At 41.1% G+C, this 134440-nt stretch overlaps 6 protein-coding genes and 2 pseudogenes across 20 annotated transcripts in view; 2 read left to right on the forward strand and 6 right to left on the reverse strand.

The window, feature by feature from the left end:
- LOC104611157 (Protein kinase superfamily protein) overlaps positions 1–626 on the reverse strand; it is a 3815-nt gene extending 3189 nt beyond the window's left edge. Inside the window, exon 1 of the mRNA XM_010278100.3 lies at positions 221–626. Coding sequence (XP_010276402.1) covers positions 221–284 — 64 coding nt within the window. The 5' untranslated portion in view covers positions 285–626. The remainder of the gene's footprint in view (positions 1–220) is intronic.
- Positions 627–29379: 28753 nt separating this feature from the next.
- Positions 29380–31323, reverse strand: LOC104611158 (GATA transcription factor 4-like). Its single transcript, XM_010278101.3, has 2 exons — positions 31023–31323; positions 29380–30552 (listed from the first exon to the last, which is right to left on the reverse strand). The coding sequence occupies exons 1-2, from the start codon at positions 31158–31160 to the stop codon at positions 29833–29835; spliced, it is 858 nt and encodes a 285-aa protein (XP_010276403.1). The 5' UTR covers positions 31161–31323; the 3' UTR covers positions 29380–29832.
- Positions 31324–48564: 17241 nt separating this feature from the next.
- Positions 48565–50343, forward strand: LOC104611159 (NADPH-dependent aldehyde reductase-like protein, chloroplastic pseudogene; annotated as a pseudogene). The gene has a single exon (XR_016082991.1). The product of XR_016082991.1 is annotated as an NADPH-dependent aldehyde reductase-like protein, chloroplastic pseudogene (transcript).
- An 18995-nt stretch (positions 50344–69338) lies between these two features.
- Positions 69339–82123, reverse strand: LOC104611160 (uncharacterized). Its single transcript, XM_010278103.3, has 7 exons — positions 81572–82123; positions 79757–79811; positions 78970–79044; positions 78701–78792; positions 77330–77411; positions 69826–69909; positions 69339–69722 (listed from the first exon to the last, which is right to left on the reverse strand). Exons 1-7 carry the CDS (start codon positions 81913–81915, stop codon positions 69597–69599), a joined length of 858 nt encoding a protein of 285 aa, XP_010276405.1. The 5' UTR covers positions 81916–82123; the 3' UTR covers positions 69339–69596.
- Positions 82124–82359: 236 nt separating this feature from the next.
- On the reverse strand, positions 82360–84415 carry LOC104611209 (uncharacterized; annotated as a pseudogene). Its single transcript, XR_016082466.1, has 5 exons — positions 84400–84415; positions 84078–84298; positions 83820–83918; positions 83028–83571; positions 82360–82934 (listed from the first exon to the last, which is right to left on the reverse strand). The product of XR_016082466.1 is annotated as an uncharacterized LOC104611209 (transcript).
- Positions 84416–87923: 3508 nt separating this feature from the next.
- TBP2 (TATA binding protein 2) lies at positions 87924–101874 on the reverse strand. 4 transcript variants are annotated; one of them, XR_737571.3, is made up of 10 exons: positions 101052–101874; positions 99109–99196; positions 97307–97378; positions 92120–92170; positions 91084–91128; positions 90881–90973; positions 90657–90758; positions 90486–90559; positions 88409–88560; positions 87924–88134 (listed from the first exon to the last, which is right to left on the reverse strand). XR_737571.3 is itself a non-coding variant. In XM_010278104.3 (9 exons), coding segments are annotated over exons 1-9 (603 nt in total). In that variant the 5' UTR covers positions 101129–101874; the 3' UTR covers positions 87924–88559. The 4 variants fall into 4 exon arrangements, 2 of the variants coding, with proteins under 2 accessions (XP_010276406.1, XP_088753594.1); XM_010278104.3 differs by having other exon boundaries at positions 87924–88560; XM_088897468.1 differs by lacking the exon at positions 97307–97378 and having other exon boundaries at positions 87924–88560; positions 101052–101849.
- A 453-nt stretch (positions 101875–102327) lies between these two features.
- On the reverse strand, positions 102328–119638 carry LOC104611163 (NADPH-dependent aldehyde reductase-like protein, chloroplastic). 9 transcript variants are annotated; one of them, XR_016082313.1, is made up of 9 exons: positions 117744–117778; positions 115918–116020; positions 115076–115228; positions 114798–114937; positions 114495–114714; positions 114323–114409; positions 112292–112599; positions 103463–112185; positions 102328–103373 (listed from the first exon to the last, which is right to left on the reverse strand). XR_016082313.1 is itself a non-coding variant. In XM_088897466.1 (9 exons), the coding sequence occupies exon 9, from the start codon at positions 111452–111454 to the stop codon at positions 110288–110290; it is 1167 nt and encodes a 388-aa protein (XP_088753592.1). In that variant the 5' UTR covers positions 111455–112185; positions 112292–112599; positions 114323–114409; positions 114495–114714; positions 114798–114937; positions 115076–115228; positions 115440–115619; positions 115744–115808; positions 115900–116005; the 3' UTR covers positions 102328–110287. The 9 variants fall into 9 exon arrangements, 8 of the variants coding, with proteins under 8 accessions (XP_088753592.1, XP_088753593.1, XP_088753587.1 ...); XM_088897466.1 differs by lacking the exon at positions 117744–117778 and adding exons at positions 115440–115619; positions 115744–115808 and having other exon boundaries at positions 102328–112185; positions 115900–116005; XM_088897467.1 differs by lacking the exon at positions 115918–116020 and adding an exon at positions 119152–119638 and having other exon boundaries at positions 102328–112185; positions 117744–117838.
- Positions 119639–134261: 14623 nt separating this feature from the next.
- The window catches only part of LOC104611165 (ARM repeat superfamily protein), a 3153-nt gene continuing 2974 nt past the window's right edge, over positions 134262–134440 (forward strand). For both annotated transcript variants that reach the window (XM_010278106.3, XM_010278107.3), the window contains exon 1: positions 134262–134440. This exon is cut by the window's right edge. The gene's annotated coding sequence lies outside the window, so the exon portion shown is untranslated.

Here is a 134440-nt window from a genome sequence, read left to right on the forward strand (position 1 = left end):
GAGTGATGCAAAGGAGAATCCAAGGACAAATAAAAGCAGAGTCGAAAAACAGAGTTCAATCGTTTCAATCCAAGTTCCAATCTGTAGAGGCATAAAAACACAACAACCACCTCCAACTTCTCAGAAAAACAAAGCCCACCTCAGAGTTGCCATGAGAACCCAAAACCAAATTGCAGAGTACGAAGCAAAAGAAGGAAAAGCAAAGGGCCCAAGATCCTACCTGACTTTACATTAGATGATACTCTGTAAATGGATGGTTTCCACCTACACCAGCAATTCCCCATCAAATCAAAGTCGCAAACAGAACCCAATACCCACCCCCTCACACAGAGCCCGTCATCACACAAAGTGCAACCCCTTAACAGTTCTCCAAGAGATTAATTAAGGGCCAAAGATAGAAAAGAAAAAGGGAAAAAAAAAAGAAGAAGAAAGCTCTCTCAATATGAATTGGGTTCTAAGAGAAAGAAGGATTAAAAGATTTCGTGGGATTTGTGTGGAGTGATTGCTGAAAATTTTCTGGTGCAATGATGGGTTTCTTTGTTGAGGTGGTGGCACTGGCCTCTGAGTTTCGCTGGAAATGCCAGGAGGGGCCCGTTAGCCTGCTTTGTTTTGATTCAAATGTATTTGGGGAAGGGGGGCGCTTTTCTCTATTTCCATTTATATTTTATAATTAATAACATCTTTAACAATTGTGCGCACGGCCGGCGCAATTTAATGCCACCAACCATCTTTAACCCAGAGAAAGAAAGGAAGAAGCATTAGAAACTACCCTACAAACTATCCAAGCAAAGGTTACAGAAAGAAAGAAAGAAAGAAAGACAGATAGAAATACTGCTGATAATGAGATGGATTGATTGATCTTTGTTCTGAACATATCTTGCTTTTCTTCATCAGTTACAATATGATTCACAATTGCATACTTGAGACCATGAAGATGTAAAAGAAGTCCATGATCTTAGGGCCTGTGGGGAGTGGGGAGGGATGGAATTGATATTAAGCTTGAGATTTTGAGAGGCTTTGTGGGACTGTGGCTGTTTATTTAATAAATGTTTTGTATGAATTTTATCTTGAAAACAAGAAAAGTGGCTGATAAATGTGTTTTTCTATGTTGTTTGATAGCTAAATGTCATTAGGTGCCAATATAAGCTGAACAGTGAATAAATGCCTTGTGTGGGGAGAAACATTAAGGCAGTGTTTGGAAGTATCTCAGAAAACAGTGCTGTATAAGTATTCTGCTTTTTTTCAGAAAATGTTTTCTTAGGTTTGTTGTTGCTGCCACATAGGTATTTTTCAATGTCATGTCAGCATACTGTTGGTAGCAACAATAGAAAAAATGGATAAACACTCATATCACACCTTTTCTCATTTCCAAAGTGTGGTATGAGAAAAAGCCTTTTGGAAAAAAGGCTAACCAAACAACTGACATTTTTCCAAAAAAAAAAAAGGATTTCTGATTGGTGCCGATGTAACGCCATTTTCTAAGGATACAGCATTGATGCCAAACACCTACTAAATGCATATGTGACAATAAACTGATGCCGTCTTTCAAATAAACAGCAACCAAACACCATCTTTGCCATTGCAAGCATGTTTTTGGATATTTTTAGTTTTTCCTTTTATTAAATGATTCTGTTTATGATTTGAAGTGGGGGTGATTTTTTGTCAGTTTCTCCCTAACAAAGGGAAAAGGATTCTATTAGAACTTTTGTTAAAAGGGATAGGAAGGATCCCATAATAGTACTGCAAGGAGGCAGTCTGGTTTTCACATTGGGAGAAAAATAAATAAGAGATGGGCCTTAGAATTGAGAATCAAACCAAGATTTTCTGTTGAATGCTTTGTTGAGAAGTTGTCTGTTAGGATGGTTGGTTTGAAGGAACGATGGCTTGCCACCAAAGCATGCCAAAGTCTTGTACCAATTGATCACATCTCTGAAATAATTCTACTTTAGGTTTCCAATATTGATTCCTAATCCTTATAAGATTTCTCAGACCCCCCCTTGATTATTGTAAGTGGTCCATGTTGAAAAGGGAAAAAGGCAAACGGAAATTGGAAGCCAGCAATTATATAACTTTGAACTGAAAGCGGGCTCCAAATTGCCAGCATCTTTGCTGATTCTGGATTCAAAATCTTTGGTTTTGTCTCCTCCAAAGCAAAGGGCCACTTGATTTTCAAAGCCTCTCTCTAATAACTTGAAGGGCACCACCACTAAGAGTTCACATCTCCGCCCCACACAACGTGTGACTGACACCAGTCCAGTCGCATGCGGTGGGGCGTTCCCACATGTTGGACTAACGGGACAGACATTAGTCCCACCCGTTAGCCCTAAAATGATCTCAAAAGGGCAAAGTTTGAACTTCTCTCATATTCCCGCTCCCTGAACCTCAAACCAGAGTCTTTGACCCCGTTCTAGCCCAAGCTTGGATCTCCGCTCCCATTTCTGGCACCGGCGATCGCACCGGTCACCAGGTAAGTTCCACCCCTCGGTTTTCGTGTGGGTGTTTGGTTTTTTCATTTCAAACTAGAGAAACCCTATTTAATGTTTTGTTTTTCATTTCAAACTAGATACTTTTTTTTACCCTCTTCCACCTCCCTCTCCGGCACCGACGGATCGCTCTGACATTGGTATTTGGTTGAGCACTAATTTCTTGAAATGAAAAACACCCACACAAAAAACGAGGGTTGGAGCATACCTGGTGACAGTGGCCAAAGCGATCGTCGGTGCCAGAGATGAGGGCGGAGATCCGAATTCGGGCTAGAACAGAGGCCAAAGACTCCGATTTGAGGTTCAGTGGGCGGGAATATGGGAGAAGCTCAAATGAGATCATTTTGGGGCTAACTGGTGGAATGCCCCACCACGTGCAACTGGACAGGTGTTAGTCACACATTGTGTAGGGCAATTGTGGGGCGGAGATGCAAACTCCACTACTAAGGGGCCATTTGATAATGGCTGAAGTGTATGAAATAGGGGCTCAATTTGGAAAAAGTACAATTACAAATATGTGAAACACAAATACATACAAAATAATAGAAAATACAAGATTTTACATGTACATATCTGTATATCTGTATTTGTATTCCTTCCCAACTGAGCGTAGACAACAACCGCCATTAATAACTTAGTCACTAAATAATACAAACATTAAAGCATTTAGTTCAGCCACTTCATATATATATATATATATTATGATCATAAAAAGAGAAGTCAGCCACATCCTCATGTCTTGTAAGAGTCTAGTCTTATCACGTTTGTGGCAAATAGATTGTGCAATAAAAAAAGTCAAAAGAAGTCATGGTTAGATGGTGTATTTTGAGTGGTGGGGACTTTGTGTGATAAAAGAGATACCAAAGAAGCTTGTTACTTTTTTCTAGCCTCAACTAACCTTTTAGGGACGATGATGATATCTTTTGTATAGGATGATGAGGTTTTGAAAGAGAACTAATTTTGTTTTGGGTGCAGAGAAATCCGGGATGGGGCAGAGCAGGGTGCACTCATGGCCCATTGACCACACAGAGAGCCTGTATATTCATGGGTTTGATCCAATGCCTCCTAAACAAACGGGAACCATTCCACCATCTTGACTACTGGGTCCTCAACTCCTCGGTCACTTTGAAGAGTTGTCTATTTGTACATTTTGTTGAACAAGGTGGAGAAGCAAGGAAATTAAACTGAGCTATGTCACTTTATCAATGTTTCAGCTTCAATTTATTTTTTCTCTTTTGGGTATTTTGGATCAATTGATTACAAAAGGCCCATTGGGCATACCACAGACACAAAGAGACTGCCATTCTACTGGGTCAATCTGACATCTCCACCATGGAAGTGATGCTAAAATGACCATCTCAAATATTGGGTCATTGGTGAAAATTGGCTCATTTGGTAAGGTCTTTGGTTAGTTGTAGTGGAGACTTGAGATTGAATCCCTCCTTCATCTGGGTCATTCCTGCATCTAGGGGTGGATTTGAGCTGAGCTGAGCTGAGTACTTGGCTATTCGAGCTCGGCTCGTAGGAATAATATCAAGCTCGAGTTTAAGCTTGATCTCGACTCGGTTCATAGTTCGCAAGCGGCTTGACTCGAGCTCAATTATAAGCCAAGTTTTTTTGAAAAATAAAAATTATATGTATAAAATTATTTTTTATTTTTTAGATAAAAAATTAAGAATTATAAAAGTATTTAATATTAGATATACAAAAAATAATTATAAAAAATTATTTTTATTTTACATACAATAAAATAAGAATTATAAAAACTATTTACTATTATATATAAAAAAAATATTATTATATATAATAAAATTATTTATTATATGTATGCATGTATGTATGTAATAAAAATTATTTATTTAATACTATGCTTGTGAACCTCACAAGCCAAATTTCACTAGGCTTAAACTCAGTTCGATTAGCAAATGAACCTATATATTGAACTTAAATTTAGATCAAAGCGTGATTTAAACTGAACTGAACCGAACTCGAATAACTCATGAAAGGCTCGACTCGTAGCCACCCCTACCTGCATCTCTACTTCTGGATAATGTAAACATAAGTGACAGGGTCGATCCTGCATCTCTAATTCAGAATGATGTATACATAAGTGGCTGGTGGGTCCAATTTGCTTCTGCTCTTTCCTCTTTCATTCCCTTGTATCTTTTCCTAGAAAACCCCAGAGATGACCAGAATCATGCATCCTCAATGAGAGTGACATGGAGGAAAGGTGACCACCATTTGTTTCAGTTTGACCCGCTTTCCTACTAAAAAGGCAAGAAGAATATTGACCCTTTTTTTCAGAATTATCGAAATTCAGTCTCCCTAAATTAACAAAAGAAATCCTGAATTTTGGCACAGTTGGGAATGTATAAAGCCAATCTCCTTGATTATAATCTAAAGCCCCTATTGTCATTAATGTCATTGAAAGACCATGGCTTCTCTTGGACCTACTTGGGCTGTAACCACCAACAAACATCCCTTAAATATAAACAAACCACTGGCCAATCACATGAAGGCCAAATCTCTATTGGTTGATGTTTAGAATATTTCCACTAGTATCATTGTCGTTGCCGTTGCCGTCATCTAAACCTTATTCCAACTATACGGATTGTCTACATTAATCCTATTTCACCATTCCATTCTATTTGATGTCATATCTATTATTAAAATATAAATGTTTAAATCATTTTTTTATTATTCCTATCCATGTCTTTTTTGGTGTACTCTTGGCCTTTTAGAGTTTAACCCCTCCAATAACTTACAAGAGAGGTCTTTCTATATGTTCATGTGACCAAACCAAAGCACCACCCAATCACATGAACACCAAATCTACTCATGCAAACATTTAGAATATTTCCACCATGATATTGGTATCATCTGTATGGGTCATAAGAAGAAAATTTTAGGTGATTTTACATGTAAAATAATAACTAAGAATCAATGGATCTTCTATATAGTAAAATTATTCACAAGGTCCATTGGTTCCAATTATTCTCAATTAATTTGAGCTAAATTTGGAGCTTGGAGGTAGGTAAAAGTAATTTCTAATTCTTAATTATAACCTTCTAACTGCCATTCCTTCCCTTCTAGTCAAAACAGATTTTTTGGGTATGACCCCACTTGGGGCTCCACAAGGTACCTGATCAGGTAGCCAAAGAAGCAGTTCAAACAGGAAAAAGACCTACACCTACTGGTCTTTGAAAGGGACCCTGATGGGTTAAAAAATGACTAATTAATGCTTTGCCTCTCAAATTACAGCATCCATCAGGTGCTAGATGTTCTTGGCTGTTCAAGTTGATGATCAGCCATTAATGTTCTGTTTCAGAAATCAGAAATGGTAACTAATCACATCTGTTGAGAATTAAATAATTAATTTTTTCTCACCAAATAATGAAGTCCTAATGACATGTTGTGACCTGTTTTTGCGTATTTTCATCCTTATGTGGATTCAGAATTTGGAGAGCAAATGGGTTGCAAGATTATTAGCAAGTGGATAGAAGAAAACAGTCAGTTTTTTTCCTTAACTTACATATTTCTAGTCAAGTTCTGGATATAATAATGCCCTATCTTGGCTCCATTACTATGTTGTTTTTCACTTAACAGACACATAACAAATGAGAAAACAAAGTTTAATTTCTTTACGTGTTAGTAATACTTAGCTCTTGACCAAACAAATATATTATATTTGCACCCACCTCTCTAGTTTTGATTTTCGTGTTTCTATTTTTACCTTTAAAAGACTAGCTAGATAACAACAAGTTGGTTGGTAAACCATAAAAATCAGATTAGTTGTGCCTCCAACCCTCCGTTGATCTGTCATCTGGCCATGATTTTGGGTCCGATTTAGCTAAAACCCATTTGACGTGGATGGTTGAACTGCTATCCTATTTGACCTGGTCATCCGGTCATGAGTTGCACAATCAATGTATGTGAAAAGTTTTAAAGACGCTTTGCCCTGTTATTTTTGCAAAAAAAAAATCTTTTTGGACCTTAAATTGCAATTTTAGCATTTTTTTCATAAATAAAAATTAAAAGCTGAATTAAAAAATATAAATTGTATATAATATAAGGGTCCGTGACCCCGGAGGCAAAAACGGTTCAACCTCTAGGTTGATTTTTAAAACATTGCCTAGTACTTATACGTTAAGGGTCCATTTGATTTATAGTCGGAATTGAAATCAGAATGATCTATTTTCATAATCTGTTCGGTTCAGACAAGAATTAGAATAAGCTGGAATGGGATTTTTTCATTCCCAATGGAGGGGGAGGGATCAGGGAACGATCATTCCTTCAAATAGGTAAATGCCATTCCAACAAAATGAACCTTTGCCCAACCAAACAGTAGTTGAAATTATAATGACCTATTCTAATAATGATTCTAGATCCCTATTGGCCTATTCCCGTGGATCAAACATACAGTAAGACTGTTTGGTTTGATAAAAAATTAGAGAAAAAAAAATTGATATCTTCCCAGCCTCCCGGCAGCTGGGGCCTGAGGTATGACACAAATAACATGTCACATGCGTGTTTAAACTTTAAACTATTACTTTTTTTGGACAATACTTAGTAATGAGTTCGTCTTATTGTTGGCCCTTATTATAACGTTGAGATGCCGTCTGCATTGCCAATTGCCATACATTTCCTAAATGCTTACTTGCAGAACAAAGGGGATATTGAATGAAATGAAAGAGAACCGACAGAAAATGAAAGAAGACAAGTTCTCACCATGATCAATTTTGAGGGGGAATTCCTTATCCAGGATTTAGCTTAATGAAATGTACCTAGAGAGGCAATTCTAAATATAGTTGTTTTACAATCACAGATGAGGTTTTATTTCAATTATGCATAAAACATTAAACCACAACTAATTCTTGATTAAACATATTTTGATGGAGCTATTTAAATTTAGTCATGCCTTGGTAATAGGAATTGTGAGTTTATCTTAAATTAAATGCATCAGTTCTCTTCTCAATAGTCTTGCTTCCTATTTTCCTTTGAAATTTTAGATAATAAAGAGTTTTTTTTTTTTTGTAGAATTTCAGATAATATATTTGTAGGATTAGGGTTCATTACTTGGTGTAATGGTAAAATTTCAGGCTGTGGAGTATGAAAATGTGGGTTCAAGTCTGAGAATTGTCATTTTGTACAACAAATGCCAAAGATTAGAACCATATTTAGTCCACCCTCCCAAGGCTCCAAATAAGCTTTTATTTATTTATTTATTTTTTGTGAGATTGTTGTTTTGGCTCAGTTTGGGCCTAATTGCAAAGAGTATAAAATAATACAAAATACAAGGTTTTACACTTTTTTTATTAGTTTTTTCCTTCTTGCTGGATTGAATTGCTTAAATCATTAAAATTGAGAGGCAAACAGAACCATAATTATGTTGTTACATGTAGCTTCATCCCCTGGTAGTGTAAGAAGATACGAGGCTTATCACCCCTGCATTTTTTTTTTTAATTTTTTTTTATATTTCGTTGATTTTATCTTTTATAATCAAAGTTTTTAAAACCGGACCGATTCCTGGATTGAATGGTCTGACCATCTGGTTTGAACAGATGGATCGTTCTTATTTAAAAAATAAAAATGGTCAAAAACCATTATCTAGGTCAACAGTTCGCTGATCAAATCAACAGTTTATGGCCAAAAAGCGGTTTTGAGTTGAAATGGAACCAGCCAGGGGCTATCTGGCCTGATCTGGTTTTGAAAACCATGTTTATAATTTCCTGTTTTTAACTTTAGATCCGATTATTGTTTTGATGGTAAGATTTCATCCCCCTCTTTTTTGATCATTAATATTTTTTTTTCTTTTTTTTTTCAAAAAAACTCATCAACATATATAACAGATGAAGGAGACAATCCTTGTTGGATGATGAGTTAACTACTGCTCTTTCCAAAACGAGGACGGTGCATAATCATCATGAAAATTATAATTTTTTTTTTCTGAAACTTCTTTTAAAAGTTTATCTTCATCAACTGATGATAACATTTTCTATTTTTAGGAAGAGTGTGGCATTCAGCCTGTGCATCCACAGTTCATTTACATCAACTAAACAATGTGAAAGAAAAAAAAGAGAGAAAAAAGATTAAACAGAAGTGTACCTTAAGAATCCACGACATATCAGTAGTCAACACATGTCCATGGGTGGATGAAAAGCTGTTTGGGACTGGGGTCGTAAAGCCACAAAAGCCTTTAATTAATTTAGCTAATCTAAAAGTTAGGATTGAGGACTGCCACTGACTGAGGTGGTAAGTGGTAACCAAAGTGGGAATGCCACCAATTCTTCAATTTTAGTTTCTAGAACCATAGACGGACACTGGGAATAGTGCAGTCAATATTCAAACCCTAAAAGTGGACATTGCATCACCAAAATTAGAAAGCGGCTAATAGCCTTCCAGCCAACCCTAGTTCAGATGTGGTTAGGGCTTTTTATCAACATTTTCCCTTTGACTAGCTAATTAGGGATTAGGGATTCATCGGGTTTGGGAGTGCCTTTCTAATGGGCTTTTTTCTTTAATTTAAACATGGGGAAGCTTAAAGCCAGTCAAATATTATTTGACAAAAAAAAATCTCAAAATGTTTTTTTTTTCATTAAAAAATCCATTTGAAAAAGCAATAAAAATTTCTATTTAGGCCCGTTCGTTTTTTTGGGAAGTTATTTATTCGGATAAATGCAGTTACTCGGATAAGTTTTTCCTGAGAAATATTTACTCGGGTAAGTGCATTTAACTATGTTCTTTAATTTCTCATGTAAATAAGGCAATGATCATTTTAGCCATAACAATCCATTATTAAAAAGGGCATTTTTGTCCCATTCAAGTGTTGACAACTTTCCCCCTAGGTGGGAAAGTTATTTACCCACCTAGGAGATGGGTATACACAGGAAAAAAAACTTTTCCAGTTCCCCACATAAATCTGAAAAATGAAAATGAGATTTTTGGTCAATGAGAACCAAAATCCCATTGACCAATTTTCCCCCCTCTCAAAATCTGACAAAAGAACGGCCCCCTTAGGTTTTTGCATTAATCAAACACTAAAAAGCGCTTTTCCGAAAAAACCATTTCAGAATATGACTTTTTCATAAGCCCATCTAGGCCAAAAATGAAAAAGCACTCCCATTGTGACCAACTTATATCACATTTTGCCTGCCTTTCCTCTAATTTGGTTCAAGAGGACCCTACATAACGTGGGTCTGGGAAAGGTTATGCATAATTATCATTTGTTAGTGTGGTGAACCCACAATTTGTGGTTTGGGGCATAGGGTCCCAGCTAGTTTTCTCCTGTTGCAATGAAGATACCTCTCACAACACTAGTATGATTTTGGGGAGATATTAGTGTTAGTAGTTCATTGATTGTGTGTTAACTCAACCCAGCTAGGGTTTGTTTGTTGGTGGCTCCATAAATCATTAATTATAGCATTTAGGTAGCTTTTTCCCTTTTTGTCCAATTAATTGCAGCTTTACAATTTTTTTTTCTTTTATTCAAATTCTTTCACCATTTCCATGTTTTCTTAGTTCCATAATATACGAATAAAAAGTAAAAAAACTTATAAGAAAATAAAATGGATAGTGATTTGGACACATCCCACATTATAGGCCACAAATATTAGTTTGTTCTAAAGGACATATTAAAACTTCATACTAACATGGAACCCTAGAATTTTTTTGGATAAATGGTAGCTGTCAAAAGTTTATTTTTTATTTAAAAATAAAAATAATATCTTGTATTGGAATTGTTGAAAGGTTTTTAGCCTGATTTTTACCACGGATGAGAGATAATGAGACAAACAAGAGAACTCCTTTGGGCCCCAAAGCAAATTGCCAAGTGAAAATTCCTAACCCCTTCAAAGAGGCTCACCAAACCATCCAACTAGTTCACCCACTGTGTGGTCATCTTTGTCTTCTGATTAGGTAGGATCAATTGACGCTGTGTAAACTTGTCTTGTGCACCAATAATATTAGGGGTGCAAGTTGGGCGGGGTGGTCCAGGTTTAAGCTCAGACCAGGCGGCAGGCCCAATCCTAAGAATTGGGACTAAGGCTCGAGTCAGGATGGGCTTGGGTTTAAGCTAAATCTGGGTTCAGGTTGGTCAATCGACCTATGCTAAAATTTGATGTAAAGGTATGTATTTATGTACGCATTTATGTAATGTTCTGAAAATTGGATAGGACTGGCCGGGCAAATCAATTGAACTGTGACCCGGACCTCTCACCAAACCGGACATACCCCAAAACTGTTTTATTAAAAAACCATAAAAAACCGCTCACCTGTCCGGTTCAACCTGGAACCGATAAACCAGTCCCGATTTTACATAACTGGCTGGTTTTGTTACACCCCAACTTTTACCACAAAAAGAAAAAGAATGCAAAATTGAACTAAACAAAACTTAAGGTCTTAATTTACAAACCTAAACCAAATCAAAATCCCCAAAACCCTCGTCCCTCTTTCTTTTGTTCGAACTCCAGCCATCACCTTACATCGTCTCCACCACTAGCAACAGTCGCGACTTGTTGCCTTGCCGTCGACCGCCTCAAGCAGTAGCCGACGACAATAGGTACTCTCTCTCTCCACCTCTTTCTCTTCTTCCTCCGCTTCCTCTACCACCTCTTCTTCTTCTTCTTCCCCCTGGTGATCTGTTTACTGTAACCCTTCAACTCCGTTGGTCGTCTGTTCTCCTCTTTCTCCTCCTTCTTCTCCACTGCCACTTGTGTGACAGTGGTTCCTCTCTTCTCCTCTACCACCTCTCCTTTTCCTCTTCCCACCGCTTGACGCCTATTTCTGCAATCTTTGAAAACTTATTTTATTTTTAATTTTAAATATTTGTTTTTAATTTCTGAATTCGAATTTTTGTTAACATTCATTAGTTTTTTCTTACATGTTTGCTCAAATTCGATTGGTCTTTGTGTTAGGCTTTCACTCCACCAAATTCTTACACAATAGACAAGACAACCCACCTGCTTGTTCAGTCCCAGGTTAGCCTAAGCCCTCTTCAAAGCTTGTAACAGAAATACCAAAATAGTGAAATTTAAACTTCAATAAGTTGATACCATATATTGAATTTTGTAGAAATAAATTAAATAATTAAATATTATGATTTAGGAATTAGGATAAATAATTGTCTTTAATTTATAATTTTATACTATTTAATTTGTTAGGATTGAGTCTTAAACTTTGTTTATTGATGTATTTGTTTTCATTGTGGACATATTACTTTGATAGTTTGAATTGTTATTTTATTTTTATATTGGATTTTTTCCTTTATATTTAGTATTTTTTGATATATGTGTATATAATTTATTACATAAGCATGTCGACCTCTGGTTCAACTCCGGTTGAACCTCTAACTCGTGAACCTCTGCCTTTACCGGGTCAATGTTCGATCTGATTCTCAGAACATTGCATTTATGCATGCAAATATATAGTTGGATTGGGTTTGGGCTGGGCTCAGGTTACCTAAAGACTAGGCCTGGACCCAGTCCGGAAATAAAAAAAAAAAACAAAACAAAACAAAAAAGGATAAACTTTGCCCAACCTAAGGAGCTGAAATTGAAGCCCAGCCCATAGATAATTGCAGGCCCGATTGATCCGGATTTGGGTTGGACCCATCCAATTTGCACCCCTATGCACCGTTTGTAGAGGATGAGGTGAAAAAGTGGGCTAAAAAATTTAAGGGAGGTTGGAGATGAAATGTATCATAAGTATCACACTTAAATTTACTATTTTTTTTTCCTTTGACACAATTGAGGTTAGAGATGAAATGTATCATAAGTATCACACTTAAATTTACTATTTCTTTTTTCTTTGAAACAATTGTGAAGCTGAAAATTTTACACCTATCACCAATGTCAAAGGCCTTAAAAGCTATATTTGATTATCTGTTTGATGAAAAAAAGAGAAACAAAAAGTTGAGGGGAAGTACTTTTATGAAATATTATCAAAAAGTTTAAAGAGTCTTCGTAAAAGTGCTTGGTAGAAAGGTTTTAAAATCCGATCTGAAAATGGAACCGCTTTGGCCATTGGTTTCCAAGTAAGCGGTTCAAACATTTTAACAATTAAATACTTAAAGTAATGTATATCTCATCTTAACCATTGGATTGGAATATAAGATAAGATGAATATAAATGTTATGAGAAGAGGGTTGAGAATGAGAGTGAGAATAGGGTTTTGTCAGATGAGAAAGCTTAAAAAAGAAAGAAGGTTGGAAGAGAAAGAGAATGGAAGAAGAAGAAGAAGGTAACCTGTAGCAGTGAGATCTCTATTAGATCTCTCTTTCTCTCTCTCACACACACATGCAGATCTCAAATCTTTGAATGACTAAATTTGAGATCTCTCTCACAGATCTCATAGATCTCAATCTTTCGGATCTCTCTCTCACATATCTCTTGACTTGGATCTCTCTCTCTAGATCTCAAATCTGAGATTGTTCTCTTTTCGTCCTATTTTTTCTCTGTTTTATTTTTTTTTTCAAAAATTTAAATAAGGTATATTAAACCGCGAACCATTGTTTGGGTCGAATAATTCAGTGGTTAGTCCATCTGGGTTAACGGTTTATTGACCAATTCAACGCTTTTTGGTAAAATATACTGGTTCAGCATTAAAATAGAATCGGTACCTTGGCTGGTTTCTGGGCTGAACAGTCCGAACATCTGGGTCAACAACGGTTTTAAAACCATGATTGGCAGCTTTCTATCAAGAAAAATGCTTAGGCTATGTTTATTTCATTGTAAAATAGGCAAATTTTCTGATGATAAAATTCTTGAGACATAATTTTCTCTCTTCTATGTCTATGATGGAAACTTTTTCTTTTTTGGTCATTTACACCATGGTTTTCAAAACCGGACCGAACTGGAAAAATCGGGACCAGTTCCGTTTTTCCCCAAAATCATTGATTTTGGTCAGTAAATCGCTGAACCGGCCGGTTAACCATTCGAACCGTTCGAACGGTATAGACCGTTTTTCAAATTTTTAAAGTTTTTATTTTTTGTCAAAACGAGCCGACCGTTTGGCAATAAAAACCTCCCATATAGAGTAAAATACAGTGCAAATACATACAAAATAATATAAAATAAGAGGTTTTGCACTCTACATATTTGTATATTTGTATTTGTATTGCTTCCAAAGTCCAAACTGAGCCTTAACAAAAACCTCTCCTGAACATTTAAAAAATTCAACAGAAACCTCCCTTCCTTCAGTGACCCAGACGAAAAAAATTAAACTGATCCATATTTTTTTCAAATACCCATTTTACCCTTTTGTAAAATGGGTACTGAAATAACTAATCGGTGAAAAATGGATTAAGCCGGCCAATGACAATTGCCGGTGAAGAACCATTACTATGAAACACCTATATTGCAGCATGGCAATCCTCCAGAACCAAGAATAAGGCCTCACAAAAGCAGAACTGTGCTGTTTGCAAAATGTAAAGAAAACGAATAGAACAAGATAGAAAGGAATGGAACGAAATTGAAGAAGAGACCCTTTTCTTTGGAGGAGTTATTTCTTTATGAGAGAGGGGTTATTTCCACAGCACGCAAAGATGAATTTCTCCTGTTCTTGAAATTCTAACCCCTATGATGGAATAACGAATAGAGGGTATCACCTTCAGCTTAAAAAGAATAGAGGGAGAGATTAATGGCGGTTTCTGAATTGTGAGAGCTTGTAGAAGCAATCGACCACACAATCCAATTTCCAGAACCAAAACGACCAAATTTCAGGCCTTGAATATAAACCCAGTACACACAAAATCTCTATTATCTTTTAAAACATTAATATTTATATGTTCATATGAGCAAAGTCTTTCCATTGTCTCTCAAGGTTGATGGGACTGGAGCACAACTCTTCTATGGATTGTTGTCGTTTCTGTGACCTAGTTCTGGACATAGTGAATTAGTGATAAATACAAACACTCTGTTCCTACTGAGAATCGTGATAAATTTACCCACCGGATCCATTTCCCCTGCTCTCTTTGGTTTTTTTTGTAAAATATTTTCTGTGAATCTGTCATCCAATTCTTGAAAAGGAAGCAATCATTTTTGTTGAATTAGAGCAGAAAGATACATATGGCTTCAAGAACTATTGCCAAGGATATCATCACTATTCGGGTTCGGGGTTCTGCAGTTATCCTCAGTGAATTATCTTCCCTTTTAACTGTTGTTTGGAATCTTCCCACTTCAAAGGTATTTAGCACTGAGTTAAACATTTGACCAGGGAATGCCCAGAAAGTTATTGTTATTGATTGGTTTAATCCATTTTTATCGGTTAGTTATTTCAGTACCCATTTTACAAGGGTAAAATGGGTATTTAGAAAAAAATTATGAATCAGTTAAACCTTTCCCGTCTGGGTTAGTGATGGAAAGGAGGTTTCTATTGAATTTTTTAAAAGTTCAAGAGAAGTTTTTGTTAAAGTAAAACCACAGGAGAGGTTTTTGTATTTTACCCTTGATTTTATGATGACTTAGCAATTATCTTACATGATGATGATGCTTTGATGCTGATGTGTGTCTTGGCAATCAATCAATACATCCATTTGAACGTATCTTTTGGTTTCGATACATCTATTTACCACTGTTTGGGGACCCATTAATTTCAATAAAAAAAGACTTAAAAAACATTTCCAAAAATCAAGTTTTGGAAAAAAAAAAAACAAAAAAGAAAACATTAAGCAGTTGTTTTTTTTGTACCGATACGCCCGTGCCAAAACACAGGGGCGTATCAATACTTTGAACCATGCAACCATCACAAAATTTGAGGGCTCATTTGATAAAAGCATATGTTGCTGAACTGAATATCTTATTGTGCCAATGATCCAGAAGTTTAGATGGTCACCTGGTGCCCCTCTAAAAGAGGAGGTGCAGGATTAAACCCGTTTATCTGTAAGCTCTCCATGGTAAGGTTAATGGATTTCACATGCATCCTATTCCATTCCCACCCTATGAACCCTTATAAGCAGTATTTTAAGATTCGGATCAGAGTACAAATTGGAATGCTCTCTGGGTCCTGATTTTACCGCTTAATCAGACGATTTGCCCGTCCAACCTGTCAAAATCAGCCACCTGTTCTCAATTTTCATGGTCCGACTATCCAGTTTGGGCCGAGTCTTAAAACACTGCTTACAACATGTAAAAAAATTTCCCATTGATATGCCTTTCAATGGATAAAATATTTAAAAATATTGTAATCAACCCAATTTCAGTTCTATCAAACAGCCCCTAGTCTACTTACATTTTACATAAAGCATTCCTCATCTTGATTCCCTCTTGGGGACTCATGTGCTCGTATGCTATTGGAAAACCCCTTGATGAATTGGGATCTGTTCCTCACAGAATGCGACTTATACCAATCTTACATCACATCTCAGCTGTGCATTGAGAACATCTCCTTATGAATAAACATTTACAATTACGGAGATGTTTCAGATGCACGGCTGAAACGTGCTGTAAGGTTAATGTGAGACATACTCTGTGAGGAGCAGATCGGAACTCCACCTTGATTGTCCATGAACCATTAGTTGAGATGGTCACTCAACATCAATCTAAAAGAGGAGACATAGGATCAATCATCATGTGGAACTACAGTCTCTCCGTGGCCTGGTCAGTGGGTCTCGTGTGCACCCTGTTCTGTCCCCACCCTCGAGTCCCTATTAATTATTGGGTACCTGATTGATTAACATCAAAACAAAAAAACCAGAAGCGCTTCATTGAACTGAACTGGCCTTGATTGGATTAGATGCGATTAGTCTTAGTTTTTTCATGGTTTGGACTGGTTTGATTATTGCATCAGTTTGGGTCCACTGTGCTTGGCTCTGGCTGTGTGTTTGTTTTCATTTCTTTTTTTGCTTTTGCCCATGAAAGCAAGCAAAGAGGTTCAAAAGCTGAAAACTGAGAGACCAGAGACGTTCCATTGCCATTCCATCTGAGTCTGACTGTCTGAAAGACTGAAACCCATCTCTGATTTTTCTCCGGCTGATCACTGGAACAATTTTGGCCAGAAAAAAGAGAGCAATCCAACCCGTTTATTCATGATTATCGACAATGGCAGCTAAAGCTGCAGCCTGGGATGAGTTGATGTGGTCTTCCATGTTACCTTTTTCCCAAATCCCAAGTAAAAAGGCAGCTGGTTTCAGATCCAGTGCCCCCACATCCCTTTGTCAAGTAGCAGAATGAGTATATGCTTTTTCAGACCTTTAATCCTTTCACTTTAATTTGGTGAATTTTTTTTTTCCAATCTCTGGTATTTTAGTTATATTAATTTCAAAACTTTTTATTAAAAAAATCTCCAACTAGAAACAATTTAAGACTTATTGTTTGTAGAAAAATTGGATCACAGGGTGGGAATTGGGAAGTGGTGTTGATGTGGATAGGAAACATGGCAAATCTGGAGGACCCATAATCAAATGGACTGCCTTCATGTGAATACAACACATTGTTTTCATCATTATCATCGTCTTCTAAGCCTTGTTCCAACTATATGGGGTCAATTATATGAATTTTGTTTTATCATTATATTTTATTTAAATTATAGAAGCTTAAATCATTTTTTATTATTTTCACCAAAGTTTTTCTTGGTCTGCCCTTAGTTCTTTTGGTCCCTTCAATTTGTAACAGATCAATTTTTCCTAAAACTGTATTTGGTTGCGGTGCAATTTTATTTGTACTGATACAAATGCATGAAAGTGCAAATGAAAAAATGCAAATTCTCATTTAATTTTGTTTTGTGTTTTACTTTATTCTGTTTTATGTCTTAATTTACTTCATTTGTACTGCAATCAAATAAAATAAGTTAAAATTTAAAACAAAAATAAGTCAAAATTTTCACACAAATCATTTGCACTGCCATAATTTTGCTTCAATACAAATTTCTTTGCACTGCAACCAAACACAGCCTAACAGGTATATATAGATAAGGGTCTAAACATCAATATTCCCAATACACAAAATTAAAGTACAGATCCAAAATTAATTTGGCTTGGTAATTTGATAGTGGACATGTCACATCATTTAATACGATTCAAATCACCAAATTCTTATTATTTAGAGTAAGATGATCTATAAATACCATACAATATGCTATAATGGATACATATGTAGATACTTTGTACATTAGTTGTAGATGGTCTTCCATGTAGGCCTCTCAATGATATCCGAAATTTAAGGTCTGATTCGACATTTGATTATATTATAATATTTTATTGATTTTAATATATAAATTCTATATAATTATATTTATATTATACAAAAAGTATTTTATATATAAATTTATATGATTTTTTATTTTTTTTTTATATTTTAAAAAAAATAAGGCAAAGTTGGATTAAATCTGAATTTGATCCGAATTCTCTTGGATTCAAATTCGAATCCGAAGCCTTCAAATCCGATCGATTTTGGGTCATATTCGGATGCAAGTTTTCAGACTTTCAATAACCAGGTCGGATTCGGATTTTGCTGAATCCAATCCAAACCTGATCCGATTACAATCTTAAAACACAACCAAGTGCCTTTGGAAGACAAATTAGCTAAAATGGAAATACAAAACATTGATTGATTTAGTTCTTCACATGTTGAAGCATCATAAAATCTGTTACACATAACCAGCTTTCTGAGTTATCCAAGTTGTCATGTTCTTCCTATCTCTACCATTTGGTTTTCAGTCTCAATCAGAATCGGAATGCTCTATTTCCTCTATCTATTTGGTTAAAATGGGAATCAGAATAGGAATCAGCTAAAATGGATTCTCATTCGGAAGGGAGGGGGAGGGAATAGTTATTTCCTCAAATGGAGGGAATGCCTTTCCACTAAGAATGAGAATGGGATTTGAACTCCCCCCAACCAAACAGTTCCAAACCCCTATTCCTGCAAACAAATGGACCCATTCATCCCCTCAAATCTTTCGTGTTCAATTCTTGAGACAATTGAACTATATAAAGTTGCATTACTTTTATTTGTTAATTTTTGCAAGAATCATGTTATCAACATAGTGAAAAAGATATTGAAATCAAATCCTAAATTCTCAATAAAGGCTGTGTTTGGTTGCAATGCAAATAGATTTATACTGATGCAAAACTATGATAGTACACATGATTTGAGTATAAATTCTGATCTATTTTTGTTTTCAATTTTATCTTATTTTGTTTGATAGTAGTACAAATGAAGTAAATTAAGACCTAAAACAAAATAAAGTAAAACCCAAAACAAAATTAAATGAGAATTTGCATTCTTTTCATTTACACTCCCATGCATTTGTACTAGTGCAAATAAAATTGCACTTCATCCAAACAGTCAAAGGAATCAAATTGCTTATACTAACACCTTGGCGCCAATTTTAAATCATAAAACAACTTGGACATAAATTAGATGCCCCTTATCTTCTTTAATCATCATCATCATCCAAGCCTTATCCCAATTATTTGAGACTGGCTACATCAATTATTTTTTACCATTCCGTTCTGTTTAATGCCATTCCATCATTAAATTATGAGCACCTAAACCATTTCTTACTACTTTAACCCATGAACTTTTGGTTCTATCCCTACCCATTAAACTTGCAATAGGCAACTTCTCTCCCTTTTTGGTCAACCTTGACATATCTATACTATCTATAAAAATACAAATAGATGTGTATACTATCTATAAAAATACAAATAGATGTGGTTGGCTTATAAAATTTTCACTAGACTAAAATACCTCATCTCTAACGTTTGAATAAGAGAAGAAGCAATGGTAAATATATAATTTTGTTTTCTCATTTAAGGCTTATAAAGAAATGATTATTGTTTTTTATTTAATGCTTATTACAAAAAATACACAAAGCTCCATTCTTTTTGTTCATAATTGTAAAACAAGTCAATGCCAAAATTGTTATTTAATATTCCCATTTAATGCTTGTTAGGGAAAATACACAAAAATCTCTCTTTTTATTCAATAATTTAAAAATAAACCATGGTAATTGCTGAAACCTCCCTTGAAGTTTTTGATTGTTTCCCAAACCTCCCATGAAATTTGGTAATTGCAATCACCTGCCCTAAACTTCTTGACACAGTTACAAGTAGACCTCCATTGTAAAATCCTCTAACAAGAGGCATGAAAATGTCCAAAATACCCATTTAATTATTATTGATGATGGTTTATACATAAAAAACAATATAAATGTTATGAATAATAAAAGAAGAGAGTTTAAAGTTGCAATTTTACCTTTGAGCAATTGATATGAAGGGAAAATTTGGAAAATACATTAATTCCGAAAAAAAAGAGATTAGAAGGGATTGGGGTAGTAATTAATATGAAGAAAATTTTGGAAAATCAACATTTTGGTCAAAAGCAACTAAATGGGTATTTTTGGACATTTTTGTGCTTTTTGTTAAAAGATTCTAAGAGAGGGTCTACTTGCAACCATGCCAAAAAGTTCATGGGAGGTGATTGCATTTACCAAAGTACATCTTATGTTCTCAATAGCCAATGCTGGACCACATTAACCCCCATGAAGAGATTTTCAAATTGCAAATGAATGAGCAATTTATTCTTTGAACTATTTTCTTGTTTTTTTTTAATATTTTTAACCTATTTTCATTGGTTCAGTTCTTAATCATTAAGTTAGTAGTTGGTTTCTCTTCTTTATTCCTACCATATGGTGGGTTAATTTTTCATTTCCATTACCTTAAAGCACACATCATTGGATGGCAAGATATCTGCAAGAGTAAGTGATATTTTTTATAGCAGTTCATTGTAAGGTTTTAAGTGGTTGAAGGAGCTGAAATTGGATTTATCATATAAAAGTTAATTCTTACAATGGTAACGAGAGTTCAAATAAAATTCTGACAAAGGTAACTGATAAAATTATTAATTTTATTAACGAACCACAATAAATAAGAATAATAAGAATTTTATTAATTCTTGTTACCTTTGCAAGAATTTTATTTGGACATATCCTTATATTAATGAACCATAATAAATGTGATAAATAAGAATAATTTTTATAAATGTAGAAATATAAAAAATTGTAAAAATTTTGGAAATGTATTATATATTATCATCATCACAAAATTTGTGACGTACAAAGCACATAACAAATAGTGGTGATTACTATACGTCCAAATCAAGCATTATTGCCTTACTTAACAAAACACAAATGATACTCAAAGGAAGAACTCAACAAGAGAAAATATTTTACTTACTGACAAAATTTGAGCACATTCATAACTACTAATTGGGGCTGTGTATCTTTTTTACATCTATATTAACATTTAGCCAATGTTGCCAAATCTATACTACTAATAAAAGAGTGAATAATTCTATTTTCTGGATTTTTCATTAGATATTTTTATCCCTTATCTAAACAACATACAGCAGGTATAAAAAATGGCATATACACCCTTTACTCTGACTCCAAAAACTGCCCACTTACAACTGTTCAAAAACTGTTTACTTATAACAGTTAAGAAACTGCCCATTTATAATTGTTCAAAAACTGTCTATGAATTATAAATAGTTTTGACTTGGAGATACTATCACGTGCAAATGCACGTACATGTTTACCGGTTCATAGAAAAGGCTCAACCCAAGCCCACATAAGTTGTTTTCCTAAAAACAACTGCCACATCAACAAAAATTATGAATAGCTGGGCTTTGTTGAACTGAATTAGAATGTAAAGTCATGCATTACTATAATGGCAAACTTCTAAGTTCAGCAGATGTATTATCCAAGTGGAGTGGCTCTGAATCCTACATGGTATACTGTTTATCACCTCATCAAAATTATGGTATCGGACCAATTAGCACCTGCCACGTCAATCAAGTCCCTCCATAGGATGAAGGATGAATGCAACCGGCAGGTCCGGCACACAACCAAAGGTAAAAAAAAAGTTTTGACATCTCGATACACTGAAAGGTGCGTATCGGATGTTCTGATCACATGTCTCTCATATTTTCCTTAGGCTGTGTTTGATTGTAGTGCAAATGAATTTGCATTGATGCAAAATTATGGTAATGCAAATAATTTGACTGCAAATTTTGATTCATTTGCACTCTCATACATTAGTACTAGTGCAAATAAAATTGCACTGCAACCAAACACAGCATTAGTTTTTTTTTTCCAAAAATAAGTGAGGTTGATCTTAGGCCTGCCTACCCCTTGAAAGTTGAAACTGATGAAAAACCCCAAAGCCCTTTTTTTTCAAGTATCAAGGGCATGCAGATATGGCAAGATACTCATTCGACATGAAGTATATCGTATCGAAATTTTGGGCACAAATGATGTAATTTGTAATTTGTAAATTTTCTGAATTGATTTCAGTTGAACCAAATTAAGTTATGTATTTGTTCTTTTGATGAGGGCATCCTCACTGTAGCACTTATATAGTTTGACAAATACTTGATGGATTAATTCTAAATTCTCAGTATATATAACTCCGGTTTTTCCATTCATCCAAAAATTTGGATCAAGATACAGCCGTCCCGAATAATCATTCGTTTTTTGGATTTTGATAAGGAAGAAAATTGATCAATGGGATTTTGGTTCATATTGACGAAAATACCTATGTTCTTTTTTCAGATTTAAATGGGGTTTATAGAAAATTTATTTTTTCTGAGTAATAAGTGATACCTATCTTCTAGGTGGATAAATAACTTTTTCACAACACGAATGAGACAAAATTACCTCTTTTAACAATGACTTTTATTACTAAAATAATCATTTTCTTTTTAACCTAAAAAATGGAAGAATATAAATAAATGCATTTACCCAAATAAATAAATTCCTGAAAAATGAACGAAGCCTCAATGTATCAAATAATATATTCAGAACAAAAAGATTTAGCAATCCACGCTCCACAGAAATAATTGTCTGGTTGTGAAAGTTGGGGATAAAAAACTGGTTGTGCTGGGTTCGGGTCGAGAAGTTGGAACCCCACAATGCCCCCTTGGTAGGGCCCTCTTTCTCATGAGGCAGACAAAGACAACAGTCATACCCAATCATGCATCCTCAACGCCTCACCATGCCACCGAGCACCAACACAAGAAACTATGGTATGCAAAGCTCCACCTCTCATGGATGTGATGTCTCATAATAATAACCCAAATTCCAAACCATCTCTCTCAGAAGCGCCAAAAGGCCTGCGTTATAATGTCACTGCCTGTGGAGTCATATAAAGGGTGGAAATATATTTGATGGATCTCTTGTTTCAATCAAAGATGACTTCTTTGAATGATCTTCATGTGCAATTAGGGGTGTCAATGGATCGATGCTGACCGGTTTTGGATTGGAACCCGTCTAAATTAAAATCAGTTTGAATGAATTAGACGGACCAATAAGACATATTGAATTGGATCAGTAATCCAGATTTAATGGTCCAAAGTATTTATTGGATTGGAGTGGCTTAGTCCATCTGTAATGGATTTTTATTGGATTGGGTCAGATCCAACCAATATCTTATCCATTGATAGAAGATAAGAATACAGTTGTCAATAGAGTAGGTCTAGGTTAAAAGTTGAAACCAATCTAAATTAAAACCAATTTGAACAGATTAGATGGTCCAGACGCTCATATCAGAGCGGATCGGATTGGACTAAACGCTAATAATTACAACATCTGAGGCTCCCAGTCTGATAGACCCTGTGAGCAACAAAGTAATTGCAGCATCTGATGGGCAGTAACTACCTGAACCCTGAGGTATGGAATTCATGTGGATGGTCAAATTTGATGTGCCCATTTCTATTTCATTTTTGAACTTTGATAAAGACATCCAAACGCATGCAGAGTCACCTACTCAGTGCAAGCATGGAAAGAAACAACTTCTGTCGGCAGCCTTGTGGAGTGTTCTTTAGTGAAAGATAAATATATTCGGATTTAAATTTAAATTTTATTTTATTTTTTCTGGGGTGGGGGTTGTCAACCATCAAAGGTTGTTGTCCTCTTATTGATATTCTTCTTCTTTTTTTTTTTTATTTCAAAAGTTACAATTTCAGACTAACCAGTTGTATTCAGGGAGGGATGGAGGGAGGGAAAGAAGGGAGCTTTGTCTGTCTGTCTCTGTCACTTCAAAGGCTCCCTGAAAAAGATGTGTTTCGTTCTTCCAAGTAATCATATCAATATTTATTTTTAAATAAAAATTAAATAAATTTTATATATTTTCCATTTTTGGATCATCTGTCATAGTTGAGATCTTTCTAAACCAGAATCTAGTTCCAAACCAGCAAATCTACTTAAAAAACACCCAAATCCAATACAAGTTTATGCAGAAAAACCCTCTTCCTAGTAGGGCTGCAAATGGATCTCATCGAATCAGATATACCTACCATGGAACTTGGATATTATACTCCATATATAAAATTAAACTGAAAGTCTGAAACTGATCAAAATATCACATATTATCAATGGACTGAACAGATAACGACTTCGATATCATATATCATGAATAAAATGAATTGAGGATATGTTATAGACACTTGAATTATGGGATTTGATTCAACTATAAACATATTGAGTTTAGATCAAGATTCAAAATTTCGTATCGAACCGTATTGGCTGATATGCTCCTATAGAGGGTGTTTTGGGGTCTGACCAGGTTCAGTCTAATATGCCCTCTGAACCAGTTTGAAAAAAAAAAAAAAGCAAGCAAAGATACAAGCCATTACGCCCCAACCGGCATGTTGGCCTGTATCGATATTTTGAACTTTGGTTCTTGATGAGGGCAGATTTGGCGCTCCAGTGAAATTGCGACACGTGGCACCTCGTGACAACTAGGCAAGCCCCCAGGCAACAACTTACCAAGTTGGTCCCCCCCCCGGGCACCGGTCTGGCTGGCCTGGCGCGACTTGGCGCGGCCTGCGCGCGACCTACGCGACCTAGCCGGATCAGCCTGCCACATGCGCCGACCTGGCAACCTGGCCCGGACACAGGCGCCGACCTGATGACCTAACCCGGACACAGGCGCCGACCTAGCAACCTGGCCGGACACCGACCCGCCGACTGACACAGGCGCCGACATGGCAACCTGGCCCGGACACCAACCCGCCAACTGACACAGGCGCCGACCTGGCAACCTGGCCTGGACACCGACCCGCCGACAGACACAGGCGCCGGCCTGGCAACTTGGCCCGGACACCGACCCGTCGACTGACAGGCGCCGACCTGACAACCTGGCCCAGGCGCCGACCTGGCCGCCTGGCACAAGCGCCAGCCTGACAACCTCGAGGAGTTCATCACCGTACCCCGGTTCTGACGGGATATGACGTCTTACCATTTGAAGGCTTTTCACCCACCTAACCCGCGAGGGCACCACTATATAAGGACTCCGACCCCCAAAGCCAGAGGGGAAGAAAAAGGGTATGGTAACCCCCGCTCTCTAGCTCTCTCATTTCTCTCCAAGCCCTCAGAATGCTAACTTAGGCATCGGAGAGTCCCCGCCGGGAAAATACCCCCGGGTCCTCTGATTCAGTTCCCGCAGGTCCCTCAGCTCCCGCCGTCTACAAAGGAGAGAAAATCACCTCACGCGGGGGGTAGTCGGGTAGCGCTGCACCAGGGAGCTCCACCATCCTCTGAGTTGCAGACCGCCTAGGAGCAAGTCAAGTGACGAGTTCGCCACCTGGGAGCACTACCAGGCAGTTCGCCGTCAGGCAGTTCGCCGTCAGGCAGTTCGCCACCAGGCAGCTCGCCATCAGGCAGTTCGCCACCAGGGAGCACTGCCGGGCAGTTCGCCACCAGGAAGTTCACCCCCAAGCAGTTCGCCATCAGGCAGTTCGCCACCAGGGAGAACTGCCGGGCAGTTCGCCACCAGGCAGTTCGCCATCAGGCAGTTCGTCACCAGGCAGTTCGTCACCAGGCAGTTCGTCACCAGGCAGTTCGCCATCAGGCAGCGCCACCAGGCAGTTCGCCACCAGGCAATTCGCCATCAGGCAGTTCGTCACCAGGCAATTCATCACCAGGCAATTCATCACCAGGCAGTTCGTCACCAGGCAGTTTGCCATCAGGCAGCACCACCAGGCAGTTCGCCATCAGGCAGCGCCACCAGGCAGTTCGCCATCAGGCAGTTCGCCACCAGGCAGTTCGCCATCAGCCATTTCGCCACCAGGGAGCACTACCAGACAGTTTGCCACCGGGCAGTTCGCCACCAGGCAGTTCGCCCCTAGGCAGTTCGCCACCAGGGAGCATCACCAGGCAGTTCGCCACCAGGCAGTTTTCCCCTAGGAAGTTCGCCACCAAGTAGCTCATCACCAAGGCACGTCACCACCAGGTCAAACATGAGGTACTTAGCCAAAAAAATTTTACACATCCCAAAAAATGGTACGTGACCAAAAACGGTTACATCAATTGGCGCCGTCTGTGGGAATACGCTACGAAAAGCTAAGTTCTCATCCTACAAAAGCTAAGTTCTCATCCTACCAAAGCTAAGTCCTCACTTTTTTGAAGATATCACTTTATAGTTTACATTTTTTATGAACTCAAAAACTATGCAGGGGGCTAACAGACTAAGTAGCTCTACCAACCTTACTTTCGATTCAGATGATGCCTCATCAGTCCTCTCTGCAAGGTCCCCCTACAAAGATGAGCTTTTCGTGGCTTCCGCGGGAGTTGACGGCCAACAGACTACATAGGCGCCCTTACCGGTCGAGCCTTCCAAGGCTCCCGTGTGAGCTGGCAACCTAAAGTTAGTAGTGCTGCCCCCGAAAGTCGAGCCCCTAGTAGCTTCTTGTAGGAATGGGTGACCGGCATTACGAAGCTGATGCAGCACAATCATAGCTCGACACCTCACAGGCAAAGCATACGGGCCACATTACTGCTTAAGACCCGGTCGCCTCTCCGGCACGGGCAAAGTCAAAAAAGAGTAGACCACGAGTCACTCCCAAAAGCCTACGGGCCACATTACTGCTTAAGACCCGGTCGCCTCTCCGGCACGGGCAAAGTCAAAAAAGAGTAGACCACGAGTCACTCCCAAAAGCCTACGGGCCACATTACTGCTTAAGGCCCGGTCGCCTCTCCGGCACGGGCAAAGTAAAAAAAGAGTAGACCACGAGTCACTCCCAAAAGCCTACGGGCCACATTACTGCTTAAGACCCGGTCGCCCCTCCGGCACGGGCAAAAGTAAAAAGAGAGTAGACTACGAGTCACTCCCAAAAGCCTATGGGCCACATTATTGCTTAAGACCCGGTCGCCCCTCCAGCATGGGCAAAAGCCAAAAAAGAGTAGACTACGAGTCACTCCCAAAAGCCTACGGGCCACATTACTGCTTAAGACCCGGTCGCCCCTCCGACACGGGCAAAAGTCAAAAAAGAGTAGACTACGAGTTACTCCCAAAAGCCTACGGGCCACATTACTGCTTAAGACCTGGTCGCCCCTCCGGCACGGGCAAAAGTCAAAAAAGAGTAGACTACGAGTCACTCCCAAAAGCCTACGGGCCACATTACTGCTTAAGACCCAGTCGCCTCTCCGGCACGGGCAAAAATCAAAAGGAGTAGACTATGAGTCACTCCCAAAGCCTGCGGGCCACACTATTGCTAAATATCCAATCGCTTTCTCAGCAGGAACAAAATCAGCAAAAGTGAACTATAAGTTGCCCCAGAGCCTAAGGGCTACACTACTGAAACCGGCGGAGACCCCCTCGTCTTACTAGCAGCTCGCCACATACAGGCAGCTCCCAAAGCCTAAGAAATTAGATCAAAACTTACTAGCTCGTCGACTTACAGGCCAAAAGAAATATACTCCCTTCGCTGAGTTACTCTCAGCTCGGGAGTGGGGGGCAATTGATGAGGGCAGATTTGGCCCTCCAGTGAAATTGCGACACGTGGCACCTCGTGACAACTAGGCAAGCCCCCAGGCAACAACTTACCAAGTTGGTCCCCCCCCCCGGGCACCGGTCTGGCTGGCCTGGCGCGGCCTGGCGTGGCCTGCGCGCGACCCGCGCGACCTGGCCGGATCAGCCTGCCACATGGGCCGACCTGGCAACCTGGCCCGGACACCGACCCGCCGACTGACACAGGTGCCGACCTGGCAACCTGGCCCGGACACCGACCCGCCGACAGACACAGGCACCGGCTTGGCAACCTGGCCCGGACACCGACCCGTCGACTGACAGGCGCCGACCTGACAACCTGGCCCAGGCGCCGACCTAGCCGCCTGGCACAAGCGCCAGCCTAACAACCTCGAGGAGTTCATCACCGTACCCCAGTTCTGACGGGATATGACGTCTTACCATTTGAAGGCTTTTCACCCACCTAACCTGCGAGGGCACCACTATATAAGGACTCCGACCCCCAAACCCAGAGGGGAAGAAAAAGGGTATGGTAACCCCCGCTCTCTAGCTCTCTCATTTCTCTCCAAGCCCTCTGTAATCAGAATGCTAACTTAGGCATCGGAGAGTCCCCGCCGGGAAAATACCCCCGGGTCCTCTGATTCAGTTCCCGCAGGTCCCTCAGCTCCCGCCGTCTACAAAGGAGAGAAAATCACCTCACGCGGGGGGTAGTCGGGTAGCGCTGCACCAGGGAGCTCCACCATCCTCTGAGTTGCAGACCGCCTAGGAGCAAGTCAAGTGACGAGTTCGCCACCAGGGAGCACTACCAGGCAGTTCGCCGTCAGGCAGTTCGCCACCAAGTAGTTCGCCACCAGGCAGTTCGCCACCAGGGAGCACTGCCGGGCAATTCGCCACCAGGCAGTTCGCCATCAGGCAGTTCGTCACCAGGCAGTTCGTCACCAGGCAGTTCGCCATCAGGCAGCGCCACCAGGCAGTTCGCCATCAGGCAGTTCGCCACCAGGCAGTTCGCCATCAGGCAGTTCGCCACCAGGGAGCACTGTCGGGTAGTTCGCCACCAGGCAGTTCGCCATCAGGCAATTCGTCACCAGGCAGTTCGTCACCAGGCAGATCGCCATCAGGCAGCGTCACCAGGCAGTTCGCCATCAGGCAGTTCACCACCAGGCAGTTCGCCCCTAGGCAGTTCGCCACCAGGGAGCATCACCAGGCAGTTCGCCACCAGGCAGTTCTCCCCCAGGAAGTTCGCCACCAAGTAGCTCATCACCAAGGCACGTCACCACTAGGTCAAACACGAGGTACTTAGCCAAAAAAATTTTACACATCCCAAAAAATGGTACGTGACCAAAAACGGTTACATCAGTTCTCATCTCCTTAACCGCATAGGAATGGAATGATCAAATTTGGACAAACAGATAATGTTGACCACCCTAGCCCCCCAGGTTAAAATTGCTGTTATTTTATCAGTGACAATCTTTTATTTACTGAGATTAAAATCACCAGTTAATCCGGTAAACTAGCTAGTGATATATATATACACTAAGCTTTCTGATTGTACTGTCTGATCTGACAACACTAGTCTGTACAAATGTTGTCATCTTGTGATATAACAGCCAGTGATGGACAAGCTTTTTGAACTGTGAAGCTCTCTCTTGCACTGGTATTTGGAGTTTTATCTGTGGAAGATGAATGCAGTTATTAATGTCTCAAAGCCAATGGATAGCTAAACAGATGGAGGCTTGAGCAGTAGCAGTATTTTCATGCCGGTGAAAATGAAATGAACTCGTTGTGGGTTTCTTCTTTAGAGCACAAATTCATCAATCCAGAATGGATCCATTCTGCGTTGTTAATAAAATATGATCTTTGACTTCTATTTTTGTACTATTTACAGTACTGTGAGTGAGAAAACAGTAGATGAAGAACAAACTCATCTTTGCAACAATTCTCAAGTCTCAACCATGATTCAGTCTGGATTTTGTGATTCCTTCAATCTATAAGAAGAAAAGAAAGGGATTTCTCTTCTGGTGAAAAAACAAATGAACAAGAGGACAATATTCTGGTGAAAAAACTGTTTTCACTTTTTTTAGAATCGTTGGAAAGAAAATTAAAATAAAAAAATATTCTGGAAAAAGTTTATATTCCATAGATGCAACAGAAACAGAATTTGAAAAAAAAAATCTGAATTTTTTATTAAATAGGGGGCCCTTCACATGAGAGTGCACTTTTTCTGACGTCAGATACACAGCACTGCAACTTCCCGATGGAAAATTTTTCAATAAAAAATTAAAGAAAAAAAAAACCATGTACAAGGGTTTTGACAATTTGAGTTTAGACCCAGTTGGCCATTGCTTTCCTTTGTGGATATTACATAGAAATAGACTCAAGAAATCAAACCAGAGGGCACAAAGAATGGAATATCAACAAACATCCCTGCAAAAAATAGAACATAAACTGAACAAAGGAAAAAAAGAAAAAAAAATCCCCCAAAAGAAGTAAACAGGAAGCTCAGTTCCATTTAAAGACTACATACAAAATTGAAATATTGAAATGAACCCACATGGAAGTATGAATTTTATAGCTAAACCCCGAGGAGACTACAGAATAAGCTCAACATTATTACTCAGTAGAAACAGAAGAGAGCATAGCCATTCTCATCTCCATGATTTTCTTATGAGAATTGGAGTGTTTGTCACTCACAAAAGTGGGGCTCTTGGCTGGCCTGTACTCAGGCAGCAACCTCCCTGACTTGAATCTCACACCACATGCATTGCACAGGGTCTTGGGACCCAAAGGTCCTGCCCTCCACTGTGGTGTCTTCTGTGATAGACAATGGGTGCACCTCCTAGGCTGCTGCCCAACACTAGCCTCCACCAAGTTGCCTGAGCTGCCCCTGCTGTCCTTCCCCACCATCTTCTCCTCTGGCTTTTCTTCTCCTTCTTCCTCTTCTTCTTCTTCTTCTTCTTCTTCTTCTTCTTCTTCATTTCTGCTGCTCTTCTCCTTTTTGGGTAGAATCAGTTCACTGTCAGCTAACCAATAAGCTTGGTGGAGTAATGGAGGGTCTGAGGTGGCAGCATGGAGAAGGTGGTTCTGTGGGTCTTTCTGAAACCAACTAATCAAAGGGGTTGCCCTGCTCCTTTTCCTTTTGCTTCTGGCCTTGCCTGGGATAAAAAACTCTCCTAGACATGGGTTTCCATGGTTCTTTTTTGAGGGTTTTAAGGGTCTTATGGTTTGGCTTTCTTGGCCTTGAGTACTTGTGGGTACTGGTATGCAATTCCCATTGCTGGATAAGCAGTCCTCTACAAAGATTGAGAGCCATTCTAAGCTAACATCATCTTCCTGCATGTACAAAAGAAAACAGCTCTTTTAACAGAAAGAATCATAAAGCCTAGCCCATCAAAGCCAATCACAGTAACTGATAAAAGTATAGGCAAACTAATAGAGTAAACAGTAACATAAAATATAAATTAAGGGAATACATAAAAAACTACACATAAGTGAACAATATCTCCATGAAAAGAAAAACAAGCAGGACACATAGCCCAAATGAGAAGTACAAATACAGACCTCAAACAAAAAAAGGAAAAAAAATTAAGACCCAGAAACTCAAATATGAAGTAAAGTGGAAAAGTTAGTTCGAGAGAGAGAGAGAGAGAGAGAGAGAGAGAGAGATGGAAGTACAAAGAACACACACTTAGAAGTTTAAAAAAAGCCCACAAAGCAACCCGAGGGAGAACTTCAACAGAAGACCAACGACTTCGAGTAGTACCAGTGTACCACAAACAAGTTGGAAAGAGAAAAATACTCACTGTATTCTCGCAGGGAAAGAGGTCGTCTAGAGAAGTAGACAAGGCCCCAAGCGTTGGGTAAGCCGGGGAAATAACCTGCTCCGACGGGAGGTCCGACGGCAAGCCCGCTGAAACAGACACATTCCGGCAGAAATCCATTGTCAATGAAGTGCTAACTAAGAAGTGAAAAAGATAGAAGGGAGAAGAACATAGTCCCCTGCTCTCTCTATATGGTCTCGTTTTCTGTCGGCAGAATGATTTAAAATAAAACAAAATAATCTGAATGATCAGTCTTAGAGAAACCCCACTCCCCACTACTACGCCCATCTCTTTCAATATATCAAAACCAAGTTATATATAATTTATCCCTCTTACTACCATAAAAAAATTATGGGTCAGAGAGCAATAATTCCCAAATTTTATTTCTAATTCAATAACATTGGTATTTTTTATTTTTTTGCTGTGGCCAAAGGCAGGGAAGGGAAATACTCTCTGTTGGGCAGCTCTTGAGTCACCCATGATCTGACGTGGCCACATTCACGGTCTCCCATTAGATCAGATACTGAGTTCATATCAGCCCCTCACAAGGGGAGCGCCCCACAATGTCCCACAGCACATTCCAGCCGTGTATTGAGAACATCTCTTGGTGATAGTATAAGAAATGATAAAACATCATCAGGAGATGTTCCCAATATATGACTGGAATGTGATGTGGGATGTTGTGGGGTGCCCCATTGTAACAAGTGTTCTCTTCGACGCATCATCAAGTGCCATCCACTGTGCCTACAGCCGCAACTCCAACGTCCAAGTGTGTGCCATGGGTGGGCTAAGCATGTACTTTTGTATGGGGGACTGCCAATGGCAATATTGTAATATTGTAGTGTGCTTTTTCATCTTTTTGACGTTTCTTATTGTCATTCCCCCAAAAGCTTAACGTACTCTTTGAAGGGAGGTAGGTAGTCGAGTGAGCTCATAAGCGTGTAAAGGTTAAGCACGAGATCCCCTCGACACTGTACTGTGTGCTTGTGCTTCCACTGATTTATGCAATACAAGTACCCTTTTGCTAATTCGTGTGCCTTCTTGTTGCCTTTGTGTGTGTGTTTGCTTTGTTTCGTAGGCTTACTCGCCCATTTCGAGTGCCGCACGGGGCCCCAACGATTACCCCCGTGACAGTTGGTATCAGAGCAGGTTGCTCCTCAACGCTCGTGACCCTTGCATAGCAACACTAGTGGTGGCGCAATGAAGCACAACAAGGAACTCACCGACGAGATTAGGCATGGCCTTGCCCATGCGAGGGAGACTGATGAGTCTCTAGGCGTTGAAGCCACTACAGAGAAGACCCCAGGGGGTCACACATCCAAGACAAGCAAGCCTGACAAGTCAGTTGACACACTTGCTGCCTTCGACACACGCATCCTTCGCTGTGAAGTGACTGTTGGGGAGATGCGTGACCGAGTAGAAGAAATCCACTTGAATGTGGAAACAATTGAGAGCTCCGTGGTGGAGCTAGAAGCCCGTTTAAATGGCATTATGAACGAGGTCCAAGACGTCCTGAATAGAACCCTCAAGGAAGTCCTTGGAACAAAATCCCGACAAGAAGGGAGCTCATCTCGATCCGACATCCAAGACTAGGTGGATGAGATGAGAGCTGAATGGGTGGCCATGAAAGTGGCCATGGCCTCTCCCTCTGACCTCCAGACTCAATTGGATGATCTAAGAGGAGACATGACGCTCCTCAAGAGACTAGTGGCCAGCACTCCAAGCCCCTCCACAACACTGGCCCTTGCTCGTGTGAAGATTCGGGAGCCCACACCTTATGCAGGCTCCCGAGATGCTAGAGAACTTGACAACTTCTTGTGGCAAATGGAACAATATTTCCATGCCGCTGGCAAATGGAACAATATTTCCATGCCGCTGGCAAATGTAACAAGTGTTCTCTTCGATGCGCCATCAAGTGCCATCCACTGTGCCTACAGCCGCAACTCCAACGTCCAAGTGTGTGCCATGGGTGGGCTAAGCATGTACTTTTGTATGGGGGACTGCCAATGGCAATATTGTAATATTGTAGTATGCTTTTTCATCTTTTTGACGTTTCTTATTGTCACTCCCCCAAAAGCTTAACGTACTCTTTGAGGGGAGGTAGGTAGTCGAGTGAGCTCGTAAGCGTGTAAAGGTTAAGCACGAGATCCCCTCGACACTGTACTGTGTGCTTGTCAAGTAGCCTTTTGCTAATTTGTGTGCCTTCTTGTTGCCTTTGTGTATGTGTTTGCTTTGTTTCGTAGGCTTACTCGCCCATTTCGAGTGCCGCACGGGGCCCCAACGATTACCCCCGTGACACCATTGTGGGGGGCTGATGTGAACTCTCAGATGCCTTGCCAATTGGGAGGGGAAGAATATTGCCCTTCACAAGGGTTAGTTGGGGGAATTCGCATCAACGCCCCACATGTGCCCCACAGAGAATCTCAGACGTGCATTGGGAATATCTCTCTTTAACACGTACGCCCCACACGTACGGGAGATTATTCGTATGAACCCCCCTCCCCTGATTGGTTGAGGGGAGGTGGGTAAGTTGTTTACTTTCCTGCCAAAAACCTTAATCCCCTCCTGCCAGTTTTTTACTAGGGTAATGAAAACACAAAAGAATGCTGGCACCAAAATTATCCGAACCACTTTTGCCCGAATAAACACGTTACCCAAGTACCGGAAAACAAACAAGGCCAAAATAGATTTGTTCATGGGCAGGCCGTTGGGCTTGGCTTTAGACTGCTCCAGGCTTGGGCTTTGGGATGGATCCATTCAAATTTTGGCAAAATATGAACTCGATCATATGGCATGAACAGGTCTATCAATGAGAAGTTGCTTCATCATCCAAAACTTGATCTTTTCCATCTCTTCTAGTGAAAATTTTATAACGAGAATCTGTAATAGATAGCTAGTAATTTGGACTTTCGTCTTTTGCATCCATTTGTTTGCAACATACATTTACCTGATCCAAATTTTGCACCTGGTCAATTTTATATGTTATGATTCACACTCTTACCTAGTGCAAAATTTGTATTTTTTGTCTCATTTGCACTCATTGGCACTCAATTTCATTTATACCCTGTTCCTTGGTTCCTTCCAGACAAATAAGATTTCTCCAACCTCCATTCTCTTTCATATAAAGTGGGGGCATCATTTTACTACTTATTTCTTTGAAACAAACAAAACAAAGTCAAACCCGAAGCAAAAAGTGAACCAGAATTTGTGTCTATTTGCACTCTTTATTTACATTTGTGCAAATGCAAATAAATGCCTGGGCTGTTTTTCAGTTTCTTACACATGACACATTACCCCACTCAGTTTTTTGTTTGTCTTTTCTTTCTTTTTTTAGAGAATTCCTTTGCCCCCTCTCTCTCTTCCTCTCATATAAAACTCTACAATGTTTTGAAGGAATCTTAAAGCATTCAGAAGAATAGGGAATACAACAAAAAGGGACAAACTCCTACTTGCTCTTTTATTTTTCTGAAACTATAATAATATCCTTGGAAAATATAGGTTTTACTTTTATTTTGTTTAATTTGACAAGGTATGTGATGTTTCACCCAATCTTAATATGAGTTCACATCTCGGCTCACAACACCTCACAGCTCATCCCCGCTTTGTATTGAGAACATTTCCCGATGATGACATTATTGATTCAGATACTATCATCGAGAGATATTTTCAATACACAGCGGGGATGTGTTGTGGGGGCGTTGTGGGGCGGCCGGAGATGTGATCTCTCCTAATATAGGCCCATGAAAAGTTAGAATAATGTGGTGAAAATATAAGTCATTAACAATATTTTTTAATTCCAGATAATTAATTACAAGGGGCGGGGGTTTAAGGGATGGAGACAGAGCAGAGCAGAGTGCACGGAAGGTTCACTGACCTGACCACGAGAGAGCCTGCAGTGAGTGCAATTACACAGGTTTGATCCTGCACCTCCATATTTAGGGGGATCAGGGGATGTCTAGTGTCATCTCAGCTACTGGGTTCATAGACAGGTTCTAACAATTCAACCTTAGAAAACAAACTCTACTCAAAAAAACGAAAGGGTAAATTGCTGAAACCTCCTCTAAAATTTGATAACTATAATTATCTCCCCCTGAACCTTCTGATATTGTTTTAAGTAGACCCTTTTTGTTAGAATCTTTTAAAAAGAGGCACAAAAATGTTGAAAATATCCGTGTAATTAGTATTAAGGTTGGTTTCTATAAAAAAAAAAAACGATACAAGTTTTATAAACAAAAAAAAAAAGAAAATCTAAAGTTGTAACCTTGCCTTTGAACGATTGATAGAAATGAAGGGACAATTTGGAAAACAAATCAGTTTTGAAAAAGAGATTGGAAGGGTTTGGGCTAGCAATTCATATGGAGAGAAAATTTGGAAAAAATAAACATTTTGACCAAAAGTAACTGTATGGGTATTTTAGATATTTTCATACATCTTTTTAAAAGATTCTAACAAAGGGGATCTAATTATCTACATGCAACAATGTCAGAAAGTTCACAGGAGAGATGATTGCAATTATCAAACTTCAGGGGATGTTTTCGAAATTTATCCAAAAATAAGTGTTTGAACAGGCCCCATCCATTAAAAAATCTTTCATTTTTGTGTAAATTGGTTTTTCCGGTTTTACTTTTTGAAAGAAAAAAGCCAAACAGATTACAAAACAGTTTTTGATTTTTTTTTTTCTTTCTTATGGAAAAGAATCCCTTAAAAAGTGAGGAGTAGTTTTTTTAGAAGAACCACATAAAAACAAGCTTCAACTGAACACCCCAAAATTTTGTTACTAAGGCTCAGTTTGGAAGGAGTATAGAGTGCAAAACCTTGTATTTTGTATTATTTATGCTCCTTCCAAACTAAGCTTAATGAAAATATTGATAAATAATTGGAAAATCAGATTTAAACTTGGGTTACTTGCCAAGCCAAGTCAGGAAAAAAAAATTGCTGCCAACCTAATCATCAGTCAGAGCAGTCTAAAATCAGCTAATACCCCTGTTCATTCAAACCAGCTTTTGATCGAGTCATGTTATTCTCGATTTGTCATGACATGAGCTCCAAAATGTTGGAAACTTGGAATTTTGGAAACTTGCCAAGCCAAGTTGGGTTCTTTTATTTTTCTCTTTTTTTTTTTTTGAATTTTGATACTTTCCCTACTGATTCCGTTTTTTTGATGTGGCACTGAATCATGTCAGTGGAATCAAAACAGTCGTAAAACGCATCAGTCCCAAACACTAGGGGTGACAATTTTTAACTCAACCCGCTGAATCCACCCAACCCAGCCAGTATCCGCCCATTTATTTGGCGGGTTGTGTGATCAACCTATCACTCAATCCACCCATTTAAATGGGTTGGGTTGTGGATAACCATTGGGTTAACCATTATAGATATAAGTATTAATTCCTTAACCTTTTTTTTTTAATTTTCTTCATTTAAATTAAATAATTTATAATTAATGCATTAATTTTCTATTAATAATTGACTAAATTTAGTTTTGTCTTGAATCAATTCATTTCACCCAACATAAATCCAAATCAATTTGACCCGAGTTCGGACCAGTTCAGCGCAGTCTGACCCAATCCAACATATACTGATCCAGGTCAACCTGAATCCGAAATAGACCTTGGGCGGGATGGTTTGGTGCCGCTTGCTCTGTTCGATTTGGGCTGTCCGGTCCAACCAATGTTCACACACTCCGACCAACCCGGTACAAGTCGATCCGACCCGACCTGAATCTGAAATGGTTTTGGGCAGGATGATTCGGCCTTCACATGCTTTGCCCGATCTGGACAGTCCACCCGGCCGTGACCCGATTTTGCTACATTGGCCCGGTTCGAGTCAATCGGTACGGTCCCAAACCCGAGCACAAACCTGATATGGTCCGGTCCAAGTCAATCCACCATTGACTGAACCGGTCCGGTCCGACCGAATTGATTCAGATCTAAACGGTTCAACCACCCTTGAACCTAAGTGGTTTAAGTTGGTCTAACCGGTTTGAACCTAAGTGGTTTGGTCAAACCCAGAATCCGAACATAGTCCGAACCTAAATGAACTTTCGCCACTTATGTAAATAATAACTACAATAACCAAGTTACAACCAACTTATTTGTTAAGAGAGAGAAAGAGAGTTTGTTTTTTAAGTCCATAAATATAAGATTAATGGTTTTGGATGGGTTGGATTGGGTTAAACCCAACCCATTTAATTTTATATAAATGGGTCATTAATGGGTTGATGGATTAGATGGATTGGATTGAAACTCAACCCAAACCAAACCCAACCTAATCCGCCCAATTGCCACCCCTACCAAACACCCTTTTAAACCAGTGTTTTAAGACTAGACTTAGCCCGAATGGTCAGACCATGAAAATCGAAAACCAGTGGCCTTTTCGGGTCCCACTTAAACCAGTAAAACCAGGACCCATAGAGCATTCTAGGTTTTACTCCGGTCCGAGTGTTAAAACACTGATTTAAACATGACAAATAAGGAGAGTTATGGTGGTAAGGTAACTCTTGGATTTGTTTGTTCTAGAAATAAGGGAGAATCCATGAAAAGACATGGCTACCATTTTGTTTTGTATTATGTCTTTTTCATGCGTCCCACCAGAGGAAATATAACAAAGTTGCATAAACTCTGCTGACAGTGCTGATGGAACAAGTTTTTGGCTGTAAGCCTGTACCCAAGTTGGATGATGATCCATTAGAGACCTTGTCATTTTATAACCATGTGCTAGCCAAGCCTCAAGGCTCAAGCACTTTGGGAGAAATATTTCAAGAAGGAACCATGTAAGTGAGAGGAGGACTGGAGCCAGGAGGGGTGATTGAGACAAAGAAAGGAGGTCTAGTTATGGCCTCTATTTTAAAATAATATAATTGTATTTTTGATGATTTTTTTTTGTTGTAATTTTGTTTGGCTGAGATCTTATTGTTCTAGGTTTGGAATATTCTGAGGTCAGCCAATTGTGGGGTGGCATAATTGGTACATTAGCTGGTATATCTCAACAGAGACGTTGATTTAATTCTTGGTTATTAGCGTGGTCTTACATTAATTAAATGGTCTCTATGGGGATTGGGAAGTATCACCAAAATTTGCTATGAATAGGTTCACATCTCAACCGTGCATTTGAAAACATCTCCCCATGACAACTACTGGCCCATTAATACATGCATGGCTTTTGAAATCGTAATGTAAGCCCCACATAAATGAAAAGTCATGAAGCTATGTTTTATGAAAAACCTAGAAAGCCCAAAAAGAATTGAGATCTGCTTCTCACACCGACCTCACAACTGTATCTTACTGTGTATTGGAAACTTCTTTCCATGAATAATAAATACAAGTATAGGAGATGTTTCTAATGTACGGTTATAACACGCAGGTTGGTGTGAGGAGCATTTTATGAGGATGAGCTGAGAAATTGACTTTTCAGTGAAGCTAATTTTGAGCTTCTTCAAGGTGACTCAGTTAATGTAGCTCAATCAATGCCGAATCCCTCTCAAACAGGCTCTGACTCCACAACTAGCTACCACTCCTGTAAAAAAACATCCAACTTAATATGTTGTTGTCATATACGAGAAGTGATTCCTAGCTATTTCTTGTGCAACTCTTGTGGAGGTGTTTGGTTCTGATGTTGTCTGATCCTAGGTGTCCCAAACCGAGGTCACAGTCAGATAGTCTTGCCAACTATCGAAACCGAGGTGGAAGGACAAAGTCGCACAACAAGATCTGAAACCAGGAAATAGGGATGGATTCGAGCCAAGCCGAGCCGAATAGTACCAAGCTCGAGCTCGGTTCGAGCCAGAACCTTGAGCTCGAGCTCAGCTCGAGTCAAGAGTTCATAAGCTCAATCTCGACTCGTTTTATATTTTATAAAAATAAAAATTATATATAATTTTTTTATTTTATATTAACAAAATTAAGAATTATTTATATATATATATATATATATATATATATATATATATATATATATATATATATATATATATATTCGAGCCAGCTCGCAAGACTCATGAGCCAAGCTCTAGTAGGTTTGAGCTCGGCTCATTTAATAATCGAGCCACTGAATTGGGCTTGAGCTTGGCTGAAACTGAGCCAAGCCAGCTCGAACAGCTTGTGAAAAGCTCGACTCGTTTCCACCCCTACCAGGAAAGAGATCAGAGGCCTGAGGAGTTGTTCCCCAGGTAGGCACTCCGACGCTCAAGTGAGTAATGAGAGAGAGATGGGTGGTCGGGCCGAGCAGTTGAGAACAATGCCAGTCCAAGCAGAAGCAGAGTAATAGTATGAAGGCTGAAGAGTCCAAAGTCCCTTACCTTGAGCGAGGGTTACCTATTTATAGCCGAAAATCTGTATCCTATCTGGATGATGCTTTCGGGGTTGTCGAGATGAAGTTATCCGCCGAGATCTCCGGGATAAGTCCTCTTCCCTGGCAGAGTTGTCTTCCCTATCCGTATGGGGCTCCTTCTTGGTCCTACTTATCCATCCTGCATGGTGCTGACATGGCTGCAGAGGTTACCACGTGGCATCTAGGGCCAGCTGAGCCATAACCCAAACAGGTTCCATTGCCATTTTCTGTGAAAATGGTGCCAGTCGAAGCCATATCAGTGGTTCAACTTCAACAGTCGAATATGCTGTTTGGTTAAAAAAAGAAAACATCACATTAATTCTTGAAAATCGGCCCCACTTCAGGAAAAGTCATTTTGATGACGTTTTCTCAGAAAATGGAAATGGAACCAAACACCTCCAACCATTGTCGTTTTTTGAAAAAAAAAACGATCATTATGGTTAACCAAACACCACTTTGAAGTTTGAAATTAATGATCTTTTATCCAATACAAAAACAAAACAAATCAAATAAAAAAACAACATCGAATTAACATGGCCTTATTGTGTTTCTTCTCTTATAGGTCTACCTCGTTGTTTAATTGAGAACGCATTTAGTGTGATCCATTTCAATTGATTTGCACAACAGACCAGTACATTCAATACCGGATCATACTAATTAGTCGCACGATCACCAAAGTTTTGACATTCAATCTTGATTCCTTATAATCAAGGATTTTAAAACTGGACCGGACAGGGAATCATTTTGGGGATTGGTTCCTCAGTTGAACAGTCCAATCGTTCAGTTTGAATGGATGGTCCATTCTGACTTACAAAAATAAAAATAAATAAAAAACGATCAAAAACCGTTGTTCAAATTGATGATTCGACCACCCAAGTCAATGGGCTGTTGACCAAATCAACTATTTTTTACCCAAAAAGCGGTTTTAGGGTGATAAGGAACCAATTACCTGACCGATTTCCGATTTTCCGATCTGACAATCTGGTCTGGTCCCGTTTTGAAAATCATACTTACAATGAACTATAGTTATCAATGGGCTAGGTCTGATTCGGGATAGGATAAACCAATCATGAAGCAATTATTAATCGGGATAATCGGATCCAACTCAATTGAGCCCAATCATATAGTAATTATATGGTAATAACAACTTGGAACTCCATATTTGATAATATAACCTTAATAAAATGATATTAAATGGTAAACTATTTGTATGTTGATAAAACAAGTGTTTTTGATCCAAAAATATTTTATATTTTCTATAATTTCTCAAAAAATCATATATACTCCCTACAAAAATTATAAGAATTAATACTGAGAGACCTTTATATATTATTAACTATATAAGTGATTCAAAAGAACATTGTGTAGGTGTCCTCTCCGCAATGAACTCAAAGAACATTGACCTCTCCATAATGAACTCAAAGTATAATAACAAATATATAACAAACTGACCAAACCAACTGTCAGTAGGGTTGGAGGGTTATGGGTAAGGTGTCCTCCATATTGTGTAGCATTCATTAAGAAAATGATTATATATGACTGTATTTGATTCTTTATGATTTGAGTTCTCTCAAACCAATTGTTGTTTATAACACAATTATACATAGGGTCTGTTTGGCATCAATGTTGTTGTTTCAGAAAATGGTGATACATCAATGTCATGTCGGAAAAAAACTGTGCTCCAAGAAACGCCAATATGTTTGGAAACATTTTTCCATAAAAAATGGTGCTCCAAGCTACACCTTCGAAATCGATAAGGTGTGGTTTGGAGCAACACCAAATTTGATGTTTTCTTAGATTGCAGCTCGTTGCGGCCAACGAGGACATAATGTGGTAGTGACGTGGACTTCCTATAATAAGTACTAGTGCTGAAAATAGATGTGGAGCACTGGTACAAATGGTGCGCGATCTGATTGCTCCTAGCTGGATGGCAACTCAAACGTCAATTGCTTAGAGAACCCGAGGTGGCTAAACCGGCGTGGTCACTCCGATGCTTAAGTTAGTGTCTGGTTGTGCGAGCTAGTAGTCTCGAGTGCAAGAGTGCTAGTAAGCAGTAAATCGCGCGTACCTTGTGTCAATCGGGTCGATATTTTTATATAGGTGAGTTGTCTTAGGTCTCACGAAACACCTTTGAGATTCCCGATGTGTGTTGTTAGGAGTCCGTTCCGCACTAGGAGGTGGACTTCATGATAGCCGATAAGGCTTATCGAGTCCATCCGATCCGAGCAGGATGAGGATAAGGCCTAAAGACGTGCAATGTGATCCCGTGAAGCTCGGAGACAGCTGGGTAGCTTCTAGAAATTGGCAACATGTCACTTCGATAGGTCGGGCTACCATGAGCTGCTCGATCCTCGGTCCTGGCCGAGCTACCCGAGGTGACCCAATATGTTGAGGTGGCACAAAGTGCCAAGTAGATGTCCAATCAGCATATCACCTCCACATGTCCACTAATGAATAGGTTGGGCTAAATCACCCTTCATCAAGAACCAAATAGAAAGTGTTGTTGTTGCTCCAAGAAACATTCTACCTGGCGGCAATGTTTTCAAACGAAAAAAAGAAACATCGCTTTCTCAGCAGCACTATTTTCTCCCAACCCACACATCAGCAGCACCGTTTGTATCTAGAACATCAATGCCAAACATATACATACACATCACAATCACCATATTGATACTCAAACTAGAAATGCTCCCATAATAAGAATATCCAAATAGTGTTTTTTTTTTCAAAAATTAATTTGACATAAACTAAAAAATAGAAAAATAATTCAAAATGATCACACTTGAGAAGTCCAATCAAAATCCACATGCCTATTTAAACAAGTTCACAACACAACACCACGCCACCCTAGCATGCAAAGGAGCATGTGCTATTTGCAGGAAAAAACATTTTAGCTGAGCTAAATAGCTATATTACCCAATATTTAAAAATGGGCCCAGCTCTAATCTGGCCAACTTGATCGAATGGATCAACCCGTGACTTTTATAAATAAAATAATAAAAATATACCGTTTTGAAATATAATGGAAAAAGTTAATGCATGGAAATCATTGTAGACCTTACACGATATGAACTTTTTTTAAACATACTAGCGGAGTGCCCCTAGTTCTAATGTCCAAGTTGTAAGCAAAGCGGCTGCTCTTCCACTAATGGTTGTTATTCCCTTCAGCAAGGTTTGGCTGAACGCGATGATTGTTCAACAGGTTCTGGAACCAATGTTATGGTTTCTTGCTAGTATTTAAATACATGGGCCCATATCTTTCACAGTGGGGCCCATGAATTTATTATTGGCATAGAACTTTTTCATTGATTCCACTAGGGATTTTTATGGGTCGGATTGGGTTGGTTTCAGTCATTTTCTTTAACTGATCTGACCTAATCGGTTTACTTATTGACTAAACCAAAACTAGTCGACTTGAAGCAAAATTGACCCAAACATGAAGGGTCGGTTTGGGTCGGTTTAGTCGGTTTTTATATATATTTTAAACTAAAATATCTATTTATATTTAAGTTTATTTATTTTTAATTTTTTTGCAAAATCAAAATATATATTTAAATCAATTAGTTTTTTACACAAAACTGATTTTTTTGTCAAATATATTAAATTTATACAAAATTGAATTAAATATTGTACCATTGTATTATATTTGTATTGGTTTTACGTTTTTAGTTTTTATCATAAATAACCAAATTTTTTCAAAGTTCAAACAAAACACAAATAAAATACATCAACATTTAACATATAGGGTAGGGACTAATTAATAATTGCTTAAACATATAGGATTGGTTCAGTTCGGTTTGGTTTTGGTTTTCATGTATGAAAACAGAAACCAAACTGAGTTGTCGGTTTATATTCTCATACAAACCAAAACCGACTGGTGATTTTGCAAAACTAACCAACTCGGGTTAGGTCGGGCCGGTTTGTCTGGTCTGGATGGTTTGACATTAAATGTGAACACCCCTATGTTCCAAAGCCTGTTGAACAGCCATCACATTCAGCTAATCAAGGTTTTTAAAACCGACCAAGACAACGAATTGGTCAGGGGTCCAGTTCTTGGGTTGAACGGACGGCCCGTTCTAACAAAAAAAATAAAAAATTAAAAAAAATGATCAAAACCGTTGAACGGTTCAACTGCCTGGGTAAGTGGTTTGCTGACCAAATCAACGTTTTTTTGGCAAAAATCCAATTTTGGGGAAAATCGGAACCGGTCAGCTAATTGGTTCCCAGTTTTTTCGGTCTGGTCCGGTTTTGAAAACCAAGCAGCTAATCCGAATTCGTTACTCCTGGCCTCCCCAATCCTCAAAGTTGATGTTGATGGTGCCTTGGATTCGTTTAGGGCAAGGAGTTGGGCTTATCAGTAGAGATCACAAATGGAGAACTAATGGTGACCCGTGCCAGTGTTTGTAATTTGAACGTTTCTAAAGTTATAGAAGCCCTTATGTGTTCTGAAGGGCTACACAACGGGGGGTGCATGCAAGATTTAATTCAAAGCCTCCACTACAACCAACAGGAGACCTTACCAACCAGTTGGTTAGCACCTTGCAAGCCCTTGTTAGGGGTGTCAATGGACCAGTTTTGGATTGGATCTCGTCCAAACCAAAATCAATTTGGATGGATTGGATGGATCAACAAGATTGGGCTAGTCCAGACTTGATAATCCAAAGTATTTATTGGATTGGATTGAATTGGACCTGGTTCGTCCGTAATGAATTTATGTTGGATTGGGTTGGATTGAGCCAATATCTGGCCAATTGATAGAAGATAAGAATATAGGTGTCAATGGATTGAGTTTGGGTTAGAATTAATCTAAATTAAAACAAATTTGAACAGACATTGAATTGGACCGGTCCAAAACAGTTTAAAATATTCATTGGATTGGGTTGGGCCTGGTCCATTTTTAATGGACGTACGTTGGATTGGATCGGATTGGACCAAATCCAGTCCAATTGACACCCCTCGCTCTTGTGACATGGGTATGTTATTTGTTTGATTTGAAGGAGATGTACAAAAGATTGTACACCTCATGTTCATGTTTTTTTTTTCTCGATAAAAAAGGAACCACTATAAACATCATGGGTACAATTGGATCCCCCTTTTACAACCACCCAAAAACATGCATGTAAATATGTAGGGGGATTGGTTCTATTAACAAAAGTATTTTTAAGCCTAGCTCTTTTAGCAAGTTCATGAGATGGCTTAACTACCTCCCTGTTTACATAGAGAAACTTTACATTTTCAAAAAGTAACAATAATTCAAATATATGATGTTAGCCCATTTTTGGGTATTGAATATAAAAAGTTTGAAGATATGATGAGTTAAGTTGAAGATTAAAGGGATCAGTCCACCCTTAGGGTGAAGCTAAGATTTCTAGGGCTAGGCTGGGCTATCTGAGCGAATACGACAGTGATCTGGACATAAGGGGCCGGCCAACGTGAAACACATGCACATTGAATTTCAGTCGTGATAGGATCCCGAACAAGTGATGGTCCGGACGCTCTTTTCTCCAGCTCATCCCGACGCTCTTGATGACACTCTTGATAGGTTTATAGGTTGGGTCCAGTCCGATGTGCATGATTTCATCTCCCACCCCATCAATATTTTACATTGTTCCTAGCATCTTTCTTCTTATTATATACTAGCAGAGGGGGCCCTACGTTGCAGGGGCTTGCTCATAAACTATCAGGCTCGAGCTCGATTTGAATTAGAGACTTAAGCTCGAGCTCAAGATTGGCTCGAGTCAAAAGCTCGGAAGTTCAAGCCCGGCTACCTTTGATTGCAGGTCTCCCAAGCAGTCGAGGTGCCGAGCCGAGGTCTCCCTCAATTGTCGAGGTGCCAAACCGAGCTCTCCCTCAGCTACTGAAGTGTCAAGCTGAGGTCTCCCTTAATTGACAAGGTGTCGAGCTGAGGTCTCCCTCAATTGTCGAGGTGATGAGCCGAAATCTCCCTCAGTGACCGAGGTGCCAAGCCAAGGTCTCCCTCAGTGGTCGAGGTGTCGTCTAGCTCGAGCTTGATTCAAATTAGAGACTTGAGCTTGAGCTTAGAAGTTCGAGTTTGGCTAGGCTCGAACTTGACTACCTTTGATTGTAGTTCCCCTAACAGCCGAGATGCCGAGTAGAGGTCTCCCTCAATTGGAGAGAAAGTAACATTCTTGTAATTTATAAGGAGAGAGAGAGAGAGAGAGAGAGAGAGAGAGAGAGAGAGAGAGAGATAGCATTCTTGTAATTTGTAAGAAAAAGAGGAAGGAGAGTTGGTAGGAGAGAGTGGCATTCTTTTAATTTGAAAGAAAAAAAAAAAGCAAGAGAAAGAGAGAGAATTGGTAGGAGAGAGTGGCATTCTTATAATTTGAAAGAAAAAAAAAAAAAAAACAAAAGAGAGAGAATTGGTAGAGAATGGCATTCTTGTAATTTTTATGAAAAAAGGACAAAAAATATTGTTAAATTCTATTTCCTTCATCCTCGGGCCTTCCTAGGTACACATTTCAGCTTAATATATTTACTAGCAAAAAAGGCAAAAAGCAAAGAAATAAGTTTGAATAATTCTTTATTGAACAATTGGGAATTAAAAAAGAAAGAAAAAGTTAATATAATTTTCAATTAAAATTGGAACTTCAGCAATTTATACTAATTCTGTGCTATCTCATTCTTTGGAATAAATAACTCAATTTATTCATATTTAACCCCTTTGAACTTTAAAATACTAATAAAGTTAGAGATAGCCCAATAATTAGATCATGCAACATGTCAAAGCATAGATGGTTATTAAATGTGACCCAACATGTCACATGTCAAATGATTGGGTTTATTAAATAAATAAATGTTTAGATAATATTTTATTAAATTTAATAAAATAAATAATTTATTGTACTGTCAAAAAGGAATATTGTTTTCCTATGAAGGCTGACTTTGTTCTTCAACAGCTGGAAGTTAGCATAGAGACCCAACACCTTGCCCAACAACATCTCATTGCCTCTCTCCAAACCCTTGTTCCCGACCTCGTAAGTTCCCTCGACCTCTCCCTCAAGGTTGTCTCCGCCTTCAATGGCCACCAGTATACTCCATCCCCACCCCCTGATCCTTTCATCCACCCCGCTAAGCCCCTCCAACCTCGTCGTTGATCCATCAAGCCCAAACTCCCCCAATCCGTCGCTTTGGTCGCGGATTGTCTTTTGCAGCGAGTGCCCTTTACGCCGATTGACTCTTCTGCAATGCTTAGAAAGCTCGAAAACAACCAATTGGCAACGACGGCAGAGAAGTCAGCTTTGCTCGAACTAGGAGGGGAATTAAATCGTAGAGGAGGAGTTGGGGTTGGAGGTGGCGACGAAGATGGGAAAATAGTAGTGGTGGTGGAGGATGTAGACGCAGCTCGAATGGCGCTGCAATGGTTTATCCATACTAGTTTATTTAATTATTCACTTACTGTATATATAAACAATTGTATAGATCAAAATTCTTATAAAATAAAAATTTTAAATTTTTTTTTTCAATTTTTATAAATAAGCTTTTAATGACTTTAGCCTCATCCACGGCCTGGCTTGGCCCACAGATCAGCCCAGCCTGTGGCATGTCATGGGCTCGCACGGGCTTGGGCCATTAACTGTGTCGGACCCACCCCAAAATATCTCAAAATATTTACCTTATTTTATCTAGTGTTTTACCCTGTTACAGGACAGTTGCATGCATGTATCATTTTGGTTTTTACATTTTTTGTTTATTACAATAATATTATTTTATTTGAGTTTCACTAATACATTTATATTTGAATTAAGAAATTGAATTATTTAATAATAATATTATTACTAAGCAATAATAATAATAGTAATAATTTGGGGTTAGCTATTGAAGTTTGAGAGTGAAGAATTTATGCCACTACCGACCAAACATATATGCTTTGTAGTGGTGGATCCGGTCTAAACCGGTCAGACCAACCCGATGCTGAAAAATATTTACTGATTGGTTCGTGATACGAATCGTACGCACATCAACGGGTAAAGCTAAGAATCGGTCCATTGGTGTTGGGCTATGCATCGTAATCCGTACACCAAGGAAAAAAAAGACGAGCCGTGGATCAAATGAGATAAGTCTAGAATAGCCCATTCAAAAAGGAGATGGTCGTGTACGGAGAAGCTAGCCCAGTGTCAAAATTAATGGAGTCCAAAGGCACTGGATTATTAGAGTGGGAAGGAAGTTTTTTGGAGCGTACGTGTGGAACGCGGTTGTTGAACAGGGTGCCCCCGTTGGTCGTGACGTGAGGTTCAGCTGGCAGAGAGGGAACGCAACGCAGGGATCCCGGCCGCTGAAGACGTCAAGGTTCCCCCGCCCAAAGTAAGAGTGGCCGTGTTCCATGATCCCCCACTTCACTTCTGGAGATCCGGCGTGAAAAAGGTTCCCGTCTTTACGTACAGCGTGTATACGCACTTACCGCCAAATTAACGCGTAGATGAAAAAACGATCCGGCGGCGAACGACGTCAATGGAAATTAAGGTTAGAAATGAGACTGTAAAAGCACGGCGGTTGTGATCATACCGATTTGAATATCCCTGATTGGTCAATTACACGAGTAATTGTACCTGCACACTTCATTGAAAAATCAGTTTTTCTTTTATAAAACATAGTTTTTAATTTGTCCCACATTGAAAAGTTACAAGTTTTGTTTTTATATTTCAATAGAAGTTGATTTTCACTTCTTAGAATCAGTAAATGAGAATGGGGATTTGATACCGCACAATGCGCATGCATGTGTGTGTACGGTACAATGAGGCGCTTGCACTTTGCGCACACTCGCATGGTTCGCGATGGATGGCTTTGGTTTTGGTGCATTATTGACCGTTGATCACTGTTGATGAGATCAATGGTCACAATTCGATCGGGTGTGATCAAGAGGTACAATTCAAAGTTACCAGTCACTAACTGGTAACTACTTTTTAAACAGTCACAATTTCAAGATGCATTCTCTAAACCAGCACCTACCTTTTCTTCATACCTCTTCACAAATTATTTAAGGAACAAGAATCAGACTCCAAAACACACAATTTCGAAATTCATTTTCTTTCTCTCTCTCAATCCGGTCTGCTAGAGACTCTTCAACTTTGCTGATTACAGATTCTCGCCCAAAGCTTTATTGTATTCTAAGAACGAATTTATGTGTAACCCAACAATAAACTCAGTAAAAGTGAATAAGCGCCTCATAAGATAGTGTCTCGTCAATTCAGTCAGGGTGTTTCTTTCTTCTATCTTCTATGTGAACAACGTACAGAGACCGGATCTGCTCCTCAGCCCTCAGACATACATTTCAAAATATCTTCCGTACTTAGATGTCCATTTGTGAGAAACAGATCCCGTCACGAGCATACAGTGTATTTATAATGGTGGGATCGAGAACCATTTTAAATTACGAAATTATCCATCACGTGTCGAGCACAGGGTGCTCAAAATGACAAACGTATCGCGCATTTGAAGTGACCGTACACCTCCAAATAGCAGAGGGATCCCCTCAATCGATTAACGAGAGAGAGAGAGAGAGAGAGAGAGAGGGGCGGTGTTGATTGTTGAACTCAATCAAGTCGTCACTAATGGGTGCTGGGGAAGGGGAAAGCAGCAGCAGCAGCAGCGTTGCACATGCAGCTCCACTGACACGCCCTCTTGAAGGCCGGGTGGCAATAGTCACTGGTGCGTCCGGCGGAATCGGCCGCGCCATCGCCCTCCACCTTGCCTCTCTCGGCGCCAACCTCGTCCTCAACTACGTCGGCATTTCCACCCAACCCCAAGCCCATCTCCTTGCCCACGACATCAACTCTTCGTCGTCCCCTTCTTCCTCTCACCCTCGACGTGCACGAGCCATTCCAGTCGAAGCCGACATCTCCGATCCTGCCCAAGTAAAATGCCTCTTCGATCAGGCCGAGCAAGCATTCGGCGCACAACCCCATATCCTCGTCAACTCAGCTGGGGTGAGCGACCCCAAATATCCAACCATAGCAAATACCACGGTGGACGACTTCGACAGGATCTTCAGCGTCAACGCTCGAGGAGCGTTCTTGTGCTGTAGAGAGGCGGCAAATCGGTTGAAACGTGGAGGCGGAGGGCGGATCATATTGATTTCGTCGTCGCAGGTGGGTGGGCTCAAGCCGGGGTATGGAGCTTACACGGCATCCAAAGCGGCGGTGGAGACGATGGTAATGATACTGGCGAAGGAGCTCAAGGGGACGGGGATCACTGCCAACTGTGTGGCGCCGGGACCCATAGCGACTGATATGTTCTTTGCTGGCAAGGGAGAGGAGCAAGTGAACAAGGTGATTGAGCTGTGTCCACTGGGTCGACTGGGTGAGACCACAGACGTGGCTCCGCTTGTTGGGTTCTTGGCCACTGATGCCGGCGAGTGGGTTAATGGGCAGGCAATTCGCGTTAATGGTGGCTATGTCTGACCACTACTGTCTCTGAAACCATGCTCCCTTAATTTAACTTAATTCCTTGGGAGCTTGAGTGTTGTTGCTCCATAGCTATTTAATCTGTTTCCTTTTTTCTTCTTGATTCTAGTTGTTTTCACTTTTCAGTCGCTCGACGGGTTTGTTATAAATGTATTTGAATGAGAGAGAGAGAGAGAGATTAAGGGTGTTCGAGAGAGAAAAAGAAAATGGAAGAAGAAGAGGTTGAACTACTACTGGTTTACCCCACACCCATGCATGAGAAGCGTACAAATCATGCTCAGAGAGATATTTGATGACAGAGACATGCACTCAGACGGCAGATCCAGAGTCCCTTTCACACAATTACGCGTCCGTGTTATTAGCAGATCCGGAGTCCTCCCAAACTGCCAAGGCTCTCTGAGTTGTTTTCCTTTCCAGAGCATTCGATATTGATAGGCACCTCTAACAATGGGAATTTGCTTCATCACTCCCCTTTGCAAAGTTAAAATTTTCTTTACCATAGTCTGTGATAGGTGTCCAAAATGAAAATAAAGAGATGCTTGTTTGTTGATTAACCATTATTGTCATTGTACCTTGTGCCATGCTAAAAGGTTTTACGGGCTAAGGTTTAATCTTTACATGGTCTTGCTACCACTCAATTACAAAGACTAAATTAAAGATTTTGTGGAACGGACACAAGCAAATATTAAAATGCTGAAAAATCAATCATATTAGATAATTACAATAATGTTATTAGAAAATACATGCATACCCCACGCATGATACACATCATAACAGTCTGAAGGCATGTTGAAGGTACGGTAGAAGGTGCTTGAAGGTGCGGTAAATGAGTCATTTGTGACATTCTCCTCCCAAAGATCGGCTTCGGCTATGTTGCTGCTCGGATTAGCTGAGGTCAATGAGGTAAATTCATTCACAAGTTCCGAAGGCAGGCCGAAGGCTTTGAAGACTCTGAAGAGAGTAAGCCGAGGTCAAAGACTCTAGGTCGAGACGAGGGGCTTCCTTTTGAGGACTGTAGATAGTCGTCTCGGAAAAGAGGTTCCTGGAGATCTGAGGTACTACAAAACAATAGATGTCAGAGACTCCGAGTAGAGACCCGAGGCGGAAGCTCTAACGCTCAAGTTAGTACAAGGTGTAAGGTAGGAGAAGGTACAGACGAGGTCTCGATGGAGATCCTCAGGTGCACTGGGTCCCTATGAGTAAATGCCAAGAAAGCGAAGTAGGTGCTGGAAGTAAATGAGAGAGTTGTATCAGAATTCTAGGATCTGGATCACTTGTCAAGGGAGAGTTACTTCATATTTATACTTGAGTGAGTTGGAGGTAGGTGGAGACAATGATTAAAGTATCGGTATCGGGCATCGTATCGGACAACTTGGATATAAATACATATACAAATACAATTGGGAAACGCTTGGATACGAACGAAAAATATGAAAATGTTTGGATACGCTAATGAAATGCATATAAATTCAATAATTATATTAATAACTTGTCAAAATAACTATAAATAACGTATAAATACATAGGAATTGTATATTTTAATGGTATATCTGAAGAAAAATATATTATTATTGATATAACGAGAAGCATAGATATTATATAAATTTATTGATAATGCATCAATTTTTTTTTTATTAAAATCCAAGGCACAAAAATTACACAAACATTATATTTGGATTATTATATCAATTATTTATTTTACTATTTCAAATTTTAACATTAACAAAAAAAAGCAACCAAAAATAAATTTGCAAATGTTCAGTAAATAATATTTTTACTTTTATTGACAATAAATATGTTTATATAAAATGTAAATGAAATTTGAAGATTCATATCATATGAAAATTCATAAATTTTAATTACAAAAATAAGTATTCACTATTAATATTTTTATTTTTATGAATTTTTTAAAATAAAAAATTAATTTTTATTTAAATGTATTTTAGTAGATTTGATAGATTCAATTTATATTATATTCTCAAATATTTTGTAAACAACATTTTATTTTTGTAATAATAAGTATATTTTTATTTAATGCAAATTGAAATATTAATTAATAATTTATAAAATAATTATTCTATTAATAATTTTTTAATTTGTATAAATATATTGAAATTAAAAATCATTTATATATATATATATATATATGTGGATTTGATAAATTATTTATTTTATTGATTTATAAAATAATAATTTTGAATATTATTCTTGTTAATTTGACTTGAAGTTATTGAACATTTTTTTTGGTAAATGAGTTATTGAACAATGTGTAGATTAAATGTAATATATTAATTGTAGTAAAACATAATTTATTTCACTTGTTATCACAAAATGGAAGTTGGCTCGATGGTTAACATCCTTGTGCTCTTGGATGTTGTGTGACTTAGGTATGAGGGATCGAATCATGTTAAGGCCATTTTTTCTAGCGAAAGCTATGAAGTTTCTATGCGATACACATGTTCGATACGCCTTTGTATCGTTGTGTATCCGCCGATACAGTGGTGTATCGGACTGATACGCAAGACTGATACGATACAGTGTCAGTTTTTTAATCCTTGGGTGGAGATGAATGCACTAGATGAGGGTCGTACGAAGTCAGCCGACAGGTCCTTGCCCCCCACTCCCGAGCCGAGGCGACGTCTTGGCTTCGGCTAGTAATGAAGATGGTAGGCGGGGTCAGGCCTCGGCTTCGATCATCGAGAGTAGCAGTCCCCATGCCTTCAGATTCATCAACCAAGGGGTATCATGCAGTGGCATCACTTTCACTTCGTGTGCATCTTCCCTCCTCGTCAGTTTGGAGATGCGTGTGGTGTGGATGCCTCAGTCTAGTGGAATTGTTCCATATCACGTACGGTTAGGCCACATCAGGGGCCTACCTGTGCAGGACGATCACCCAAATGGGCACGGGTTCACCGGGTTGAACGGTACACTGGGTGGTTTACGATGGGCAACCCTTGCGGGCTGCGGCGGGCGAGCCTCGCGGTTCACCCAGTGTCATTTCATCTTCCAAGGGCACGGGCTGAAAGGTGCGGTATAACTGGTTCGCAGAAGCGGAGAGTTCCCATGACCGTTGGATCCATGGTGACCTGAGTCGTTGCTTGGGCATCGTTTCGTCTTCCGAGGACGAGCATCGGGTGGCACATTATGGTTGGATGGTAGAAGCGGAGGCACCTCAGCCATCGAATCCAATGAGATCTGGATCGTCCATTTTCCTTTAAATAGGGGCCCTAGTGGTGACTTTCCCCATCATTTGAACTTAGACACGCTTGTTATCGAGTAAACTCAGCTTCCAAGCTCTCGATCCTTCAGGACTTTCCTAAGTTCTCCATTCTTTAGGACACCTCGTCTTCACCTCCTTCTATTTAGGTAATTCACTATGTCGTTCTCGGACTCTAGCCCTGAATGCCATGAACTCCCGAACACCTCGAGAGGGACTTCTCCTGAAACCCCTTCTCCTCTCTCCTCCCTAGGTTCTTTAGCCGTAGCCCCCCTTCGGCAGGAGGTGACCGTACTAAGGGAAAGGGTAGCCTCAAGGGGTGTCGAGGGCTATCGCCGGGGTAACAACTCTTTCCATGAAAGTGCCACATCTGCATCCTTGAGGGAGCCTAAAGGGTCTCCTCTCTCCGAGGAGGAGGATGTCGTGGAGGTTGTCGCCGGACCGGTAGGAGGGAGTGCTGCCCGAAGCGTGGCTGACACTGGGGTCCCACACTTGGAGTTTGACAGCTCCTTGGATGTGGGCCAAGTCAAATCCCTGGCAAGGAGGTTCCATATACCCCCCGTCCTATGATCTTAGAGTCTTAATGTAGGTGATCGACCTTAGACCCCTGGGGAGGGGGAAATCTGTGTCTACCAGCATTTTTTAAAGTCTGGTCTTTGGTTTTCCCTCCCTTCTTTAATCTTTGAATAGTTGAAGTGGTACGGTATCACTATCAGTCAACTCATCCCCAATGCCCTTAGGACCATCATAGCGATGTTAGTATGGGCTCGACTTCGGGGTGTGGAGCTAACATTGAGGATGTTCCCCGACATGTTCGCGCTAAGGAAGCACGCTTCCAAGACCAACATGTATTACTTCCACCCTCGAAGGGGGAAGCCGGTGCACAACCCCTCGTCTATCCATGGGTGGAAGGACAAGTTCTTCTATATCTCCTGCCCCAAAGGCTGGAGGTTCAAGTTAAACTGGGGGGAGGCCTGCATAGTCGTCGAGAGATGTCCACCTCCGCTCCGAGATGAAGAGGCCGCAGTCATAGCTCATCTACTACTAAAGGGGACATTCCAGGTGAAGTCGTTGGTAGAGGAGGAGGTCCCCCTAGTCTTCGCTGAGATTAGCCCTACCCCCCTCAGTAGGAGAGGTTTTGTAGTTACTTAGTATGTCTTCCACGTTTTTTCCTTGGTGTACTGGCCGCTTTCTTTTGCTATTTCGCAGAAGTGCCCATGGATGCCAAGAAACGCTTACTCAAGAAGGCCCAGGCGAAGCAGGCTGGAGAACAGACGCCGAAGCGGCCCGATAAAAAGGTTGCCCCCCTATCCCAGCGAAGGGGGAAATCAGCAAGTCCCTACAAAGGGGAAACAACCAATGGTGGCATCCCAGCAGGTTGCCGGTGGGGTGAAGAGGCCCCCAAAGGGGGTCAAGAAATCAACAAAGGCGCCGAAGAAGCCACCCAACGGGGCCGAGGTGCCAAAGAGGCCCACAGAAGGGGCCGAGGCGGGTCGGAAGAGGTCCGTCGTAGATACGCCAAGGGAGGAGCCGTCGCGAATGGTGGCCAACATGGAGCACCAGGCAGAGGAGGTCCACACCCGGGGAGTGCCCATCCGGGCCTTCTTCAACTCTGCCATCCGTGCAGGGGCCCCCCGAAAGAGCCAAGGGGGTCGAGAAGATCTTCTGTCCATAGTGGCAGCTCCGAGAAGGGGACTCCATCCAGGACGAGGGGGTCAGCAAGGCCCTAGTGAGTGGGGCAATGAGAAGAACTCCGCCAAGGAGAAGCTCCAGAAGGAACGAGAAAAGTTCCAGAAGACAATTGTCGTCGCCGAAGAGAAATACCAAAAGTTTAGGAAGGCGTTCTTGGACAAGCAATTAGTTTGAGAGCGCCTCAAAATTCAGTTAAAGGAGGCGTGGCAAGGTCTTTCTAAGGAACAAGTGGAAAGAGTTAGGATGGAGAGCATTGTCTCTGAGGCGGAGACACGGGCAACCGAGGCTGAAAGAAGAGTTGCCGAGGCCACGACGTCAGTGGAGCAATCTAGGAGAGTAGTGGCCGAAGCGGTGGAGGCATATAAGAAGTCCTTCGATTACCAGGACACGCTCACATAGTATGGGTCGTCCTCCTACCTCGACGGAGTCAAAGATACGAAGAAGGCACTCCTACTGGTGATGCCAGATTTTGACGTCGAGGGGCTGCAAGTGATCCCCAATGCTCCCAACGAAGCCCAGCCTACTGATGACTCTGTTCCTCCTCCTACCGGTGGTGAGGCTTAGTCATGGATCTGCCCCCTTTTACTTTTCCTTTTCCTTTTTGTTCTCTCGTTTTTTTTGTAAATGTACATATACTTGGCCTACGAGGCCTTCAGAAACTTTTTGTAAAGGCAACATAGAAAATTAACGATGAATGAAGCCATTTTTTGCATGCGTTGTGCCTTGTGTATATTGTGTCTTTCTCCTTCTTTCTCTTCTTTCTTTTTCTTTTCTTTTCTCTATTTTTTTGAGAGGTCCTTGCCCCTCCGAACAACGAGACCACAACACACGCAAATGCGCACGATTCACTCATAGTACACGTAGTTTGTTTGCACACTTACTTTAAGTAATTAGGGCATTGGGAGCCGAGGCGGAGCCATGCGTCCGAAGTGAGGCTCGCTCGGCTCCAAAACTCCTTAAGTGTCAACTTATGCGAGGTCGAGGTGACCTGGCACCATAGCCGAGGTATATCACTGAGGCACCTGGGAGGATGAGGAGCCGAGGTGGAGCAGCACCATCGGAGTGTTGTTCACCTAGCTTGTTTCTCACCAAGTGTTTCCTCAAAGGAGGTTGAAGCGTCCCACCAGAAAAGCCGGGGGCTCGAGCCGACACAGACCACTGAAGTAGTCGAGGTTGCTATTTTCATTGCGCTAAGTATAAGTAGCCGAGGGTGTCACCATACTCAAAGGTGACGAGGCATGTAGGTGCTTCTTTCGCCCTGGTGTGCAGAGGGGGCCACCACCCGTCAAGGAGGTGATGAGGCATAAAAGGCCTCTCTTGCCCTAGCATGTATGCTTTCGGTGAGGTGCTCATCCTAGGGTCATCATAGTTTTCCACGGCGGTCCACGCCAAGGGTTCATCCCTCGAATGAGAGTTTTGCGCATCAGCGGGTCGCGAAGCTACGGGCTTTTTAGGACTTAGGACACACATTTGCTCAACATCTGAGGTGAAGAGGAACTTTTTGCTTCATTCATTCATCACTTAGCCATAGGCAACTACATTCATTGAAAGTACATTCAAAGGTTCTCTGAGTTCCGTGTCCAGGGGATGGGTCTTCCATCCAAGTGTTCCAAGTAAAATGTTCTGGGGCCGAGGACTCGCTTGACTCTGTAGGGGCCTTCCCAGTTGGGGCCTAGCTTTCTTACTCTGGGTTCGGGGACCATGACCTTTCTGAGGACGAGGTCCCCTTCTCAGAAGTGTATTTCCTTTACTTTCGAGTTGTTGTAGTGGGCAACGCGTTGCTGGTAGGCAGCTACCCTAATCTGCACCTGCTCTCAGGCTTATTCCAGTAGATCCAGGTTGGCTCTGAGGGCTTTGCTATTCTCTGCTTTGTTGTAGGCTTTGACTCGAAGTGTCAACTGCCAATCTCTGTTAGGATTACCGCTTCTGTACCGTAGGTCAGGCCGAAGGGAGTTTCTCCCGTGGCCGTCTGAGGTATGGTTCGATATGCCCAGAGTACATTGTTCAGTTCGTCAGCCCATAGGCCTTTAGCTCGGTCTAACCTCATCTTTAGTCCATTTAGGATGGTTCTGTTGGTGACCTGGGCTAGGCCATTTGTCTGGGGGTAGCCCACCAAGGTGTACTACTGTTTGATGCCGAGGAAGGCACACCATTCTCGAAATTTGGCATCATCGAACTACTTCCTATTGTCAGTGACTAGAATGTGAGGAAGGCCAAAGCGACAGATGATGTTTTTCTAGAAGAAGTTTTGGATTGCCCGAGCCGTTATAGTGGCTAAAGGCTCGGCTTCGACCCACTTTGTGAAGTAGCCCACAGTGACGACGAGGTACTTCCTGCCCCCCGTCGCTTGTGGGAAAGGGCCGAGGAAGTCCATTCCCCATTTAGCAAAGGGCTAAGGGCTGTTGAGGGCTAAGAAGGTTGTCGCAGGCTGATGGCATATGTTAGCGTGCATCTAGCATTGATCACATCTTCACACAAATTCGGTTGCGTCTTTGTAAAGTGATGGCCTGAAATATCCCTGCCTCAACGTCTTCTGGGCGAGCACCCTGCCGATGAACTGGTTTCCACAGATGGCTTCATGAATTTCCTTGAGCACGTACTCCCCTCCTCGAGGCGGAGGCATCGGAGGTAAGGCATGGTGAAGGATCTTCTATATAGTTTTCCTTCAAGCAAGGTATAGCGGGTTGCCTAACGTCGGAGTCACCTAGCCTTGTTCCTATCATCGGGCAGTTGTTCCATAAGGAAGAAATTGACAATGGGGTCCATCCATGATGGCTCGGCTTCTATTGGTAGTACTTGAGCTTCTTCTAGGGTGAGAAGAATAAGGCCAACACCATTTCCTTTAGCATTGGACGACCTATCTACAAAAAGCTTCCAAGCAGGGGGAGCATCTCCAACTGGGCACCCTTCTCCTGGTTCATCTTCCGGGGCCCGGGGGAGATCTCATTTGAAGGTGCACTCCATCATAAAATCTGCAAGGGCTTACGCTTTGATGGCAGGCCTCGGCCGGTACCGTATATTGAATTCAGAAAGCACAATGGCCCATTTGATCAGACGCCCCGAGATCTCAGGCTTGGTGAGGAAAGCTTTGAGGGGCTGATTGGTCAACACCGCGATGGTGTGAGCTTGGAAGTACGGCCTAAGCTTTCTGGCTGAAACCACGAGAAAGAAGGCCAGCTTCTCCACTTCAAGGTATCTAGTTTCGGCATCGCATAGTACCTTGCTAACATAGTATATCGGTTTCTATGCTCCATCTTCTTTGATCAGGACTGAGCTGAATGCTTCATCCCCGGCTGATAGGTACAGGTATAGGGTCTCTCCTGGAACCGGGCGGGCCAAGTGGGTAGGTGAGGCGAGGTGCTCCTTGAGTTCGTGGAAAGCTAGCTGACATTCCTCCGTCCATTGGAAGTCTTTCAATTTCTTGATGGCTCGGAAGAAGGGAAGACATCGGTCAATTGACTTTGACATGAAGAGGTTGAACGCCACCACACGGCCAATGAGCTTCTAGGTTTCTTTCACTGACCGAGGAGGTGACATGTCTAGTATGGTCTGTATCTTCTCATGGTTGGCCTCGACACCTCGTTAAGTGACGATGAAGCCTAGAAACTTGCCCGAAGTGACGCCAAAGGCACACTTGTTGGGGTTTAATGTCATATTAAACTTCCGCAAGGTGTCGAAGGTCTCGGCCAGGTCTGAGGTGTGGGCCTCAGCTTTCAGGCTCTTCACCACCATATCATCTACATAAACTTCAACGTTCCTCCCATTTGATCCTTAAACACTTTATTAACAAGACGCTGGTAGGTAGCTCCTGCATTTTTAAGCCCAAAGAGCATCACCTTGTAGCAGTATGTACCATGTTCAGTGATGAACAAGGTATTCTCTTCGTCTTTAGGGTGCATCTTTATCTGATTGTATCCGAAGAAAGCATCCATAAAGCTAAGCAGTTCAAATCTTGTAATGGCATCGACAAGGTGGTTTATTCTTGGCAAAGGAAAACTGTCATTAGCGCATACTCGGTTAAGATCTGTAAAGTCAATACAGATTCATCATTTCCCATTAGCTTTCTTAACCAAAACCACATTTGACAGCAAGTTAGGATAGCATACCTCTTGGATAAATCCGGTGTCGAGTAGCTTGTCAACTTCCTCTCCTATGGCCTTCCATCACTCCGGTGCAAAGTTCCTCTTCTTCTGTCGAACTGGCCTAGAGCTCGGGTCCATGCTCAACCTGTGAGTAATGACCGAAGGGTCAATTCCGGGCATGTCAGCGATGAACCAAGTGAAGATGTTGGGGTTAGTTTTGAGGAAACTTACCAGTTCGGATAGGCTCTATGGGGGAAGGTTGGACCCAACATGGACTGTCTTCTCAGGTTCGTCCTCGTCCATGGGAACCGAGACGAGGTCCTCGGCCGGTTGGCCTCGGCTCTCTAGTTCCTCCCTGAGGTCGAGGCCCTCAAGCGCCAATGCTTCTTTGTTCTTGCCCTTCAGCGCTACCACATAGCACTGATAAGCGAGATGTTGATTACCCCGAACAGCATATCGACGGAGGACATGGCGGCTCACAACGCATGAAGGGTCGGCCTCCCCATGATTGTGTTGTAGAGGGAGCCAATCCTCACGACAAGGAACTCTGTCATCCTCGTCACCTGCCAAGGCTCGGTTCCAACCGTGATTGGTAGGGTGATCTTTCCTTCTAGCCTAACGACATTGCCAGAGAAGTCGACCAATGGGACGTCAGTAGGCTGAAGACGCTCTGGCTCTATCTTCATCTTTTCAAAGGCTTCATAAAAGAGGATGTCTACCGAGGAACCACTGTCAACGAGAATCCTCTTGACCAGGAAGTTAGCTACTACGGCCGAAATCACCAGTGCGTCATCCTGGGGGACTGCAATCCCATTAAGGTCCTCGTGCTACTTTGGCCTCTTGGGGGCTGACCCTTGGACATTCAACTACCTGGCGTAGGCCTTGCGGGCCGAAGTCGTGGCTCCACCTGAGGCCAAGCCTCTAATGATGACGTCAATGACTCCAGCGACTTGCTAGTGTTGCTGCTGTTGCTGTGGCTCCTGGGAGGACGAGGTGCCGACTTCGCCTCCGACAAACTGCTTCAAGTGTCCACGACGGATGAGGGACTCTATTTCGATCTTCAACCCATAGCAGTGCTTAGTGTGATGTCTAACACCGCGGTGGAACTTGCAATACTTTTTGGGGTTCCCCCTCTTGGGGTTCCTCTTCATCTTTTCTGGCCACTTCACAAACTTTTCCTCACCCATTTGCATCAGGATCTGGGTCCTAGAGGAGTTGAGTGGCGTATACTGGCTGTAAGCCATGGTCGAGGCCGACGGCTTCCTGTTATCTTTGTCACCATCACCGCAGCGATCTTCATTCTTTCTTTTCTTTCCAGAGGGACCACAGTTGCGTTCGGTCTCCTTCTCCTGGTGGTCCCCGACAAAAGCCTCCTCAGTCACATTGTACTTTTAGGTCTTTTTGAGGAATTCTAGCTTCGCCTTCGGCGGGGTCTTGGTGACCGAGCAGTTTAGGGTGGAGCCAGTTCAGAGTCCGTTGATGGCGGCGTGCATTAAGACCATGGGGTTGAGGTCCCCGACCTCGAGCTCTTCTTTTTTAAAGCAGTCGATGTAAGACCGCAATCTATCGCCCGGCTTTTGTTTAATGGACATGAGCGAGACGACGCTCTTCTGGCACCGCCTACTGTTGATGAAGCGGGCGAGGAACATATTGGAGAACTGCTCCCACGAACTGATTGACCTCGGGGGGAGGTTGGAGAACCAGCGGCGCGCTGCCCCCTTGAAAGTGGCCCAAAAAGTTCGGCATGTCAAGGCGTCGGAATACCCGTAGAGTATCATGAGTGCTCGCAAGCTTCCCGGGTGGTCGTCAAGGTCCGAGGAGCCATCTATACATCTCCAAAGTAGGGGCCTTGAAGTGTGGGGGGAGAGGCTCCAAAATGATTTCTGGGTTGAATGCGTCCATGCGACCAACGGAGTTACCGTAACTAGTTGAGGCATCGACCCGACTCTCCTTAACTTAACGGAGCTCATCTTTGACAACCCCAAGCTCGGCTCACAACTTGGAAAGCCCCGGATCGGCAGGGCGTGGGCCCTGCTTCTATCTTCACGGGCTCAGTGGATATCAGCTCGGATTCTGGAGTACTCTGAGGCTGGGTCGTGCACTCCTCTGCAGGCGCGACGATCGTTTCGAACGTCCCAGTGATCCGAGACAGGAGGTGGAGTGGCACAACGTCGGCTCTTGCCCAAGGAGCGAACTTCGGGGCGACCAAGGTGTCCACCATCGTCCCTAGGAACCTCCCATCAGCGGCGGTGGTGCTGTTCTGAAGGCTGGTGGTTGTCCTCGGATTGAGCGGGCACTTCCCTTCGGTTGGGAGGTCGAACATTCCTCCAAGGTGAACTAGGGGGTCGGTTGTTGCCCAACTTCGATTGCTCGACAGCAAGTTGTTGCCCTAGCCGAGGGCTAGGGGCTCGACGTTCTCGCATCGGCCCTGATCCTCTAACACCCCAGTGGGGCGATCACCTCGAGAGGGACCTCCTACTCGGGGGCAGGCTTCTTCCATGCACTGAGTGAGGCGGTTCAAACGATCAAGGACAGCCTGAAATTGCTCATCGGTGACCAGGTTCTGGTTATTCCTGTTTCTTCGCACCATGGCTTTCGAACTTAGGAGGGCTTAGAAACTATATATAATTTTTGTTTTTTAAGGAATTGTCTTAGCAACGTTCCCACAGACAGCGCCAATTGTTGCCGCTCGGATTAGCCGAGGTAAATTCACTCCCAAGTTCTGAAGGCAGGCCGAAGGATTTGAGGACTCTGAAGAGGGTAATCCAAGGCTGAAGACTGTAGGCTGAGGCGAGGAGCTCCCTTCTGAGTACGGTAGAAGCCAAGGACTGTAGATCGTCATCTCGGCAAAGAGGTTCCTGGAGATCTGAGGTACTACAAAACAAGAGATGTTAGAGGCCCCGGGTGGAGACCCAAGGCAGAAGCTCCTACGTCAAGTTACTACGAGGTGTAAGGTAGAAGAAGGTGCAGACGAGGTCTCAATGGAGGTCCTTGGGTGCATTGGGTCCCCAGGAGTAAATGCCAAGGAAGCGAGGTAGGTGCTGGAAGTAAATGAGAGAATTGTATCAGAATTCTGGGATCTGGATCCCTTGTCAAGGGAGAGTTACCTCATATTTATACTTGAGCGAGATGGAGGTAGGTGGAGATGAATGCACCAGATGAGGGCCGTATGAAGTCAGGCGACAGGTCCTTGCGGGTATGCCTAACTACTCCGCGGTTGGCTCCGTACGAAGGCAGCAGGGCTTCCCCCTGCTGTGGCTGGCACTATCAGGCATTAGTGGGCTGGGCCTCCCAGCCCGTAATGGGCTAGGCCTGGCTAGTGCACATTAGGCTCGATTCTTGGAGTTGCTAGAATGGAAGGAGGATTCTTTGACTATTTCACAAACATGTTGTCGTTTAAGACCTGGGTGTACACTTGGGTGGTAGGGTTGAAGTGGCTCATTTGATTGGGGAATCCTATGGCTAAGCCATAGCCTATGTCCTTTCTTGGCTAGGGATTATCCTAATTCGAATCTGATCTGACATTGTTCATGTCAGATCTGATCCGATCCAATGATTCGATCGGATCTAATAGGACTTGATCCGAATTCGAATCCTATCAGATCTTTGGATCTTCGAATCTGATTTGGTCCAACTTGTTTTCTTTAAAAATTAATAAATTATTAAAAGAAAAAATAAAATATACCAATTTAAATAAAGAAAAAATAAAAAATACAAGAATTTTTTAATTATTTTCATCATATATATACATGTTTTTTATAAAAATAAATAATATAAAAAATTTATAAAAATACAATATAAATAAGATATTTATAAATAAATAAATAACATATATATGTATTATATATATATATATATATATAAATATATAACACATCAGATCAGATCTTCTCAGATCAGATAGGGGGTGATTCGAATCTGATCTGATTTCTGATTGGATAATAGGATCCAATCCAAAGATCTGACTAGGGGTGATCCGAATTAGATCAAATAGAACCGGATCTCAAATCAAATCATGATCTAATCCATTTGCATCCCTATCCATGGCTGCTTCGAGGTAAGAGATTAGTTATTTGGCTTAGTTGTAGGCAAAGTTTAGGTCAGGTCACAGTCAAAATGATGTTTTGGATTGGTGGGGGATTTGTTCCCATGCATTTTTGCCCAAGGATAGTTGCTCACAAGGCTACTACGTGGTTTGGCTTGAGGAAAGACGTGGAAGTGGTCACTATATGGATTGGGTGGCACTTGCTCTCCCTAATGGTTGTAGTAGTAGGTATGGTTGTAGTTAGAGATGGTTTTGGATCTTCTACTTTGTTTGACAGTTGATGGTGGATAGAACAACCGTTGTTGCTAGAATGCTAAGGATGGCTTGATGGACTGCCGCTTCATGTTGGCGTCAAGGTCGGGCTTTGAAATGACTATTTCGACAGAGAGTGTAGAGGTCTTCTCTACTACATTCTTATTGTTGGCTTCAAACAGGTCTTCAACAAGGAAAAGTTGTAGCATTAATACTTGCTTTTTGTGGACTCTAGTGGAAGTCAAGACAGGTACCATGCAAGGGGAGCGCTCGTCCAATATGCATAATGAGTCGATGTAAGGCATGAGTGTTGCTTCCACCTGCGTCTAGAAAGCCATTCCCAAACAAACTTGAAAGTCGTCCAGGGGTACCATTCATAAGTCAATTTTTCCTGTCCAAGGCCCAACTTGGAGATCAACCCCATGAGTCACACCTTCAATAGCCTTGGCACAACAGTTCACAACCTTGAGCCACCCTGTCTCCATGGCAATGTTCAGGTTAAGTCGTCTGGCCTTGGTGACCGAAATGAAGTTGTGGGATGCCCCTATATCAACTAGGGCCTGAGTCGGCTTCCCACTGAGGAGAATGTCTACATACTTCAGACCCTTTTGGGCTTTCTTGGGCCATTTGGGATTGGCCCCTTTCTTCACCATAGCATTAAAAAGTTGTAGGGCGCCCACTCTTAATGCCTACACGGACTTCTCCTCATCACTTTGCTCATCATCACTGAGCTAGGAAACAAGGGCATTACTCTTCTTATTTGTAGGGCAACCATGAATATAATGCTTCTCCCCACAGATAAAGCAAGAGCGTGGGAGTTCAGTAGGTCTTGGCTTGTAGTTATGTTGGTGACCTTGTTGTTCCTATGGCTTCTTCCCATAGTCCTATCTTGCTAGTTTGTTGAAGTTATAATTGTCATGAGGAGGGCATGATTATGATTGGCTTGCTCCCCCACTCAAGTTGAAGGCAAGTGGGCTGATTGTCTTGGGGGCTTCTTGAATCACTTGTGACAAAAGGGCATACCAGTGCACATGCTCCATCCAATCATGGTACAATTAAATATTTCATGAGTTCAAATTTAACTCAAAAGCTCAAAAAATTAATGTACTTTATATTTTATAAATATAATATGTTTTTATAATTTATATAATGGAGTTAATGTTATTGGAGAGGTTAAAATAAGTAAGGTGGGGAAATGCGTCATTTTACTTTTCACAAACAAATAAGACAACCTCAAATCTAAATCAAAAGCAAACCAAAATTTACGTCCAATTGCACTCCCATCCATATGCATTTACACCAGTGTGTATAAATTTCCCACGCAAACAAACCGTTTGGCTTTAGAGGTGATTCACATTGCAAGGCACTTCAAAGTTCATAACAGATTATGTTTTTTGCTTCAATTCTTCACCCTTCAAATTGCTTCCTCCTAACAATAAGAAATTTATATTGGTTAATATTGGAATTACCACATGTCATCTTCAACTTTTGGACTCTTCATTCACTGGATCCTACCTATATAGTAGAATATAATAATCTCCTTTTACTGTATTTACTTGACAGATGGAGAGAAATTTTCTCTTCAAAGTTGAAAAAAGATTTGAAGATAAATCCCAAAATCACCTGTATTTTTGGTCCATGGGATGGGTGCCTTTTATATTGATCTGGACCCTCCAGGATCATCCATAAAATTGAAAAAGGAAAAAGCTAAACTAATAGACTAACCCTATCACCTAAACAAACCCTTTTTAGTGCTGAAAAGTAAATAAATTAAAACGACCTGTAATTAAATAATTTATCAGTTGGGAGGCCCAGGTTATCAAATCGGATAGAGTTTAGGCTCAATTTGGAAGGAATATAAATACAAATATTCACTTTCTATTATCTTGTATGTATTTGCATTGTATATGTTTGTATTTGTATTCTTTTCAATTTGAGACTTAGGTTAATTTTGAAAAGAATATAAAACAAATATGTATAATGCAAATATACAAAATACAGGGTTTTACACTCAATATATTTGTATTTGTACTCTTTCTAAATTGACTCGTTGCCTTTTAATGTTGAATGCTGAAAAGCATTTATGCATTTTTAGAGGTAATAAGTGTGTTCGGTATTATTTTCTCACTTCAATCTTAAATGTCACATCATCCCCGGTTTTTCATTAACTTCACTTTTTGTTTTTTAAAAATTATTCCTAAAAGCTTCTTCCTTTCACATATACTATAATTTGAAAATCCTGTATAATAATAGTAATAATAATAATAATAATAACAATGTTTTACCCAGACTCATGATTCTACCAAAATAGCCCTTGCTGTTTTGCAACTTTTTTTTTTCCGGACAGCTCCAACCCACATGTTAATTAGTAAGTAGACACCCACTTGGGTCATGGGTGTTTAGTTATTTGGTTTTGGTCCTACCCATTTGACCTTCTTTTTTTAAGCAAGGTTTTTAAATCTGAATCGGACAATGAACCAGCCAGGGGTTTGGTTCCCGGGTCGAATGGTTTGATCGTTCGAATCAAATGGATGATATTTTTTGACAAAAAAATTAAAAAATACAGCCAAAACCGTTGAACGGTTCGAACACCCGAATCAGTGATTTACCGACAAAATCAACGGTTTTTGGCAAAATAATGGTTTTAGGGTAAAACGGAACCAATCACCTGACCAATTCCTGGTTTTTCCTATCCAACTGTATGGTCCGGTTCGGTTTTGAAAACCGTGTTTTTAAGTATAAATAAAAGATGAGAAACCTGAATGTGTGTGTGTGTAAATTGCATTGCTTGAAGCTTGAAATCTAGAGATAGGGATAGAGAATTCCTCTAGCATTGCAAGCCCATGCAACCCACGATCCCTCAACTATATGGCTAATTTATTAGCTCAACTTCCAGAGGTAAAGTTTTGGGGATGTTTTGACCTCCATCAATGGGAAGGCCACCGGTACCTCCCTTCCCATCTTGAGGCTGTCGTGGCCTTCAGATCACACTTCCGAGTACAAGACGGTGATATAATCCTAGCTTCTCCAATAAAAAACAGGAACGACCTGGCTCAAGGCCCTAGTTTGGTGTATCCTGAACTGCAGTACCCACAAGAAAGATGGCAACGGCTATGTCATCAATGATGATGGTGATGGTGATGGTGACGAGGATGAACCTTTGATAACAAACTCTCCTCATGCCCTTGTTCAGAGCTTTGAGACCCAGATCTACAAGGACAATCCCACCCCAGATCTCTCAGGTATCCCCTCCCCCTCTCCCAGACTTTTCCATACTCACATGCCTTATAAATCACTACCACCATGCATCAAAAACTCTGCCTCCTGTAAGATTGTTTATGTGACTGGGAACCCCAGAGACACATTCATCTCGCTTTGGTATTTTCTTAATGAGATTCATAAGACTTGTGAAGAACAAGGTTCACATCCAATGGAGGAATTATTCGACGACTTCTGCGATGGGGTTTATCCTATGGGCCCCTTCTTTGACAACGTTGTAGGCTACTGGGAAGAGAGCCTAAGACAGCCTGAAAAGATATTGTTCCTCAGGTACGATCGAGGACATGAGAGGTGATCCAAGGCAACAGGTGATGAAGATAGCTTCCTTTCTTGGGAGGCCTCTTCTCAACGAACAAGAGGCCGACAAGGTGGTGCAGAAATGCAGCTTGGAGAGGCTTAAAAATCTGGAGGTGAACAAAAATGACAGGGATTTTTGGAGTGGAATCGGCAACAGTGTGTTTTTCAGGTCTGGGAATGTTGGAGACTGGAAGACACACTTGACACCAGAGATGACTGAGCGACTCGACCAGATTTCTCGCTTCAAGCTACAGGGTTCTGGTTTGCATCTCTAGCTAGCTTCTTCTAAATGCAATTCCGACCGACCTATCGACCAACAGATGCGTCTACAGATCAAACCTCTTGCTCTGATCACCCATCAAATAAGCTCACACCAGTTGCTTAGTTGTTGTTTACTGTTAAACTTTTCATCTTTAATTTATGAGAGATGAAGTAGCTACTTGATGAAATCATTGGTACCCACAGCTATATATTGTTGGGGAACCTCGTTAGTAGTCATAAAAGGAAAGATTGATGCTCTCATGCATTTTATTTCAAAACGTTGAGGTAGCTAGGTTTTTGTCCGGTGAAAAGACAGGAGGTTTATAGGACATGGAAGGATTTTAGAGTGCAGATTTCCTTTCCTTCTCACAGCATGTTGCATGGAATATCTTTCTTGCTGTGGGGAGAGATGTTACCAATGCAAGGCTGCAAGTGCTGTGAGGTGGGGGTGAGGAGGATTGAGGAGGAAAAAATCTGGATTCAGATTTTTATACCCAATTCTTTAAGGTTTTGTTTGTTTTGCAGGTAAGTTGGTCAGCTCAAGAATTGACCAGTTCACTTCCATTAAATTACTGAAGTTTGTAAAAAAGAATGTCTGCCACTAAATTACTGAAGTTTGCTTTAACCATAACTTTTCCTTTTGACCAAATGATAAAACTAGAAATATAAGATTACATTTACCCCTTAAATTATATGCAGTTTCACAAATAACTCACCTCAAAGCTTGGATTTTAAAAGTAGATGGTAATAACTAATTCTCAAGTATCAAAGTACTTCAATCCAACAGTTTTCTAGTTACTTTAGTCCTCTAGCTAACTTGATCATTTAACTACCCTTACCCTAATTCCCTGTTGCACCTTTCGCTTTCCAGTTTATGTTAATCAACTGAGCTTTTCCTGTAAGGTGTTGAGTCCTTGGACCTGGTGACAACTCTCCAAAAAGAATAAAAAAATCTAATATATAACATTAATACATTATTCTCAAAAGTAATTGGTTTAGATATTAATTAGAGAATGTTATTAGTCATCAAGTTGGGTGCCATTAATTACCCTAATCTGTGTTAGATATGAAGAAATTCATTTTACAATGCCAAAACAAAACAACATTTCCAAAGAAAATTAAATGAAAATAAAAAAAGAAAACCAACAAAGAGAGATCAATATATTCTTTAATAGGGACTAGCCTTTATTTTGTTGTTCAATAGGAACTTTTGACCAAATATCTAGCCTTCACAAACATCTGTCTGGGTGAAGGATAAAACCACATGCCATTGAACCATGGTTCAAAGTATCTGCAAAGGTGTATCAGTACTTTAAAATACACGGAAATACACTTTTTTTAGTTTTTTTTTTCAAATTTTGGTTTTTGGAAAGCTAAAAATGGATTTTTTTTTTTTTTATTAAAGAAGGGTGGGGACAGGTGTTTCGGAACCCAAAAGATATGATACGATACGTCCAATACGGGGCGTATCATATCGATTTTTTGAACCTTGCATTGAACCCACAATCATATTAACCTCTGCACCAATTAAACATCTAATTCATTGAAAAAAAAAAACAACAAAACCTGCTGTCCAAGTGTCAACATAAATTTCGTATATTGAATCACATAAAGATGGAGATAAATTACAAAATAAATGTGACAAAAAAAAACTACAATGGGATAAAACTCTCTTGATTCTACTTGATTACATGAACAACCTCTAATTAAGGATCGTAAAAAATCACAACTAGTAATGTTGATGAACCTCCAACGAAACCTTCTATATGATAATAATTCAGATTGAGAGGGAGAAGTGCATAGAGAATTTTTTTTTTTTATTATTAGAACATCTTAACTTACACTCTTTTATATTTATAGACTCTAGAGTCACCTTGAAATATTTCAAGTTATCCGTCACAAATTTGAATTGACTGTTATGATTGTTAGAAATTTGAATTGGGAAAAACGAATTTTGACCATAAGATGGGAAAAACGAAAATTAACAATCAAAATTAAGCGTCCTATCATAATACCTGATGCTCATAATTGAGTTGAATAAAACTGTTCGGCCCAGAAATCGTCCAGACAACCGATTCCATTTCATCATTAACCCATTCCTTAGCTAAAAACTACATCGAGCAATTCGACCCAAACAACAGTTTTTGGCCATTTTTTATTTTAATTATTTTTTTATATTTTAAATTAAAACAGGTTGTCCATTCGAATCAGACAGTCGAACCGTTGACCCAGAAACCAGGGGCCAAAGCATTTCCAGTTCCAGGTCGGTTTTTAAAATATTGAATAACATTATTATACAATATTATCTTTCATGGAACTACTTAACCCAAGACATGTAGACCATAGTCGTTTCGGTTTTGGTAGATACTTGAAGATATGAATGGTGGTTTTGGTTTTCTTTCTATTGCCGTGCTGATTCAACTGTAACATGTAAGATTTTAAGGTAGCCACTTGATACCACAGAAAGTCAGAATACAAAGCATTTAATGATATGAAAATACATCTTGAGATATAGTGGCCGCTATACATGAGGTGCATCAGGGAAATTTTGCCACCAAAAGTTAGATGCTTGTATTTGGATTTTTTAGCAGAGTGAATTTTTCAACGCAATTTTGAAGAACACAACATTAATATGTACAAATGACTGATACATACGTAGATCACAAGCATGGCTAATATCTGTCATGGATCAGAAGATGGCTTTGCTAGATATTGGCGCCACTCATCTGGGGTCCCTTTCTTCATCCTCAACATTTTTATAGCTGTTGTTGTCAGGGGTATAGCAAGAATATCAAACTCCTTTGGGGCCTGCAAAATCAACAATCAGCGTTGCTCCCATCAGTGGAAATCTAAAAGAAGTTTGTCTGTCATAATCGAAACAATGGCATAAATAAAGATAGCTAGTACATACCTTTGGAGCCTTGATCAGCTTCATATTTGCTTCCTCTAAAGTTTTCTGACCTTTTCTCGAATTGCATCTTGCACAAGCTGTAACCTGGAATAAGTAATACTCAATTACCACTATCCTATTCTGTGAAGAAAGTGTTTGGGAGGAAAATCAATGACATGCAAAATTGAAAGGACTATGGTGTACCGTTTTCATGCTTTAAGTACACTTGAAATTATTTAGTGTTATATTTTAAGTAATTTTTTCGAGGGAATATTCAAAATAGATGAATCAACCTCTCTTATTGTCTTCTTTTCCTTTTACGAGTATTTAGTTTTCCTAGTGACTTAACCCTCGAGTATGGTAGTAGGCTTCTCACACTCCAGGGGTCCAGGGTAAAACCATGGGCTGGCAAGCGTGAGAACGCAAGTTCGAGTCTGAGAGCAGCCACTTGTGCAAAACATGCCAAAGGTTAAGACCATATCTGTAAAGACCACTGGAACAGGCCAACAGAAAGCAGTTAATCAGTTTTACAAGAGGAGGCCACGTCAGCACAACTAATCGTCCACTTGCAACAGCTGTAACAGAAAGAAATCAAAGATTGTAAACAGTATAAATAGTAAAGCACAAAGAGAAATAAGACAGTAATTCTTTCGGCATTAATCTCTCTCTCTCTCTCTCTCTCTCTCTCTCTCTCTCTCTCCTTCCAACGAATTCAGGAGGTTGGCTCCCTCGAAGAGCCTTGAGTTAGGCAGGTTCCTAACAAGTTGGTATCAGAGCCAGCATGACCAACACAAGAAACACGTCAGTAGACACCCGAGTGGATCAGATGGAGGTAGAGATCCATTGAATGTCTTCAGATCTCAAAGAAATGAAGGAAGGTTTCACTGCTCTCCTCAATCGGCTGGAGCAGGGGGCAACGAACAACGACAGAGGAAGCCAAGAAGAGCGCAGCAATGAAAACAACCGCAGAACAGGGCCGGCAGCAACGAGAGCAGCCAAAATCGATTTCCCCATCTTCTCAGGCGGCAACCCAACTCCCTGGATTCTCAGAGCCGAACGGTATTTCGATTACCATGAGACACCTGGGCAAGATATGGTAGCTCTGGCTTCTGCGCATCTTGAAGGGGAAGCTATCCTCTGGTTTCAATGGTACCGATGGGGGCACCCTCATCAAACTTGGGCAGACTTCACTGATGCCATGACTATCCGTTTTGGATCGTCTGGGTTCGAAGATCATGATGAGAGTTTGGCAAACCTACGGCAGGTGGGATCAGTTAAAGATTACCAGATGGAGTTCGAAAAGCTGGCCGTGAGAGTCCAATGGTAGACGGAGAAGGTGTTGGTGGGAAGCTTCGTCGGCGGCCTAAAAGAAGAACTGCAACTGGAAGTGAAGGCGATGCAGCCCACTTCAGTCATAAATGCGGCAGCGCTAGCAAGATTGTATGAGGATAAGTTCGCTCGAGCAAGAAAGGTGCAACGGCCATGGGGTCCAGGAACCAGGACGACAGCACCAAACAAGGAGGAAGGAATACTGGGCCCAGGCCCATTGGTTCCTTTCAAATGGCTGACCTGGGCAGAGATGCAAGCCCGCAGAGACAAAGGAACTACGAAGAGAAATTCGGGTCGGGCCATCCATGCAAGAAACAACAAGCATTTCTCCTCCAAACAGATGTCGAAGAGGAATACGACCTCACCGATTGCGGGGAATCTAACCCAAGGTGGGAAATACAACCCAATGGCACACCTGAAATATCTCTACAAGCCCTTACGGGACTTGCGTCCCCTCAAACAATGAGAGTTGCAAGGCTAATCCAGGGATGCCAAGTGTCAATCCTCATAGACAGTGGCAGTTCCCTTAACTTCATAACTCAAGTCTTGGTGGATAAAATAGGACACCCGGTTCAACCAACAACGGCTTTTACGATTCATGTGGCCAACGGTAGTAGCCTATCCTACAATAGCATTTGCATGGGCTTACCACTAAAGGTTCAGGGTCACCAGTTTGCGGTGGACCTATATCCTCTTCATCACAGTGGAGCGGACGTGGTGCTAGGCATTCAATGGTTAAGACAGCTAGGGCCCATCTCACCATGGACTTCACACCAGGGAACTCTACAGTCCATCTACAAGGGAAAACATGCAAGGGTCCAAGGCCCATCAGTCATGCAACATTAACAAAGCAAATAGGAGATCCGGATCAGCCCATATTCATGCACATGGACTCAAATTAGACCAGCCCATCTTTAGCTAACAGCAGCCCAAATGAGCCTAGAGACTTCCAAAGCCTCCTACAACAACTCCTTCAGCAATATGGCAGCATGTTCGAAGAACCCCAAGAACTTCCACCACGCCGGGAGCATGACCACTGCATCCCCCTCATGCCGGGAGCTGCGCCAACCAATGTAAGACCCTACCGATACCCTTACTTTCAAAAATTTGAAATCGTGAAGCAAGTTCAAGATATGCTTAAGCAAGGGATAATACAGCCCAGCCACAGCCCATTCTCTTCACCGGTATTATTAGTCAAAAAAAAAGGATGGGACGTGGCGATTTTGTATTGATTACAGAGCCCTTAACAATATCACCATTAAAGACCGATTTCCAATACCGGTCATTGATGAGCTGCTTGATGAACTCAGTCAAGCCACCATATTCTCAAAATTAGATTTACGAGCTGGGTATCATCAAATAAGGGTACATAGGGAGGATGTTCACAAAACGGCTTTCAGGACACATGATGGCCACTATGAGTTCCTAGTCATGCCATTTGGGTTGACCAATGCTCCAGCCACATTTCAAGCATTAATGAACGACATATTCCGACCATATTTACGTAAGTTCATCCTTGTTTTCTTTGATGACATATTGGTCTATAGCCTCGATTGGGAGGTACATCTAAGTCATCTACAGGTCACCCTTGCAACACTTGAGGCCCACCAGTTGTTTGCTAAAGAGTCCAAGTGCTCCTTTGGACAAAACCAAGTTCACTACTTGGGGCATGTTGTAGAGAATGGAACTGTAGTGGCCGACCCAGATAAAATCTCCAGTATAATGGGCAGGCCGCAACCCAAAAGTGTGAAAGAGTTGAGGGCCTTCTTGGGCCTGACTGGGTATTACTGCTGCTTCATCAAAAACTACAGCCTAATAGCTACCCCGTTGACCCAATTGCTGAAACAAGACGCTTTTCACTGGTCAACCCAGGCCCAACAGGCTTTTGAGCAGTTGAGACATGCAGTTGCGAGCCCTCCAACATTAGCATTGCCCGATTTCACAAAAGACTTCATCATTGAGTGTGATGCCTCCGGTCAAGGTGTTGGGGCTGTTCTCATGCAAGAGGGGCGACCACTAGCCTTTCTCAGCAAGGCCTTAACATCACAAAAGTGGGCCAAATCAGTTTATGAACGAGAATTAATAGCAATGGTCTTAGCAGTCCAACGTTGGCGATCCTACTTGCTCGGTAGACGGTTCATAATTCGGACCGGCCATCAAAGTTTGAAGTTCTTATTGGATCAATCAGTCCTATCCCAAGAACAACAACGGTGGATATCCAAGCTACTAGGGTACGACTACATAATTGAGTACAAAGCAGGGGCTGCTAACCGGGTGTCTGACGCTCTCTCATGGCACCCACAATCATTTTAGTTACTAGTATCTTCCCCAACTTCTCCACTCCTGGATCTACTTTGAAAAGAAGCCCAATCCCATAGGGAGTTACAGTAGTTGAAGGCCCAAGTATTGGCAAATCCCTCACTGTACCCCGGGTACACCATTAAGAATGATCTACTCTTCTTCAAAGAACGCCTGAAAATTCTGGCAGATTCTGCTCATCTCAGGAAGCTCCTGGAATTATTCCATGCCTCACCCACAGGTGACCACTCCGACATCCTACAAACACAAAAACGCATCGCCACACAATTCCATTGGAAAGGCATGCGTACATCTATCCAGAACTTCATAGCCGGGTGTGCAGTATGCCAACAAAACAAGTCGGCCACTACAACACCAGCAGGCCTCTTGCAACCACTCCCAATACCAACCCAAGTCTGGGATGATATATCAATGGATTTCATCACAGGATTGCCCATTTCTGCCAGCAAAATAGTTTTCCTTGTGGTAGTGGATAGATTGACGAAATACAGTCATTTCCTACCTCTATCACACCCATTTACAGCAGTCACAGTTGCTGAATTGTTCCTCCGGGAAATTGTGTGCCTACACGGGCTCCCCAGCTCAATTGTATCAGACAGGGACCCTATTTTTTATGAGTCGTTTCTGGGCTGAGCTTTTTCGCCTGCACGGGGTTAAACTCTTCAAGTCAACTAGCTACCACCCCCAATCTGATGGACAGACAGAGGCGGTTAACAAGAGTCTCGAAACATATCTGAGATGCTTCGCGGGAGATCGACCAAGACAATGGGTGAAGTGGATCCACTGGGCCGAATGGTGGTACAACACCACTTTCCATAGCGCCGCTGGGATGACACCCTTCAGAGCTCTATATGGTCGGGACCCTCCCTTTCTACTTCCTTATGAAAAAGGGACCACCACAGTAGCGGCCTTAGAAGAACAGCTGATGCAACGAGATGAGGTGTTAAAGGAACTGAGACAGCATCTCTTACAGGCACAGCAATGGATGAAGCACACCTATGATAAACATCACAAGAATGTCCAATATGAAGTTGGTGATTGGGTGTTTCTCAAATTACAACCTTTCAGACAGATTTCAATTGCAAGCCGACAGTGGAACAAACACAGTCCGCGCTATTTTGGACCATTTAAAATCCTTGAGAGAATAGGGTCAATGGCCTGCAAGCTGGACCTTCCAGCAACATCAAAACTGCACCATGTATTCCATATCTCCTTACTGAAAAAAGGGCCGAAGTCAGGAGTCATTACAAGTGCGACCCTTCCCACATTTTCAGAGGAAGGACAAGTGCAGACTGAGCCAGCCCGCATCATTGATTTTAGATGGGTGCGCCGGGGTGGAAGAGTCATACCAGAAGCATTAGTTGTTTGGTCTAAACTCCCAGAAGAGGATGCAACCTGGGAATCCTACTTAGATCTGCAATCAAATTTTCCCACATTAGGGCAAGGTCACTCTAAAGGAGGGGGGGATTGTAAAGACTACTGGAACAGACCAACAGAAAGCAGTTAATCAGTTTTACAAGAGGAGGCCACGTCAGAAAAACTAATCGTCCACTTGCAACAGCTATAACAGAAAGAAATCAAAGATTGTAAACAGTATAAGCAGTGAAGCACAAAGAGAAATAAGACAATAATTCTTTCGGCATTAATCTCTCTCTCTCTCTCTCTCTCCTTCCAACGAATTCAGGAGGTTGGCTCCCTCGAAGAGCCCTGAGTTAGGCAGGTTCCTAACAATATCCAATCTACCCCTCCCAAGACCCCAGATAGCTAGGACCAACATTGGGTAATGGCCTCATGCACTACGAGTCCAGGGTACTTTTCAGTTTTTACACGCAATAAACATGGCAAAATGAGGCCGAAGTGCAGAGTGACCATGTCATTTGTACAGAGCAGTCAAGATCCTAACCTTCATATTTTATTTTTATTTCTTTTAAACTTTTAAAAATGATTTAGTAATTTCTAAGTTTTAGAAGGTTAATCTAACATTTTAGCTTCTTTCTCTACATCTTCTCTAAGCAAGTGTATACAAACCTGTAATATAGAAATACTAAGAGGCTCTTGGGCCTCCATAAACAGAGAGACAGTAAGAGCATAAAAAGCCTTTTTATTCATAATTGTATTTAGGATGAAAGTTCAGATACCTAAATTGAAGAATTTCAACTGCATCAAGCCTGGACCTGAGGCAAGGTCCCTTCAAAATTGACCAGATTCTCTACCCAGGTTCACCCAATTGCACCCCTACACTGTGTTCTTCCAATCAAAGTATGCACTACTAGGACACTACAACCCACGGTTAGGTAAATACTAGGACAAAAATACTCCTCAATACAAAACATGAAACTAATGACACTTCTCCATAAGGTGAGCATATATGTTCAACATGCCTAGCTTGCCAATACTACTAATTTGATATTGACTTGAAAAATTCTACAATTCTTAGACATAGATATCCAACATGTTGTTAAACTGAACCTAACAACACTTCAATTATTAGACACGCCTCAAACACATTTAACAATGGAACAGCTCTTCATACATTGACTAATGACAAAAATAGATCAAAAATGTTAAAACTAGGAATGGTGTTAAAACAGGTAGAGTTTGCAACATTGAATTCTCAAACTCCATAGTATTCCATCAAGCAATGGATTCCAAAAAGTCCTACAGATTGGAACCTATAAGCCTGAACCAGAAAAATAAAAAGAAACAAAAAACTTTCAAGCAGCATTAGTAATTTAGTACCTTGAAAACTCCTGCCAGGAATTTTTGTTATTTTCCCAGAAAATTTCCATAAAAACAACAAACCTTTACCAATTTATAATTAGACAAGCATGAAAAACTCTAGATCCATTCCTACTGAATTGGAACATAACAGCCCCAGACAGGAGAAAAAAAAATCTAAACAGCATCAACACCCAAAAATCCATAGTAGGAATTTTTTTTTTTTTCACGGCCATACACTTGCTGACATCACATGTATGGCTGCTAATGCCAATAGGTCATTAGTGTGACACTTGCTCGGCAGGTAAGAATCCAAGAAACAGATTACGTTGCTCTAACACCTACTTGAAGTGCTCAGTTGAAGATTTAATCAACAAACAAAGAATAGAAGAGAAAGAGAATAAAGAATGATAGAGAAGAAAATGTGTGAATGTGAGAGATAGGTCACTCGACCACTCTCACTAATATTCATACTATTCTCAGATATATACTAGGACAAAAATACCGCTGAATACAAAAATGTAAGACTAATAAAAGAATGATTCAATCTACTTTTGAGAGACTTCACCTACCTAATCATCTAACATAATATCCATAGATCCTATATCTGTACATCCTTCCTATTACTAATGGAGGATTCCTAGAATCCTAGGAATATCAACCATTCACTTAGACTACCTAAGAAACTCTAAAGACAATCAGCAAAGATCTAGTGTGTGTTTGGATTGGAGGGGTAGAAACTGAAACAAAATCCATTTCACGCAACCTTGACTGATTTAAAATAACCAGCCCTTCCAAAAAAAGAAACTGCTAAAACAACAGTAAACTTGGCAAATCAACTAGTCAGATTCCATGCAGTTCTGTTTTAAAAAGAGTCATCCACCCTATATGATATCTTCCACGGATAGACAACTTGAGAAAGTCCATCAGTAATTTGAATTTGGTATTAACATTGCCTTACCGCCTCGGATTTCACATTGTCAATATGTAAGTATGTGATGCTTTTCTTTTATTTGATAAGTAACCATACTTTTAAATGCAACCTACAACTAGAAAATGTTAAACCAAAAGTAAAGAAAACAATGGTAAAAATCACATTTCTTCCAAGTGCAACACTCTCATAGAATGTTAAATCAATGCCTCTTTATGGTTCTCTTACCAGATTTTCCCATTTCCACTCCCCACCTCGAGAAACCGGTAAAACATGGTCTATCGTCAAGCTCTCACGTGAAGAGCAATACCTGTTAACAATGAAGACAACAATGTTATAACCTGATCTCTAAAAGCATACTTCCAATTACGCCTTCCTACATGTAACTGCTAAAATTTGCAACCCTGTTTCAAAGACATTGAATCTGGAAGGAAGAATCATGTAGGAGCTCTATCAATGGTCCAAAGAAAAGACCTGAGACTAGATAGCTTTCTCAAGTCCAGATATTTGTTTCCTGAAAGTCATAGACAAAGAATCTTTAGGCATGCTAATTTGAGGAGAAAAAGATTCAAACTTCCTTCAAGTTCCTGCTTACAGGTCAGAAACACATGATGAAGAATGCATTCATAACTGAGCCAAATTTTGCTGTACACCACTGACTAGTTCAGGTCATGGTTTTAAAAGGCTTAAACTTGAATTCCATTAATAAATTAAAGCAAGTGACTTCAAGTGTATCCGTCACACTTAAAGGCTTAGACCTAGGGTGTTGCACTTTTGTTGTGTCACTTCAAGTGTATGCCTCCATTATGCTTTATACAAGAGGCTTATGCCTCTTGTGTTTTTGTATTTAAGCCACTTTTTATAATAAAATGCTATAGATAAAAGTGGGGTAACCATTTTATCATGTTCTCCATTATATATTAACATAATCCAGAGTATGAAAAACCTCCAAACACATAAGACCATAACAAAAATGTAGAACATCTACACAACACTTACACCACCTTGTCTCGAGAGGCTTACACCTCTTCCACTCTAAACTACATGTCACACCTCCAAGTAGTGGAAACTTGCGTCACGCCTCCATGTTTTAAAACATTGGAAGTGACAACAAAAAGTGCAAGACCCTATAACAAAAATCAACACCAAGGAATTAAGACCCCCAACTCTTCTTGTACTTAATCCTAACCCAATAAGGAAGCCTAGTTTATATACCACAAACAACACTCAAACCCCTAAACAAAGCCTTTTCCAGTAATGTTTTATACATGAAATATGATATACATCATCAGGCTCAAGTTGTGTCAGGTCACCCAAATCCCTCACTACTTTTGGGCCTGATTATGCTTTTCAAACCCCAGTCCAGGTTTAAGTCAATAGGCCAAACCAGTCAGGTTGAACATGGCCATGGCTGCAACCAACTTTGTGGTATGCATAAAAAGGCTATCATACTCATATAAATCAATGCTGGATTTGGGCTTTTGTCAGGAACTGAAAACTTAAATTGACGAGTACAATGGTTAAATACTCACACATACAAACACTTTAAGAGCAATAATAAATAAATAAATAAAAATACATGATTTATTGACTACTTACTGACAAGTAAATATATCCCGGTAAAATATATTTTTACGACTAAGGCTTTGTCTGATTCTTCTTCTCTTGACAACCTGAAGTAGATGGGGAACCTGGAAGTAGGGAAAGCCCATAATCAGTTGAAATGCAGTGAACCTAATATTAAGGAACAAATTAATATCAAATATTTGTGAGCCAGGAAAAACATAAACAAGAAATAATAATTAAGTGATCACTAATAAGTGGAACCCAACAATCCTATATCCCCAGCATACTCCTTATTTACATACCCTTAACACAGCTGGTATATAGAAGGATCCACTTGGAGACTTTACTGTTTGATCATAATATTCTAGGACATCAGCCTGAATAAGAGAAAAAAGGTCAAGATCTTAAAACTGGCAGTATAGAAACAGATAGATTTATGTTTCAACAAGAAAAAGATCAAAAAGAAGTGCATTATCTATTGTTCTAATCAGGCAGTGCTTATCAAAAAGATAAAAGCTTTAGTCATGTAAAGCATGACGATTTTTTTGTTTGAAATTAACAACAGACCATGAAGATTCTACCCAACAGAATACCACATACATCTTCTGATGAAGGAATGACTCTAGACAATCTACCCTAGGAGCTTCAAGACCATAATCAATCTGATCAGATTGCCTCATTCTTTTGGACAGTCGATATTGTTTTATGGAAACTGTAAGAAGCTCTCATTGAGAACTTTGGTTTAGGCACATAAAAGAAAGAAGAGAAAGAGAGAGAGAGAGAGAGAACTGTTAGACATATAGAGGGTGGGAAACAACTCCCAGCATATGCACCAATGTGATGGCAGGTTTTCAAAAAGGCTGTTCTTACAATCCACCCCAGCAGTGGTTTATGTTTACCTTTCATTGAATAAATTGAATCATATATCTCTACCAAAAAAACTTCCAAGCTAAAACAAATTACTGCTAGGATTGGAAAACATTATCCACTATATAATATGGCTTTATTTCCCTGAGATCAAAAAGAAATAGTAGGTTACCAAAAGAAGAGAGAATTTTTAGACCCCAAAAACTAACAAAGTAGTCTAACCTTCTCTGTGAACTCCAGACAGATAGCACGCCTCCAGCAAACAACATTAATGGGCCTAGCACAGAATGAACACAATCAGAAACAACATGCAACTTCATTCTGCATTCTCAACAAAAGAAGGAAGGTTCACTAAAAGACAGAAAAAAAAGTAGAACAACAATGTAAAAGCAAGGAATAACAGAAAGCTAGATTTTCACTAAAGAATTCATCTTCTGCATACCTCTATTACATCAACCAAGAATATGTATTTGATTCACATTCCCTTAAGCATGAAATCCTAAAAAGTAAAAACATCGAACTTATAACATAAACTCATAAAGAACAACTTGGACCACCAAAGGTGGTGTAAGCCACTACTGACTTTCAATAGATCTAAACATGATGCATGGTTAAATTAAAAGTCAGTGGCAACTTGACTTCTGAAATAATATTCACCCACTTGGTTGAACTATATAGGCTTCTCGATGTTGCAATAGTCAAAGGACGCGATCTATACCAAATGTAACTTGCACTTTCTAAGTGTTCAAATCTGCTGGACGAGGAACCCCCATGCTGTGCCAATCAGTTGCTTCTCCACACTGATGCTACGTATCCCTTCTATTGCTTAGTTTGTGTCTATTAATTCATTTGCAGGTTCTTGCAACAAAAAAGTAGTCTAAGAAGCAGTTGACCTACTACTTTCAAGACACCTTAATTGTGGAAAAAAAATTACCAATACTGGTCCCAGATATCATGGGTCCTCAGAGGGATGGATTGAGTACCTAATTTTTTATATTTGTTTACAAAAGGTGGCACCTTGCTTGTGCCACAAAGATAAGAGAAAAAGTTGTCACTTGTCGGTCTCCTAACTGTGTAGTACATGGTTAGCTAATTTGATGGTTCAATTGGTTTAGGTCCCATAGCTACCAAAGCATAAAGTGCACATAGAATTTGCTTCAGTACCAATGTTGCTTTAATAAATATTATGACAAAGGGCACATGGTTATGAAATACATGTCTCCCATATATAAGCAAATTGCAAAACCTTTTCCCAACATGCAGGTGTCAATCTGCAATCAACCATCCTAACATGTACTGCCATCCATTAATACATCTAAGCTTCACTAAAATCACAAAAATATGGTATAACATTTACATTGTTAATGACTAGTCCTGAAGAAATTCCCTAAATAGATAATATATTTATACATATCTAGAATTCTTAGTAATGACAATCTTAGTGATTAGATCTATCTAATTGAGGATTTCTCATGATGAGGTCTTTATCACATGCAAAACCATCTGCTCTTGCCCCCCTAATGCTCCATTCGGAGGTAGACATTTTAAGCCTAACCAAAATGGCAAATTATAAGACCACAGCTTAAATCTTTACTGATCAGCATATAATAAACAGCATGGAAGGAACTGAAGCTTTAAACCCGGTAGCTGCTTCACAATGGGCAGGTCTTCATTCAACCATCTCTACGACAAGATTACATTACAGTTCACAAGTACTAGTATCCCTTCAGTGCATATATGATTTCTGCAAAGATTAGTGGTGAACCCTTCTGAATAGCTTCCATCCAATTAAAGAGTAACTTTTAGCAGAAAACGGGAAACCCTCAGCACCTACTAAAATTGCGAACTCTCTACAAGCCCCTCTCAGAAAATGTATATCGAACTACGAAAAGAATAGAAAAAGAACAATTCCAAATAACCAAACGATAAAAAAGGAAAAGAAGCAAATCAAATAGCTTGCAAGGCCAGTAGCCGCTAGAAAAAGAAAGAAAGAAAAAAAGAAATTGAAGTAAACAAAAAAAAAAAAAAAATACTAACCGGTAAGAGATGTCCAAGACCAAACCTTTGAAACAGGACAACTCATCCCTTCCAAACTCATCATCTTCATCAAAACCCAAGTCAGCTTCATTACCATCATCAGCGACTATACGCTCTTCATCCGCACTGAAGCTACTTGATTTGTTCCGCAGTGAACTGAAAACCCGGCTAGACCCATAAAACCCGGCATTGTTCTTGTTGAGTTGAATTGGAGTGATCTCCACGAATCTCAATCCATCACCAACTTTACAATAATGAAATGCGTCTTTTGAGTCGAATCCAAAAGACACTCTGTCGCCATTGAAGAACAGCTTCAGACCCCCTTGAGTCGTGAACTGCGCCATAATCGTGGGTAATGGGTATGCAGATTTCCCTTGATCGTGGGCAATGAAACCTCTGGCTCCCAGCACTTTATTCACAGACTCGAAGAGAGAGAGAGAGAGGCAGGTGTCGGATTTTTTCACTTTCTTGGAGCTGAAAGTCCATTCTTGGAGCTGAAAATTTTTTTTAAGCAAAATTTTTCTGTTCGTTCGTAACCACACGTTATTTGCCTTCTCGTGTGATACAACGGAATATCTTTTCTTATCTCGGCATTTCGTATTCCGTAGGGTAAATTACAAAGACCTCCCCGTACTATGGGGTCTGTGAGAAAGAACCCCCGTACTATGGGGTCTGCGACAAAAAACCCCTGTACTATGACCCGTGAGACAAAGAAAGCACTGTTTATCTTTCTCGACCTTACGATACATGAACAGCAGCGGCGAAAAACACTGTTCATCTACCAAACACGGTCTCTCTTTCTTTTCCTTCTCTAATCCACTTGCTCATTGGTTCAGAACTTCATTCAGATCTCTCTCACCTACGACAAAGCGATTTCTTCTCTTCTGCTTCTTCCACTGAAAATGGCTGCCCACCTTCTGCATCGGCTACTCTTGCTTTTATTAGCGAAAACATCGATCAGCTTCCACTCAGGGGCGGAGCCACGGGGTGGCAGAGGGAGCCATGGCCCCTCCTATGCCTTGAAAATCCCCATAGTAGCCATTTAAATCATACATATATTTTGCCCCTCTTACCTATATTTCCTATCTTTTGGCCCCCCTTATTCTTGTTTACTACGCTTTGGCCTCCATCAATAAAAAATCCTAGCTCCGCCCATGCTTCCGCTGAAAACGTTGCTCCAACTAAGTTCCTGTACTTCAGTCAAGAACTCTCTCATGCCTTCATCAGTCTCGTGGGCAATGCACTTCAGAATGTCCTCATAAATTTTGTTAGCACTGCTACTTCCGCCTCCTGGTATTGTTTCTTCGGGAATAACTGAATTGCTCTCTTCAGCTCTCTCTTGGTCATTGACTCCCCATTCTCGCTGGACATTCAGAGACCCATATTCAAATTCATTGTAGTAGTAGTAGGGGAAGACATCCAGGACTTCTCTGTAACGAAAATAGGTAAAACATACCTGAAGCTTTAGAGGACCCAAACGCTTCTCTACTAATCTATGCTCAATGGAGGGTGGCCTCCTTACTTGAGTTTTGACTTCAGCATCTGTGTCTTTTGGAGATTGCTTATTATTCTTTGTTGAATTAGTGCAGGACTGATTCTCTTTTTCCCGCCCATCTTCCAGAAAAGCTAAAAATGAATGAGTTCTCCTCGAGAGTTGTTTCTCGATTGTGGAACTAGTAGCACAATGCCCTGTTCGATTGGGAATGGGCTCAGAAGCCAATTGGATTGAAGCCGAAGAATTGACAAGGACAGAGGGTAAAATCCTTGCAGTGGAGGTCGCCAAACTGCATTCAGCTTGCGAGGAGGCCTTGACTTGTTCCTCTTTGGGATTTCGACATGGGTATGGCTCACAGAGTTCCTTCAGACTCTCAGTATTCTTCTTGGAGGATGATATGTAGACAGCTTCCTGATAGAGGCCTTGTCTGAAATTCAAAACCTGCTCTTCAAAGCCGAACAACCTCCTCTTCCAGAACAGCCACCTCGGCAAGAAGCTCCAATGTCTGCAATAGAGAAAACCAAAAGACCATGTAGAGACACGCAGATAATAAATATTGGGTTATTCTCATGTTGGTTCATGAAGTTATCTGTGCACCTCGAATTTTTCTGTTTCGTTATGTTTTCCACTAATGCCATTCACCCTTCTTCATTTAGTTCTATAAGTATTATTTCTTATTCTGGTTTATAGGAGGGAGGAGAGGAGATCCAAGTGTAAACGAAAAAGTGGTTTAATTTAATAAAGAGTACTAACATATGGAGGAAGGTAAGGAGGAAGACGAGGTAAAGCTCCTAAAGGTCTTGTGAAAGCTCTCTCCAGAGCTCTGTGAACATTCTCTTCATGCCTAAGCTTCTTTTTTTAGTTTATCAACCTGCAAATTTGAAATTTGAATAGTGACTCAAATCAGAAATCAAAAGAGCATAAAGGATTATATGAAATCCAAACAATCTTTGGTTTATAGAGGGAAACATATATACATCTTGTAGCCGAGGTGGTTGTGAAGCGCATTGCCCACGAGACTGATGAAGGCATGAGAGAGTTCTTGGCTGAAGTATAGGATAGTTGGAGCAACGTTTTCAGCAGAAGCTGATCGCTGTTTTGGCTAATAAAAGCAAGAGTAGCCGATGCAGAAGGTGGGCAGCCATTTTCAGCGGAAGCAGCAGAAGAGAAGAAGTCGCTTTGTCGCAGGCGAGAGAGATCTGAATGAAGTTCTGAACCAATGAGCAAGTGAACTACAGAAGGAAAAGAAAGAGAGACGGTGTTCCGTAGATGAACAGTGTTTTTTTGCCGCTGATGTTCGTGTGCGTGAGGTCGGGGAAGACAAAAAGCTAACAGAAGGTCACAGTCATAGTACAGGGGGTCTTTGTCACAGACCCCATAGTACAGGGGGGTTTTTGTAATTTATTGTTTTTTATAAAATTTTGGAAAAATTCCCCTTTAGTACCCTGAAATTTGGGATAGTAACAAGTTAATACCCAAACTTTCAAATGTGTCACTTCCCTATCTAAACTTTCAAAAAGTTTCAAGTTGTCCTTTCCATGTCAAATATATGTTGAAAATGTCAAACTACCCTTCAAAAGAAGACAATGGAATGAACCAATTATCTTCAAAGAAAAAGAGAAAAAAAACATGAAATATGATAAATGAAAATAATAAATGAAATCAAAGAAATAACTAGACAAGAATGTGTTTCAAATCTAAGGTAGAAGAAAATGAATTCATTTGTCTAAAATATCAAACACCTCGATCGATTCAGTCTCAAGGTAGAAAATAATGAACAATGTCTTCTTTTGAATGGTAGTTTTGACATTTTAAATAGATAATTGACGATCGGTTAATAGTAGGGACCAACTTGACACTTTTTTAAAGTTTAGGTACTGTATTGACATGTTTAAAAGTTCGGGTACTAACATGATACTACCCCAAAGTTCAGGGTACTAAAGTGAAATTTTCCTTAAAATTTTATAATTAATCAATGGGAAAATTCTCGATTAATACCATATACTTTGTGGGCCTATGCTACTTTGTTCTTTGAACTTTAAAATGCAACAATTAAGTACCCAAGCTTTTAAAACGTGTAGATCCATTATCTGTCATTAATCAACCTGTTAGCCAAGCATTCGAAAAGATGCAAAATGCCCTTTGAGTGTGTTCTAATTTTTTTTATCAACCATCCAAACATGGATAAAAAATAAACAATCCCAAATCCTTGCCTCTTTTGTTCAATAAAGTTTGGGTCACTAGAATGTCCACAAAGACATGACCCCAACTTTCTTGAATAGAAGAGGCAATGATTTTGGATTGTTCATTTGTTGTCAATGTTTGGATGGTTGATAAAAAAAATTAGAAGACACCTGAAATGCATTTGTATCTTTCAAATGCCACTTAACGGTTGGTTAACAGATTGGTTAACGGCAAGAACTAGATTGACACGTTTTAAAAGTTTTGGTATTGAATTGTCGCATTTTAAAGTTCGAGAACCAAAGCGGCATTAGGCCCAAAGTACAAGGTACCAATCGGGAATTTTCTCTTAATTAATGATAAAAATAAAAGGCTTAAAAGCACGTGGAATATCCAAATTAGAGTGCCTAAGTTTCATAACAACACTAGAAAGGGGAGCCCAGATCCAAAAGTCAAAGGAAGGAACCATTGTGGAGAGTCTCGAGACTAATTCTGTGATAATGAAGGCAAAGGTGATCAAGTTTTACTTTTTTCTAGATGTTTGGTCCCGTGGGGCGTTTCAGGCATTTTTTTCATATAAATGTTTATCTTAAAAAGTCTTTGCTTTTTCTATTTGGTAGGGTGTTTGTGAGCGGTTCAAGTAACACTCCATATAAGTTGATTTCCACCTCACCTTAAAGTGTGTCACATCAATATTTTATTTCAAAATTTGCCAAAGCATTGGGGAAAACATGAGTTTGACATTTTCCCAAATGCCCTATGCACAAAAATCAAAGTGTTTCAGTTTTTAGATGGTGTCTAGTAACATGGGCATTTTTTGGGAGAGTGAATATGCTCCTCACACAATGCATGTAAGCACCTCACAGGCACATCCCACCATGTATTGTATAAGAAGCATATCCCAATTCATTTTTTGGGCCCAATTTTCAAAAAAAAAACACCCACGCCCAAGATGGTGCATGTTAATCTGTTTTGTATTGTTTTTGTTTCTGCCAAGTAAGCAGTAAAGCAACATTTTTTACCTTTTTGTTGTTTGGTAAAGTGATTTTCATCACTGTTTTTCTTAAATATACAATCTATTTGGTACAAATCAGCACCATGTCAAAGAGTTGATGGGAGCAATGGCTCACCAATGCATCAAACATTAAATTTGATGTTCCATTCATCGAGAATATTGCAATTTACAAGGAATGGGTGTTTTTACTATTTTTCAAAAAACACCTAAACCAAACGTGGTAGATGACAAAAAGTGGAAACGTCAAGCTAGTACTGATGTAGCACCGTTTTTTGGATATACGACACCAATACCAAACATCACCATAGTATTTATTTGGTAGGTGTTTGGCATCAATGTCATTGCTTCATAGATGTTTTTTTTAAGAAAACAGTATTATATGCACGAGGATCTATTGCACCATTTTGACAGTATCATACTATTTTATACGTCTATTTATCTTATAAATGTTTATTTTGATTTACATGCAAGCCAACCGTTGGGGAAAGTTCATTTTAATGTTTCCCCCCAACATAAAGGTGTTTATTTACCGTTCCACTTATGTGGTACGTAATGGCACCTAATGGCGTATAGCTATCAACAAATACCAAAAAAACGTTTATTAGCCACATTTTCTCGGTTTTGAAGATATATCAAGTACAAACATTTATTTAATAAACGAAAATCATACAAAACATATACTTTATCAGAAAACGACTCCTTTTTTTTTTTGTTTGGCATCAATACTGTCACAGAGGTTGTTTTATGGAAAAAACACTAGTTTTGTTTGGTACCAATGCTACATAACCTTTTTCAGCATTGGTGATGCCACATCATTGCACTGTTGGCAATAACAAATTATTTTCTAAAAAAAACATTGAATTTGGCATTTCTTTAGACCACACTTTCCCAATTTCTAAGGTGTGGTCTGAAATAACATTTTTTCTAGAAATACGATGCCAAATAAAAGGCCATTTTTCAAAACACCATTTTTCGAAACACCAAACACCGCCTTAATAAACAGTGAAACCAATCAATAGTCTCATATACAATAAGCACGAATGCCCATGTAGCACTACTGTAACAGTTTTTTCAATAAATGCCCGTGAAACCAAACATCACCTATTGTAAAACTGCCATCTGCCAACAAGTTCGTCCACTAGCCGTAGCGAAATTAAGCCAAAAATAACTTCATATACTGGATCAATTTCCTTTTTAAAATGGTATGAAAAAAATTTTGACCAATCAAACCCACCCATGAATTTTCATAAATAACACTTAGATTCGCTACTAAGTATATGATTCCAGTTGATTGGTCAGATGTTTTTACTTAGATTCGCTACTAAGTATATGATTCCAGTTGATTGGTCAGATGTTTTTCGGATATTGCATCTTTTCCATATCATAGTCGAACCCAAAAAACAAACAGTATCCACAGATGGCCCAACCGACCTGATTAATGGTTCAATTTGGTCACATACCCACATCATCCCTTCACGTGGCACAACGCCACATATATGTTGGGACTTGGGGAACTATTTACAACAATTGGTTCAAAAGTCACGCCAAAATAGAGCTGGTGGTGCAGGAAGCTCGTGACCTCATCTGGTTGCAAAACATATTCACTTCATATTACCCCGAGAAAAAGCAAGACGACACACACACAACTTGTTATATTATTCTTTCTGGGAATAGATTTATCCATTTTAATATACCATTAAACACGATACATAGAATTAGAAATAATGAAATGTTCACTGATTCCACAGAACACAATACAAACTCAGTTCAGCAACTTAAATTTAACCCCTCATCAAACGGCCTAGGAGTCCAAGAACCTTTCATCTAACACCTCGGACATAATTACAGCAAAATCCACAGCGATTTCGGGGTCTGCTCCAAAGAACAAATAACAAATGAATCAATGCAGAAAAGTTGATTCCATTCATAGGGCCGTCCAAAACAGTTGCGTATATCAGTCTTATCCGAATAGAATAATAAATTTCTTGCTAAAAGATTCATCAAGTCGGAGTTCACATTCGAGAAAAGTTTTGCCATTTTCCCTCCCGATAACAGTCAACAGATCTCATGTGAAATTCAAATTCGAGAAGTGGCCTGGTGGGAGAGGATATGAGAAAAAGAAAATCCACAAGATTTCTTAAATTACCTGACCACCCAAAGCCTCTGCCTAAGCCTTCTATCACCTATTTACAATTAACCGAGTGCATCCTTGGCAACACAGAGTAGCAAGTACATAATAATGTTTTATCTCGAACCCCTCCGCAATGATGTATGCAATATGGTCTCCCAAGCAGATGTCTGTACACCAGAAAAGACACAAGCATCACTTATCCATCCTACAATATGATCAAAATCTCAATGAAGTCCGAAACACCAACAACAAAAGTAGAGGATGATAGAGCTTCAGAGTAGTTACTGTTGCAATTAGGGGATAAGCGAACAGTTGCAATTAGGGGTGAGCAAATGGATAGGACCAATAGGTTCAACCCAAAACCAAATGGAACTGGCCTCGAACCGGCCCCATCCAATCTGTTACTGGGTAGGGTGGTCTAGGTAAAAATTCTTGAAACCAGCCCCCACCCAGACCGGTTCTGGGTCTGAATGCATACCCTACTTGAACCAATCCAGAGAACCAACCTTGATTGGCCTTGGTGGAACTGAACTTGCCTTAAAATAAATCCCAATCTTCTTGAATGCTGCTGGTGGGGCCCTCCTCCGGTGACGTTAATCTTTTATCTTGTATTACCAAAAAAATAAATCCCAAAGTAATTTAAGGATGTGAAGATTTGGACCCAATTACTTGTGTTTACAAAGACCATTGGTCTCACTTGACCATTGAGCAACTTAAGTAAATTGATAATAATTTTCTTTAATTTAATATTTGAATGCATACAACAAGTAATGTAAAACATATTATTTACAAATTTAAATTATAATAATAAGTTTTGAACTATATTATTATTGTTATTAAAAATCAAGTTTAAACATTTTATGGTTGTGATTTCTAATCACCAAAATATATTGATGGTAACATTATCAATGATACAATTTGTGATTATATAATTATGACAAATTTATAGTTCTTAATGTTAAAAAAACCAACATATTACACTCAACAACATAAATAGTTATTTTATTTGATTCTTAATGTTACGGAATGTTTTTTAAGGTTACGTTTTTGGTAAAGAAAGAATAGGTTCCATGAGTAGACATTGGAATCGACCTTGGAACCACCAAGGCCAGAACCAACCATTCTTGACACAGCAATTCTGGTACCAAAAAACCTGGAACCAAAACCTAAAGGGTAGGTTTCAGTTCTACCTTGGAACCACCAAACCAGACCAACCCATGCTCAATGTTAGTCCACATATGCTCATAGAAGCAATAACACAATGTTGTCCACTAGAATGGTGACACATCAGTATGTAAGACTTCGGGCTCTGCCTTGGAACCAAACCAAACTGAGTAACAGACACATGCTCCATTTAGTCCGCTTATGCTGCTGGAAGCAACAACCAAGGTTTTTAAAACCAGACAGGACAACAGGGAACCATTCTAGGGACCGGTTCCCAGGTCAAGCGGTCCAACCATCCGGTTCAAACAGACAGCCCCTTCTGACTTAAAAATAAAAATAAAAAATAAAAACGAACAAAAATCATTGTCCGGGTTGACGGTTCGACCGCCCGCCCGGGTCAGCAGGTTACTGACCAAATCAACGGTTTTTGGCCAAAAAGCAGTTTTCGGGTGAAACAGAACCGATTACCTGACAAATTCCCAGTTTTTCCGGTCCGGTCCGGTTTTGAAAACCATGGCAACAACACAATGTTGTCAACTGGAATGGTGATACATCAGCATGTAAGACCTCTCACGTGAAAGTTCAAACATTGGCCCTAACGTCCAGATGTAATGTCTCTGCCTTCACATCCACTTTATCAGGCTGTTTTTGACGTGTCACTGTTGTCACCTTTCTATAGGATGATAATATTGCCATATTAAAACATTTCTAGGATCTCACAGTGATAGATAAATCTCCTCTCTTTTTATATTTCTTTCTACACAAATGTGTTCTTGCTTCAGTAGCAAGTATTTGTAGACTCATGTTTAAAATCCGAGAGATTAATTGCTACTTAAAATAACAACAAATAAACATAATGTAAAGACCCCTAATTGAGACCATTAAACCCAAGCTACGAAGAATGATTAATGTTAAAATGCATGCATACCATTGCTGGTTTTTCCTGAATTCTGTTAGAACCGGATAAATGTTCTCAAAAGCGGTATATGTTTCATCTCTCACCTAAAAAAATTAAAATACAAATGCCAATCAGTAAGGCTATCAAAAGAATCATATAGACCAAAAGACAACAAAAGAAAAACAACTATCATTTAATTACCTTAGCTCCTGTCAGAACTATCTTCCCAGACACAAAGATAAGAAGGACAATCTTTGGTTGTTTCATCCTATAGATCAGGCCTGGGAACAGTTCCGGTTCATACTGTACCAACATGATACAGCTGCATTCAAATAAGAAATCCCAAGCCAAAAACCCAAAAAAATACATGATTGCAACCATTCACGACCATATTGGCAAGCTGAGTGTGAAAAAACATCACTTACACTTGAAAAGGCACCATGAGAATATGCAAGTCCTTCAAGCCTGATTGGAAATTTCACATCACATGAGCCAACTATGTTCTGAATCTTGAAGTCCTGCCCACCACACCAAAGTAAGAAACATACAAGTGAGATGCAAGTGTATGATGTATGTGCATATGTTTGTATGTTCATATAAGAGAGAGAGAGAGAGAGAGAGAGAGAACCTTAAACTTTGCTGGAAAACCAAGCTTCTGAATGATTCGAGCATACTGGTAAAAATACAAAGTACTGCATCAGAATAATTTATATGCAAGCTCATTATATTTTTATTTCTGTATTTTCTGAAAATAAAAATCACTTCTTCATATAAATGTAGATTAGAAATTTTAATAAATTCAATTTAATATTACATTCTTGAATGTTTTGTAAACAATATTCTTAGTTTTATAAATAACAAATATGTTGTTATTTAATGTAAATAAAAATAATAATTCATAATATATAAAATTTTTTAAGATAATTATCATGTGCAAATTTATAAATTTTAATTACTAAAATAATTATTCAATTATTAATATTCTTTGTATAAATTTCTTGAGATTAAAAATCATTTTTTTATATAAATGTAGATTTGATAGATTATTTATTCCATTAGCGTATAAAATACCATTTTTTAATATTTTTCTTTTTAATTTTTAGTTGGAGTTGTTGAACATAAGCATATGTATTTGCTTGAATTGCATTTGGACATAAAAGTGAATAAAAGTTATTATAATTCATTTATTATCACAAGAAGCAAGGTGCTTTGGTGGTTAAATGGTGCATTTAAGATTGGGATATAAATGTAACTTGGGGTTGAGTACACTAGGAGCATTTTTTTTTAAATAGAGAAACATGACACAAAGCATTGTATCAATGCATACTGGTTTGTATCAGTGCGTATCAGACCAATACAATGTGATACACCCTGAAACAGGCCATACCAGCCCGATACATGATTCAAAGGGTTTGCCCTTCTTTGTACAATATCTCGTATAGGTATGCACAGATAGAGATAAGACATCCCTATATCGGGCATATCATATCAATATTCCAATCCTTGATTGCAACAGTTTAACAGCCTTAAGCACCAATTGAGATAGGTATGCCAAATTCGAAACATCTTAGTAATGGTACACCAATAGAGAATGTGTTAATTCTTCTTTTCTTCTGGTAAAATTTCTGGGAAATAACACCAGCGCAGTAGATGTATCATCACACCTTCCTTGCAGCCAGTTTTGACTGTTGTTCACTCTTGGCTCCAGTACAGACCTGAAACAGCAGGTTTAGTAAAATTATCAATGAAGAGAACTTCAACAAGATAAAACTTTTCATCCAAAAAACTCCATGGAATAAAATACTCTGACAGATGACAATGCTAAACTCATCATACAAGCCAATCCCTGGGATACAACCATAGGCTATGTAGTAAGAGCAACGACATCAATTAAAGTTATTCATTTGGAAGCAATATTATTTGGATAAGGCTTTGCTGAGTTAAATTTGATCCTTCTAAACGCAGATGATGATAATATGCCTAGAGGTTGGAGAGTTGGGAGGGAGGAAGCGGTGGTCACACACTGCTTGTGACATTATTTTATTTTCCTTAGAGACAGGCGATGATAGTGGAAAGGTTTAAGAAGCAACTCGCAGCATGGAAACGCAATTACATTTCTCTGGGAGGGAGAATAACTTTAATTAAATCCATCTTAGCTAACCTACATGTCTGCTATATGTCAGTTTTTAGGATGCTCCAAGTTGTGGTGAAAAAAATTGAAAAGATTATGAGAGACTTTTTGTGGGAACTTGGGGAAAGGAAGAAAGATCAATTGCATAGTTGGGAGAAGGTGATTAAACCTAAAGCTGAAGGGGGATTGGGGACTGGAAATATGAGATTAAAGAATCAGGCACTATTGAGTAAATGGCTTTGGCGATTTCCAAAAGAAGATCAAAGGCTTTGGCATAAAGTGGTGGCAATTGTGCACGGGCTGTCAAACAACGGATGGGATGCCGATTGTCTTCATAGAGCTACCTTGGCTACTCCCTAGAAATCCATCCATGATTCTCTTCCTATTTTCCTCAGCCACATTAGGTTTGACTTGGTCTCAAGTCAGAAGATTAGGTTTCGGGAAGATAAAGGTAGACCAGTGTCAGAATTTATTAGCCCCCGTCTCCCCTCTTGAGTTAAATTGGAACTTGGGCTTCGCTAGAATCCTTAGAGAATCTGAAATTGCCAATGTGTCTACTTTGCTTACACTACTGAATCCTGTGGTTCTTAGGAATGGGGGTGTGGATAGTAAGGTATGGACTCTCATGTTGGGCTCTTCACTTGTAAATCTTTGCTTAATTCACTTGTAGATTCCTCTTCTTCCCATTCCCCTTTTACCCTGTTAATCTGGTGTTCCCCCATTCCTCCTAGAGTCGGTGCTTTCTGCTAGGAAGTGTATCATGGTTGCATTAACACTTGTATAAGCTCCAAAGGAAGAGACGAAACTGGTGTTTGTCCCCAATTGGTGCTGCTTATGTAAGTTAAATGGTGAGACTGCTTTTGAGCTGTTAACCACTTGCCCCTTTGTCAGCTTTATCTAGGATTGATTTGCTTCTCCTTTTGGTTGCAGATGGCTTCTTCCTGTCAGCTTGGAAGGGTTGTTTAGCCCTTCAAATTGCAATTGTACAAATAGAAGAGGCAGGCATATGTGGAGATGTACTAAGTTAAAGAATATTCGGGGACAAAGAAAGGAATAAGGAAGCCTTGATCGAGATCATAACCCTAAGGGTGGCTCATTGGGTTAAAACTTTGGGTCTGTTTTCAGGCTTTCAGGTCAATGATTTCTTCAAATCTTGGGGAACTATAGCTGCTTCCTCCTTTATAAGACAGATTTCTTTTTTTAAATCAGCTCCTTTAGAAGACAGATTGCTACAGTGGACTGGTCACCCAATCAAGTGGCTGGTTGAAGCTGAATTTTGATGGGAGTTGTGTGGGCAATCTGGCCCCTCCGAAATTGGAGGTGTAACCAGAGATGAGGAAGGAAATATATGTGTTGTCTTCTCAGGTCCAATTGAGCAAGGAGATATAGCATCGGCATAATTCTTGGCTGCTGTTTTTGGTGTTGAGAAAGCAAAAGAATTGAGTACTGAAAGATTAATTATTAAAGACAATTCCAAAACAGTAGTAGAATGGCTAAAGAAGGGAGAGGGAGTGTCTTGGCATCTAAGGAATGTCCCCTTAGGCATTTCAAATGGCTCTATAATGGCATGTTTATTCAGTTTAATTGGATTTTCCAATAGTCTGGCAGATGGTTTTGCTAAGCAAGGGGTTCAAAGACAGTATGTTTTGGGCTCAGCTGTAATATGTTCGGGGCATTTAGACATTTGGTGTCTATTGTTTCTTCCACAATGTTTTGTTTCTCTGCTTTCTTTTAAAATTAATAAAATCCTTTCACGAGTTACTGATAAAAAAATTACAGATAACATTATTTTATTTTGTGAAGGAAAACCAGAAGAGCTTGTGAACCTAAAGAGGCTTGTGAATAGATTTGAGAATATCCAACCTTAAAGTGAATTGGGGTAAGAATTTTGTGACGGGAGTGAACCTACAAAGTGAAGAGGTGAATATTTTAGCTAGGATTTTGGAGTGTGAAGTGGGAGATTGACCATTACAGTATTTGGGGCAACCTTTGGGAGGGAATCCAAACTCAAATAGCTTTACCCAGTGATTGAGAGATTCACCAACCAACTAGCAAATTGGAAAGAAACTACATTTCATTGAGGGGTAGGATAACCCTTATAAAGTCAACACTGGCCAATTTACCAGTGCACTTCCATTCAACATTCAAAATTCCATTGAAAGTGGCAAACCAGTTAGAGAAGATCATGAGGGACTTCTTGTGGGAACAAGGGAACACTAGGAAGGATCAGTTAATGAAGTGGAAGATGGTCTCTACTCTCTAGGTGTAGATATGACAGAGGTTTAGGAATAGGAAATATTAGGTTAAGAAATACAGCCTTGTTGGGAAGTGGTTATGGAGAATGTCGTTGGAACAAGACAAATTGTGGTACTGGGTTATAGTGAGCATTCACGGATTAGCAGACAATGATTGGGATTCGGGTCCAAATCCTAGGGCTTCTCGTTATTCTACTTGGAAAGTGATTGTGATTCATGGTACCTTGCCTTCTATGATTCCTTATTTCAAATTTGATGCTTGTGCAGGGAAAAAAGTGTTGTTCTGGGAAGATGTTTGGGTAGTTTAGGGGTGTCATCTTAACACCTGCACTTTATTTATTCACTTTTAGCGAATAAAAGAAAAGTAATCTCTTTAGTTTGTCTTAATAATTCATTGGACTTGGGATTAAGGAGACACCTAAGGGAGTCATAAATGGCAATGCTGGATAAACTTATTACTCTTTTAGGATCAATCCTGTCCAGATAGTAGAATTTGGAAACCTTCCCTGGTTGAAGTCTTTACTTGTGCCTCTTTCTTTCAGGCCCTTCAATCTTCTAACACTATAGGGACTTTTCCATCAATGGAAGTGCGGTGTAGTCTTGTACCCCCAAAAATTAGGGCTTTTTGTTTGGAGGTGGTAGTTCAAAAAATCAACACACTAGATATGTTGCAAAAAAGAGGCCAACTTTTTGCCTCTCTCCCCATGTTTGTAGTCTTTGCTTGAGTGCTGGTGAGACCATCACACACCTTTTAATCTCATGTCCCTTTGTACTTTTTATTTGGACTTGGTTCTCTTCTTCTCTCTTTGGAAACAGGTGGACACCTCGCTTGGACATGGTAAGCCTGTTTAACCCAAGTCAAGCAACTGAAGAGGCGTGGTAGAGTCATGTGGAGAGCAACAGCCAACAAGAGTAGCGATTCTCTGGTCAGTTTGGGAAGACAGAAATAGTAGGATCTTCAATGGAGTGGAGAAACCTAAGGAGGAAACTATTGATAGAATATCCATCAAAGTCATAGATTGGCTGAAATCAATTAACCTGTTTAAGGATTTCTCAGTTGAAGACATTTACAGAAACTGGAGAGAGGTTGCAGCTACTTCCTTTTGGCCTAAAGTGCAAGAGCTATCGTCCCCATCAACACAAACAGATTAATGCTAAACTTTGATGGGAGCCAAAGAGGCAACCCTGGACTGTCAGGAATTGGGGGAGTATTTAGGGTCCGTTTGGTTTGCAGGAATAGGGGTCTGGTTGGATGGAATCAGAACCGGAATGGGCTATTCCAATTCCAACTGTTTAGTTGGATGGAATCAGAATCCCATTCCCATTCCTGCTCGAATGGCATTCCCCCATTTGAGGGAATGGTCATTCCCTGCCCCTCGGGAATGAAATCCCATTCCTTCTGATTTTAGGCCCCGTTTGGTTCGCGGGAATAGGGGTCTGGAATCAAAATCAGAATGGGCTATTCTGATACCAACTGTTTGGTTGGGCGGAATCGGAATCCCATTCCCATTCCTGCTGGAGTGGCATTCCTCCATTTGAGGGAATGGACCATTCCGATTCCGATTCCGATTTTGATTGCGACTACGAACCAAACGGACCCTTAATTCCCATTCTCATTCCTGTCTGAACCAAACAGACTATGGGAATGGAATCAAAATCGGAATGGGCTATTCTGATTCCAACTGTTTGGTTGGGCGGAATCGGAATCTCATTCCCATTCCTGCTGGAATGGCATTCCTCCATTTGAGGGAATGGACCATTCCGATTCCGATTCCAGAGGATTTTGATTCCGATTCCGATTCCGATTTTGATTGCGACTACGAACCAAACAGACCCTTAATTCCCATTCTCATTCCTGTCTGAACCAAACAGACTATGGGAATGGACATTCAGATTCCGATTCCGGAGGATTTCAATTCCGATTCCGATTCCGACTACGAACCAAATGGACCCTTAGAGATGGACACAGTAAAATTGCCGCTATGTATTCAGGGCCTATAGGAGTCTGTGACTCTTTGAGGGTGGAGGTAATGGCTTTGCTTCAAGGTGTAAGATTTGCCAAACAGATGGGGCTGAACCAAATAGAGATAGGAGACTCTAAAATGCTCATTGATTGGTTGAAATCAGGCAGCTTGAGAGCTTGGATTTATAGACATGCTATAAGGGAGATCGCTGACATAACAAAGGAGATTGGGGCTTCTTTCAAATGGACTAGTCAATACTTTAGCTAAACAGGGGATATGGAGGGAAAGGCTATTCTGGGCAGAATTGTAAAAAAGGTCTTTGGGGGTTAGCACCTATTCTGGGGTTGACAGTTGAACATGATATTTCCTAATTTTCTTAATGAAGTTACTGTTTCCAACCAAAAAAAATTATCATTCTAACAATTATAAAAGCCAAAAGATATTCATATTACTTATCTAATGGCCAAAAAACATTGTAAGATTCTTAAAGAAACAACTCACCATCTTTCCAGATGCAAAGATCAATGCTGTAGTCTTAGGTTCTCTTATCCTCATTATAACAGCAGCAAAACGCTGTTACAAATAAAACATAATGAAATGATAAATTGGTCTATGCATACACCTACCAAATAAGCAATCATCATACACTAGAATGAAACTTTAAAAGCTCCAAGAGTAAACATTTAATCAAATAATACAGATGCAAATGGAAATATAAATGATCAACTAACCAAAAATGAAATTATTCATCAAAAAAAACCTAACCAAAATGAAATTTTAAAGCTTGACCATTTTTATATTCTATATTCTACAAGGATTGGCCATATTGGAAAAGGGCTTACACTCCTATTATAGGTACAATAACCAGGCAATAACATTCATTTGTTAGCTAACTTTAAGGTTTTGGTTTGGAACTAGGTTTTTTTTTTTTGATAAATGAGAGAAGTTTTATTAATTCAGATAAGAGAATACAATCAGCCTAGGAAGAGGCACGAGATGTTACCTCCCCCGAGAACTGAATCATTTACACTAAACAAGCCCAAGCCTGAAACACGAATTACAAAGTAGCCCAAAACAGATCTCCCCTTGACACCCCTTGTTTGGCCAGAGAATCAGCCATTGCATTTGCTGATCTGCTGACCCACTGAAATCTGACAGTCATACTTCTTGTCATCCATTTAACTTTCTTTAACAGATCCCTATAGCCCCAGCAAGCTGAATCTGGGCTATTCAGCCAGCCCACTACCACTTTGGAATCCCCTTCTACTAACAAATTGTTCACTCCAATTTGACTAGCCATCTGTATACCTTGTACTGCTGCTAATAGCTCTGCCCTTACAAAGTCGCCTTCACCCACTAGTCCTGAAAAAAGAGACAACATGGTTCAAGACACGCATAAGCTAAATTTCAGTCTCTCTCATCAGTTTTCAGCTTATGTTGTGAAAACAAGCAGCTTGTGCTTGTTTTCTCCTCTACCCAATAGCTTATAGACCTATTTGAGGTTCCATAATCGGTTTTCTCCTCTACCCAAACACCTTCAAAACTTCATCTTTTCTCCATCTTAATCCTGCCAACCACATCCCAAAACATATTATAACAATTCTAAATCAAATACCAAGCATTCATTAGCGTAATTTCTATTTATAATCTATACATATTAAGCCAACCACATAACTTCTTCTATCTCAGTCAAATTTTAATAAGAAACGAATGTTGGAAACCGGATATAAGAGGATAGCACTCCTGTTGTTGGCTCAGTGGGGCTTTTTCTTAACCAAGCAGTATCACTGTTGGTGATGGACAAGGTAAACTGCTTCAAAAAAAGATTCAACTTGGCACAAAACCAACTACAACATCTCAGTCAAAATCCATAAAGAAAAGTCAAACATTGAAATTAAAAAAAAAATATATATTTCATTCAAAACCGCGATATAAGGTCAAATGACAAAGTGACAAGCAGAAATAACAATGCTGTAATCATTCCCTCTACCCTATCCTTTTTCTTCTATCTATTGTTTGTCTCTATTTTAGGACTGAAACTAATGGAATTCTAATCCTATGAGATCTGTACAGGCAACTAATGAAATTGGCAAGAAACCCCAAAATCTAAAAACTCCCAACAACATTTAAATACTTGTTATTGGTTAAATCAAACACCATACCCAAAATATGATCATAGGCAATCAAAAAAATGAGCTGAATTTCAAAGGGTAACATACATCTCATCCATTTCTTTTGTGATGCTAAAGCAAGGAGAAAAGAGGCAAAACAAGAAAAAAAATGGGTCATATTTTGAAATGCACCTTGGGATTATATTCTGCATTACGAGCTTGTAGTGCAATGGCCTTAAGATCCAGCTTGCAATCCAAGTTGACAGTCGATACAATGTTCCTAAATGACCAAATGAAACGGGTTAGCTATTGCCAACAATGGTTAGAGAAGAGGCAGTCCCAAAAATCACATGCAGTTGCATTTTATGATCCAAGGCACTAGAGAGTACTGTCACCGCTGAATCACACAATATTCAAGATAGATTACAGTTTGGAGAATATAGTGTTAACCTTTTCTCCCATCATCAAGGAATACAACCATCTACAAGGATGCTAATTTGAAAGTCCATTTGAGATTTTGGTCATGACAAAACATTCAATCATGCTTAAAAGACAGAATAATCAGACTGCAACATAACTTCATCCAGTAAGGTGATACGAATTCATTGTGAATAAAAGGGTGGAGATGGAAGGTTGGTACTGCTTTTGAGAAGTTAACTTCAAGTGGGCATACACAGGAACGAGACCCTCTGTGAAGCACTTTGGTAGAAAATGTTTGATGTGCAACCCTAAGTACTAACAAAGGTGTTCTCTAGAAGGGGAGAAGCTATTCTGGTTCAGTATCAATTGTAACTAGACATTGCATAGAGCCAGTAATAATTTTTATTTTTCTACCCTTATATGTAAAAAGTCATATAAGGACATGAAACTTTCCTTAACCAGAAAAAGTCTTACAAGGACATGAAACTTTCCTTCATCACCAGACACAATAGGAAGAAACAGGGGAGACCAAAACCACTATAAAAAGTTGAGAAAACAGCCCTACTGGCTGATCCTCAACTAGGGATAATATCTTTGATAAACACCCTTCTATGCTTTTGCCAACTCCACAAATCACCTGCAAGTTTTTTTTTTTTTGTGCGTGTGTGTGTGTGTCTTTCAAAAGACAAAAAGGCACCCCTGAAACACCAAGAAACAGTTGGAGAATCAAGCAAATCAACTGTCCATTTTGACCATGTTATATGGACAGGGCATAATAGTTCAAGTGTTCATTTATGAATAATAATAATAATAATAATAATAATAATAATAATAATAATAATAATAATAATACCAATACGAGTTCAAGCGTCCAGCATGGATACAAGATTCCTTTTGAAGGGTCCATGTAACATAGACTGACTATCTTCACTTAAAGTTCAATATGCAACAATAATTCATTTTAATTTCAAACTTAGCTCTTCAATTTCACATTCTACAGTTGTTTCAAGTCTCAAACTTCGTGACTATAAGCGATGTTGTCAAACTAATTGGACAATGCAGATGGCCAGCTATATAATGAATCATAGATTTTTTTTATAAATTATAATAAATCATAGAATCACAGCAAAATAATCTGAAAAAACATGGGCTTGTACATGTACAGAATGATGACTATGCTTCCAGTTATTCCCGTAGCACCAATTGCATTAACAGCTTTAGTACACAGGCGATGAGCAATACACAAGCCGTATACATCCAAATTAAGTAAATCCCATCCCATGAGATTGATTAGAAATAGCAACGTTTTCATGTTGTCTCTATTTTATGTAACTACAATCCCCTAGTACATGATTTCTCTTTAGGTTGGTAAGCGATTGAATGGGCGACCACTGTTGTAGATTAGCTACAGCCTACAGGATCAAAACAGTACATCATGTGAAAACCGCACAGTAAGAGGATTAGTTTTTAATTTGCAATATTCGGTAAGAACACCCGGTCGCTCAAAAATGTTCTACATTCACTTTTTATCGTTATTTGCTTATGCAAAAGGAATAGAAAAGACATCAATTTAAATTTCACGGGCATATGAACAGCTAGATATCACATAAAAATAGCCAATGCTAATCAATTAGCTGCATTAACATCCAACGAATATTTCGCTTAGAAATCATATATCAGACAACCTTCCTTGAGAAGAAGAAGAGCAGACTTACTGTAGCGTAGGAACAATGCCTGAGGGATGCTTGGTAAGATCTACAGGTTGGCTCCCTTCCAAGACTTGATCGGCCATGTCCCCCTCGGATTCAGATTCCTCTGGTTTTTAACCAATCCACAGTGAAGACTCGAAAACTGAGATCAGAGTATCAGACTAAATTCTTTCCCACCTTCAGGCTTTTCTTTCCTCCCCACAGAAAAATTGGATATATTCTTTTTCGGGTTTATCCAAGATTGAAAAGCAAAGAATAGGAAGGTCTATAAAGGATCATTTATTCCTCCTACCAGCTTAGATCAGCTTCTTAGTTCAGTGTTTTAGAGTTTTCGCGGCGACGAAAGAAATCCACGGATATCTAACTGAAGCGAGTAAGTGTTTTATAGAAGAAAACAAAACCAGACCAGATTACTTCGAATCTTGATCATCCGAACGATCGGAACCAAGTTTTCATAAATTTCAGTCAGAAACGAAGAAGGTCGACTGTCAGACGAAAACCAGCGATGATGCAACGATTCGAAAGCTTTCTGTCTCTCCAGTACGATATCAGATATTTCTGTTCGAAACCTAGGGTTTTCAAAACGATCCGAACAAAATTTTGACGAAACTCGTGTCGAATTCGGATGAGAAGATCGATCAGAAGCGGCAAAATTTTGAAAACGGTTGTCTTTTATAGGTTAGAGGAGAGGATCTGGAGCATAATAGAGGGTTTTAGGGTTTGGCTGTGGTTATAAGAGAGGTGGGGAGGGATGGGTTCGATTTCGATGCCCAGGAGATGGAAAAAAGCTGGAACGAGCGGACGTCAGTGGATTCCTTTTTCTATTCGTCCCCAACTATTTATAACCGCTTACCGGTTAGGGCTTCATTTGTCCGGTCATCCAGATATCTTACCTGATGTTGCCAGTTTCATAGGTTTTCTTTTTATACATGCTTCTAGTTCTGGAACACAGTGCAATTACCATGATGGCCTCGTCATGTCTCCATTTTTGAAGGGCAAACGTGGAATTTCGATTCGTACAGTAATTTTTCGTTCCTTCCATCACGGCATCACGGCGATGGGATAGACGTTAGAAAGCTTTTAGTATGTCTGAACTCAGAACCATACACGTGGCAGATATTTAGAAATCGATTCACCGACCCTAACCCTGATGTAATGTATTTTTAGCCGTTTGATTTCACCCGTTAGATCTCTAAGATATGGATTATGGAATAGATATCAGTGGCAAAATTGTAATTTAGATAGTGTTAAGACTTCAGACAATATTCGTTCGAGTATGAAGTGCTCGACAAAATGTCCCAACAAACGGATGCTCTGTGAATCCCTTTATTTATTCTTCTTTATAGCAACTCCGATCAACTGCACAAGAACAGAAAAGAAACAAAAAGAGGCAAATCGCTATCGAACAACAAGATCCAACAGCCCAGAACCAGAATAATGCTTTCACACATAGCCACCATTAACGCGAATGATCTGCCCATTAACCCACTCGCCGCCATCAGTAGCCAAAAACCCAACAAGAGGGGCCACGTCTTGGGTCTCACCGAGTCGACTCAGAGGGCACTCCTCGATCACCTTCCTCACTTGCTCCTCTCCCTTGCCAGCAAAGAACATATCAGTCGCTATGGGTCCCGGCGCCACACAGTTGGCAGTGATCCCCGTCCCCTTGAGCTCCTTCGCCAGAATCCTCACCATCGTCTCCACCGCCGCCTTGGATGCCGCGTAAGCTCCAAACCCCGGCTTGAGCCCGCCTACCATTGAGGACGAAATCAATATGATCCGTCCTCCACCTCCACGTTTCAAGCGATTGGCTGCCTCCCTACAGCATAAGAACGCTCCTCTTGTGTTGACGCTGAAGATGGAATCGAAATCCTCCACAGTGGTATTTGCTATGGTTGGATATTTGGGGTCAATCACCCCGGCTGAGTTGACGAGGATATGGGGCTCTGCGCCGAATGCTTGCTCGGCTTGATCAAAGAGGCTTTTTACTTGGGCGGGATCAGAGACGTCGGCCTTGACCGCAATGGCTCGTTGAGGGTGAGGGGAAGGGGACGAGGAATTGATCTCGTCGGCTAGGAGATCGGCTTGGGTAGAACTGTTGGCGTAGTTAAGAACGAGCTTCGCGCCGAGAGAGGCAAGGTGGAGAGCGATGGCGCGGCCAATTCCGCGCGATGCACCAGTGACAATTGCGACCCGGCCTTCAAGAGGGAGGGAGGGAGCTGTATGGGAAATGGTGCTAACCCCGGCCATAAGCAAAGGCGGTTTGTTCTTTCTTTGCTGTAGTTGTTGATCAGAAGTTCAACGCCTCAATCCTATTCGATTCTTGGCCTGTAAGAAGGGTCCTTGGAAATTTATAACAAGATAAAAAATCTATGGTAGGCTAGCCAGTAAGCCACGCTGTTTGGAGTTGGACTAACCCGTATGATCTAACATCGTCCCTGTGCTTTGATTAGACGTTGCAACAGCCAACGGCGTATGAGCTATTTCTTTGCCCACAGCCCCGTTCAGGCGTTCGGCCGTTCGTTTGCATTCTAGATTCCTGCCAATTAACATCGGTGGAGAACTTTTTAAACGGTTACAGTAGCAGTAGCCTATGAGAATATTACGATGTAGAAAAACTTCAGCCACACTCATCTCATCGTCTCATGGATTCATGGGAGCTGAGGTCACAAAGTAGGACCCGGGGACCGGGGTCATAACTCATAACTCATAAAGTAGGACGCATGCTAGTAAAGGGGTTGCATGGTGTGGTCAAATTTTCATTCTCGTAAGTCATAACATTTGTCTTTTTCTTAAACCCTAAATTACCCTTGGTTTGTTTCCTGAGACCAGTTTACCCTTCAGGTTTTTTTTTATATTTGTTAATATCAGCCTAGATTTTTGAATAAACAATTTAATAATTTTAAATTTACCAGCAAACCCATTAGCTAGAGGTGTAAAAAATTGAATGAATCTGATCAAAAGCCTGAACCCAAAATAGTATAAAACTAGCGAAGTAAGGGGAGTGAGAGATAAAATAAAATTTCTAGTAAAAGTTGATAGGGTTATTACATGTTAATTATCTATTACTTACTAATTTGATAACTTAGAATTGTATATTCTTAAAATTGTCTATTTTTAACCCATGCAAATGTGAAAAAAACAAACAAGGGTTGCTCACAAACTTACTTGGGACATGAATATTTATAGATCCACACCAATCTCTTAATGTAATAACTGCATAGCGAAAAGGTTTTTGATTAATTTACACAAAAATGAATGAATTACAAAAAGTAGGGGTGGATTCAAGTTGAGTGGAGACGAATACTTGGCTATTTGAGCTTGATTCAAAGCTCAAAAGTTTGAGTTCAATTACAATCCATGTTTTTTTAATAAAAATTATACTTATGAAAGTATTTTTTAATTTATATACAAAAATTAAGAATTATAAAAATTATTTACTATTATAGATAAAAATAAAAATATTATATATAAAATATTATTATATAATAAAAATCATTTATTATATATAAATATATGTCAGTTCACAAGCCGAGTTTCATTGGGCTTGAGCTCGGCTCAAAGCTTGGTTTAGATCAAGCTGAGTTGAGCTCAAATAGCTCATGTGAAGCTTAGTTCGTGGCTTCTCCTAACAAAAGGATAAATGATGCAACCATCTAAATTTAAAATTAGAAATCTTAATGATGCAGCGCAATCCGGGCACTCCTAGCTGGCGACAGACGATACCTGAGAAAAGGAAGGTAAAGGATTCCCGGGGAGCCCGCTCGGTGGGAATACTCTGATGCTTAAGTTAGAATACTTGGGAGAGCTGTAAGGGATGCAAAGAGAGCTAAGAGTGCAGAGAGCGCTAGATCAGTAAAATTCAAGATACTTTCGCCCCTTCGACCGTGGGGCCTTTAAATGCGGAAGTTCTTGTCAAATCGGGTGTAACCGCCACTGGCCCTCTGTCGCAGACGTTATTTGCCAGGGCTGCATAGGTAACTATTGTAGACTACTGCCCAATCGGATGAAAGACACGACCCGGAAAGGACAGACACGCCACCACCTGTCGAGAGACGTGGGTGCAGTCTGCTGGGCTGGCAGGGACTGCACCGTCAGTCAGGAGACGTGATGCAGTCTGACGGGTACGGTCTCGTCAGATAAGAAGCTTCCTGAGAACGTTGCGTCGCTTAACAGCGAGCTATCCCATAGTGAGCTGCCTTGTAGCGAGCTCCTGGATGTGTCCCAAGGTGATTCCGCCCGAGGTTGCCTTTGGGGTAGTCTTCTTGCCTAAGTATCGGAGCGAGCTGATTCTCTCAACTTGCAAGCTGGGATAGACTTGGCTTGGAGTATTCCCTTTCCACATACCAAGGTCCTTGAGCTCACGCTATAGCGAGCTCATTCCGCGGCGAGTTATGATGAACTTACAATTTATTTATAATTTTTGAGGACTTTAGCATGGATTTTTATGCCGGTTTTATTAATTTTTGCCTTAATTTAGCTTAATGCTAAGAATAAGTTTCAGGGATAATTAATCCAAGAAAATGAAGGAAAAAGGGCAAGAAAAGAAGGTTCAAAAAGACCAATTTCAATCCAGCCCGGTCGTGGAAGCAAGAGAGAGCACTTCGGCCCAAGAAGAGCAAGTGAATTCCTTGAGAAAACCCAAGAAAAGAAAGCCTAGCTATGAGTAGAATTCGGCCCAGCAAAGAAGGCCCATTCTCAGCCCAAAAGAGCAGCTCAATGTATAGCTATCATGTGCTAAGAGAGAGCCTAAGTGCAGCCCAAATAGCAGCCCTTAGGAGGCTTTCAAGAGAGCTCTAGAAAGTTCAAGAAAGGGGTGTAATACACCCCATTCTAGAGGCTTCAAGAAGGGGCAAGAGCCCCCTTGAAAAACTATATAAGGAGGCCTCTAGGAGGGGGGAGAGGTGTTCAATTGCTTGAGATGAAGGCTCTCCCACTCTTAGAAGTTTGGCCACCTTGAGAGAAGAGAAGAGAAGAAGGCTAGGCGCAAGGAAGAAGAAGAAGAAGGGCTGAAGGAAGTTCAAGACAAGCAAGCTAGAAGAGAAGGTGAGTTCGAATTGAGGGTTTGTGATTCAAAGATCTTTTGTAATAAATCAATTGTAGTTTCATTCTCTTTTGATTTGAATTCAGTTTCTTTGTTATATTTTCTTTCTTCTTTCTCCTTTTTTCCATTCTTCCTTGATGTATTTCAGCTTGTAAAATTTCAGTTCAACAATCTAATTCTTTTTTGTTCATTCAAATGTTCATGAATTGTACTTGAAGTTTCTTGAATAAGGGTGTTATTGTAGATTAATTCAGCCAACTAACCTTAATAACTCAGATCTGAATTCTCAGATCTGAGATTGCAAGATCTGAATTGCTTGAAAGAGAATTCAGATCTGCAATTTTCAGATTGGCCGAATGGATCTAAAGCTTGGAATTCCTAGAGTGCTTGAGAGAGACTCTAGGAATTCAGATCTACTATTCAAGAACTGAATTGAATGCAAGGTTAGAGATAACTTGCACAATTCAGTTGGTGATCAATTCGGATTTGAATTGATGCCTTAGAAGTGTTTGAAGAAATGCATGCATGGGGATTAGATTCTTTCTAGAGATAGAAGAATCGTCACTCATGCATTGGATGAACATGCGCTTGAGAGAGGTTGTTCATGACCTTGGGGTTTCACCAAACCAAGGCTCAATCATGATTTATTCGAATGATCCAAATTGATAGATTGCTCAATTCTGAGATTGACATTTACTACTTACTCTTCTAACCTGATTTGAAGGCAATTGGGCCAATATTTTAGTTAGATTTTAGTTTATAATTTTGAGCTTTCATTAAAGTTTTGATTTATTGTTGATCAGATAAGAAGTGCCCAATTTAGTATTGGTAATTGTTGCCTAAATCCTCGTGGGAACGATACTTCACTCACTACTTTATTAATTGAACGGCTAGTGCACTTGCTAGTGTCACAATGAGCCACACACCAAGTTATAATGTAGCGAGCTGTCCTGCGAGGACCTTAACGAGCTCGTTACTCAGTCGTAGTCAGGCTATCATGCTAAGTTGTTGCTTACGTTGAATCACGTCCACATGTCGCCTTCTTAGGAGGTCAGGTCAAATCACCCTCCATCAATTGCCCCCCACTCCTTGGGCTAAGGATTCCACCCTAGCGTGAGGAGTTCATGGAGTGTGACGGGTGGATTTGACCCGAAATTCAAACTTGATTGACCGATCGCATTAAATACACACACGGATGTTAGGTGATTTCTGGATTTTTCGAATGCCAAAAAGCGCGCCAAAACAGCCCTCACCTCCGGAAGTCGTGTAGCCGGCATTACTTTAATCATGGAAGACGTGCAGCCAGTCACATTTCGGTTTCAGAAGACATGCGGTCAGCTTGACTGCGAACCGTCAGATTCGCTTTAATCTGAGTCGTTGGTTTGTGGGCACAGTGGCTATAAATAGGAGGGCCCCAAGCCTCATTTCCTTCACGCCAACTTACCTTGCCTTCGGATTCTAAGGTCGTGCCTTCACCTAACTGCTCGAGCTCTTCTCCTGTTCACACCGTCTTTTCGGTTCAACTTTTTCCTAGTGAGTCTTATCGCTTTGTCAGCAATGTCAGGGTACCCGTACAATGTCTTCCCCCATGGCGGTAACCAAGATGACGCCCCTTCAGGGAGAGCTTGGGGGCAGGCTCCGGAGGCCTCCAACAAGATGGCTTCCACCTCCCGGGGTAGGGAACCGGATAGCTTTGGTCCTTCCTCCATGTCGATGGAGAGACTCAGGACCTTGGTCCTTCAAGCTCGCAAGGGAAGCGAGGCCCAGGAGCTGCTCGTCTGAGACCAGGAAGCACAGATCGCCCGGCTGTCTGAGGAGAGCGCTCGCTACCGGGAGGAGTCGTCGAGGGTGATAGCGGAGAGGGAGCTCCTTCGCCAGTAAGTCTAGGACTTGGAGTCCACCCTTCAGGATCGGACTCGGAACTTCGACGTCATGGTGGAGGCTGAGCGAGCTAAGGCGGTGTGGGACTTCAAGGACTCCCAGGAGTACCACGACCTCCAGGTGGAGTATGGCTCGAGCTCCTACCTTTCTGGATTTAAACTCTGTCGCTGGCTGGTCCGGAAGAAGTTCTCCGAGCTCAACCTTGAGGGCATAACAATGAAGGGTTTGGATCTAGAGATGGCGGACTTGGCAGAGGAGGAGGAGACTGACTCTCCGGAGGACGATGAGGACGTGGAGGCGGCGGAACCTTGAGGCTGGCTACTCTTGTTTTTCTTTCTTCTTGATGACTTTTTGAAGTGGTTGTTCCCGGGTGTTTGTACCCGGCTTTAAATATCTCTTTTTTTTATGAACTATCTTGGGTGGTTGGGCCCGATTTTTTTTTTTCTATTTTGATGAACTTCTTTCGGGTCGTTTAAGCCTGGTTCTTTGTTTTTAAAAGTTAGTAATGAAATGTTTTGTCTTTTTCTGCTAAGTATTGTGTGCTCTTTACTTTTTGCCGAAGCGATTTTATCACTCTAGCTGTTAGAACTACATACACGAAGTAGGATCTTTCGGTAGTCGTTACCCCGAACTGTTCCTCCATACTTGGGGTAGTCTTATGGTATACCCCGAGGTGGTTATCATAGTAAGCCCGAGCTGTATGCACCTGGGTTAAGTTGATGTGGGTTGTCCCTTATTGGGTTCAACTAGTATACCGAGGCGGGCTACGCTTCATAGGGGTCCCGCCCGAGCTGCCTATGCCTTTGGTATTAATACTTAGCCTTTGCTGATAAAACGGTTAGGTCTTACACAGTGTCGAGGTCTTGGTTAGCTTGGCGTTTTTAGCCCATAGGCTGAGGGAGTGACTTATAGTCCACTCATAGAGTTCGCCCATGCCATAGAGGCGACAGGATCTTATCACGCCAAGGTCTTTGTTAGCTCGACATTTTGGCCCTCAGGCTCTAGGAGTGACTCGTGGTCTACTCAGTAGTTCACCCATGCCATAGAGGCGACTGGGTCTTATCGCGCCGAGGTCGTAGTTAGCTCGGCATTTTGGCCCTTAGGCTCTGGAAGTGACTCGTGGCCTACTCAGTAGTTTATAGGTAATATTGCCTTAAGTTGACAATATTCCATGCCTGAGGTACTTGTTTCCCATATAGGGTTTCGAGCTCGTATGTTCCTTCCCCGAGCACTCGCTTTACTCGGTAGGGTCCTTCCCAATTTGGCCCGAGCTTACCAACACTGGGCTCAGGCACCATAACTTTACGAAGGACTAGGTCGCCAACGCGGAGGTTCCGCTTCTTGACCCTAGCGTTATAGTACCGAGCTACTCTCTGCTGGTAGGCCGCGGTCCTAATATATGCAAGGTCCCGTACTTCGTCAAGCAGGTCGAGGTTGGTGCGTAGCTCGTCTTCATTTGCCTTGTCATCATACGCTTCTAGTCGTAGCGAGGGAACCTCAATCTCGGCTGGGATGACTGCTTCAGTACCGTAGGTGAGGTTGAAGGGGGTCTCGCTTGTAGCGGTCTTCACTGTGGTCCAATAAGCCCATAGAACACTAGGTAGCTCGTCTGCCCATAGTCCTTTAGCTCGGTCCAGGCGTGCCTTCAGTCCGCGGAGGATGTGCGACTGAGATAAAGTTTTGTCGAATTCCCATGTCTTGGCACCAGTTCTGGAATTTAATGTCCTCAAACTGCTTACCATTGTCAGAGATCAGTACCCGAGGTAGCCCAAAGCGGCACACTATACTTTTCCAAAAGAAGTTTTGTACGTTTCGACCTGTGATTGTTACAAGAGGTTCGGCTTCTACCCACTTAGTGAAATAATCAACTGCTACCACTAAGAACCTCATCTGGCCTGTTGCTGGTGGAAACGGTCTGAGTATATCGATCCCTCACTGTGCAAAAGGCTACGGGTTGGTGAGATACTTCAGGTCGGCGACAGGTTGATGGTGGATATTGGCATGCTTCTGGCACTTGTCACACTTTCTGATGAGCTCGATCACATTTGCTTTCATTGTTAGCTAGTAGTACCCCTGTCATAGCACTTTTTGGGCGAGGGCCCTACCCCCCAAGTGTCCGCCGCACAAACCCTCATGAGTGTCGCGGAGCACGAGCTCGGCTTCGGAAGGTCACAAGCAGCGCAGGTAGGGGAGCATGTAGGATCTTTGGTATAGTCGTTCGTCTATTATGACGTATTTGGCCGCCTAACGCTCTACCCTTCTGGCGGCATTACGGTCTGTAGGGAGGGTCCCGTGTAGTAGGAAGCTCGCGAGCGAATCAATCCAGCTCGGCTCTGCTTGAACGACAGGAGCGACATCCTCTGCCCCCCCCCCCGAGAATGCTAGGCCAATGCAGGTTCTCTATGTACACGGTTCTCGTGGTATTATCACTGGTGCTGGCTAACTGGGACAGGGCGTCGGCCTCAACCTCAGCGTTTTCCGATCTCGGGATTTGCTTGATGAAGTGTGACTGGAAGTTAAGCAAGGCATCTCTTACTTTGGCTAAGTAAGCGATCATGGTTGGTTCACGAGCTTCGTATTCGCCTGTGACTTGATTGACCACGAGCTGAGAATCACTACAGATGACGATATGCTTGGCTTTCACTTCCTTGGCTAGAGCCAGCCCGGATATTAATTCCTCGTACTCCGCTTCATTGTTGGATGTCGCGAACTCGAAGTGTAGTGCGTACTCTAGTTTTGTGCCGCTTGGGCCGTACAGAACGATTCCGACTCTGCTACCCTGCTGGTTTGAGAAGCCATCTACGTGAAGGATACAAAGCTCCTCATCCCAGTTTGCACTTGGCCTAACTAGGAGAGATGCCGCACTGGTTGCTACCTCACGGTGCTCGAGCTCAACCAGCCTAGGAACTTCGAGCTCGCCCGAGCTGGGGGCCTCGTGCTCGACCGGCCTGGGGACTTCGGAGCTGAGAGTGCATTCCGCGATGAAGTCTACCAAGGCTTGGGCCTTGATAGCAATTCGCGGCTTGTATTGAAGGTCGTACTCGCTGAGCTCAATGGCCCACTTCGTCAGTTTACCGGAGACCTCGGGCTTGAGTAGAACTTGCCTCAGAGGTTTATTGGTGAGGATGATGACAGTGTGAACTTGGAAGTACAGACGGAGCTTTTGGGCTGCAATAACTAGTGCATAGGCCAACTTTTCTATCTCTAGATATCTCGTATGTACTCCCTGTAATACTTTACTAACATAGTAGATAGGTCGTTGGACCCGATCTACCTCTTTTATCAGTACCAAGCTGACCACTTCATCACTTGCCGAGAGGTACAGCTCTAGAACATCGCCCTCCTCGGGCCGGGTTAAGTCCGGTATACTGGCGAGGTACCTTTTGAGCTCGTCGAACACGAGCTGGCACTCTTCGGTCCATTCAAAACCTTTGCTTTTAATTGCCTTAAAGAAAGGCAGGCAGCGGTTTTCCGCCTTGGACATGAAGCGGCTCAGAGTAGCTATTCGGTCATTTAGCCTCTAAACCTCCTTCAATTTTCGGGGTGGTCTCATGTCTAGGATGGCCTTTATTTTATCTGGGTTGGCCTCAATGCCGCGCCGGTTAACGATGTACCCCAGGAATTTACCCGATGTGACACCGAAAACACACTTATCGGGGTTCAATTTCATGTTAAATTTACGCAAAATTTCGAAAACTAAATGTAAATCTTGTATTAAATCATGCAAAAATTGGGTTTTGACGACCATGTCGTCTACATAGCATTCTATTTTTCTGCCAATCAATGGCTCAAACAATTTATTCACAAGTCTCTGAAAGGTTGCCCCAGCATTTTTCAACCCAAAGAGCATGACCTTGTAACAGTACTGGTCGAGCTCGGTTATGAAGGCAATCTTTTCTTCATCAGCTGGGTCCATCCTAATCTGGTTGTAGCCCGCATAGGCGTTTAGGAAGCTTAGCAACTCATGCCCTGAGGTCGCATCCACCAGACGGTTAATCCTAGGGAGTGGGAAGCAATCCTTTGGGCAAGCTTGATTCATGTCGGTGTAGTCAACGCACATGCGCCATTTACCGTTTACCAGAACGGGGTTGGCCACTCAGCTCGGGTAATGGACTTCCATGATAAAGTCGGCTACAAGGAGCTTCCCGACCTCCTCGTCGACTGCCCTCCATCGCTCTGGGGCTAAGTTGTGTTTCTTCCGTCTAACGGGCCTAACTACAGGATCAGTATTAAGCTTGTGAGTTATGATGCTAGGGTCTATGCCGGGCATCTCTGCCGCAGACCATGCAAAAACATCTAAATTTTCAAGTAAGAAGCGTACCAATTGAGATCGCAGAGGCTCCTCAATGGAAGCGCCGATCTGAAGTGTTCAAGTTGGGTCCTCCGTCGATGCCGGGATGGAGACAGTCTCTTCTGTGGGTGCAGCTCGCTCCTCGCACTGCTCCGTAGGTCGCTCCAATTCGAGGTCGCCGGCCACCTTGGCTTTCCCTTTGAGGGTGGCGACGTAACACTTGCGAGACTCAAGCTGATTACCTCGCGCTATCCCGATTCCGAAGTCCGTGGAAAACTTCATTGCCAAATAGTAAGTGGAGACCACTGCACGTAGGGCATGGGTGATCGACCGACCTACTATGGCATTGTACGGGGAGGGGTAGTGATTAAAAAGACATGTTCCTATGGCCTTTGATGTGGAAATACATGGGTAGTGATTAAATTATACATAGTGTTTTACAAGTCTTTGATACCAAAAGCAGAAAGGGATATACATATTAATTCCTTCCACACACTTTATTTGTAGTGAACTAGTTATACCAAAAGCCTCTTCCATAAGATCTTCTTTGAGCATTTCCCAAGCAAGAAAAAATTAATCTTTTAATCTCTAGTATCACCATACCAGTGGAAAGCTATAAATGATAGGGTGCAGGGATTATGTGAACTGGTAAAATGCATTTCAGTGCCAAGTGTTATGTGAACTGGTAAAGCAGACCCTGCATAATGCATTGTATTTACTTGGCAATTTGTATTTACATGCTCTAAGGCTGCATTTGGCATTCCTGCATAAGGCTCGTTATTATTGAGGAGCCAACTGGAAATCTGGATTTGGTTCTTGCACTCTCCATTATACTCCAACCTTTTTAGCCGTACATTGAGAAGATCCTTCCATTGATAAAAATATACAAGTACAAAGATGTTTTTTAATGCACGACTGTGAAGTGTTGTGAAAACAGTGTAAATATAAATATCTATAGTATAGATATTATAAATACAAATATAAACTTGTATTTGAAAAGAGTACAAATACAAATATGTACAGTTCAAAGCGTTACATTTTGTATTTTTAAACCTATATTTTGGACCACACATATTTGCATTTGTACCCTGTCCAAACTAAGCCTAAGAGATGCACATGCAATGGGCGGTCCTAATCTTTGATCATATATCACACGGATTCCTAAACATGCAAAATATGGGACCTGTAAGCCAAAATTATATATTCTAGAGGGATATATAATCTATAATCTCTATATATAAAAGAGGGAGTTGCACTCTTCTTTTTTGTCCTATGAAAAGAAGAAAAGAGAGGGTAGACCTGTTGCTGCAACGGATGCCTTAGAAGAAGTCCTATGGTGTATGTTGTTTGAAGATGACATAGCTTTGGTTAATAAGACTAAAAATTGATTAGATTCAGTTCGGGATATATGCTTTAAAGTGTAAAGTTTAGAATAGAATTAAGTTAAGTAAACAGAAAATCTGGAAAGTAATTCTAATAGTGTTATCAATGTGGTTCATTATGACTATTCATTTTGGCCTCACTAATTAAGTTCTTGAGTAAGCCTACTTAAACTAAAATATCATTCAGGTTGAAAGGATCAATAATTTTACAGGATATTTCTATAACTCAAGAATCTGGTGATGGCAATAGATATCCAGATCTAAAACTAAAGCCAGTTTAGATTTTCCTTTTCCTCCAAATGTTAATATGTTCATTGAACCATAATCAAATAACATGTTTAATTTGATGCATCTTTTCCTTCTAAACATGTATCCTCGACAAATTAAAGTACTTATGAAGTCGTACATTTGACATTTGTTGATATAGATATAATGTGATTCTCTCAAGTAGAAATGTAGAATAATATAATGGCAATGCATTCTTGAAGAGACCTTCAGGATGGAAGAGGGACGACCTATGCAGTAATACTTACCACTGTTCCTTTAACTTAGGTGGAAACATGTCCCTTAGAAATGTCTAATATCAACTTGGATACAAAATCTGCAACCTTTGCAACTAAATTTTCATCCAATAGAATATTACTCGACTTAACATCTCTATGAATTATGGGGGGATTACCATGTTCATGAAGATACGACAATCCTCTGACTGAGTCTAGAGCAATTTGGAGTCTCCTCTTCCAATCTAGGTGAATTCCCAATCTCCCTGCAGTTGATGATTGCAGAATAATTTCTTATTATGTATTAAGATACACAAAATAGGAGAACGTTTATGGAACTGTGAAACATACCAAACAAACTCTCCCAAAGTGTCCCATTAGGAATGAATTCATAGACCAACATTTGCTCTCTTTGCTCTAAACAAAAGCCTACCAGGTTCACCAGATTTTTGTGATGAACCCGTGAAAGCAACTCAATTTCATTTCTAAATTCATGCCCACCCTGCATTGAACCTTGTGTTGCTCTTTTAATTGCTACCACTTGCCCACTAGAGAGAATTCCTTTATAAACCTGGAAAGGGGACAAAGTTCACTATGTTGCCATGCATTGCTAGATATCAAGAGCTTTATGAGTAATAACAAATGGATTAGTACCTTGCCATAGCCCCCAGATCCAATTTCATTGCTTTCTGAGAAATTGCTGGTGCATGCTTTGAGTTCATCATAAGAAAACAATCAAGCTCCTTTTAATTTTGGTGCACCACCATTATCACTATTCATTTGAAACAACGGTGCTGCAATATGGTGGATAAAAGTTCAGATAAGCAATTTATATTGGAAATTGCAACTTCTCAAATTTCAACATATTATCATATGCAGTTGTAAATTTGGTATAGAAAACATTATATTCATAATTGCATGGAGCACATTACCAAATGGTTTACTCAATTCAGTAGTTTTGTCTGCACGTTTCTTTTGCTGAATGAAATAGATTCCCACACCCATGAGTAAGAAGACCAAAGAAGCACAAGAAATTGCTTTTCCAGCAATGGCACCTGAGCTTAGTGAAGTTCCTTGACTTCCACCTGAAACAATTGTTTTGTTCATTTTTTATCAGATCCATCATTTCAAGGGGTTGACTCAAATTTTGTTTCTAAGCAAGAATAAAACAAGTTACCTGGGAAAGGATAAAAAAATGCATTAAATAATATGGTCCAAATATATCTGAAGGTTTATAAACTTGGTTGCTCAAATAAAACCCAATCCTTTGAACCTCTGTCCTATTAAAGTACTTACCATTTGACGGGAAGAGTTACAATTGCATCTGTAGATAGCCATCCTCGTTAAAGAAGATGTTTTGGAGGGAAACTGAACCAAGCACAAGGCTAAGGTTTACCCAAAGGCTCATTTCTAATGAATGAAACATAGCGGTGTTGGACAGTTCTTGGAAGGTAGGTACTCTGAAAATTAACATCCCTGTGTATGGATAGGCACAATCACAACTCTAAGGGTTCACACTTTGTGTAGTAGTCACAATAGATGAAAGTTCATATAGAGGACATGGTAAAAGAAAAGACTAGCAGTGCATGCATGATCTCACATTAGGGTGTTCGAGTATCCAGAGCGATTTACTCATTGAATATTGTTGTTTTGCAGATCAATGAACTGCAGTTGTTGGCCAATGTTGTTACCCAAGGATTGATTCTGCTAAAACATTAGGAAAAGGAACTAGGAGGAATCATTATCAAGTATTTACCTAAAGAGCTTGACTTACAATTGGTGGGGGCAGAAGACCTCGCAAGTAGTGGGCATCTCTCTCTTTCTCAATGAAGGCAAGTCCTTTATTATGGTGTGGATCCCTGAACAGAGTATACCCACTACACAAGAGAAAAAAAGGTTCAGATAATTAAAATGCATTAACATAATAAATAAACATTTTATTATGAAACTATAGCTTTGACATGCAATGAATTAGAAGTTGGAGGTGTGAACATTTTGTTCCCTTTAGTGGCTTCTGTTACACAAAAGAAGTAGATGATCTTTTAACAGATTAAAATTCTACATAGGTTTGTTTTGAATAATCTGTCCATCCAACAGCCTTGTAAAGCAAGGAAATGGCTTTAGAAATCATACTCTTTCTGTCAGATGTTGTTTAAATGCTGTGCAAGTTTGGAAGAAAATTCATAGGACCTCCAATTATGGGCTTCGCTTGTAACTCACATACTGATGTTACTTAAACTAAATCAAGAGCCACTCACTCATTTCTCCCATCTTCTCATCAAGGACTCTAAGGTTATACTGCAACAATTTTTTATAATAACAAATACACATGTTGGTGGTCCTGCTTAACCTATCCAACCCATTGATAACCAAAAAAAGGAAGGGAAGCAAACAGAAAATTCACATTCTTGGACTGTTGAAACAATTTACAAAGGTGAAACTCTAGAAAGGGTTTAAAAGGAAGAAAAGAACCAATGCTCTTCTAAATGAAAATGGAAAAATATTTGATTTGATGGTGTCATCATAATAAGCCCAAATCTTGTGAGACCAGAGAAAGAAAACCAGAAGTTCTAAGGTTATAGTTATACATTTCTCTTACTTATGCAGACGGAGGTTTAAATTGGGGTTTTTTTTTCAGCATTAATTCAAGCTAGCTTAGAAAAGACTTACCAAAATATCCGTTAGTATATGATAATCATTAATCTCACCAGTAGATGGATCAACCTCACTAACAAGACCCACTGAAACACCTACAAATACAGATAACCACACTTGCCACAAGAGCCTAAAATAAAAAAATAAAAAAAAAAGAAAAATCAAGTAACCATGTTTCAGATAAGTTGTATCTAAAATAGGTTCAACAGACACATTGGATGTTCAGAATTATTTAGCAGAAAGAAGACTAGTTTCAAGGCTGCTATCAAGAAATTCTAAGCAGTGCATTCTCTCAGTAGTCTACTACTTTTTCCTCTGTAATGTGGCCCAACTTTCTAATCAACCTATAACCCAATTCTTGGGTTCTAGATGGTGGATTTTGGAAAAAGCATCAGAATCTCAATAATCTAGATTTAAAGAATTCTAGGATCTAGAAGTCTAACATCAAACCAGATTTTTTTTGCTTGGTAGTTTTCAATGGTTGTATGCATTCCAACCAAAATTTGGAATTGTAAATACTCTGATTATTTGTGATCTTATCAACTTTAAGAAAACCATTCAAAACTTCCCCCAACTTTACTGACCATGTCCAAAACTTCCCCTCAACTTAAGATACCTCCAGGAAACCCCTTAGAAGGTTTTATGAATTACATATACTGTACCTAAAGTCAAGGGGAGTTTTAGATAATCTCCCATGAACTTGTAAGTAGATCTGGATATCTACACACTGAAATTTCAGTCTATAGGTTGCCATAAATGCACAACTGCACATATTTATTCTGACGAAAGCAAAACAATTCCAGTTCCATTCCTCAGAAATACAAGAGGAAACAAAAGTGTGATGGTGTGGTGGATTGGTGATGATGCTCAATAATACAAAGTGGATAGAAAATTCTGTATTAGCTTGGTTAGAGAAATTACAAATACCATAGAAATAAACAATACCTCAAAAAGAGCTTTTAATTCTGTATCCTCAACATGGCTATTTATATTTCTCATGAAGAATGTCCTGGAGGGGTGTTCACCATAAGGGTGTTCCCCTGCAACAGAGCCATAAGAAATTTGGTGTAAGATAACATTGGATTAATCCACAATTGAACAAATTAAGTTAATGTTTAACAAACATAAAATTCAGTTACAACTCTATGTAAGAAATATTTTTTGTTGTACCTAAAACCCGGGATGTATACAGACTGAAGAACTTGCAGAGTGAGCTTAGATAGTTCATTTTGGAGTTGGAATATCTTTTGCCCTTCTTCATACTAGAGGTTGGTATTTGCATAAGAAATTGAGCTTAGATAGTTTATTATTTTCTTTCAAGTTCTCTATCCTTTTCGTTTATTATTATGTTCTAGCATTTCAGCATGTGTTCTTTGGAAGCTAAGTAGCACTTTTTCTTTGCCATGTATGAAGAATCTTTGGAACTTTTTATTGATCGAAAAGATCACCAAAACTCTTTGTCTATAGGTGCCAATTGCCACTATAGATGCTTCCAAAAGTCCACATTAGGCGTTTACAAGATTGTTTACAGGTTGCTCCCACTGAACAGTAAAATAAGATCACCTAACATCAAAGGCAGTTCTTAAATGTCACATGCCAAAGCTACTACTTTTTTTTGAAGTGTAAAGTGAAAATTCATTAATTGAAATAAAGAAATACAATCCGAGAAGTGACAAGATGACACCTCACCATACCAAATACAACAACTCTAAACCAAAAAACAAAAAAATTGATCCAAAGCTACTACCTAATACTTTGTGTGCTTATTTTAAACATAATAAAGAGTCGTAGTTGAAATTTAAAGCATCACCAACATTTGATGTCAGATACCTCATTAAAGATATAGCATCCTTTTGACCAATGCTAGAAAGCTCTACCTGGGAATGATATTTATAACCTTGACAGGAGAAAACTAGGATCTGGTCAAGATATGGTAATATTCTTTAAATTTGACTTTATCTCGAGGTAATCAAGGTCATCAACTACAAATCCAATTGATTTCCAATCCTTCGGCAATCAGGCATGTGGTCAGTGTTGGTACTCTCTAGGCCTTCAAAACAATGATGTTTTGAAAGAAAATAAAATTTTCAATTGAGCAAATCCTGATGTCCATAAGGAATGTGAAGCATCAAAAAATGCCCTGACAAGAAATATGGTAAGTTACTGAATAATCCAGACCCATCCCAGACAATCAAGATTAGTTTTGAAACTAAAAGATTTAAACTAAAAACAAAAATTTCTAGAATGAACATCTTTTGACGAAGAAATTATTGTCTGTAGATGATTGTAATGGATGCTTAAAAGATGAGAAAGAAACTAGCGATAGAATAAGGGAAAATAGTAGTAAACCCACCTTGAGAATGGCAGAGGAGGAAGACGGTCGGCTGGTTCTCACTTCTCACTGTTCACTGTCGCTAAAATTTCTTCTCTCTTGCTCGAACGGATAGAGGTCGCTCAGAGAATGGCCCAGAAATTTCTCCCTTCTCAAGCATGGATCTTTTTCCTTCTCAAACTTCAGTATAAATAAATTTTTTGTGAAGGAATCTTTCCCCTTCTCAAATGGACAGAAGTCTGCTATCTTTCTTTCTCGAGAAGAAGCTTCTCTTCTTCGAAAAATTTCTGCAAGGTTCTCCCTGAAAAGAGAACCCTCCTATCTTGTTGAACAGGAAAGACTTCGCGCGAGAGAGAAAATTTTTTGCTCTCCCGCGTTAGACTGGTTTGTTGTAAAATCCGTCGGTTTAGTAAACGATTAGACCGGTTCATTGTAAAATCTATCGAGTTTATTAATATAAACCGTCACAGCAGCATTCAAAGACCGCCGCCTTAGATATCCTTATAGTGGCGATCAAAAAGACTGCCGGCTTGACCGTTTTTCTTGTAGTGAAACTACGGAGATTATGAAGAGAAGAAAGGGTTGATACAGACCATTCATTCGTTAAATGACCTTCAACAGTTAAAACATAGTTATCAGGTTGGCGCCTAGGCAACAAGGTGCCTTTGGAGGGTCGCCTTGCCTAATTGCAAGGCATTATACATTTTAATTTTTTGATATTATAATAATAAAACAAGCATTACCAAACTAAACTATTCAATTTTCAATTAAAATACTAGTTGTTGTTATTTTGTTCTTATTGTTAGGGTTCAATCAGCATAGTATACTTTGAACTATTGAAGACTTCAAAACCTTATAAGTACGGGAGAACTCAAAACTTTATCCAATTAATGGTCCGTTCGGTTTGTAGTCGGAATCGGAATCGTAATGGTCTATTCTAGAGGTATAAATCGGATTGTGCTGCCCATGGCCAGACCTAATACTGGGCTTGGGGTTTCAAGTGCTGACACAGCTCATAACACAACCTATAAATATATATACATATATATTATATAAATTGTAATTATATAATAATATATAGTATATAATATATTATTAATAAAATAAATATTTGTTTTCAATTTTATTTAATTATTGTATATATAAACAGTTGTATATATCAAAATTCATATAATAAAAATTTTAAGATTTTTTAAATAAATAGCATTGGCCCGATCCATGGCTCTTCCTGACCTAAGGCTCAGCCCAACCCTCGAACCTTGGGCCATGCTGGGCCGACCCCCCAAAATATCCCAATGGAGGGAGGCACGACCTGTGTCAGCCCAGTACAACCCATTTTATAGCTATAGTCTATTCCCACAATTTATTTGGTTCAAACAGAAATGGGAATGGGAATGGGAATAGGAATAGGAATCATCATTCCCAAGGGAAGGGCAATGAATGTCATTCCAACATGAACAAGAATGGGATTCTGATTCCACCCAACCAAATAGTTGGGATCAGAATAGTCCATTCTGATTCCGATTCCAGATCCTTATTATTGCAAATCAAACAGGGCCTAAATCATATTGATTACTTTCATTCTTTTATTTTTTTTATAAATGCGTTTATTATCTATATTTTAAGTTAAATGAAGATTATACATTCTTTTATGAAGATTATAAACAATTACCAATGAGAGGTGGTTACTGCATACCCCACTTGCAAATTATTACCAAGAAGGCCATTAGACATATGAAGTTGTATTTTATGGAGGCATGTTAAGAGCAAGGGTCAAAATCGGCCCTGTAGGTGTGACACTATGGGAATGGTGAAAATTCTAACCATAGTGAGTAAGATGCATGGGGGATAATGGCATTAGAGATGATACTTAGTTTTGTGGAAGCATGGGAGGTGATTATGGAAGTTTCGGAGAACAAAGGACAGGATGATACTATGGCTCAGAGAATGTGTTAAGCCTTAATGGAACAAAGGGATTAGCTGGGTGATAAATCGGTCAAGGGTGGTTCTACATCCCTGAACCTTACTATTTATAGACATGATGATGGCTCACTTCATGCATGGACAAGAATTCTAGAATATTACCTTAGTGGTTAATGAGAATTTCATAATATTCTTTTAGTTGTTAAGGGTTAGAGTCCTTATGTCGCTTTGGGCTGCAATGCAGGGATTTTTTTTCTCTGATTCTCACGCCCATATACTCCTATTACATGTCATTTTGGGAGAGACCATATCTACCGTATGATCAGGTTTTCAGTTATTTTTATTCCTTAAACTATAGCTTTCTCCATTCAACCTATAGTCTTGATTTTGTAGCTAGTCTGCAGTGATACTTTAGTATTATATTTATCCATTTACAGGCCCAGGCCCATATTGGCTGATTCATACCGTGGAACCTACAGTCTTGATTTTGTATCTAGTCTGCAGTGATACTTTAGTATTATATAAGTTTATCCTCTTACAGGCCCATATTGGCTGATATATATTGTATTTTGTAGCTAGTCCGCATATACTTTAGTATTATACAAGTCTCTACCCTTACAGTCCCAACAGGCTTTTAAATAAGTCCTTGAACAAATTTGAAAAAAGAAAAAACCAAAAAAAAAAAATGAAGCACCCAATGATACAGACCGATATGCTCCATTTGGCGTATTGACCTGTATGCTACTGCCTACTAGTGATGGTTGTTCTTTTAAATCTCATGTGTGGGGAACGAAAACAAACAAGAATTATTTAATTGTATAATGTAAAATTTTTCCTGATTAATCATGTAATGGCCTTTCATTTAATAAAATGGAAATTATTTTATCTTAGAAAAACCAAGCTATAACCATGAAACTTCATAACACTTTGCAGTTTGCACAACTAATGTGGATCCATGATTTATTTAAAGTGAAAAATAATGGATAATGGGTCACTTTTCATGTTTATTTCCAATTTAAGGACAATCAAATTTATTTTTGTAATTTATGAAAGTGGTTATGTTTTTACATACGGGCTTTTTTAATAAATTAAAATTTGTAGACATGTGTCAGAGGAATTTCTTTGGTCTAGAAAAGAGAGTAAGAGTTCTACCAAGGCTCTGTTTGAAGGAGTATAAATACAAATATGTAGAGTGCAAAATCTTGTATTTTATATTATTTTCTATGCATTTATATTGTCCATATAATTTGTATTCATATCTTTACATGGAAGGGGTAAAAATATAAATTTGTAAAATGCCAAACCTTGTATTTTGATGTATTTGCACTATATATACTTGTATTTTTATTCTTTCCAAACTGAGCCTAAATATCAAATTTTGTACCAAAAAATGAAGTTCACATTAGGTAAACCTAAACAAAAAAAAAAATCCCATGTTGACTTGGAGTTGGTCCCTTATGTAAATAGGGAATGCATGGCTATTGGCTACACTGGGCTACATTGATCATTAAAATATTAAATAATGCATAATTGCATTCTACATGTAATGTAATATATGTACTATTTTATGCCTAGATCATATTATTTTGTTCAGCTATATCTTTTTAATGAAAATGTTAAAAGGTGGGATTTGATGTCCAATAAGTCTTTCTTTTTGACAAAAAAAAAAAAAAAAAGTGGGACAAGATGCACCTTTTGCATATATCTCGAGAAATTATCCAAAATGGACAAAAAATCACCCCAATAGGGGTGGGGTACAAAATTTAGAATTGAAAGAACTATTTGTTCAGTCTAGCATTTATATCATTTTTTTTGGAGAGCCCTTTTAGAGACTCCTAGGACATAAAGCGGTGTTTGGCAATGTTGTTGTTCCAGAAAACAGTGACACATCAGCGTTATGTTGGAAAAATTGGTGCTCTAAGAAATGTCAATATGTTTGGAACCATTTTTTTATAAAAAAACGGTGTTCCAAGCCATGCCTTGGAAATCAAGAAAGTGTGGTTTGGAGCAACGCTAAATTCGACGTTTTCTCAGGTTAGAGCTCATTACTGTCAACGAGGACATGATATGGTAGTGACGTGGACTTCTTATAATGGGTACCAATGCTGAAAACAGATATGGACCACCAGTACTAAACATAAGGTGTTGTTGTTGCTCCAGGAAACGTCCTACCTAACAGCAACGTTTCCAAACAAACCAAAAAAAAAAGACACCATTTTTTGAGAAAACGGTACTTCCAACCCACATATATACAACATCATTTTATGAGAAAAGGGTGTTGTATCTTCAGCTTCAATGACAAACATATACTTAGGGAGTTAGGGCAAGTAAAGCTTGCACCATGCTAGATACCATTTCATTTTTGCTCTATTGAAGTTCAAAATTTGCATCAAAAGTTGCCATGCCAAAAGCTATCAAAAAGTTGGCATGTCAAATTTTTCTACTGGCTTTTGTAAAGGTGAAAGTAGGACACCCCGATGTAGCGCAATCCGGTCACTCCTAGCTGGCACTCACATGTCTCCTGGAAGATACCTGAGATGGAGAAGAAGAAGAGTTCCCGGTGGGTTACCCGGCGGGAACACTCCGATGCTTAAGTTAGTGCTCTGTAGGAGAAGCAAGGAGAAGACGGAGGCTAAGAGTGCAGATAGCGCAAGTGTAGAAGATGATACCTCGTTCTTTGGGAATAGGCTCCTTAAAAAAGAATTTCGTTGCATCAGGCCCACTGGCCTCTGACAGGGCAGGTATAACCGCCACTGTTAGCCTGCCGCAGCCGTTACAGGCAGGGCTAAGGTGACACGCGCGGGGCCGCCATTGCAGGGTACGTGCCTGTCAAGTGTAAGACACCCTCTAAGGTGGCAGGCACGACGCTGTCTGACGAGAGATATGGCTGTTGTCCCCAGATTTGTCGGGTACGGTGGTCGGGCAGGAGATCTTCCTGCGATATGCCGAACTACCCTCCCGTGAGTTACCCTATGCCGGGCTATCTCGTGAGCGGCGAGCTACCTGTGGCAAGCTAAACCAAGCTGTCTGACCCGATGTGTCTTCATCTCGAGGTATTTATAGGCGAATCGGTGTGTTCCTGTCTGGGAGTGGCCCGAGGTCCACTGGGAGGAGCTCAGGTATTAGAAAAGGTCAGGGGGCCCCGAGCCCGGGCAGCTCAGGGTGCCTTAGCTATGGGGATGAGGTGCAGGCCAGGCGGCTCCCGGCGAGCGGTCTATCCCGCCGAGTTGAGGCTGCGTCTGCTGTGCTGTCACGCTGAGTCATCGTTTGAGCAAGGTCACGCCCATGTGTACCCGGGCTACGAGGTCGGACCAAATCACCCTCCATCAATTGCCCCCCCACTCCCTGTGCTGGCGGTGTTGACCCAGCGTGGGGAGTTCATATCGCGCCAGGTGGATTTGGCTTCGGTATTCATGCGGCTTCATCACGCATTTCGCCAAGCTGGACCGGTCTAAATCCCAGCTCAGTCAAAGGGAACTCGGGTCGCGTCCAGTTTACGCGCGGACGTCACACGATTCGAACTTCGCGGACGCGAAAAAATGCGCTAAACTGATTTCACCTCGAGGGACCCGTCACCGGTTTTTCTGAAATCCGTTGAATCGTCTTGATCGTGACCGTTAATGCTCGGGCTCAGCGGCTATAAATAGTGGGGGACCCTTGGCCATTTCTTCGCCACAAAGTCTCTAGTGTCAAAGTTGAGCTCACGTCTGAGGTTCCTAGCTCGGGTCTTCTAGCTCGGTTCATGTTTTCTGTGGTGAGTCCCCGAGCTCCTCTTTCTTTTCCGAGCATTCTTTCCCTTCTGTCTCATAATGTCGTCTAGCGTAGATGTAGATAGTCTCATCGATGAGCCCGAGGTGGGTACCTCGGCTCAGGGTGGCTCCTCTACCGCCCAGCCGTCCGATGTGCGTGTGGCTTCGGGTCATTTGGCATCCACCTCCCACCGAGGTCGGGTGCCAGATAAGTTCGGCCCTTCCACCATGACCCCGGAGAGGCTCCAAGACCTCATACAGAGGTTCAACCTCCCTGGGCAATATTCATACAGCCTTCCTACCGGCAACTTTCCATGGGAGCATGGTCCTGACGGGATCGTGATCTTCAGGGAGCAATTGATAGTCGGACTCCGACTTCCTCTCCACCCCCTGATTGTTGAGGTGCTGGTGCACTTTAACATCACTTTAGACCAACTTCACTCGAACTCCATACGGAATGTGACGGGGACCATTTCCCTTTGTTTTGACCGATCTCTTTCCATTGACCTAGATGTCATCGGTACAATCTTGGCCATAAAGAAGAGTGCTTCAGGCACTCTCCCCGGGCACAGACGGTCTTACTATCTGTCTCCCCGCCTGGGTTCCAAACTCATGCACAGGCTCCCGAGTAAAGTCCCAGCCTAGAAGCGGGACTACTTCATAGTTCGGAGTAGCACGGGGTGGCCCTTCCCTACTGATTGGAGAGTGGCTGCTCAAGACCCCAGTGTCATCCTAAATGGGAAGACCAAGAAGGCACTCCAGTCGCTGGCTCAGCTCGGGTTAAATTACAAAGACTTCACAACTGAGGAGAAGCTCATCCAGGCCGGCTTGAGCCCGGGTAGGTTTTCCTTTACTTCGGCTTTTTTCCCACATATTTACTTTGGGGTTACTAACGCCGAGCTTCGCTGCAGGTCCCATGGAGGTGGAGAAGATTGATGGTCAGATGTTATTTCGCCAAATGAAGAGGAAGAAGCGCGTGACCAAGAAGGCACGCGTTGAGTCTCCCCCGTTCTCTGCCGAGGCTCAGTCTTCACTGGCTCCAGCTCCGGAGCCCGAGCTCCCCTGTCCTCAACCCGTCATCAACTTGGAGGAGGACACGGTGCCTTGGGGTCCCGAGATGGCGACAGAGCCCACCACAGAGCTTGCCGAGACCGTCGCTGGGGGGGCTACAGAAGCCGCTCCCGAGGCACGCCCTGATGGGGCTACAACCGGGGCCTGTCCTGTTGATGCCGCCGTCGAGGCTTCTGAGGAGTCCACCCATGCGGCAGAGATGACGACATCTAGCTCGGAGAGCCAGGGGGTGAGAATATTCTGAACCCCCGGTGTAGTCTCCAGAAGAGCAAGGAGGCTGCGTACCTGGAGGAGGTCACGGAATGGGCTAACCTCACTCCTGGTCAGCTTGGTGGTCGGGCTGCTTCTCATGCCACGGTGGTGAGTTTCCTGTGAAAGACTCTCTTTTCTTTCTTTCTCTCTCTCCCTCTCCATTTTTTTTGACTGGTTTCCTTCTTGTAGTTGAACACAACCGTGCGTGCCTTGACCTTCCAGTCCGATCGGCACCTGAGACGGGCTCTGGAAGTTGAGAAGTTGTCCCGTGAAGCCCATACTGAACTGAGGGAAGCTCGGGGTCAGATCCACCGCCTTCAGAGCGACGCCTCAGCTCAGAAGAGCTTTATTGAGGTGCTATTGGCAGAGAAGAACGAGCTGGCCCGAGACAAGGACAAACTGAGGGCCGAAGTGAACGGGTTTAAGATCGGCCAAGAAGCCTTGAGGCTTGAAGTTGATAGCCTCAAGGCAGACTGGGACTCCCTGAAGCTCGAGGTGCAGGGCCTCAAGGAAGCAAAAGGAAAACTAGAGCGCGAGGTGGAGTACCTCCGAGCCGACCTCAAGGAGAAGACAAAAATCTTTGAGGACGCCTTCCAGGAGACCAAGGTGCAGGCTATTATCGATTACGTACAGTCGTTGAAGTTCGACGACGTGATGACCAAGGCCTACTGCAAGGGCTTCAAGCTCAGCTGGTGGCTAATCAGGCACCTCTACCCCAATCTGGACACAAGCGCTATCACTACTTTCCGGATCACCGATGACATAGTGCATCAGTCGGCAGATGATCCAGACTCTGAGGATGAAGGCGCCGACAACGAAGCAGAGGCTGCTGGCCCAGTTACTGCCCCCGAAGAGGTCCCTGGCGAAGACAACGAGCCTCCAAAATAGCTTGGTCCTTGTATTTGCAAGCTTAGTCTTTTCTTTTTCTTTTTCTTGTAACAACTTTTGTAATGAAATTTTCATAATGAGAAATTCACTTCGCCAAACACTTTTGCAATTTTCTTTTACTTGCTGAAGTGGTTGTTTGTTCCGAACTGTTAGGTTATCAGGCTTATAGTCCATTCTCCTGGAGTCTGCCTGTACCGAAGAGGCAACAGGGTCTTATAGTGCCGAGGCTATGTTAGCTCGGCATTTTGGCTCTTAAGCTCGGGGAGTGGTTCGTAGCCTACTCAGTTGTTACAGATAGTATTGTCTTAAGTTGACAATATTCCATGCCCGAGGTACTTGTTTCCCTTCGAGGGTCTCGAGCTCGTACGTTCCTTCCCCGAGCACTCGTTTCACTCGGTAAGGTCCTTCCCAGTTGGACCCGAGCTTGCCAACGCTAGGCTCAGGTACCATAACTTTACGGAGGACCAGGTCGTCAATGCGGAGGTTCCGCTTCTTGACCCTGGCGTTATAGTACCGTGCTATTCTCTGCTGGTAGGCTGTGGTCTAGATGTACGTGAGGTCCCTTACTTCGTCGAGTAGATCGAGGTTGGTACGCAGCTCATCTTCATTCGTCTGGTCACTATACGCTTCTAGCCGCAACGTAGGTACTTCGCTCTCTGCGGGGATAACTGCTTCGGTGCCGCAAGTGATGTTGAAGGAAGTTTCTCCCGTGGCGGTCTTTTCCATGGTTCAGTAAGCCCATAGGACACTGGGTAGCTCGTCCACCCACAACCCTTTAGCTCGGTCTAACCGTGCCTTCAGTCCACGGAGGATGGCTCTGTTTGTGACTTCTGCCTGACCGTTTGCTTGAGGGTGTGCGACTGAAGTAAAGTTCTATCAGATCCCCATGTCTTGGCACCAGTCTTGGAATTTGATGTCATCGAGCTGTTTGCCATTGTCAGAAATTAGTACCCAAGGTAACCCAAAGCGGCACATGATGTTCTTCCAAAAGAAGTTTTGGACATTTCGGGCTGTGATCGTTACAAGGGGTTCAGTCTCTACCCACTTGGTAAAGTAATCCACTGCTACTACTAAGAACTTCCTCCCATCCGTTGCTGGCGGGAATGGCCCGAGTAGATCGATGCCCCATTGTGCAAAGGGCCACGGGCTGGTGAGATACTTGAGGTCGGCAGCAGGTTGGTGGTGGTTATTGGCGTGCTTCTGGCATTTGTCACATTTTTTAACGAGCTCAATGGCATCTGCTTTCATTGTTGGCCAATAATACCCTTGTCGAAGTGCCTTTTGGGCGAGAGCCCTGCCCCCTAAGTGTCCGCCGCACAGATCCTCATGAGTGTCGCGGAGTACGAGCTCAGTTTCAGTAGGTCGCAAGCAACGCAGGTAGGGGAGCGTGTAGGATCTCCGGTATAGCCGTTCGCCTATCATGACGTATTTGGCTGCCTGGCGCTGCACCCTTCTGACTGCATTGCGATCTGCAGGGAGGGTCCCGTGTAGCAAGAAGCCCGCGAGTGGATCAATCCAACTCGGCTTTGCTTGAACGACAGGAGCAACCTCCTCTGCCCCCCCGAGAATGCTAGGCCGAGGCAGGTCCTCTATGTACACGGTTCTCATGGTGATGTCGCTAGTGCTGACTAATCTGGACATGGCGTCGGCCTCAGCATTCTCCGATCTAGGGATTTGCCTGATAAAGTGCGTCTGGAAGTTCAGCAGGGCTTCTCTAACGTTGGCTAAGTAGGCGATCACGGTTGGCTCGTGAGCTTCGTATTCGCCAGTGACCTGGTTGACCACGAGTTGGGAGTCGCTGTAGATAACGATGTGCTTGGCTTTTACTTCTCTGGATAGAGCTAGCCCAGCTATCAACGCCTCGTACTCTGCTTCATTTTTAGATGCCGCGAACTCGAAGCGTAGCGCGTACTCCAGTTTCGTGTCACTAGGGCCATGCAGAACTATTCCGGCTCCACTGCCCTGTTGGTTCGAGGAGCCATCTACGTGAAGGATCCAGGGCTCCTCATCCCAGCTCGCGCTCGGCCGAACTAGGAGAGATGCCACACTAGCGGCTACCTCACGGGGCTCAGACTCGACCGGCCTGGGAGCTTCGGCTCACCCGAGCTGGGAGCCTCGTGCTCAACCGGCCTGGGAACTTCGGATCTGAATGTGCACTCGATGATGAAATCCACTAAGGCTTGAGCCTTGATGGCAATTTGCGGCTTGTACTGGAGTTCGTACTCGCTGAGCTCAACGACCCACTTCGTCAACCGACCAGAGACCTCGGGCTTAAGTAAAATTTGCCTCAGAGGTTTGTCGGTGAGGACGATAACAGTGTGAGCCTGGAAGTACGGGCGGAGCTTCCGGGCTGCAATTACCAGTGCATATGCTAGCTTTTCTATCTCTGGATATCTCGTCTCTGCTCCCTGCAATACTTTACTAACATAATAGATGGGTCATTGAACCCGATCTACTTCCTTTATTAGTACCGAACTGACTACTTCGTCGCTTGCCGAGAGGTACAGTTTTAAAACATCGCCCTCATCGGGCCGGGTTAAGATCGACACACTAGCGAGGTATTTCTTGAGCTCGTCAAACGCGAGCTGGCAGTCTTGGGTCCATTCGAACCCTTTGCTCTTGATTGCCTTAAAGAACGGCAGACAACGGTCCGTCGATTTGGACATGAAGCGGCTCAGGGCGGCTATGCGGCCATTCAACCTCTGAACCTCCTTCAACTTCCGGGGTGGTCTCATATCTAAGATGGCCTTAATCTTATCCGGGTTGGCTTCAATGCCGTGCCGGTTAACGATGTACCCTAGGAACTTGCCCGAGGTCACACCGAATACACACTTGTTTGGGTTCAATCTCATATTAAACTTACGCAGAATTTTGAAAACATAATGCAAGTCTTGTATTAATTCATGCGAAAATTAAGTTTTGACGACCATGTCGTCTACATAGCATTCTACTTTCCTGCCAATTAATGGAGCAAACAACTTATTTACAAGCCTTTGAAAGGTTGCCCCTGCGTTTCTCAACCCGAAGGGCATAACCTTGTAACAGTATAGACCGAACTCCGTGATGAAGGCAGTCTTTTCTTCGTCCGCCGGGTCCATCTTGATTTGGTTATAGCCCGAATAGGCGTCAAAAAAACTTAGCAACTCGTGCCTTGAGGTTGCGTCTACCAAGCAGTTAATTATGGGGAGCGGGAAGCAGTCTTTTGGGCAAACACGGTTTAGGTCGGTGTAGTCGACGCACATGCGCCACTTGCCGTTGGTCTTCTTTACCAAGACGGAGTTGGCTACCCAGCTTGGGTAATGGACTTCCCTTATGAAGTCAGCAACGAGGAGCTTCTCGACCTCCTCGTCGATCGCTTTCCACCGCTCCGGGGCTAGGTTTCGTTTCTTCTGTCTAACGGGCCTAACTACAGGATCAATATTCAACTTGTGAGTTATAAAGTCGGGGTCTATACCGGGCATCTCTGCCGCGGACCATGCAAAAATATCGAGATTTTGAAGTAAGAAACTTACCGGTTTGGATCGTAGAGGACCCTAGACGGAAGTACCGATATGAAGCGTCCGAGCTGGGTTTGCTGCTGAGGTCGGGACTACGACTGTTTCTTCCGTGGGTGCGGCTCGTTCTTCGCCTTGCTCTGTAGGCCGCTCCAGTTCGAGGTCGTCGGCCACCTTGGTCTTTCTCTTCAGGGCGGCGACATAGCACTTGTGAGACTCGAGCTGGTTGCCCCGCGCTACCCCCACACCAAAGTCTGTTGGGAATTTCATAGCCAAATGATAGGTGGAGACCACCGCCCGTAGGATATGGGTGATCGGCCGACCTATTATGGCATTGTATGGGGAGGGGGTCGCAACCCCCGGGAAGTCGTGGTTGAGTCTGACTACGCCGGGCCATGTGCCGACTTCCACAGGTAGTGTTATTTTATCAAGGGGCTGGACTTTCTCCGCTGAAGCCCACCAAAGGAGTGTCCGTGGGCTTCAAGTCACTTTTCTGCAACTGAAGCTGGTCGAACGCAGCTTTGAAGAGGATATTGGCCGAGCTGCCCAAGTCAACAAGTACGCGCCTGACCTCGAAGTCGTTAATTCTCAACTTTATCACGAATGCGTCATCGTGGGGGTAGTAGACCCCTCGCGCATCATCTTCCGTGAAGAGAATTAGCTCTTTTGTCCTCGGCTGCTTTGGAGAATTTTGTTCATCTTGGGTGGCTTCACGAACTGACGTTCGAGCTGCTGTTGAAGTACAACCTGCGACGATCGAACCTCCCACTATTACGTGGATGGTGCCCCGAACCGGCCTCTCTTCCGGAGGCTGCCTCTGTTTTATTATTATTATTTTGTACAAAGTTCCTTAAATATCCGCGACGGATGAGCTCCTCAATCTCGTCGCGGAGGTTTTTGCAATTTTCGGTACTATGACCGTGATCTCTGTGAAAACTGCAATACATATTCTTATTTCTCTCGTTGGGATTTCCCCTCAAACGGGGCATCCGTGATCACCATCAGGATTTCGGCCCACTTCGCATTCAGTGGGGTGTAATCAGTTCGGTCCGCTACAGGAGCTCGGAATGACTGACCCGACTTTGCCCCCCGAGCTGCATCCTTTTTCTTTCAGCTGTCCCCTTGACTGGAAGGCTCTCCTTCCCTTTTCCTCTTTTCGGGCGCACCTCGCCCTTCTGGCTGATCTCTTCTTCGGTGGCTAAAAACCTGTCAGCGAGCTTAAGAAATTCGGTTATGGTCGCCGGTTGGTTGACGACCATGTGCCATTTGAATTCTTTGTGTGTCACGCCTTTCTTGGCTGCTGCGAGGTGCACGGTGGGGTCCAGGCGCGGTATTTGCATGCAAGCATCGTTGAACCGTTTGACATAGTTTCGGATGGATTCTCCCTCTCTCTGCACTATGTTGAGGAGGCTTTCTTTAGTCCGCGGGTGGTCGTGGGTTCGATTCCCACAGACGGTGCCAAATGATGTAGCGCAATCTGGTTACTCCTAGCTGGCACTCACGTTGCTCCTGGAAGATACCTGAGATGGAGAAGAAGTAGAGTTCCCGGTGGGTTACCCAGCGGGAACACTCCAATGCTTAAGTTAGTGCTCTGTAGGAGAAGCAAGGAGAAGACGAAGGCTAAGAGTGCTGATAGCGCGAGTGTAGAAGATGATACCTCATTCTTTGGGAATAGGCTCCTTAAAACAGAATTCCGTTGCATCAAGCCCACTGGCCTCTGACAGGGCAGGTATAACCATCACTGTCAGCCTACCGCAACCGTTACAGGCAGGGTTGAGGTGACTCGCGCGGGGCCGTCATTGCAGGGTACGTGCCTGTCAGGTGTAAGACACCCTCTAAGGTGGTAGGCACGACGTTGTCTGACGAGAGATATGGCTGCTGTCCCCAGATTTGTTAGGTACGGTGGTCGAGCAGGAGATCTTCCTGTGATATGCCGAACTACCCTTTCACAAGTTACCCTATGCTGGGCTATCTCGTGAGCGGCGAGCTGCCTGTGGCAAGCTAAACCGAGTTGTCTGACCCGAGTTGTCTTCATCTCGGGATATTTATAGGCGAATCGGTGTGTTTTTGTCTAGGAGTGGCCCGAGGTTCATTGGGAGGAGCTCGGGTATTAGAAAAGGTCAGGGGACCCCGAGCTCGGGCAGCTCGGGGTGCCTTAGCTATGGGGAGGAGGTGCGGGCCAGGCGGCTCCTGGCGAGCAGTCTATCCCGCCGAGTTGAGGCTGCGCCTGCTGTGCTGTCACGCTGAGTCATCGTTTGAGCAAGGTCACGCCCACGTGTACCCGAGCTACGAGGTTGAACCAAATCACTCTCCATCACACCCTATTTTCTTGTCCATGTGCACAATGGATTAGGCTTGTGTTGTTTGGATTAAACGTGATTATCCTTAGCATCTATAATTAACTATGATAATAACACTTTTTTTTTTTTGGTAAGTATGATATTTACAACTTGGAACTTCAGTTTCAAAATAACAAGAATTAGTTATAAGATAATTAGAGTCAGCTCAATTCTCAAAAAAACGGCAATAAATGTTTCTCAACAACTTTTATTGTTTTTTAAGAAAAGCACCGTACAAAACATTTATTAGATGCTTTAGGACTCAAATCAGAAGTCAGAGTGTTGTTTGGATCCTGGTTTTATTGGTTAACCATATAGTTTAGGGAAAATGACATTCAGAATTTATAGGCTCAAAGTACAGTTGGGGTGGGTGTCCGTTCGAAATTTATGTCAATTCATGGGTGGGCGTTGGTGTATAAAGTGTGAATTTTTTACTTTTTGAATGTTTATAACTCTGCAATGGAAATTAGAAATCTGTATTGGAGGTGCTTATACTTTTCTGAATAGTTTACCTATCCAATTTGCCAAAACCATAATTTAATGGGGACCCAGAAAGGCCATTAATTCATGTTTTGACAGTCCGATCCTAGCCGAATCTTAAAACAAATGTCAATGGAACTAAGCTAACCTTATTCCTCCTCACGTAAAAAATAAAAAACTCCATAGGCTGCATTTGTTTGAGGTAAAAATGTAAATATGTACACTAAAAATCAATCATGCACTGGTTTAGATGAATGCAAATGATGGGGACCAGTGGGAAAAAGAAGATCGGCTTCAGCCAGTGCAAGGCCCGTTCGAACAGTCAGTGCAATGCAAATGATGGGGACCACTGGTTTAGATGAATGCAAATGATGGGGTCCAAATGCCTTGAAAATTTGACGGGGTGTAAAGTTTATCCCAGTTATCATTTACATCTCAAACAAACGCGGCCTCAGTTCTCTTTATCATTTACGATGAATCAACTATCATTTTCAGAAAAAATAAATAAATAAAAAACTATCAAATGACAGAAGAGATGCCCCCACCAATGGATCAGATTTTGTCATTTTGTTTTTGATTTTTGTTTTTTCCAGGCTTTCAGCACCGTTTGTCTATTTTTTTCTTTCTTTATTATTTTTTAAAGTTTAAAATAAAAAACGAAAAGTCGGAAGGAAAAGGGAGCGGGAAGTAGGGAACACCAAAAATTTGCGGCGCGTCACATATTAAAATGACAATATTGTCCTTCTCCTTCTCAGTTTTCGCAGCTCCATGTCTTGGGCCGTGTTGGCCCATGAAATGATGAATCTGAATGTACCGCGTACAGTATCAGGGGCAATTTCGTCCCACAACTAACGAAATGGGGACGGCGGGGGAATTTCAGACAAAGTTTTGAATTTAAGACAGTCAAAGACTCACAGTCTTCATATTCGAGCTAGAAAAGGAGAGAGAGCTTCGGAGAGTCTCGGACCAACTTCCTCCGATTCGTTTCCAAACTTTCCAATCTTTCGATCTAAAACGCTTGCTTAAGCATCCTTCTCTACTGGGTTTTCTTTCTTTTTTCTCTCTTTGATCGATACTACGGTTTAGAGAGAGCTTCGTCCTTCGAAGTTCGAGC

The sequence above is a fragment of the Nelumbo nucifera genome, chromosome 2 (genome assembly GCF_055504915.1).
Source record: "Nelumbo nucifera cultivar China Antique chromosome 2, China Antique-T2T, whole genome shotgun sequence".
NCBI classification, from domain to species: Eukaryota; Viridiplantae; Streptophyta; class Magnoliopsida; order Proteales; family Nelumbonaceae; genus Nelumbo; species Nelumbo nucifera.

Excerpts from the sequence above, each read along its gene's own strand:
- TBP2 (XM_010278104.3), bottom strand. The coding sequence starts at position 101,128 with ATGGCCGATCAAGTCTTGGAAGGGAGCCAACCTGTAGATCTTACCAAG. Across the intron at positions 92,171-97,306 it reads TCTTTGCATCTGGAAAGATG|GTCTGTACTGGAGCCAAGAG; the intron begins GTGAGTTGTTTC and ends CTGCTGTTTCAG. Across the intron at positions 90,974-91,083 it reads GTTTTCCAGCAAAGTTTAAG|GACTTCAAGATTCAGAACAT; the intron begins GTTCTCTCTCTC and ends TGTGGTGGGCAG.
- LOC104611160 (XM_010278103.3), bottom strand. The coding sequence starts at position 81,915 with ATGGCGCAGTTCACGACTCAAGGGGGTCTGAAGCTGTTCTTCAATGGC. Across the intron at positions 79,045-79,756 it reads GTCTGGAGTTCACAGAGAAG|GCTGATGTCCTAGAATATTA; the intron begins GTTAGACTACTT and ends TCTCTTATTCAG. Across the intron at positions 69,723-69,825 it reads AGCTGATCAAGGCTCCAAAG|GCCCCAAAGGAGTTTGATAT; the intron begins GTATGTACTAGC and ends TTGATTTTGCAG.
- LOC104611158 (XM_010278101.3), bottom strand. The coding sequence starts at position 31,160 with ATGGATTTCTGCCGGAATGTGTCTGTTTCAGCGGGCTTGCCGTCGGAC. Across the intron at positions 30,553-31,022 it reads TCTTTCCCTGCGAGAATACA|GAAGATGATGTTAGCTTAGA; the intron begins GTGAGTATTTTT and ends TTGTACATGCAG.
- LOC104611163 (XM_088897467.1), bottom strand. The coding sequence starts at position 111,454 with ATGTCCAAGGCGGAAAACCGCTGCCTGCCTTTCTTTAAGGCAATTAAA.